This window comes from Ictidomys tridecemlineatus, chromosome 4, assembly GCF_052094955.1.
Source record: "Ictidomys tridecemlineatus isolate mIctTri1 chromosome 4, mIctTri1.hap1, whole genome shotgun sequence".
Taxonomy (NCBI): domain Eukaryota; kingdom Metazoa; phylum Chordata; class Mammalia; order Rodentia; family Sciuridae; genus Ictidomys; species Ictidomys tridecemlineatus.
Window position 1 is genome coordinate 28592888 of NC_135480.1, and position 144179 is coordinate 28737066.

The 144179-nt window shown below is 45.8% G+C and overlaps 2 protein-coding genes, 2 long non-coding RNA genes and 1 other non-coding gene across 11 annotated transcripts in view; 2 read left to right on the forward strand and 3 right to left on the reverse strand.

The window, feature by feature from the left end:
• Positions 1 to 1654: 1654 nt before the first annotated feature.
• LOC144377053 (uncharacterized) lies at positions 1655 to 48896 on the reverse strand. The gene is made up of 4 exons (XR_013437620.1): positions 48671 to 48896; positions 17038 to 17226; positions 16001 to 16085; positions 1655 to 3412 (listed from the first exon to the last, which is right to left on the reverse strand). It is a non-coding gene; the product is annotated as an uncharacterized LOC144377053 (long non-coding RNA).
• A 6236-nt stretch (positions 48897 to 55132) lies between these two features.
• Commd9 (COMM domain containing 9) lies at positions 55133 to 67397 on the forward strand. 3 transcript variants are annotated; one of them, XM_040284502.2, is made up of 7 exons: positions 55151 to 55206; positions 55557 to 55619; positions 61251 to 61376; positions 63101 to 63240; positions 64567 to 64601; positions 65478 to 65581; positions 66630 to 67397. In XM_040284502.2, exons 1-7 carry the CDS (start codon positions 55156 to 55158, stop codon positions 66768 to 66770), a joined length of 660 nt encoding a protein of 219 aa, XP_040140436.2. In that variant the 5' UTR covers positions 55151 to 55155; the 3' UTR covers positions 66771 to 67397. The 3 variants fall into 3 exon arrangements, with proteins under 3 accessions (XP_005327454.2, XP_021583472.2, XP_040140436.2); XM_005327397.5 differs by lacking the exon at positions 55557 to 55619 and having other exon boundaries at positions 55133 to 55206; XM_021727797.3 differs by lacking the exons at positions 55557 to 55619; positions 64567 to 64601 and having other exon boundaries at positions 55133 to 55206.
• A 39064-nt stretch (positions 67398 to 106461) lies between these two features.
• Positions 106462 to 144179, reverse strand: part of Ldlrad3 (low density lipoprotein receptor class A domain containing 3) — a 253725-nt gene continuing 216007 nt past the window's right edge. For all 5 annotated transcript variants that reach the window (XM_078046224.1, XM_078046229.1, XM_078046228.1 and 2 more), the window contains 2 exons: positions 110267 to 110612; positions 106462 to 109411 (listed from right to left, as the gene is read on the reverse strand). In XM_078046224.1, coding sequence (XP_077902350.1) covers positions 109171 to 109411; positions 110267 to 110612 — 587 coding nt within the window. In that variant the 3' untranslated portion in view covers positions 106462 to 109170. The remainder of the gene's footprint in view (positions 109412 to 110266; positions 110613 to 144179) is intronic.
• On the reverse strand, positions 119960 to 123412 carry LOC144377055 (uncharacterized). Its single transcript, XR_013437622.1, has 2 exons — positions 123304 to 123412; positions 119960 to 121331 (listed from the first exon to the last, which is right to left on the reverse strand). It is a non-coding gene; the product is annotated as an uncharacterized LOC144377055 (long non-coding RNA).
• On the forward strand, positions 142396 to 142468 carry Trnav-cac (transfer RNA valine (anticodon CAC)). The gene has a single exon. It is a non-coding gene; the product is annotated as a tRNA-Val (tRNA).

The following is a 144179-nucleotide window of genomic DNA, read 5'->3' on the forward strand; positions in this document are numbered from 1 at the left end:
TGCAATTTCATTAGCCCAGACATAAATGGGAACTCAATGTCTCCCCTTTGCCCAGGGAAGGGGTGGGGGCAATGGTACAGGGAGCTCGAGAGGCACCAGCATCCATGAAGATGGGGCTCGAGGTGATGGAGAAAAGCAGGCTGCAGGATTTCAGGATGGAGACAGGCTCTCCCCTTTGCTGAATCCTCTGAGGGAATGCGCAGGTCTCATCACAGTTTTCTGGTTATTAAAGGGAAGAGTGAGCCCAGAAACCTAGAGGCATTGGGGGTGCTCCTGTTGCCATCTGGACCACCCCACAGTCCCCTGTAAAGAAGGGGAGCCAAAAATGAGCTAAAAAGTAAAAATTTTAAAAGTGATGATCCGAAGCTGTGCATCCTCGCCATCAAGTAGGAGAAAAGGAAATTGCATGAACTGGCACCAGTGTCCCCAAACCCCTTACTGGCCCCCCATCCACATAGAAGGAGACCTGCCTTCAACATGCTAGGGTGGGGGTGGGGAGAGCACATTTTTCCTGCTTCCAAAGAGGGCACCTCGAGGGCTCCAGAGAAAGAATAGAAGGCCCCCTTGCCTTCCTTCCCGTGAACAATCGACCAGAAGGAAGTGGGAGGCTCAGCCCCAGGACTTCCCCACAGGAAGCCAGGGTCCAGCTAGGCCTCCAGCTTCCCCTCCCTCACCGGCCCTGGTTCAGTTCCAGGTGAGGTCCAGCCTGTTTGGTAAACAGACACCAGACAGGGGTAAGTGCGGGCTCAGATAGATTTTTTTTTAACTTATTCACATTAAAAAATAACATTTTTTAAACCCTCCAGTTCATGAAAGAGAAGTGATAACAGTATTTTACTTCATATTTACCCTAAATTCAGCATGAGCTGACATGGTCCTCTCCCTATAGCTGAGTGGTCCTGAGCTACTTGGTTCCTTTCCTGAGCCCCACTGCTCACCAGCAGAGTGGGGACATGGTGACCTATCTCATAGGGTGTCTCAATATTATTAAATATCAATTCTATGTGAAGACACCTAGCTCTATATCTGACATGCAGAAATCTCCTTGAACTGGGCATCCATTGCTAGCTTTGAATGACTTATTCACATGAAAATGAACAAGACAAAATCCTATTTCTCTAAGATCTTTCTTTCAATTTTGGCCATGATGCATATATGCAAAATGGTCCATTTACCATGCAGAGCCACAAAGCATAGAATCACCAGCCCAAACCGGCAAGGCAGATGGAAGTACCCCGGAGGTTCTGAGCAGAGACATCATGTGGTCAAAAGAGGCGGGGCTCCAGTTAATGGGGAAAGGAGCCAGACAGGCATGCAGAATGGGGGGCGAGAACTCCAGGTTTGGGGTTTCACGTTACCTCTAATTTGCAGGCTGCAGTTTACTCTCCAGGGACATATCAGTGGAGTCCGTGAGGCAGCATCCTGCCCTAGAAGGTGGGAACAACAGATTGGTGAAGTCTGTTTCACAGATGAGAAAACTGAGGCTCAGAGAGAACCATGCAGCCACAGCATCTGCTTGGTTTTCTCCAAGACCATGAAGCAAAATGTTGTTGGGTTACGGGGATGAACCTATCCAAACAGGTAGGGAGTTAAATGAAAGGATAATGTGGCGATTGCAGTAGCCATCGCAGTAAGAACCAGCCCAGTGACAAACTTAGCTTTTATGAAGCATTTATTCTTTGTTTCAAGCATCATGAAAAATGCTAAATGTGTAGTGATTCATTAGATTCTTATAAAAACCAAGTAACGAGGGTTTTTTTGTTCTTGTTATTTGTTGTTGTTTTCACATGTGACGTGCTGGGGATAGAACCGAAGGCCCAGAGCACACTAGGCAAGTGCTGTACCACCTAGTTACAGCCTCGACTCATCATCACCATCATCACCAACATCACCATCACCATCACAATCTTCCCATTCTGATCGTCTCCCTTTCACAGAGGAAACTCAGAGAAATGAATGGAGTCAGAAGTTTTCCCTGAGGTGCAGATTCAGGTCTGTTCACAACAAAGTTCTGTCTTTGAAATAAATAGAAACTGTTAAATAAACAGAACCTCCTGAGTCCTGCAGAAACCAGCTCCTTCTGGAATATTCTAGAAAGGGGGCCATATACATATCTTATTTCCTCCAGTAACCTGCTCAATGGAAGGTCACTGACAGCAGGGGCTCAGAGCACATCCAACACCAAACACAGCCCTGGATGTGGCTCAAATGGTGCAAAACTCAGCGGGACTGTCCCTTTTAATCAGAAAATCGTGACCTGTTACCTCCATCTCAAACGGGGTTGGGTTTTTAGCAACAGCTAGTTTCTCTGGAGCTTGTGGTGAACCAAAACCCCCTTAAATCAAGTTGAAACTTCCCCACTCCATGGGCAAAGTCATGTCTATACGACTGGGAACTCCCGAGGCTGGAGGACATCATTTTAGGAATTGGAAAAAGAAAATACAAAAGCAATGCATACATGTGTTCCATTTCAAATCGAAGAAATCAGAAATGAATAAAGAGAGAAATGAATCATCACCGGTTCCTCATCCCACCCTCTTGCTCCCCAGGGTAGCCAGATTAGCAGCTCGGAGCCTATCCTTACAAAACATCCACAATACACAAAGGTTCTCTTCAAAAACATCACAATCTGTGCCAAGTGTCAGCACATTATGGGCTGCAGATTTAATCTGGTCCACTGCCTGCTTTTGTAAATAAAGTTTTATTGGCACACAGCCACTCCTATTCTTTTGTATATTGTCTGTACTGCTTTTGTACTACGATGGCAGAGGTAAGTAGTCATACATCACAACCATGTGATACTCAGAGCCTAAGATATTTACCATTTGGCCCTTTATAGAAAATGGTTGCCCACCCCTGTCCTAGACACTGCCCTTCAACTTGAGTTTTCACTTCAGGAATATCATAGGTGCCCTTGAGGTCCCTACATACAGATCAAGCTGCCTACTCTCCTATAATATAAATAAACTACTACTTATTCCATGACTTCATTATTGATGAACATCTAGACTGTTTTCAGAGTTCATCCCACTATGTACAATGCTGTAATATGCATCTATTTTTTAAATCTTTTGGAAGAAAGTGGAATAATGAAGCCACCTGGGTCCCCGAAGAGAAATACAGCCCGAATCACAGACATGCTGCCCTCACGATAAACTTCTCCAAGAGGCAGTTGTCTAGGTGGCCCGGGCTGTGGCCAGACTCCCAAGGAAAGGGGGTTGGTCTCCACCTGGAAGTCCTCACAGATGCACTTGGAAGCTTCCCAGCTCTGCTGTGCTGTAGAGCTTTTCCTGAGCCTCTATTCAACTTCCCCACCCACCAGAGTATCCAGAAGGGTTTTCTGCCACTGACAGGACCAAAGGTCTCTTGGGACAGACAGAAGTGAGGCTCCGGGGAGAAGAGACTTTCGCTCCTGGAGAAAGAAAGAAAATACACACATCACTTGTGCATGATTTTTCTTGGGGTCACAGACTCCTGACAACTATAGAGCTTCTCCCTTCATATAAAATGTCTGTCTTTCTGTATAAATTCTGCCTGAGTCAGGATGTACAGAGATGTCACAAAGATGCTATCAGGGGTGCACAATCCTGGTTAGAAGCCCAGCTCTAGGTGCACGGCCATCGTGCTTCCTACAGAGGCTCTCCCGCCCCTCAAGTTCAAGGCACTGCACATTTCTCTGTGATTCATTAATACTTCCCTTCTTTGCATCATTGACCTTGTGCCTGCTGTGCCAAAGGTCTTCCCCAGGCTGGCAGTCACATGCCCCCTTTTTCCTTGGCCATCCTGTTTGGGAAATTAAACTCACTTCCGAGCCCTTGGGCCAGCGCTCACTGGGCACAGGACACCGCCATCAATCCCACCCGCAGACACATGTCTTCCTGTCACTGCTCTCACCCTGACCTGCTTTCCTAGCCTCCGGTGCAAGGCACACTGGAAAGACCCTTGCTCTCTAGCCCTTTGCCATCTGGAACAGTCTTCCGGAACGTTTCTGAAAGCTGTAAATCTTTGCAAACTGGATTTTCCTTTCTGGCTCCTGCCGGTAAGTTTGATGACTCTGTTGTTGCTAAATTTTAACAATGCAAGCTTGGCAAAAATGCTACAAAATTGACAAATCCAAGGAGGATTTGGCCAAGGAGGGACTCTGTTGGTGTTTGTGCTGCCCCCTACTGGTTAGAAAACTACCACTACATAAATCAACAACTGGTCAGTCCATTCTTGGTCAAAATGTTCATAGTTTTCATTTTTGTTGACTTTTGATCTCAGTCCTGGAAAGTCGTGTTCATCCTGTTATTTACAAAGGCAGAATCCACTGTGTTCTAGTTGAATGTCTCATAAATTCCATTAAAGTGTTCTTGCTCTTTGATCCAGTAAGTATTCTTTCCAAAATCTTCTCTCGTGATGAAGCAAGTAAACAAACAACTATCCTCAGATGACCACCTTTTTGCTGCTGAGGATAGCAAAAAATCAGGAGGTAAAATGTCCAGCAACAGGTGGCGTGATGTAGTCACCAGAAGAAATATTATGTTCACCTTAAAAATGATGTTAATGAAGAATCTTTCGAGCTAGTGACATCGCCGGTTGTCAGTGATGAGTACTGTTTCCTCACATGTTGAAGTATAACATTAGAGAATGTTACACGCCAAGGCAAGCATATAAAGCAGGGTTTATTTAAAAGAGGGTAATGCAGACTTCTCCTGGGAGGGAGAAGGGGGCCATTTAGCTGGTATCCTGGTATCTCAAGAAGTGAGAACATTCTACATCTTTTATACCTGCTAGACTTTCTTTGTTCTCCTGCTCTCTTCCCCCTTATCCTCTCCTTCCTGCATATATGAGGAGGCCCAGGAGACGCTTCCGGTGGGATGGCCAAAAGGTGAGAAGCAGATGGACAGCAAAGGTCCAGGTGGAATGATCCGGGCAGGAAGGGAGGCCCAGGGTGCATTAACAAATTTTATAACTCCCTCTAGGGAGGGACAATCCCTGGGACAGGTTACAGCAGGGGAAGGTTTTCTTGATCAGGGTGGAGGAAGGGCTCTGAAAATATTAACATTTCAATCCCTCTCCAACTTCCCAGACCCCAGTTGGCCTCCTTGATCTGATCTGACCTGATTTACCTATCTCTACTGACTGCCTCTTTTAATTCTGGCTTCAATATGAAGAAATGAGTATAATATGTTAAGTAAGCAAGACTCAGCCCCATGAGTGCTGAACCACACCAACTCCATATGCATGAAAATAAGTCTGGAAGCAACATAGCAAAGCTCCATTTGATCTTGCTGGAATAATGCAATTAGGCTATTTTATATGTTTGCACATCTTCCAACGTTCCTGTGAGCATGTGATACATTTAAAATCAAGAAAAAGCCAGGCGCAGTGGTGCACAATTATATTACCAATGACTTGGGAAACTGATGCAAGAGAATCACAGGTTCAAATCCAGCCTCAGCAACTTTGTGAAACTTTGTCTCAAAATAAAAAGGGTCAGGGGTGTGGCTCAGAGGTATAGTGCCCTGGGTTGAATCTTCACAAAGAGTAATTAAAAATAATGAAAAACATCACAAAACTTATTTCTGCATGGTGAAAGAATAAGGATTTAGAATCAAAGGATTTAGATTTCCATCCTGATTCTGTGTCCTTGGACAGGTGACTCAAGGTCTCCAGATCTGGTTCCCCAACAGCAAATGGACATACTACTAATAGTACCTACGTCACAGAGTCACTGTGAGGATCATGCATGTCACGTGCATGTACAATCTTTAGGTTCACTTTGGTAAGTGATAAAATCTACTTTCAAGTTTAATGGGCGGGTGTTAACTGCTTTCATATCCCCAGGAAGCAAACCTTGGACAAAATCTTCTATCAACATCAGCTATTTTTTTTTTTAAGTGAGAAGGGATAATGTAGGTCTCTACAGCCTGTTCTGCTTGCTCAGTGAAGCCCTTACTTACTGCCTGTTATCTGCTTAGACCAACCTCCACCTTGTATGGAAGAGTCTTCAAGGCAATTGAACTTTTCAGAAGCTGAATTGCAGACCCTTGGCTTCAGGGTCCAAGAGATTTTCTAAATATCTAGAGGGCCATGTGGGGGTCTAGACTTCCCACGTACTTTGCACACCAGCGGAAGTATCAGTAATAAAACAAATCAGCCAATATATAAGTCTTGAATATCACTCACAGATAGCGATTGAGAGCCCCCTTCTAACATCTATTATCCCATTAGCATGCTACTAATTTCACCAATGAAAAACCATTTCTGACATTTGGTTTGATAATTAGCAAAGCATTGGATTTTTCTGGAAGGTTAAAATCCCTGAAGCATTTAAACTGGGCTCTTCTGGAGTGAGGCTTTCCTGAGACAATGCTAGCTGACCACCTTGGGGCTTAGAATGGGAGCTGCCCATGGATGCAATTTCAAATAACTTTCACTACTACTTCATAGTCTGTGCTGAGCTGTTTCTAAGTCATATACACATAATGTCTATAAAGCAAGAAAGACAGTCTTGTCACAGGCAAGCACTCAACAACTATGTGGCAGATCAATTAAAAATAAAAGAAAAAAATCACAAAACTTATTTCTGCATGGTGAAAGAACAAGGCTTTAGAATCAACGCACTTAAGATCACAGGGAGTGTCATATTTTAAATTTTTCATTTCTTACACATACTTCTTTACAGATTTTGAACTAGAATTTCTTTCTTTCCTTCCTCCCTTCCCTCCTTTCTACATCTATTTCTGAGGGATGTGGCATTCTGAGCCAAGTCATATAAGCTGGTCACAACCTGGAGGGAATTGTCCTGGGGACTGGTCTCCTTTGAAGTCATCAATCCTTCAAAGGGAACCAGTGAGTCTTAGTTGTGAGCTGCCAGGCATTTTAGGAATCCCTTTTGCAAAACCATTCTGTCTCTCCAAACATAAAACTGTTCTGCCTTCCCCCCAGTACCTCACTTTCTGAATTCTGTTCTAAAGCCACTCTAACCAGTGCCCACCCCTCAGTCCCTGGTGCATGATTGGCATTAAAATAAAATGCCTGCAGGATTTTAAAGAGAGACTATAGGAGAAAACGAGGTGCTGGAATCAGCCAATATTAAAAGAAGAGTTTATTTTGTGTGTCATGAATTTATTTTATTTTCCATTCTTTCCAGTATGTGGCCATGTTTAATAGGGGGAAAGACAGGGTGGTAAAGGGTCTCCAGTCAGAAAACACAGAGGACAGAGCACTGCACCTCAGGTTCTGAGGACAAGAAAGGGCCCATTCTGGCCCCCCTAAGTCTCACCACCCCTGAGGAATTCCAGAAAGCAGCTTACTTTGGTGTTTGAGAAGCCTCCATTCAGGGGATTTATCAGAGAAATTAAAGTAGAAAGTATTCAGCTCAGATAACAGGGTTGACATTCTTCGCATTCTGCAAGGAACTGAACAGGGCAGAGGACCGGCCACATCTTCCTGAGGTAGGCCTGGTGGTCACTGAGGGCTGCCGGAGGCTCGCCTGGCATTTCCTGAAGTAATTTCTTTGTGCTGAACTCAGAGCATCTCCAGGCACAGGGTGCTGGACCAACCATCCTCTCTGTTCTCATGGGGCAGATGTTTCCCTGCTGACTGTCCCACCGGTTTTCAGCTTTGGGATTCCAGGTTGGTGTTGACAGACTTGTTGTTATTGTGACAAAGACTTGAGAAAATCAACTTAGAGAAGCAAAGATATATTTTGGCTCCTGGTTTCAGTCCATGATTGCTGGCTTTATTGTTCTGAGCCTGGACTGAGGCAGAATTTCATGGCAGAACGGCCTGACAGAAGAAAGCTACTCAATTTGTGGAAGCCAGAAGCAGAGAAAGAGAGAAGCCAGGGACAAGATATAGCCCCCAAGGCCATGTCCCCAAGGACATACTCCCTCCAACCAGGTTCTCCCTTCTACAGTTTCCACTACCTCCCAGTGACCCACTCAGCTTCAAATCCCTCAATGAGTTGGTTGTTTAGATGTGGGGATTTGGGAAGAGCCAGAAGCTCTCTGGCTCACGGGGACTAGGTGTCCAGAGCTCTCGTGATCCAATCTCTTCCCAAATCCCCACATCTAAACAATGCTGTATTTGGAAACAAGCCTTCAACCCATGGGCCTTTGGGTCACTTTCCAGATCTAAACCACAATACAGATCAAACCAGCTTGATAATGATAAGAAAATGATAAGAAAAACAGGAGCCATCATTATGGGGACTCTCTAGCCTAGGACTGGGACTAGGCTCAGCACAGTGCATTCACTGCCTGTCCCCAGAGTCTTCTGCATCCTCCCAAGAGATCTGCCTCTACCCAGGCACTCAGGGACATTCGTAAAGATGTGAAGCAGAGATGGACAGGGAGACAGGGAACCACAGTGTCGACCACACAGCAGTTACTCAAATTGATTCCTATTAACTGACTCCTCCCAACATCATCCAATATTTCCTTCTTCTTCCAGGTGTCTTCCCCTCTTTGAGTTCTCTTCTCCACCCTCAACCTCTACAAGAACCCCAAGTTTCCAGAGCACCCTGCTAAGCCCACTGAGCTCTCAACTCAAGGAAAGGCAGGGCAGACCATGAAGCTGGGCCACTTGGCTTCAAGCCCACCTCACAGGGAGGGCTTCTGGGCCAATTCCAGCCATCACTTGATCTCAAAGACTCTTCAGGACATTCTTGATATGCAGAAACTCTGGAAGGTTAACCTCCCCGTTTTGCATAGCATACAACAGGCTCAGAGGTTAACTTGCCCAAAGTCACTTGGCCAGGTTCAGACTTGGGAGCTCCAGGGATATGGTTAGTCTTAAAGACCCAGTTTATTGTGACACTTAGTCCCAGTGAGCCCAGAGAGTCAGGGTTCAGCCTGGTGTTCTTCACATTCAAGCTCCCTGGTCTGGGATCTTACGGTCACCCAACTACGCTCCAGGCAGGCCCACTGTGGCATCCAGAGCTCCTGGCACATGGAAGTAAGTCTCAAGGTCTCACACAGCCACCACCCACTGAACCAGCCATACTCCAGCTGCCTATGAATTAGGGAGCTTTGCAAATGAAACTTACCTGACCTGCATAGGAAGAGGGCTTAGTTTCCCAAGGCCATCAGGCAAATAACTGGACCAAATTAATCTCTCTGTGTGTGACAGGTTCCATTTATCACGCTGTGCACTTGGCAGGCCAGGGGGTGCTCAGGCAGGCTGGGCGACCACCGTGGACACCAGGATGAGGACCAAGATGCTTGCCTGGCCTGATATCACAGTCCCACCTGCCTCCCACCCTACCAGCTCCCCGGAGAGACTCGGGGACTGAGACAGATTACACTTGTTTATGGGCTAATGTTTCAAGTGAGGGTTGGATGGAGGCCGAAACAGAACTAATTAATTTTCTCCCTTCCAAGAAAGATAAGGGGAGGCTGTCTCCACCACAGCTGGCTCTGAGATGGCCCCAGAGACACTGCCAAGTGCTCATCCAGGGTCCATTCAGCACCCTGCTCCCTAGTGCAAATTCAACTTTGTTCAGCACAATAAGGAAAAACCGCCTTTTCCTGCCTGTCTGCTCTCTGCATAGGAAATCAGCAATGTGGTTTATATTTTCAATGTGTCGGCTTTAGGCAGCACAGGGGAAGGGGCAAGTCCCCTCCCTGTTCCCATCTCCTTTTAGAGCAGGGACACAGGCTGCAACGCCTGCATGGAAAGGTGACAGTGAGGGACTGAGAAACAAAGGCTCTGAAGCCAGAATGTGGGTGGGGGTCCCAGACCTTCCACTTACTAATGCCGGCTCTGTGTCCTCATCTGTAGAGCAGGGGAAACTTGCCAAGGTTTTAATTCACAGTGGTGAATTAAAAGGCCAAGCACTACTTCACAGAAGAGGATATATGGATGGTCAACAAACATGTGGAAAAATGTCCAACGTCATTAGCAATTAGAGAAATGTAAATTGAAACTACACTGAGATTCCATCTTACTCCAGTCAGAATGGCAATTAATAAGAATACAAGCAACAATAAATATTGACAAGGACGTGGGGGAAAAGGTACTTGCACATTGCTGGTGGGACTGCAAATTGGTGCAACCACTATGGAAAGCAGTGTGGAGATTCCTCGGAAAACTTGGAATGGAACCACCATATGACCCTGCTGTCCCACTCCTCAGCATACACCCAAAGGATTTTAAATCAGCATACTACAGTGACACAGCCACATAAATGCTCATAGCAGATTCAATTCACAATAATTAAGCTATGGAACCAATTTAGGTGCCCTTCAATGGATAAAGAAAATGTGGTATATACACAATAGACTATTACTCAACCATAAAGAAAAATGAAACGATGGCATTTGTCAGTAAATGCATGGAACTGGAGACTACTATGCTAAGTGAAATAAGCCAGTCCCCCCAAAACAAAGGTTGAGTGTTCTCTCTGAAATGCAATGCTAACACACAATAAGGGGTGAGGGAAGAAGAGAAGTTCATTGGATTAGACAAAGGGGAAAGAAGGGAAAGGGGTGGAGAAGGGAATAGGAAAGACAGTAGAATGAATCAGACATAACTTTCCTGGGCTCATATATGACTACACAACCAGTGAAACTCCACATCATGTACAACCACAAGAATGAGAAGTTATATTCCATGTATACATAGTATATATACTGTCATGTATAACTAAAAAGAATAAATTCTAAAAAGTATTTTTTAAAAAAAGGCAAAGCACTTAAAACCGTTCCTGACAGAGAGTCAAATGCATGTGAACTTGATCTTATTGCTATTATGGGTGGTGGCTGCCTATGGAGGAGCAGTAGGGAGGAGGGGACTGTGCCAACCCACACAGCAGAGCTCCTCCTCAACCTGGCAGCCTGGGTCCACAGCGCACAGACCCAGCATTTCCAAAGTCTATGAGTTTTTCAAGAGAAGCCTGAAATCCAGACTCTATGTGACATCTTCTAATTTGTAAATGCCTACTGTGAATTAAAATGCAGTGTTGAACATTGGGGGGGACTAAGCAAAACATGTCAGCGGCCAGATCCAGCTTGGCTCAGTCACTCCACCCTGTGGCCACCCCAGAGGAGATCAAGTGACACAGCCTCCACGGGACACAGAGGCAGCAAATTGGTTTTTTATCACTTCCAAGTGGATTTGATCCTCAAAAGGGAAGGCAGGGGAAGAGTGGCAGCTGAGACTCGGATGGGGAGTGACAGGGTGGCAGTGCCCAGGTCAAGGGCATTCCAGACACAAGGGCATCTCAGCCCAGCAAAGCTTCCTGTTGGGGCTGGGTGGCAGCACAGTCCATGTTGCCAGTACATCTTGGAATCAAGAGACTAGCCCTGCTTTCCAATTGCCCTTTTTGGGAGAGGTACTGGGGATTGAACTCAGGGGCACTCCCCAGGCCTATTTTGTATTTTATTTAGTGACAGAGTCTCACTGGGTTGCTTGGAGCCCCACTTTGCTAAGGCTGGCTTTGAACTCGCAATCCCCCTTGCTGAGAGTCATAGCCAAGTAGGAATGACGCTTGGCATTTTTGGTTGAAAGGTGAGGCCAGCAAGCCATTGAGATGATAATGATTATGTTAAGATGTGCATTCAATTGGAGATTAGACCCCTGCTATCCGCCTGGGCCTGCTACTTTGGAGCTCTCTCACTCCCGGAGAGTTCCTATTGGTTGGGGAGAAGGCCACGTGCGTGGCATTCATGGAAGTTTTGGAAATAAAGTTTGTTCCTGCTTGAGTGGCTGGTGATTTTGTGCCCAGCCAGACTGTGGCACCTCCTGCCTCAGCTTCCCGAGCCCCTGGGATTACAGGCGTGTGCCAGGGTGCCCAGCCTCCAGTCCCCCTTTTAATATAGTGACTAAGAGCCTGGGCTCCGGAATCAAGTTCCCTGGCTTGAATCCTGGCTCCACCCCTTAGTAGCTTAGGTGACATTAGTCAAGTAACTTCTCTTCTCTGTGCCTCTTCTGGAACTGTAAAAATCAACAGTGCCTGCCTCATAGCTGTTGAAAGAAAGAAAGAAAGGAAAAGTCTAGCACAGCGTCTCACACAGTCAAAACTTAATAAATGTTATGAATGTAAGTAATAATTATTTAAATAAATGTCAGCTTTTATTCCTCAATAAAGCAACTGAAATTGATGGAGTATTTAGTGACAGGCACAAGCTTTAAATCCAGATGCTATGGGAAATCAGGTTTTGAGGAGAGGTCTTGCGTCTTTTGTAGTATGAAGTCCCCAACACAAAAGAGTGCAATGCCAGCCGGAAGTGAGACAGGAGGCCAATAAGTGTTCATTGAGGAAGGGGCTCAGTCCTCAGGGAAGCTGGAACCAGAGCAGGACTGAGGATAGGGCTTCAGTGAGTAAAAAACTAACAGTGAAAGAGTTAAGCTGCTCAGGTCATTCAAAAAAGAGCAACCCAAGGCTGGGGAGTGTGAGGATCTCAGGAATCACATCCAGGCTCCTCACCATAGGAGCTCAGTGTGGGAAGGAGGAGTCAGGGAGAACCTCTTAGACTCACCAGGGAACTTGGATGGACGCGTTCCAGGGGGCCCAGGGCATGGAGAGCAGGTGGCAGGTACCAGGCATGTTTCAAGATCAGTGAGTAAAGAAGGTCCAGGGGGACGGAATTCAGAACTGCAAGTAGGTGAAGGAACCCTTGAGAGCTAGGCTAAACTTGCTTGAAAAAGACTTTCAATGCTAGGCTGTGGTAGAAACCACTAGATCTCTCCCATTCTTCATTTTTAACAAAATGTTTAATATATTTGCCCAGAGAGGACTATATTTTTCAGACTCACTAGTGGCTAGGTGTGGCCATCTGACAAGTGGGACTTAAAGGAAAGTTCTATGTGCAAAATGCTGGAATGTGGACATGATGTCTGGAGCTTTAGAAGCCTCTTAGCTTGTGAGGAAAAAATATGACTTTCAACATATGAATTTTGGGGAAAATCAACATTCAGACTTATGGCTGGTGTAACGCACTCCAATAATGTTGAAAACAGTTGTTGCTTTTTCATTGATGATCTATCTAAATTGACATGTTTGGTGACTTGGCTGGAGCAGAGATTACAATTTAACCCAGTAAAATACATATAAAGGGGGACTCCTGAGCTAGACTGCCTGCCTTTAAAGTTGACTCCATTAACCATAAGCTCTGGAACCTTGTCAAGCCACTTAAATCCTCAGGGTCTCCATTTCTTCTTCATTTATAAGACAATGGAGATAACAATTCACATGCTAGGATGACTATAAAGATTAAGGTAGGCATGCCACTCACTGAGTTTTAGATGTCTGCTGCAGACCTGCTATGGGCCCCACACCGCATTAGGTGATAGGGAATCAGAGGTGGACACACTGCTAAAGGTCAGAAGTACCTCAGCATCCAGGGAGCAAGAAAGACAATAAACAATGAAATGAGCTCATTCTGCAGTGATGACAGTCATACAACTTGGTAAAGCATGCTGGCAGGCAAGTGGCCTCTACATGGGCAGTAGAAGGACGTTTTCCATTATTTGTGAAAGGTACAGATTTAAAACTTAGAAAAATAGCCATATCTCTATGACTAATAATGATGTTTATTCATTCAACAAACATTCCTTGAGTCTCTGCCAGGCACTCTATTAGGCATACAATAGAGACTACAATAGAGAGCAAAGCAGAAAATGCCCCGTTCTGCTGCAGCTGGCATTATGCATTTTCTTTTACAGTTAATCTAGTTTTCCTTTTTAAATAAGCTTAAGTTTGAAAAATGCAATCTTCCTCATTAAGCAAACAGTGCTGGTTGGTCGGCAGATTTCGCCAAGTGGTGATGGTGACAAAACATGAGCCTGTTGCAGGATGTGCTGAGCCCACACAGCTCCCTGAATGGCCAGGAGGAGGAGGGTCTGCAGGTGCTGTCTCGTTCCCTTCCTCCCGGGCTCTGCTGGCCTCTGCTGGCTTCTGCTGCCCCTTCCAGTTTCTATCTCGACTCTGTCTCTTTCTTTGACTATGTCTTGAGGCTTACCCACAGGAAATCAGAGGATGCCCACTGCACAATTACAAGAAGGGACCTCCTAATAGAAATCGCAGAGGTAAATATCCATGAATCCAGGAAATCTCAAAGAAAGAAATATTTAGAAAGAATGTGTTTTTTCACTTTTTCTTATGATATAATTGGCAAATCATGAGTTGTACTACAGAGAGCCTAGTGTTTTGAATTTACTGATATCCCACAATTTTCTGTCAAAACACCCATGTTAGTAGGCCACATCATTCCTGCATCCTACATCAATGCCACATACTTGAGAACAATTTGTATATCAATGTCACCTGGCCTCAGCAGTTCAATGAACAATGGATATATGTCCTCATGTGCTGCTGCCCTACCTGAATGCTTTTGACTCCTCCCACAGGGAAACAGGAGAACAGGAATTAAGGAACTAGACGGTGACTTTTATTTCCATAAATTCATTTCACATTACCCATCCAACACTCAAGCTAACTCTCTTTGTCTCTCTCTCTCTCTCTCTCTCTCTCTCTCTCTCTCTCTCTCTCAGTACTGGGGATTGAACCCAAGAATGCTCTACCACTAAGCTACATCCCCAGATGATGATGATGATGATGATGATGATGATTAAATCTGAAACAGGGTCTAGAGAAGTTGCCCAGGCTGTCCTCGAACTTTTGATCCTCCTTCCTCAGCCTCCAGAGTAAATGAAATTACTTTGAGAACCATGCCTGGCTCTCAAACAGGTACCATTCTTACAAAGATCTCTGTTCAGTCCACAGATGGTGACTTAAGTGGACATTCGGAGTAGAAGGCAAATATGATCAAATGAAATCCTATGAAGCATTTTAAAAACTGACGCCTAAGGGTGACCACAGTGAGTTCGGTATTTGCGGCCAGGGCTGGGGGAACGGGGAGCTGCGCCTTGGCAACCTCAGTTCAATAAGCAGTGCTACACAGAGCTCGCTCTCTGCCTCCCTCACTCAACAAAGGCTCCTCTAGCTCCTGCTGCCTGGCTGCCTCGTGCGGTTCTGCTACACTAAGGTGGACAAAAAGATGAATCTATCCTGTGAGAAAGCTCTTAGTCAAACTGTCACACAAATATAAAATTACAAACCGTAGGGAGTGCCATGCAGAAAAGGTAAATCTAAAACAAAACAAAACAAGGAAAGGAATCTGTCTCAGGCCAAAGAGTCGGGATGACCTGAGAGCAGAAGAGCGGTTGACAGGCAGAAGGGAGGGGAGGAATTCCAAGCAGAGGGAAGCAGAACCACCCTGCTGGCCTGCGGGGAGCTAAGGGCACTAAATGCTGGCAGAAGGTCCAAATAGAGGTGCAGAAGGAACGGAGGCCAGATTGGACAGGTTTGGAGAGCAACTGAAACCACAGAAGAGCTCTGAGCAGAGAAAACAATATGATCAGACGCTTATCTTCAAACCAGATGCAAGAGGCAAGACAAATCTCCATCTTCTTCCATAGTCATGAAATTTGCCCCTCTGGGGAAGCCATCCAGGGCAAGGACTACAATTCCCATCCTTCTTTGCAACTAGGTCCTGCTCCTGACTAAATCATGGCCAATGGCAGGTAAGCAGAGTTGTCAGGTGGGCGGGCTTCTAAGGCCTCGGGCAGGAGGGAGCTAGGGCGCTCTTTACTGTCTTCCACGATCCCGACCTTGTGGGATGCTTTACCAACCCTGGGCCCCGTCAGATTTTTAAATTTCTTTTTATTGTACTCTTACCCAGTTGCCTAGATAACCACAGTTTGTTCAATCCACTCACCAGTAGATGGGTATTTGGGTTCTTTACTGTTTGGGGGTATTGTGAACAAAGCTATGTACAGCTTTGTGTAGACATATGTTTTATTTTTATAGGTAAATACCTGAGAATAACTGGCTCAGTAATTGATAGAATATAACAATATACACATATGTCTGTTAAACAACGTAAGAGTTCTCCACTCCCACAGGCACTGAACAAGAGTGCCAGTTGCACCACATCCTCACCCCTCAATAGTATTGTCAGTCTTTTGAATTTTAGATATTTTAATGGGTTCTCAGTGAGCTACCTACCTTTTTATATTGGAGGGGAGGGGCTTCTTAATTGTGTTTAAGCCTTGCCGTTTTGGATTTTCTTTCACTCCCAAAGTTGATCATGCTAAATGATGAAAACAAGATCAGAAGGAAGAAGACCATTAGGTGATGATGGATTGTAGCGGGGAGGGCAGTGGGATGCAGAGAAATGGATAGATTGGCAAAGTATTTAGGAGAGAAGGGATTTGGAGTCTGGCAATGGATTAGAGTTAAGAGAATCACTCAGGTCACACAGCAGAGGAGTTGGCCTCCGACCCAGGCTTCTTTAGAGCTGGTGAATACTCCCAACCCTTGTGCTTTGTCCCCCAATGTCAGAGTCACATGTAGAACTGGAAACTGAACCCCCTTTGGCCCTGGTGAACCTGTGGTTTGGATGGTACAGTTGCTTGTGTGTGAGGAAGATGAGCAAAAGCTGAGGAATTTTTTTATAATACTGTTGCTACTTTTATTACTACTCAAGAAATGATTGTTATCTTCTTCTAATTCTAATTGCAGGTATGGGGTGTAGAATAAAAGCACTTAAATAAGAATGAGGGGTTGGGGATGTAGCTCAGTGGCAGAGTGCTTGCCTGGCACGTGCAAGGCACTGAGTTCGGTCCTCTGCCCTGGGGATGGGGTGGGGTGGGGAAAGAGGCCAGGAAATAAGAATGAGCTACCTAAAGCCAAAAATTAAATTAAGGGCTTTAGGTGAATGGTTTCTATCTCATTCAAAGCAATCCTATGTTTTTCTGCATGTTGCAGATAAGGAAACTAAGATTCAGAGATATTAAGTAACTTGCCCAAGGTCACACAGCTTGTAAGAAGTGGTATTTCTGATATTTTGGAACTTTTCTTCCAAAATGGAGAATTACAAATAGTGATATGTTGGAATTAGGATAAGTAAGAAGAATACAAGATGATCATCCATGAACCAAACACAGGCTCAACCATGGGAAAATTTCTTTAAAATTCTTGTACATGTTGCATTCTCCTCCACAAATTATCCATACTTGTTTTTATAAAGAAATACTACTCACTAGGATTAAAACTGTACAGCCTAGGAAGGATTGGTTGGATCCTCGGGCTGTCCATACCCATTTGCAAACCAGCCTGGTAGGAAGGTGAACCCACAGTCACAGGAGGCCAAGACACAAGCCCGCACCCCACTTCCTAGCTTTGTGACTTCATGTAAATTCCTTAGTGCTGCCAAGCCTTAGTTTCCCAACCTGTAAAATAAGAAAAAAAGGAAAAAACCTTTATTGGGTTATGAGTAAGAGCAAATGGAGCCAGATGTGTCACCTGTAATCCCATTGACTCTGGAGACTGAGACAGGAGGATCACGAGTTCAAAGCTAGCCTTGGCAACTTAGGGAGGCCCTAAGCAATTTAATGAGACCTGTCTCAAAATAAAACAAAAAAGGGCTGGGGGTGTGGCTCAGTGGTTAAGTGCCCCTGGGTTCAACCCTTAGTACCAAGAGTCACACACACACACAAAAAAGAGTGAATGGAGAAAAAGAAAAGGGCAAAGAGAACCACAATATATATTATTTTGAAGACTCTTTCTTCTGAACTCTCTTATCTGTCCCAACAAAAGAACATCTGAAAAGAATTCAACCATCAAAATCCCCTCTCAAGAATTTTGCAACTAGGGAAGATTCATCCTTATCAGCAGGGATGGCAACAGGTTTAGAAATCATCCAACCACATGTTGTCACAAAACCATCAAATCTCCCATCTATTCTCCTAGGGGTCTGTTTATCTTTGCTAAGAGTCATTCATTCCCTAATAGATGTTCTTCTTCCCCTTTTCCTTCCCCTGTTAAGAGAGATATATGTCCTGTGATGGTTAATTTTATGTATCAACTTGACCGGGTTACAGATGCAAAGATACCTGGCTACACATGATTTCTGGGTATGTCACTGTGTTTTCAGATGAGATTAACATTGGGATAGACGTTCTCCCTGATGTGAGTGGACATCATCCAATCCACTGAAGGCCTGAACAGAACAAAAGCTGAAAGAAGGACAACTTTTCCTTTCCACCATTGGCTACCCTGCGGCTCTGATTGCAATATTTGTGTCCCTTCCAAAATTTATGATGAAGATCAGTCACCAGTGCAGTGGTATTAAGAGGTGGAGTCTTGGGCTGAGGTTGTAGCTCAGTGCAAGAGCGCTTGCCTTAGCTCAAGTGAGGCACTGGGTTCGATCCTCAGTACCACATAAAAAATGAATGAATGAAATAGAGGTATGGTATCCATCTGCACCTAAAAATATTTTTTTTAAATTTTTTTAGTTGTAGATGGATACAGTACCTTTATTTTATTTGCATATTTTTATGTGGTACCTGGGATCAAACTCAGTGCCTCATGCATGCTAGGCAAGTGCTCTGCTCACTGAGCCACAACTCCGGCCCCCTATAAATATTTTTTAAAACTAGTCGAAGCCTTTAGGAAGTGCTTGGGCCATAAGGGCTCCACTCTCATGGATGGGATTAGAGATTTTATAGCAGGGCCCTTCATTCCCTTCCTCCAGAGGAAGACACAGCACCCAAGGCACCATCTTGGAAGCCAGTGCAGGCCCTCACCAGACACTGAACCTGCTGATGCCTTGATCTTGGGCTTTCAAGCCTGTGGGGGAATAAATTTCTGTTATTTATAAATTACCCCATCTCAGGTATTTTGTTGTATCAGCAGGAATGAACTAAGTCCAAACTAGTACCAAAAGAGCCAAAACAAACAAACAAACAAAAAAATCCAAGAGAGAGAGACTCTGGGACTCAGCCTGAATTACCTTTGACTTTCCTGGGTTACCAACTTCCAGATAGCAGACTTTTCAGCCTCCATGATCACATGAGCCAATTACTCAAAATAAATCTATCTTCTCCATCTCTATACCTATTACCATATTCTATTGCCTGGTTCTTTGGAGAGTCCCAACTAACAAGAAGACACAAGAACTAACCACCTCCTTGAGTCACATTTTTCTGTGAACTGCCACTTAGGTACTTGAATAAAAAAATCTCTTTTCTTTGGCTATAAACTCTTGTCAGTCCAGCTCATGGCTTATTTCATGTGCTAAGCTAAGACTGAATGGAGTTATCATATGTTTTTAAAATTAATTTTAATATGAGAAGCTCTTCAATGAAAGACTGAGCTTGGCATTCTCTCTCTTAAAATGATTAAGTTTCTTGGACTATCAACTTGCTCTTATTTGGAGACCTTTGAATGATCTGCCCAGGAGGCAAAGATTCTATGTCTCATCAGGAGAGTTTTCATGCCTTTTTTTTTTTTTTAAGAGAACCAATTCTTTATTTTAAGAAACAGTGACTAAGACCCTGCCTAACCAAGGGCTCATGCCTTTTAACATTTTGACAACTTCCCTAAATCAAATTTTAAATAAAGTTTTCTTGGCCTCAAACTGAGTTTGAGATCCAGAAGCCTCCTGAAAAATCTCTAAGGATATGTTCTGTCACCTTGCCAAAAGAAGGAAGTTAAACTAAGGAGGTGTATTTTCTATTTTAAGATGCAAAGGAAGCATCGTCAAATCCGAAGAGATACTTCACCTTCCCTCTATTTGTCTGGATATATGTTATTAATATAAGTATTTCAGAAACTATAGAAGGTTCCTAGAAATCTGTCAATGCTCTTGCTGTCCTGGTATAATGTTATTGCTCATAATTCCATTTATTATCTTTAAAAGTCTTGTTTCACAGAGACAACCAGATTTCCCTCTTCTTTACCTTGTAATGAATGCTCGTCATATCTTTAACTATGGATGGATTTAATCCTTGAGTCATTCACAGATTGTCCGTTTACCCTGATGCCCTCCAGGACGCTCTTGCGATCACCATAGGCCAAAGGAACTCATCTTCAACAACACGGAAAGTCTCAGAAACCCATGGCAGGGAGTATGACAGGCACACAGATGTACAGTCTTCCGATGACATTGCCTAAGTATCTTTAAGATCCAACCATCAGACTGAGGTAGGATTTCCAGAAATAATGGACAAGTTAATGGGTTCATAAAACTGCAAACCCAAGTCCAAGACACAGCAAAAATTAATTCCATGGGTCTAAATAAACAGATGAAGAATGATTATAATTTTATGGCCCCTTTGTTGGGAGCATTGTTGGGTCTTGGATATTGTATTTTGTGGATGTAAGGAAGCTCCTTCTCTGTTTTTCTTAAGCCGTCTATTACTTACAGCAGTTGAGTAGATTGTATTTCTGTAAACAGAACTAAAACCTACAGCTTTTTTTCTCTACTTGATCCCTCCAGAATTCAGAGACTTAGTTACCGAATATTCTTATTTTCATGGCTATATAGTTATTTGCGTAAGTTCAATCAAAATTTGTTCTTCTTCCAGGAGAACATAATTGGAGACATCTGTTGTATTGCCACAGCTTTAACTGCATTGCCATATTTGAGGATGATGTGCAGGGAGTCAAATACGACCTGTTTTAAGGAACAGAGTTTCTGGAGCCAATGCTTACAAAGCCCTCTCTAAAAAACCAGCCAGGCGCTTGCATTACAGGGTTCTCAGCCTTCCAGATGAGTAATGAAGGTCATTTCTGGGAAGTTTAAGAAAATTTAGGATTATTTTAAGGACCTCAAGAAGAGAGGAATTCACCTAAATCTACAGATAATTACAAGGTAAGTGTGAAGGCAAGTTCTGGGCTTTGGCTTCCTATCCTCAAGAGGCTCTTAAAAAAGTCCTGAGATTCCAGTAGAAGCAAACTTTAAAAGACTTGTGTGGATAATTACCATTTTGTGGCACTTATGCAAATTTAATAAGGCTAGACTTACTTTGATTGTCTTGGATCAAAATGGGAGCAATTGTAGAGAGAAATGTTCAGTGGAAAACTCACCTTGCATAACATCAGACTCTAGTCCTGTTCATTGTCTGAGCGATTTTGGACTCTGTAAATGGGATCTTGCCATCTTACCCAGTTTGTCAGTAATTCATGTTTCCATTTTTTTTTCTCCCATCACTGAGAACTAGAACTGCCCTTTCCCCCAAACCCTGGAAGCTGAAGCTGTACAACTTCATATAACTTCAAATGATTTATCACATAGTTTGGACCATTCAGAAAGTTCACCAGAACACCTTTTCTCCTGTGCTCTGCTCCAGGAAATAATTGTTCTTGCGACATTACCACTGGCATCCTAATTTTATCGTCTGAGCACACTTAAAGAGTCCAATGTGTAGAAATCTTCTGGAGAAGTTGCACTCTGGACTTTGAACAAATGGGTTTACAGTCTGCTCCAACCATTCATCTTTCTTTTTCTTTGACTTCCACCGATGCCTTTCATTGCAGGCCTGATTGCTTGCACCACATGGAGAGTGACTGCAGGGATTCTGCTGCTCCCACCTGCCTCTCTGCCTGCTGTGCAGCTACTCTGACCTTTCCCAAGACAGGGAGACATGTTCCATGAGATATGGAGCAATCAAATCACTTGGCTCCTTATCTGTAAAACTTGTAGGCAAGTTTCAGATGAGGCAAATGAAGAGGTCCAAACAATACCACTCTGAAGAGTCTTTCTTCCTGAACCATCCATAGCTACCTGGAAGCAGAGATTCCCAAAGGAACTCAGTGCTCACAGATCCCCTCTCCAGGAATTTTGCAACCACAGAAGATGAACTCCTGTCACTGAAGTTAAGAATTTGACACTGGGATAAGAAATCACCTAAATAGACATTGTCACAAACTATCAGACCTCCCATCTATATTCCCAAGGGTCCATTTATCTTCTCTAAGTCAAGTGACTTGCAGTAAGTGCCCTTTTCTCCTATCCTTCCCCTATTATGGTGTTTGTTATAGGAACCCCAAATTCTGTTTCCCTGAGTCACGTTTCTCTGTGAGCTAAGTAAACATGGAGTGAAATCTCTTTCCCCCTCCACTTGGCTCCGAGGCTCCCAGCACTTTGTACTTCATCTCCCAAGGCCTCAGAAGAATCCACTCCGATGCAATAACAGGGTTTTATTTTTATTGCCCCTCTTGGGCGAGGTTTGAACAACCACTTATCCTGACATTTCATTAGGCTCTTAAGAATGGTTTAGATTCTTTACATAGTCATGATCTTTGCAGGGGCCATTTAAAGTTGTTTTAAGAGCTTAGCAACTTTAACCAAAACAATATAATGGAGCCTCTGGGTGTAGGGGGGTGAGAAAGGGGGAACAGGATAAGGATACCACAAGGGTGCCACGTGGGCCCTTCTATAGGACAAATAGCTGACTCAGGGTCTTCAAATAAATAGAACTGTCCGGGAGGAGGTGAGGAAAGAAGGGAGGGAGAGGGGAACTGTTAGATAGAGGAGGCAGGCCACATGCAATGCTTGTTTGCATCCAGATTCCAATAAAGCAAGTGGTAAAGCTTTTTGGAGAAAATTTGGGAAAACTTAATATGGACTCAGTATTAGAAATTCCATTAGGACACATTCATGAATCGTTGTCAATTTGTGTGTGACAGTGACAATATGTCTGTGTGTGTTGTTTGTCCTTTTTTATTGAAGACAACACTGAAGTTTTCATGGGTGAAAAACTATAACATTTGCAATTGGCCTTAAATGGACCAGAAAAGAAAATAATGGTGTATTTTGGTGGAGGGGAGATGGAAATTAAATCAGAACCAAATATGTGAGCTGGGGGTTGTAGCTCAATGGTGGAGTGCTTGCCTCTCACGCATGAGTTCAATCCTCAGCATCACATAAAAATAAATAAATAAAATACAGGTATCATGTCCATCTACAACTAAAAATGTTTTTTTTTTAAAGAGAGAGTGAGAGAGGAGAGAGAGAGAGAGAGAATTTTTTTTTTAATATTTATTTTTAGTTCTCAGCGGATACAACATCTTTGTTGGTATGTGGTGCTGAGGATCGAACCCGGGCCGCACACACGCCAGGCGAGCGCGCTACGGCTTGAGCCACATCTCCAGCCCCTAAAAATGTTTTTTAAAAGAACAAAAAGGTTGATATTATTAAAGCTGGACAATAGATATGTGGGGGTTCATAATAACTATTGAATTTTGCATATTTGAGAAGTTAAATAAGGAAAAACAATTAAAAGGCAGATTCTGTTGCCATAGTTTGAGAAGAAATTTAGAATACACATCAAAAGCAATAAAAATGTTTATCTCTTAATTTAAAAAAAAAAAAAAGAGGGATTTTTGCAAACCTCAACAACTGATTCACAGGAATCTACCCTAGGACCTGGACATGTATGAGGCAAAATAAATAAATATTTACTCCAGAGAGGGTTACAATATAAAAACATGAAAAGCAATCATCAAAACTATCAGAAACTGGTTTTATGGTTTATGGTAAAGGAATACAGGCTGTATTATACCAACATGCAAAATGATGTTGTTGAATATTTACCAATATTGTTTTTACATATATATATATATATATATATATATAGTAAAAAATGTATACAGAAGATTAAAAAAATAGTTACAAAGTAATTGGTACACTATAATCAGACTTTTATTAACACGAGAAGAGAATATTACTATTAACATGAGAAGAGAATGTTTTATTAACATGAGAAGAGAATGTTTTATTAAAAGAGAACAAAAAAATATCTCAAAAGTCAATGGTAGTTTTCTGGAATAGAATATGGATGACTTATTTTCTATATTTTAGTTATCTATGTTGTTTAAAATTCTAAAAAGTGTGCATTTTGTTTCAGATACATTTAGAAATAATAGATTAAGATTTTTGATATTAAATATTGTGTTTTGCAAATTCAGAATGTATCATCTTCCCCTAAAATTTTTTACTTGTGTGATGATTCCCTAAGATGTACTCATTTTAAGAGTCTATCTTTGAGTTTTACATACATATACGTCTGTACCAGAAACTAGGACTCCTGGCATAGAGGAAGGGTGTGTTTCCAGCATCTCATGGGGTTTTCACCCACCCACCTTCCACTGCCCACTCCCCACTTTGACAGGCATAAAAATTGACAAGGGTGTGCTCTTCTGGAACATCTCATAAATGGGATTGTACAGTCTACCCTTTGTATCTCTGATTCATCTGTATCTTGATTCATCTATTTCCATGATTCATTCTTTTCTATTAATTATATAAAAATATTATGTAAATATATAATAATTCACTTATCCATTACTGGTTGCTGGAGCATTTGAGCTGTTCCAAGTCAGCAATTATTAGGAATAATTCTTCTCTAAACTGTTAAGTCTTTTTATGGACATATACATTCATTTCTCTTGGGTGTGTAACTAATAGTGAAATAATTGGTTAACTTTACAGTAACTATCATGTGGATTTCCAAAGTACTAATTTTTATACTAAGTATCATACAAGACTTTCAGTTGCTGTGCACCCTCGCCAATACACAGTATTATCAGTATCTGAAACTTCAGCCTCAATAATTTTTAGCAGACATTCTCCAAATGCTTAACATATTTGTAGCTGATCATACTGAAGAAACTGGGACTCTTTGAATTGCAAATGTTGGAAATCCGAGTCAATAAAATGTCAGCAAAAACAGGAACTATGGGTTCATAACAGTAGGAAGGCTGTGGAGATAAGTTGGCACTTCCCATCTTTTTCATGTCTTGGCACACACAGAAAATGGTACTGTGTAAGAGCCCACGGGGAGATCCCAAATTTAACTGACCATGGTTGCACCTGGAGGTAGGCTTCCTGGAGGTAGCCCAGTCTGAAGGAACTGGTATCTCAGGATAATGAATTTATTTCCATTGTGACCTGGTTAGAAAGCTCTGAGAGGTAACTGGTGCCACAGGAAGGAACTGCTACAGGAACCAGGCCAAAAACAGGATTAGAACTGGGGTTCAGCAGTACCAGAACTACTCACTTTCTACTGGTCTATCTCTCATCTCTTTTTATCTCTTGTTTTTCCCTTACATCTTCTGCACAGGCAGCCACCCAGAATCCTTAGCCACTATCAACTGTATATCCAAAGAATCTGAAGCGTATTAGCATCTGAGAGCTTCTATAACAAATACCAGAAACTGGGTGGCTTAAAAATAAAAATAGAAATTCAGTTGTAATTCTCAAGGTTAGAAGTCTGAAGTCAAGTTGTCCACACTCTGAAGGCTCTAGGACAGACCCTAACCCATGTCCTTCTCTTAGCTTCTGGTGTTGCCAGCAATCCTTGCTGTTCATTTGCATTAAGGCTCCACTTGGCTTACAGTATCACATCCATCAATCTTTGCTTCCATCCTCACATGGCATCTTCCTCATGTTTCTCTTTGTATTCTCTCAATTTCTTATAAAGATACTAGTCATATTGGAATAAGGTCCATCTCAATTGTGTTAGTCTTGCAATTCTATAATGAAATACCTTGGGCAATAAACTTACAAAGAGAAAAGGTTTGTTTTGGTTCATGTTCTAGAGGTTCCAGTCCAAGATGAGACATCTCTAGATCTCTGGGTCCATGCAGAAGGTAGCACATATCTGTGGCAACATATGGCAGAACAAGATGCTTAGATCAAGAGTCAGGAAACAGAGAAGAGATCAGGAGAGGAAAAGACCAGGATCCCACAATCCCCTTTGAGGACATGCCTACAATGACCTAAAGACCTCACACTGGCTCCACCTACTAAAAAGTCCTACCACCTCTCAATAGCACCACCTTGGAGACCAAGCCTTCACCACATGGACTTTTGGGAGATATTATCCATATTCAAACCATAGCATAAGATACATATGAACTCATCTTAATAAGAGAATATCTACAAAGACCCTACTTCCAGATGAGATCATATTCATAGGTACAAGGGATTAGAATTTCAACACATCTTAGGGGGAATGCAATTTAACCTACAACAGGAGGGTCACTCGTCTTCTACAATTCCTGACACTGGACAAGTTCTGACTTTGGCCACATATCCAATCCTTTAACTTATTACCATGCCCCAAAGATGGTTAGGTTGGGTCACACCATCAACCTTATTGGAAAGCTAGAGGTGTGTGTGGCAGTGGGCAATATTTTGACTGGCACATATTCAAAAATCACATGGAGAAAGAATTCCCCAAAGAAACCAAAAGTAGTATAACCAGTATAAGCAAGGCAGATAAAAATAGCATCTGCCACAGTTCACTCTGACCTGTAAGTTAAATTGTTCAGTTTTCTTGTGTTATATTTATTATGAACTCCTTTCTGGGATTCACCCAGAATTTATGTTGGGTTCAATTTTGTGAATATTTAAATGAGATACTTAAAAACAGACACCCCAAATTACTGGCAGCTTTACAATCTTTCTAGTATAAAACTGTCAAGCCTATGCAAGATTTCCTGTCTGCGGAGAGACCTCATCGATATTGCCTTAATCTCTGCATCAAAGTCAGTGTAGGTTCATTTCAAAGAATGTTTTTGGCACAATTATGAACTTAGATGTGTATCAAACCATTACAAGTAGTTATTCTGAGAGGTAGGCTTGGAGGTGGGGGGCTGCTAAAGGTGCATTGTGTCCACTTAAAATTCCTGTTGAAGCCCCAAGCCCCAGTACTCAGAAAGTGACTATATTTGAAGATAGACCTTTAATGAGGTAATTAAGATAAAATGTAGTTGAGTTGGTGGGTCCTTGCCCAATATGATTGGTGTTCTTACAAAAAAAGATTAGGACACAGACAGACCTGGACCAGGTGAAGACACACAGAGAAGATGCCCATCATGAGCCAAGGAAAGATGCCCCAGAAGAAACCAAGCCTGCTGACACCCCAATTTTGAACTTCTGGACCCAGAGTGCTGAGAAAATGAATTTCTGTTGTTTAGGCTGTCTATTGGTGGCTTCAGCACTTATTTGTGGCAGACTGAGCAGACGAATACAGGGACTTATAAACAACACAGGATTAAGCAGAGGTGGTGGTCCCTAGTGATGCACTGCTGCCCCTGTCCAGGCACAGACTGTTCCCTTGGGACAGTCTCCCTGCATCTGGGGCTGGTCGCATTGACCACCAGCCAGCTTCAGAGGTGGGTCCCGATTAGCTGAAGCACATTAGTGATGCTCAGCCTCTGTAGGCATAATTTTTTTCAGGAACAGGTTCATGATCTAATATGGGCCAGTGAGACTTGGAAACACATTTGCTCACGATTTCTGGGAAAGAAACTTTCTTGTTCTTCTGAGAAGGCCAGTGGGAGAGATCTCTTCCTCTTTATAGGATGTGGAAGAGAAGCAGGGAGCCCTGGGTCTATTGACTACCATCCTTGGTCATGAGTTGAGAAGGTATAACTAAGAAATGGTCTCATAGAAGGCAGAGGGTATAGAGAAGACAAGAATCTTTGAGGACATTGTCGAGTGCATATTAAATTTCGATATCTTTGCAGTTAAGTGAGCAAATAAATATTCTTTCTTACTTAAATTTGTTACTATAGCTAAAACTTCCTACTGTAGTTGTTCAAAAATCAAATCTTTTTTAAAATATCTGTATATTACTTTATAATTTTAGAAAAACAACTAAAAGCAAATGAAAGCATGAAAGCCCAAGGAATTATTTTGAAAAATTCCACAGTAAGAACATTAAAAAAAAGGAGGAACCCCTACAGAGCCTATTCTAGAAACCAAATAAAATCATTACAAGCAATTACACTACACAGTTATTCTTTTTGGGGGGATGGGTACCAGGGATTCAACTCAGAGGCACTGAGCTATATCCCCATCCCTATTTTGTATTTTATTTAGAGACAGGTCTCAATGGGTTGCTTAGGGCCTTGCTAATTTGTTGAGGCTGGCTTTGAACTCGCGATCTTCCTGTCTCAGCCTCCAGAGTTGCTGGGATTACAGACACACGCCATGGCATCCAACTTCCACAGTTATTCTTTACAGGGTGTTGAATGACAGGCTCTGTACTAAGCATATTCTATTCAATACCTCATTTAATCCATACAATAATTCCACAAAGAGGAATCTGTAAATGTCTCCATTTTGCAGAGGAGATACAATGATTCCAAGAGTATAAATAATCTGTTCAATGTTGCACGGCATGAAAAGGACTAAACGAAGATTGAGTCCCTCTCATGAAGGTCCAAAGTCCCCACTCTGAACCAATCTAATACTAATCCTCACACAGCCTTGCAAGGTAAGGCTGATACTAGCTGAGAAAATTATTACCCACAGAAAGTCAGAACATAGGGGAGGTCCCACAGCTACTGATTATGCAAAAAGGTGAACTGCAGGGCACAGGGTATTAAATTTTAGAGATTAATAGGCAAGATGAAGGATATATGGAAAGAATGGACAGAAGTTGGCCTTATGATTCTGAGTTCATCAATTACCTTTTGTACTTAAAGAACTAAGTCCTAGAGAAGCTTTGGATCTTGCCCAAGACAAAACAGCAGAGGTACAACCAGGACATGAGTCTGCTGTCAACTGGAACTTTTTTCAAACACCTAACAGTGTATTTGATGAACAGCATGTGTAGGGTGGCTGCTGAATATGCTCGATTTGGGAACTTCTTCCCTTCTCAATGCAGTAGGCCCAGTGTTCCATGTTTATCTGGTAATAGCTCCTCGTCTTTCCCATAGAACAATCCCTACCCTCCTGCTCACAGACTTGGAAGGACTGCTAAGTCCTCCTCCCCTGGACACGTGACCTGAGCTATCACCATCAGACTCTCTCTGGGGAGAATTCGAACTTTGGTTGTAGATTATTTTAACAATAAATTTCTGAAAAAATTTATATTCAATGTCTGTGGTTCACCCTTTTTAAAACCCTTTTTCAATAAAGGCTTTTTTTTTCAGTCACACATTAGAAAACCTAAGCAAAATATGCTTTTAAAAAAAAAAGAATCTAATGTCTTATTGAGGATCTGCAAACTATTGGTCTTGAACCAAATCCTGCCCACTGCCTGCCTTGTAAGCAGCTGACTGGCTCACAGCCATGCCTCTTGGTTTCTGTCTAGCCAAAGGCTCCGGCTGCTCCAAAGGGAAATGAGTAGCTGTGAAAGAAACAGCAGGGCCTATGAAGGCAGAAGCACTGACGATCCAGTGCTTTGCAGGATGAGCCTGGCAGTTCCTGACGTACACACATGAAAAGCCAGGTGCAGGGTGATCGCCGGGCTCAGATGACATTCTAAATCCCAGTCCCCATCTCTCAGCTACCCTGTTTTCCACCATGTGTGATTCTAGGCCTGTCCTCTATATAGCAAATGACTAACCAACTCCAAACCAAATTCGCTCAGCTTCATCCCTCCCACAGGCAAACAAAAGTCTTGGGTCACAGCCCCATTGGCCATAATGAGCCTTTTGCTGTGGACAGTGACACAGGACTCACTGGTTGGCTGAAATCAATCAGACTTCCCCCAGGAGCTAAAAGTAGAGGAGACCAGTGTTTTGCTGGCAGAGGTGAATGCCCGGATTCTGGAGGGTGGAGGGGTCCCTGCTTGCTATATTTGCTGAATCAAGTGTAAATGCAACTCCCATGGCTGATTTCAAGTAAGTCGCCTAATGTCACTGAACACAAAATTGGGAGTAGATGCACAGGAGAACATATGTACTCAGTATTTTCACCATTAACCTACAATAGACAAAATAACCCCAACTAAGCAGATAATATCAAAATGCTGCAAAAGATAGGGAACAATTAATTTTCAATATTTAACTTTACTTTCAATATTTATTACTTTTGACCTTAGAATGTCAATTGTACATTTATATAATTTAATTTTTAATGACTCAGTTGACTACTGAATTGTATTTAACAGTTGGCTCTCACGTGCTTCATCTAGCACAGCATTGGGTTAAACCCATCCAAACTATTCTGAGGAATTCTTTTACCAGAATAGAGAACAAATCAACATTAAATTGTAAAAGCAAACCAAATCCCCACACACATTATGGAACACCAATACACCATGGAATATAGGACACAGCATGTGGTTTTATAGAAATTAAATATTTATACCAGGGGATGAATCCAATGGTGACACTACACAGGATCTGGGGCCCTATGCTCTTGTACAGCCTCAAGGACCACCGGGAAGCACTAGGTATGTGCTCATTTAAGGTGTGTACCCAGAAGTCCGTAAAGCAACACATTGGCTCATACTGACAATTGTGCCAGACAGCTCCATAGAAGGAAATCAGTTCAGTTAGAGGGCCCGATACCAAAGAAATTAAAGGGCATAACCCCATGGAAATACAGATGGATAGTAAATGTTGTTCCTCTGGAACATAATTCATTGATAGAACAAATGTTCTCTGGAAACATTTGTAATAAGAAAATTAATAAATGCTTTAGTTTTGTGTACAGTGATTGACAGCTCTTGAAGGAATGTTCTATGCAGCATCTGACTTTGACTCCAGTGTTCACTCTGGAATAGACTGACACTCTCTCTCTCTCTCTCTCTCTCTCTCTCACACACACACACACAGAAATAGAAATGGAAATAGAAATGCTGAATGTTATAGCAGGAAATAGATTGAGCAGCACCTATGATTTTGGTTTTCTGACTCTAAATTCTTTCTACTCTATGAGCTCTAATCCCACAAATGTGCTTTTGTCTTGATGGGTCCACATACCCATACCTCAAAAGCTATAGTCACCAAAGAAAAAGTACTAACACAATAAAATGTGCTTCTATTTAGGTGTTTATTTTCATGGCTAATGATTCTCCATAAAGGAATTTTGCATTAACTAGACCTATTGGTGCCCAAAGAGGCAGAGGTAAATTTGGCTTCATATTTTGACTTGCAGAGAAGTAGATTCAACTCCTATAGCTATGAATAATATGCTGGTTCAGAGTTCAGGTTCTAGAGTCAGGCTGCCTGAATTCGAAGCCTTGCTCTGCCATGGCTAGCTGGGTGATGTTGGATAAATTATTTCACTCTTCTGTGGTTTAGTTTCCTCACTTGTAAAACGGGGATATTGATGGTGCTTAACTGATGAGGTTACTTAAAAAGAGTAAATGAAATTCATGAAAAATACCTGGAACCAGTGAAGACACATAATAAGCCCTGAGCAGATGGTAGTGGTTAGTACTTTTGTCATAATCAATACTAGGATCATAACTTTGTACAAATATGAGCTTCAGAAGCCCAACTTTAAATGAAATACGCTGCAGATTTGGTAATTCCTGTTAGCGTATTTCATAGTAAAATCACGGTACATTCATACATTTTTATATTATCCAAAGTTTTTCGGAAAATATTCTCTCATCATTCCTCTAATAAGGAGAGGACTAAAATCATTCTCACATTCATAAGAGAAGGAATCTGAGACCAAGAAATTTGGGGTAACTTAACTGTTAGGCACTGGAGCCAGAGTCCAGCCAGGTCACCTGACCCCAGGAGTGACCTCAGGAAGCTGCCGTCACTTTGTTGGCCTTTGGCTCCTATATCATCAGCTGCTCTTGGAACATGAACTTTCCTTGCCAGGTATAACGGCCACTGTTTGGTGCTTCCCCAGCATCAGCATCCTTCCTTTTATCGGAGAAGCCATGCGATGGGGGCAGGCCTGAGTCTACACCCGGATCCCCTTGGATTCTGAGCTGTCCAACACAATTAACCGAACTCAGACTCCTGGCCATGTGATTGGATAAGCTTTGTCACATGACCCAGTGAGCCAATGAGAGGTTGCGAATCCTAGCTCTTTAGCAGGAAACGCTGCAGAAGGGTCCTCCCCTTCCGGTGGACAATGTGGGATGAGAACTACAGTTCCTCCAGCTACTGCTGTCCTGGGAGGGAGCTGGGAGCTGTCAGGGGATGGGGATGCTTCATAGAGATAAGCAAAGGATGAAGGCGGCAGAAGAAAGCAAGCCCCAACCCCTAGTGACACCACTTGAGCTGGCAGAGAAAGCCTCATTTAAGGCCAGCACCCACTTTAGACCTTTCAGTCAGTCACATGAGTCAAAAACTTCCTTTGACTGTTGAAGCCTTCACATTGGGTTTTGGGCCACTTGCAATCAAGAGTTCTGTCTGATATAACGAGCCTCCTAACATGACCTAAACAGATGCTTGCAAGACAAGGGATGCTGTAGGCTGAACCAGTTTCACAGTCTTGACAAGGAATATATCCTCTCCATGGGGCTTGCCTCTGCTTCTGTTCCCTTCAATCTTTCATAGAGTACCTATCCAAGAGTCAATAGCCCATTTTATTCCCCATCAGGAGAGGAATATGATAGATATGAAGTGTCTCTATTATCAAAAAACCGTTGCTATGTGACTCAGATCATTAAAATCTTACTAATAAAAATAAATTGGAAAAAGTCAAGGAAACCCGCTCTCATAGGGCCAAGCCCCCATGAACACCTTTCTTTGCTATATTTGAGCTTCTGACGTTAGCCATGTAGTTAAAACCTTCTCTTCTATTTTCCTCCCCATCTCTTGAGCTTATCCTATCATCCACCCCCTCTCGATTGCTCTCCCCTTTTCCAGAAACCCAGGAACCTTCTCTGGCTACCCTGCAAGCTGCTCAAACTCCCATTTCGCTAATCCGCTTCACCTCTCCCCTGAAATCCTGTCCCAGTGCTGACTTGTGCCCACCCCAATCTCCCCCCCTGCTTCTGTCTCTGATACCATCATCCTCACTTTCAGTGAAATGTAAAATGAACAAATAGATGACACTGAGCCCCACCCGGGTGCCCATGATGATCCACACCTGGTAACTAGGCTCTGTGCATCCCTCCTCCCAGGTGTGTTGATGACAAACTCAAATGAAAATGGTGGAGTTTTCTAGATTCCCCAAATCTCAGGATGGGAAAAAAATTAGCCAATGAATCCAATGGTTCTCACATACTGGTATGAAGTATATACAAACAATGTGATCTAAACAATAGCAAAGAATTTGCTTGAATCACTGACTTTAAAGCAAAGATAGTTAAGGAGAACTGTATTAATATCAGGGACTTCTGTTTACCAGAAAACACTTCTCACAGCTAAGAGTCTCATTTCCAGCCTGGAGAAAGAGCTTCTGCAACTCATTAAGACTTGTACCCATACAGACATGACACAAAAGAGGCTATCAATAGCTAATAAGCACTTGAGAGAGTGGGCAAACTCATTACTCCCTAGGAAGAGTAAATTTGCACCACCAGAAACCCGAATGGTAAATATATATGATTTATATAAATTTATAAATCTATATGACTTATAAATCCTAAAACGGCTTTGAACTTTCCTTAAACTGCACTTAGACTACAGCATAAAGATATCCTATCTCCACCATTTAGAATAAAATAAACAGTTCATATAACAAAGTTCATTTGATCCATACCATTCTATGAAACAGGTTCTATCAGGTCAATTTTACAGATGGACTCAGAGAGGGAGAAAAGATTTGCTTCAGGTCACACAGCTAAATCAAGAGAAATCTGTGGTTTAAACCTGACCCCAGTCGGTTTCCCTACTCTTCTCCATTCTATACTACATCTACAATTCGTTGCCTTCATTAAGACAGCCAAACCCTGTGATGGAAAAAAAAAGACAAAAAAGGTGTGAAGGTACCCTGCACCCCAACTTCCCATGGCCCTATTTCACCCATTAACCCAGATACAAGTCTGCTTCTGGAAAGTGGTTTGCATCCTCCCCTTCACCAGTTTCCCACCCAGAGCCTTAGTCTAGACCAGAACCCAGCAAACTATAGCCCATGAGCCAAGTTTGGGCCATCACCTGTTTCCATAAAGTTTTATTGGAACACAGCTAGACCCATTTGTGTACCCATCCTCTGTAGCCGCTTTTGCCCTACAATGGCAGGTCATTGCAACACAAGTCCTATGACCCTCAGTGGCTAAAATATTTACTATCTGGCCCTTTGTAGAAAAGTTGGCCAATTCCTGGTCTAGAGTAACAATCTTCCCTTATAGTCAATCCCCCATAATGACCAGGAGGAGACTCATTTTGTCATGTTGTTGTCCTAAGCAACAAGCCTCCTGGTCTCTCAGGCTCTATTGGCAAAGAGAGGCATTTAGATGCTCTGGATTCTGGAAAATTCTGAAGAACCCCAAAGCTGCTTTCTCCTGACAGGCTCACCGCCTTCCTCCCAGAAGGACTTGTCTTGAGCAAGGCAACTACTGTCCTGTCTGTGAACTGCATTTACGTCTCATTACCGCACGGTGCAGTACTGATTTTGCATATCCTTTACAGTGTCACATTAAATTTGTTGCAAGCTTTATTTGATCCCAGCCTTAAACTCTACTCATGCATATTCTCTCTTCATAACTAGTTGCTTGTTGAATATGGCCAATTGCTCACGATTTACACAAAATCAAAGGGAACACTGACCAGGAGTGCTGGGCTATTAGCTCATACTCCAAATTAATTCTGAGTGTGTCGTGGATGAAAGAAAACCCACTACAAAGCTAACAGCCAGAAAAGAGGTTGAGATTTCCTAAACTAAATATCAAAAGAGAACTATTAGTAAGTTTATGGATTGTGTAGTGGTTCTAGACTTCTAAAGCCAAAGCTATTAGCTTAAATTAAATAATTTCTGCCTTGACTAAAGCCTTCACTAAAATAATACAAGGATTTCTTAAATACATCTAAATCTTGTGAACTTGAATTTTATACCAGGAAAGAAGAAAAATTTACTTTCATATTCTAGTAGTTCAACTCAATGCATAAACTTTGAATATAGTAGCTAAGGTTTTTTAAAGTCTCCAACTGGATCAGGCTCTGTTATTACATGCACTATCTCATTTAATTTTCCTACTAGCTATAAATAAGTACTGTTATTATCCCCATTTTATGATGGAGGAAATTAACACTTAGAGTGATAAAGTTGGTTGTAGAAGTTCCCAACACCATCTCCATCTCTCTCTCTTCATTCCTTTATACCCCATGGTGTCTTATATCATCAAAAGTTACCAAAGCCCATTTTCTACTAGCCGAAATCCCATTTACATGAGGGATTGGGCTACTTATTTATTCACAAAGCAGGCATTACAGACCTATTATATGCCAGGAACTGCTCTCTTTTCTGGACATGATTTTACTTTGTCTTCCGAATAACTTAATAACAGTACTTTTTTTGGACGACTGATCTGAGACTCAGAGAGGTAAAATAACTTATCCGAGCTTGCAGAGTTAGTAAATAACAGGAGGCGCTCAGGATGGATGTCTGCAGGCGCGGAGGTTCTGAGGGTGAGTGGAGCAAGACTGGGACTCAGAGCTGGGGCAGGGCCAGCTGCTCAGCTGACTCAAACAGCTGGCACAGGGAAAGGGCGTGGAGGGAAACCCTCAGAGCCCAGCCAAGTGGGGCTTGGGAGAGAAGGGATCCCGGGAGATGCTCAAGTGTTTGCAGTGGTGAGTGATTCTCCCCTGTGCACCTGCGCGCGCCTGCAGTATACACCCTCTCTGCCCCTTCCTCTCAACTCCCCAGAATGCTGCAGGTGAGGTCCCTCTTGCCCACGGATGTGTGACATTGTCTGAGGGTGACTTTTAGTGAGTTGCCCTAGATCTGGACAGCCACGAGGCAGAACCAGAGACTGCTTGTGTGGGTGCAAGAGCCCAGGCTTGGGTGAGCCACTAGCTCTTGTCCAAGTTACATAAGTAATTTACAGGGAACTTACTTCAGCCCCATCATGCCAACTCCTTAATTCCACTGACTTAAGAACTCTTCAGTACTTACAAAATAAAGTACTCTTTTAACTTAAAAGATAATGAAACAAAAGGATTCTTTTCTGGTTATTTGAAACCAACCTTCTATACTTCTTAGTATGAACTGGGAATTTACCTGTATGAACTCATCTAACCCTCACAATCTCATTTCCAAGCAGGTGCTGTTATGATCAGCATTTTATAGAAAAGAAATTGAAGTCCAACCACACAGTTGGACTCAGTCTAGATGTCCATCAATGAATAGACTGCTAAAGAAAATGTGGTATATATATATATATATACACTATGAAATATTATTTAGCCATAAAAAAGAATGAAATCATATCATTTGCAGGAAAAGGGGTGGCACTGGATCATCATGTTAAGTAAGATAAGCCAGTCTCAAAAAATAAGTACCATTGTTCTCCCTCATATGTGGAATCTAAAAAAAAAAAAAAAAAAATAGAAGAGCGACTGTTAGGCAAGAGGAAAGTGATTGGAGGAGAGGGAGGGGCCAAAGAGGTGGCTATGATCAGATCATACATTATACGCATGAATGACATTGTCACAATGAATCCCATTGTTTTATATAATTAATATGCACTATATAATTGTAAGTTTTTTAAAAATTTATCCTTTTCCTCCAAAAAAAAAGAAGCCACAACACTGCTTATAAGGAGCATAGCTGGGGCTTGAACTCAGGCAACATGGCTTTGGGGGCCACAGTCTGAACCGAAACACCAACCTGTCCCGTGCATGCTGTAGGTGTGGAGGGGACGGAGGAGAATTCAGAATAGCAGTAATCACAGCATCCCCCCATCCTTTCCCCTACACGGTCTTCCTCCTCAAGGCAGATCTGACTGACAAGGCAGATGAAGGCTACAGCTTGGCTGCTCCTGGACCCCCCTATTCTGAGAGTCCTTTGTATTTTTTTGTACAGGAAAAGATACTGGAGGTGAACTTGGACTTATTGGGTCCCTGGGTGCCTCTCCAAGTCCTCTGCCTGATCACATCTGAAGAATAGGCTTGCTTGTTGTTGGCTCATCTTCTACTTCCAAAGGAGACAGTATTTGTTTACACAGCGCAGAAAAGCACGTCTCTGGCCAGAACACAGGGACCAGGATAGAACCTTCTTTGGTGTATTAAACTTACTTCTTCCTCCTCCCCTCCCCCCTCTTCCCCCTCCCCTCCCCCTCCTTGTCTCCCCAAGCCCTTTCGCCCCCTCCTCCTCCCTTTTAGACGGGCTCTTTCTGTGTTGCCCAGGCTGGCCTTGAACTCCTGGGCTGAAGCAACCCTCCTCCCTCAGCCTCCCAAGTAGCTGGGACTACAGGTGCACACCACGCACCCAGATTTTATGTGCAACATTCATAAAACTTGAAAAACTCTCCTTGAACTCTTTGAATCCTGCATATGGGTGCAGCCTGCAACTCCTTTCTCAACACAGTAAACACATACCAGCAGTAAGATTGGAGAATCCCCCAGTAATCCGGCCAATACCAGCTTTACTCTTGCTTGTCCCAACCAAGATACAATCATTCACAAATGGAATTCCAAGTAAATTGCTTGATTGGGTTGGAATCTGGGCCCACCGCGTCTTTCCACAAGGCAGAGAAGACTGAGAGCCAGCAATCTGGTGTGGTTGGGGGTGGGAAGAGATTTCTCCTCTTAGAAGAATCATTAACTTTTAGAGCCATTTTTTTTTTGCAAACGTTAAGCCATTTACTTAGCAATTATGCAGGGAATACACACTGTCAGGGTGATCTGTGAGCACAGCTGCACACCAACATCTGGCATTGCCTCTGGAATCCCGTAGGACACATCTGCCAGCAGAAGAGCTCCTTTGGAGATCCCCTCACTGAGCCCTCAGAGGCTGAAATGGAAATGTCACTGTTAGGTCAGCCAGGGGGTCAGCAAGGACAGGTTGGCCTGCTCCCGTGGAGAGAACATAGACCCGGTGCATCCTCAGTGTAAAGAGTCAGGGTCTGTACTTTGGTCCACAGAAATTACTACTCAAGTAATAAATAAGCACTAAAATCTACTGGGTATCTATGATGGGCCTGGCATTGTCCTGTGTACTCTGGTGCACTTCCTAACAGAGAAAGATGAGCACTAGTGTTATTTCTGTGTTACGAGTGAGAAAACTGAGGCTTAAAGAAGATGCACTAGGTACTCAAGCCCTGTAGCCAGCAAGCCACAGAGCCAGGGTTTGAGCAGACTCAGGGGTCGGTGCTTGTACCCATCGCCCTGCCTGGCCTCCCAAGTGGGTGGCAATAAAGGGACTGTCCAGGCAGATTGTACAACAGCGGAATGGCTCAGACCTTAGCCGCATCTTTCCGAGCCCCTTCTTGGTGTAAAGCACACGTGCTGAGTGTGATGTGGTGAGCACACCAATGATGTGTTTAGCAGATGCAGATGGTGATCTCCACCTGCAGAGAGAGCACCCCACCTCTGGCCTCCCACTGGCACCCTCTTAGCCCTTCCTCTCTACCCCTTTCCTTCTCCCTTTCCCAACGTCACAATAAAAGACATCCGGGTAACTTTGGGCATGAGGAGCAAAGGAACTATGTTAATCCATCCCCTTCTGTCTTCCCCTCTTTGAGTCTTTTCTAGCTCTGTAGATACATGCAGCAACATACTTGCATGTTTCCAGAAAATGGTATTCAGTCAAAAGTCCCCCTCCTTCTCAGGGTCCCGTCTACCTTGTTCCCACCTTCAAGCCCTAGTGGCATTTTATGGCGATTCCTTCCAAATTAGGTGTATACATAGGACAGCCTTTCCCCCTCACTCCTGATCATTTTCTTGGTGCTCTTTCCCTGTCAATTCTCAGAGAGAGTATCTTCATTCTCTTTTTTATAGCTACATGGTATTCCAATTTATGGATGTACCACAATTTTAAAAATCTTCCCCTTATTAATAAGCATTCAGGTGGTTTCTGATCATTTACTATTCTTGATATTTTGTCTTCTTATGTCTATATCTCTATTGACTGGAAAACAGAGAGAAGGAGGGAGATGAATGGGCACCCATCACTATCCACCACTAAAAGCTACCTGGAGAGACTGCCATGTCCATTTTCACCCAAAGATCCCATTTCTCCTCAGCCCAGAAAAAAAGATCCTACACAAGGTCATCTATACATAGAACTGTGGTTCTTAATGCCCTGGAACTTTCATAAAAATAATAAATCCTCCATAGATCTTTTATTTTAACTTCAGGGGATTTACTAAGGTAATATAAAATTCCACCCAACATAGCCTACTACCTCAAAAAGGGGTCCAGCAGAGAGGTTTATGCTTCTCTGGCTGGGCTCATTAAGGGCTAAGCAACAGGCCTCTCCACTAAGACATTTACTTCCCAGCCCTGCCTCATCCAAGACAGAGATGCATGCCTGAAGTTGCAAAGATGTCTTCTTGGTGTTAGCTACATCACCAAAAGAGGGTATGCGTTTCTTTTCCTGCCTCTTTAAGGTATGCGCTAAAAAGAGAAATGCCAAGCAGCCACACCTGAGGAGGTGACTAGCCCTAAACAAAATGAGAGTCAGGAAACTCTTAATGCCCTTAACCTTGTCCCGACCTCTGGGCCTTCCCTAACCTCAACTGCTGCTTTCAGAGCTCCCCTCTCCTTCCCTTTCTCACTGTAAGTGATACTGTTGGTTCCCTGCCCATATCCTCTCGGGTGGTACCATGGCAGGGCACATCAGCCTGTCTTTCAATGACCAGTACCTGGATCTCGTCACCTAGGAGCTTTCTTCAACTACCAATGTCCACTCTGCCCAAGTTCAATGCAAGCTGGAAGTGCCCAGCAATTAACACCATCACTACTACCACCTTAGTGGCCTTCAACCAATGACTGGCCAAAGCTGGTACAAATAAATAACCTCTCTGCATTGCCACTGGGGAACGGACATGGTAGATGGCTTTCCAGAGTTCCCCGGAAGAACTACGCACATTTGGGTTACTTGCTTGATAATGTGGCATTTAGCAATCTTCTTGCCTACTGGGGCTTCTGAACCACTCCTCTGCTGGAGCCTCCTTCAACAAAGAAATCCCACTATTATGTATAAATTACTGATAAAAATGTGGATAAGTAAAGAGACAGAAAAGGAAAAAAAAGTTACAAATTTAACATGATTTCACTATTTTTAGTCCCTTGGTTTACCTCAAAGGAATTGTTTGGTCATCACCTTGAAGCATCAGTGACAGAAGAGAATGGGTTCAGAAGAGGACATGAGGAGATCTGATTGGTGCCAGGGTGGACTGTCACGGGTTCTCTCAGTGCCTTGCCCATTCTCCCTCAGGACTTTCCATAGTGGTACATTTCTACCTCTAAGGGTATTCCCTGGCCACCAGGGTGCATTATGCCCACGCATGAGGAAGAACAGAAAAGCCAGGGGATTTTCACCCCGGAAGCATTTTCCACCCGTGACAAAGGAAGTTGGTGTGTAAATGCTCCAGTTCCCTTTCTTCTTGGGTGAGACGACTCTGAGGTGCGGGTTCCATGTTGGTTCCCAGGGATCCCTAGAAGGATTTAACTGCCGTCACCCATGGGAGGGGCAATTTTCTTGACAACACATCTTTTATCGGCTAGGGCCCTCACCTATCTCACTTGCCTACGTTCATAACTCTTGCAAATAAATTACTTGTGCTTGATTTTTGTCTCAGGGTCTGTTCCTGGGGAAAACCTAACCAAAGCACTTCACTCCATCCCCACTTAATTCTCTCTGGGTAGATGCTGATGAGCTCATTCTTATTAAACCATAAATGGCTCATAAGGCCCAGGGGAATGAGTTTAAAAGATGAAAGCCCCTTAGGAGTGGTTCCAATGGAATGGGCTGGACACATGGGAGCCCTTTGCAGGATTGAAAGATAGAATCTATTTTCGTAACAACTGATTGCACTTACTGTTATGCTGTCAGAGAGATGTGTGTGTGACAATGCCCTTGAGGAGACAGGGATTGGGGTACATGTGCAGCACCTAAGAGTGCAGGAGTCCAGCATCGTGTTGGGCCCCAGGTTGATGATGTGTGCTTGGAGAGGACACAGACTTCCAGATTAGGGTGGTAAATGTCTTTGCTCAAATAGAGACTTGGTGTCAAAGTACCACCACACAGCTAAAGGGTATTCGTGGATGATGGTATTGACACTTGGAGACATCACTCAACTGAAGAAACAATGGTGTTGTAATTAAAGCTGACTTGTTGAGTGTGGTTGAGTCTCCTTGACCCTATTTTAAACTTTAAACTGAGCCCAAACATAGGCACCCCAAAATCTTTCATTGTGACTTTCAGAGTACAGTCAGTGAGGGATCTGGGAAGAAGGGAAGCCAAGGAAACCGGATAGGAGACCACACACCATTGTCATCACCATCTACATTTGTAGAGTGACTTCACCGTATCAGGGATTTTCAAACTAGGCTGCAAGGAACCCTAAGGGCTCTGAATAGGAAGCCGGAGGTTCAGCCTACAATTAAAATCTTGGTGCCAAAGGATGAAGACTTAAACTGACTGTAGCATTCAGTTACCAGCTTTCTTCATTGACTTTGTCTGGAAAGAAATCCCATCCACTAAATGCACAGTTTGACAACCAACATATACGTGATCATTTTTATTCTTAGAACCAACCCTCCCTTGCAGGTGAGGAAGGTGAGTTTCAAAGAGATTAAGTGACTTGCTCAAAATCACGGACCAGACACCAGCAGAACCAACCCCACATCATGTCCCCGCACACTTTCCTCCACATTATACAACATTTCAGTATTAATGAAGAAACTCAGGGTGTAGCAATTTCTTGGCCATGAAATTTGTTTTGGTGATAATAGGTCAGAGAACTGTTTTATAGAAAGTTCTTAGAATTTGGGTTGTTTCAAGAAACTCACCCAAACATCTACAGTTCATTTCCTCCCTGAGCTGCTCTCAATACGTTCTGTTCCAGAAGCTCCTTTAGCACAGCTTGTCCTATGCATCCACACTACCAATATCCTTTTAGACAATACCCCAAAATATCAGTCAGCTATTGCTGCAAAGCTGCTGCAAAATGAAGACTTGTGACATAAAAACACAGGGACACGCCAAACTGTGTCAGCGACATTTACAGCCTCTGATAGAGTCACAGCCACTCATTCTGTTGGCCAAAGCAAGTCAATGTCCAAGCCCAAAGTCCACCCTGCCCCAAAGGGGAAGGAGATGAGGCAAAGATTTGCCCAGTGATGTCCAGTCCATCATGTCTGCTAAGAATGACCTTCTTGTGAAGGAAGGTCCAGCTCATTTTTCCAAAGTTCTTTAAATCTAAAACGGGGTTCTATTAACAAGTCAGTCCTGCAAGTTGCCAGAAAGAGATCACCTCAAAGGGACTTCTCCCGAGGGGAATGGAGGAGTGGAGTAGTTGTTTTTAAACTGATGTTGGTATATCTTTAAAAATAACTACTCCACTCCTCAGGATGTGCTCAAGTCAGACCTTCAGACCCCCACCTGCTTCTAGGGGATTGGACCAGCCGACAGAGAAGGGGCAGGTGTGGGTGATGTACAAGCTCCATACTCATTAATCACCCTGCGGCACCGGGAGACTCATCCAAGACGCAGGGCAGTGCAGCCACCGGGGAGTACAGACTCAGGAGTTTGACAATGTCCCCTGATGCTGGACACTGTTGGTTTCCCCTCCCAACTCCTCTTCTCCCTTCTCCCTTCCAAATAGAATCTCAGTTTTGCTCAGGGAGCTCCCCTCCGAAGGGGACAATGATCCATGACAAACCCCAGAGACAGGTCTCGTTGGCCCAGAGCTAATTCCATTCCCACTCCAGTCAGTGGTTGGTTCCCAAGTTGTTAAGTGACCAAGGATGGGCCAATGGGACTCACAGTGTGTCCGTGAGAAACGTCTGCCAGAAGGTGGGGAAGGGGCTTCCAGAAACCATTTCCTCACTCCAAGGAGAAAGCTCTGGGGACAAACCATCGCATACCTCCCGGCTGGGCCTAGCCATGTTTTTCTGTCATTGCTAGAACTCTATTGCGGTCTGAGGGTGAAAGCAACAGGAAGACAGCAGAGTACACAGATGGAAAGATCTGGCATCCTGAGGACTCAGTTTCTGAAGCAGCCTCCCCTGAAGCTTGCCCTACCCGTGTCCTCACTTTTACATGAGGTAATAAGATACCCTTGTTTGAAAGACTTGACTAAGGCATCTTTAAGATACCTCCCTGGGCCGCTTACTTACTTTGGGTAAGTCACTTAATTTCTATAACTCCTTTTTTTGCACCAGTATTTTCATCATAGAGATGTGGGGACCCTGCATAGGAAGCATTTGCAAACTTGAGGGGTCTGGCAGCTGGTCGGGGTGTGGTGACTCACAGGTAAGTTTTTATTACAGTGGTTTGGGACCTAGGACAATAACTGTCTTTCCCCTATGTTTATCTGTCGCCCCCTGGCTGTTTCTTCTAGTAGTTTGCAACAAAACATGAACAGGAAGGGCCCATGTCTTTGAGGTGTACCAATAAGTAAAGGGTCTCCTATGCTAACCACCAAGGCTTCCAGAATTGGGAGCCCGCAGGGGAAGACAGATGGAGGGTGCTTGTATTTTTCAAATATTACACACTGATTACATATTCTTTTTTAGTAATATGAGAAAATACAGACAAGTGTACAGGAAAAGGAAACGAAAATTCACACCTGATTTCATGATCCAAAGAACCTACTGTGAATTCTAGTGTATATTATCCCAGTCTTTCTTGGCTGTGGCTGATTTGAGAAGGAAAAGGAGAGAGAAAATGGGTAACTTCATGTACTGCATCATAAGGAGGGTGAGTTGATAAAGATTTTTTTTAAGGCGACTTTGTAGGATCTTTGAACAGAATACCTATTGTTAGGTTTCTTAGCAACTCTGCTTCTAGGAAGTCATGCCCTGGAAGCAATAACAAAAATCATGGCCACATCTGTACAGTTTACACAGTGCTGGGTGCCGTTCTACCACTTCATGTCTATCCTTTGTTCATTCCTCAAAGTTACCCTATTAATTTTTTTTTGAGATATAACTCACACACTCGGTCTGTTTTAGCTACTATAACAAAACACCATAAACCAAGAGACTTGTATAGGACAGATAGTCAGTACTTATAGTTTTGGAATCTAGGAAGTCTTAGGTCAAAGGTTTGGAAATTTCAAGGACTTGCTGTCTGGTGAAGGCCCACCTTTCTAGTTCTTAGAAGGTGGCATCTTGCTGTGTCCTCATATGGCAGAGGGGACAAGAAAGCTGACTAGAGCTTCTTTTCAAGGGTACCAATCCCATTCACAGGGGTTCCGCCGTCATTCACTAGTCCCCTCCCAACGTCCCACTTTCTAACACTGTCACAGCAGTAATTAGGTTTCAACTTGTGAATCTGGGGGGCAGGGGCACAAACATTCAGACCTTAGCACCTACCATAAAATGCAGCTGTTTAAGGCATACAATGCAGTGGTTTTAAGTATATTCTCAGATATGACCACTCATCACTACAGCTATTTTTAAAAATATTTCTATCATCCCCAAGAGAAGTACTGTACCCATAAGCAGTCACTCCTTATTTTCTCCCTGGTCTACAAGATTCTGGTAACTACTTCTCTACTTTCTGGCCTTGTACATTTGCCTAGTTTGAACACTTCACATAAATGGGTGTGTGTGTGTGTGTGTGTGTGTGTGTGTGTGTGTGTGTGTGTAGGCATATACATACATACATGTGTTTATACACACATGGTCTCTTCTGACTGGCTTCTTTCACTTAACATAATGTTATCAAAGATCATCCCTACTGTAGTATCTATCATTACTGCCTATCTCTTTAATGCTGAATAATATTCTGATGTATGGGCTTACCACATTCTGTTCATCCATTCATTAGGATGATAGACATTTGGATTGTTTTCATTTTGTGGCTCTTTAAATACACTGCTTTGAACATTCCTAAACTAATTTTTAGGTTGACCTATATTTTCTTCTCTCTTGGGAATACACCTGGGAGTGAAATTGCTGGGTTAAATTTTAACTTTCCATTTAACCTTTTGAGGAAATACCAGACTAATCTTCCAAAGTGGTGCACCATTTCACGTTCCCACCATTCGAGTACAAAGTTTTCAATCCATATATCCTCATCCACATTTATTCTTTGTTTGATTGCTTTATTGTATCTGTCCCCGTGGGTGTGAAGCACTATCTCATTGTAGTTTTGATTTGCATTTCCCTGATGGCTACAGAGAAGTGTTGGTGTCACTTCTGTGGCACAGATGAGGAAACTGTGGCACAGAGAGGATCTTAATTTACACATCATGACTTGGTAAGTGTACAGACTTGTGGGTACAACAGTGTAGGCAGAAGGAAGTTGCTACAGCACTGTTGGTGAAAATAAATATTAGAACTGGATATTTCCCAGCAGGAGATTATCCTATAGAGGACTACCATCAAAGTCCGGGGAAGGTCTATGCATGCTGACATGAAATGAACTCCAAAACATTGTTGGTGAAAAAGACACAGAATCACACGTGCAGCATGGACCTGTTTGTGCTTACAGATGATAGATAGATAGATAGATAGATAGATAGATAGATAGATAGATAGATAGATAGGAAGGTTACATACCAAATTGCTCCCACAGTATGCTCTAGAATGTAAGCTTCAGGAGAGCAACAGCTTTTGTTATTGTGAGTATGGCTTTATCACCAACCCCTCACAAAGGATGTAGCTCATAATAGTAGCTGAGTAAATAGCTGTTGTTCAATGAAAAATTCCTTTTGAGAGAGGAATGGAAGGCAGAAGAATACGCCAAAGAACCCATGTTTCCCTCTGAAGACCCGTGTCTTCTAACCATGAAATCATGCAGTCATTCTATCATTTCTGACACTGAAAAAAAAAATATTCGGGAATTCTGGGGTCTTCAGCAAGAAAAAGTGAGACCCCCCTGGGGAGTCCGTATGAAGCTGAAAAGTGGCCTCCATGGCTTCCACGGATGCCGTGAGGACCCTCTGGGGCTCTAGGGTTCCTCATTTCAAGTGGATGCCTGGCTCCCAGCCCAGCTCAGTCTCCGGGGCTTGGTTATCCAGAGGGGAAGGCAGGACCCCTCCTGCTGCTGGGCACGCCCACCTGATCAATAAAGCATGTCCCAGCAAGCAGGAATCCAATGTCAAGATGCCAGCCATGAATCTTGTTTTCACGCCTGAGAAGATCTTAAAAAATCAATGAGTACTAGAAGGACACAGCCATGCACTTTTGTTTCTATCATTTTTCAATATTTGTTTAATTTTTCATCCTGGATGAGTCCTCGGAGAAGTCCCAAGGATCAAGGGCTTGTGGTGGAACAGACAGGTGTACAGTCATCACACTCTGGGCTCCAGGGGACTAGCTGTTCCCAGATCCCCAAAGGTGAGGAAGGAAGGCTTCTCTCTCGGAAGGCTCCGTGGGTTGGGGCAGGAGCCAGGTTCTACTGTGTTCGACTGTGTTTTCCACGTCAACTGAGGGTACAGCCGTGACCTACATATTACAGCAGTTTCAGATGACAAGATTCAAACAGTGAGAACAACATGTCTTTTTTTCTGCTGAAAGAAGCGGACAATTCAGCCTAGTATGGGTTCAGTTTTACATGTTGAAGTCTTTTCCCCAGCACCTCTGAACATGACTACATTTGGCAGGGGGAAGGGTTTTAAAGATGATAAGGTTAGAATGAGGCCTTTAGGGTGGACCCTGATCTAATATGACTAGAAATTTTAACAGAGAGAGAGAGAGAGAGACCCAAGGGATGAGCACACCCAGAGGAAAGACCATGTGAGGCCACAGTAAGAAGGCAGCCACCTGCAAGCCAAGGAGTCAGGCCACTGTCAGCTGCTGTCCTCTTGATCTTGGACTTCTAGTCTCCAGAACTGTAAGAAAGTCAATTTTTGTAATTGAAGCCACCGAGTCTGTGGTATTTTGTTATAGCATCCCTGGCAAACTAATACTGCACCTCTCTGAAGCCTGGGAACCAAAAAAGGTCTTAGGCATTCAGTTTCAAGGGACAAGCTGTTCAGAGATCCCCAAAGGTGAGGAGGAAGGCTGTCTCTGAAGTATCCACAAATTTGTAACAAGAGTTAAAGCACTGAGTTTAAACATCCACCAGGTCCAGGCAGCAGATGCCAACCTACCACAGTGTGGTTTAGATCTTTAACGTCCCCCCAAAACCCAGACACTAAAGGCTTGGTGGCAGCAGAACCATTAGGAGGTGGGGGTCTAATGGAAGAAATTATGTCACTAGGCTGTGCCCATGAAGGGAACATTGGGATTCTGGCCCCTCCCTCTCTCTCTCTTTTTGCTTCCCAAGATGCTATGGGGTTTCTTCCACCATGTGATTCCACTACGGCACATTACTGCCTCACCACAGGCTCACAAGTGACAGGACCAAGTGACCATGGTAATAAAACAAAACAACCACCTTGAAACCATGAACCAAAATATGTCTTTCCTCCATGAAAGATGATTTTCTCATGCATTTTGTCATAGTGGCAGAAAGCTGACTATCACACCAAAGTATTAATGAGAAGGGAATCCCAGGCCTCTTCCCAGCTTGAGGCTCCATTGGAAGACAGTTGGAGTCTGCACTGGAATGAAGTGTGAAATCTGACTTTGACCTTAAGTCCGGGTATAGCAATTGCTGAACTGAGGCAGTGTTGGAACTAGAAGTAACTGGTAAATTTTGATTCCTGGAGGCCAGCCAGAAGGGTCACAGGCCTGCCTTAATTTTCATCGTAGAGCATGAGAAGAGTGAAGAAGTGTCCCCCAAAAAAGTTAAGGACAGTGAAAGACATAAAGAATTTGCTGAATCCCAGAACACACTCCAGGAGTCCTAATTATTTAACATAAGTTCTGTTTCATGTGTAGCAGTTTGGCCCAGTCTCTGGAAAAGTAACAGACCCCATTTAATGAGCGATCATTACCATTTAAAAATTCCCCCACTGTCACCAGTAAGCAATCCCATCCTCTTTGAGCAGGACAAAACCTGATGACAGCAGACAAGTCCTTTAACAGCTTCTGCATTCTTTGAGCCAACAACTCCAGCACAGATGTTCCACAAATCCAGGGACTAAACACCACCCTCTCTACCCCATGACTCCGAGAAAACCACAACAAACTCCGGGTCAGCAGTGCTGGGCAGGCCTCGGGTCACATAGTACGCCAAAGAAAACCGAGTTCAAATCTGGCTGTGTCACTTCACATCCGTGCAATCTTGGGTACATGACTTAAGTTCCTTGTACTTGCATTTCCTCATCTATAAAATAGGGGTAATAAAGAACTCATCTTATAGGGTTATTGTGGAGAGCAGATGAGGAAATAGATGCAAAAGCATTTAGAACCTTGGCACAGGACAAGGGGCTCCATACACGCAGTGTCGTTATACTTCACCACCTCTCCAAGTGAAACCTCGCGATGATGTTGGCTTCTCGGCTCGAGGTTGTAAAGAACATTTTACGAGGTGCCTGGTGATGGAAAGCATGGATTCTAGAACCAGACTGCCCGGACTTGGATCCAGCAAGAATGTGAGGCACATGGTCAAAGTGTTTGCAGTTACTGCTATTAATGCACTGAGATAATGCGGTAGTATTTACACAGATGCAATACTCACTCAGATATATCACAGGCATTGGAGGGTGGTCAAAGAAGCAGAAGACAGTCATCCCTTGTTAGCCACTGGGGACTGGTTCCAGGACCCCTACTGACACCAGGCTCTGAGGATGCTCAGGTGCCTTATTTTTAAAATGGCTTAGTATTTGCATATCACCTACCCACACCCTTTCCTTTGCTTTAAATATTACTTCTGATAATGAATACAATACAAATGCCATGTAAATAGTTGCTATACTGTGTTGTTTAGTCCATATATGTTCAGTACAGAGGCAACTTATTTTTCAAAGACTTTCTACCCAAGGTTGGTGGAATTCTCAGATGTGGAGCCCGTGGATACGGCGGGCTGGCTCTATGTCCCTAATCTGGAGGCTGCAAAACTGGACCTCAGTTGCTTTTGCTTGTTTGTTTGTTTACCAGCAGACAGTGGCTCTCAAGCAAATAAGAGTCTTGGACCCAGAAACCCATCCTCTTTGGGCCAGACCCTCTGCCATTACCTGCAGTGCCCTCTGAGGCCACCCCCAACCCCCAGCTCTCTTGTGTTACCTGGTCTGGTTCCTTCCTCCAGGGCGGATCCTAGCCTGCCAGGCAGAGCAGATAGCATAGCTTTCCAGCCTCCTGAGACGGTGACATTTCCAGGGGCCCAGCTCTCTCTGGGCCTGGTTCACCCCTCACCGACCGAGGGCCTGAAGACTGATGGAGAAGCAAATGGAAAATTTAAAAAGCTGATACCCCTGCAGGAAGCCATTGTTTGGCCAATTCCAGGACTGAAAAACAGTGTAACGTTGGAGAAAGGAGGGTAAAGTGCCATTCAAGGCCATTGTTACAGCCACTGCTCTGTGTACTGGGGAAACAAAGGGGACCTCTGTGTGCGAGGACAATGCTGTTGTGTCACCAGCTGCTTCTGTGTTGCTCCTGGGGACCTGGAACAAGAAACAAGGCCACAGCGCCTTCCTCCATGAGATGCGCCCCAGACTTCACTGATCACAGCCACCAGGCCAACCAGAGCTGGGAGCGGAGACTGGGACATTCAGCCCATGGTGCTCTGTACTGGGGAGCAGAGACAGTCCCTTAGTAGCCACCAACTGCCTAGGTGCCATTTTTCCATACAGGATAAAGCCCAAATTGTCACTCTCCTCTCCAGCCTCAGAGATTTAACACAAGTTAGAGCTGAAAAGAATCATAAGGCATCATCTCCCCAAAAACACATGTCATTGTGTTTGTCAGCTATTCATCCCTGTAACAAAACACCTGAGAAAATCAATTTAAAGAATTATTTTTCACTATTTCAGTCCGTGGTCACGGGGCTTCATTGTTTGTGGGCCCATGGTGAGGCACAACATCATGGCAGAAGAGAGTGGCTGAGAAAAGTGGTTCACCTGTTGGCAAATAGGAGAGAGAGACAGAGCAAGCCCAGGGACAATACGTACCTTTCAAGGACAGGTCGCCCTGTGCCCTCCTTCCTCCACCCACGCCCTACCTCCTACAGTTTCTACCACTTCCCAACAGTGCCACCACCTGGAAACAGGCCTTCAACAGGTGAGCCTTTGGCATTTAGTAGCAGCTGATAAGGCCAGATCAGTCATCACGTGGTTCCACCCATTGAGCCCCCATAAGGGACCGGGCACAGATAAGATAATGAATCTAGTTACTCCTGTCTTCCAAACCTTGCTCTGGCACTATTTCCCATGGATTATAAATGAGTTTGTTCTCTGAGTCTTGGTTTCCTATTTGTAAACTGGGATTATTTCCTGTCTGTAAATTGGTACTGTGTGGATTAAATGAGGTAATGAATGCATGCATCACTCTTAGAACAGTGCTTGGTTTATAAACAGTGAAAAAACACTGTGGATAAAAAATCAGAGACCCACTTACACCGGCAACTTGCACAGACTCATGAGGAGGTGATACGGAGATGGCAGGAAGCCCAGGACCCACATCCGGCCCCGTGGTGCCTATCGCCGTCTTATTCTCTTCCCTGGAGTCTTCAAGGAAAGCTGGGCATCAACAGATACTCTTGAGGAACAGGCGGGGACAAATGTGTGAAGACGGTTTATTGGAGCACAACATTTATCCGTGGGGACTGGGGCGATTCGGTGTCCACATCCGTCTTCTGGGGACAATGAGGACTCTGTTCTGGAAAATGGCTGCAACATGAAGAGATGAGAACAGAATGGAACAGGTGGAGGAAGGAGCTGGCCAATTTTTAAAGAAAAAAATGGAAGAAAAAAAATGGGTTTTTATTTCAAATTTGCCAATTTTGCAATGCCATACTCCAAATGTGACATCGTTGATGCAGACTGAGCTCCAGATCTGGCAAGTTGTGATGCCTGGTGTGGACACAAGTGGCATCTCTGAATCAGGACCTCCTTGTTGATATTCCCAGCTTTGGTCCCACACATGCCTGGGGTCTCCTGGTATATGGTCTGAATGTCGGTGTCTACCCCCTCCCAAATTCATACGCTGAAATCCTAATCCCCAAAGTGATGGTATTAGGAGGTGAGGCCCTTGGGAGTGAAAGGTCATGAGGGCAGAGCCCCCATGAATGGGATTAGCCCCTATAAAAGAGACCCAAGAGAGCTCCCTGAGCTCTTTGATCATGTTAGGACACAGCCAGAAAGTGCCATCTCTCAGCCAAGAATTGGTCCTCCTCATCACACCAAATCTGCTAATCCCTGATCTTGCACATTTTAGCCTCCATACCGTGAACAATAAATTTCTGTTGGATAAGCCACGCTGTCTATAGAATTGGATCATAGCAGCCCAAATGGACTAAGATATCTGGTTAGCTCATTAGGCCAATTCAAACCTGCTTCTCGAGCTGAACAGGGGACCTAAGACCAAAAACACAGTCCACCTTCGTCTTCGTCTATGAGATGGGGGTAAGGAAAAGAGAAATGCAGTGGGAGAGGCTCTCCCTAAGAGGGAGGCGTTTGGCCTAATCCACCTCCTGCAGTCATTCCTCTGATAATGAAGGCAGCTGGGATTTAGCAATGGGACCAAAGGGAGAATGGAAAATGGGGGATTAGGTTCCCTTAACCACTGTCAATTCAAGTTAACAGAGGGACAGAGTATACTTGCTTTGCAAATGCCAATTCAAGACAAGATTGCTCACAATGAGCCACCCACTAGAATGGCCAACTTCAAGAAGACTGATAATAATAAGCATTACTAATGATATGGAGAAACTGAAACCCTTCTACACTGCTGGTGCCGATGCAGAATGGTGCAGTCACTTTGAAAACCAATCTGAGAATTCCTCACTAGGTTCAACACAGAGTTACCCTATGACCCAGAATTTCCATTCCAGATACCCCAAGTGAAATGAAGTATATGCCCACATGAAAACTTGTACATGATTGTTCATAACAGCAGTATTCATAATAACAACTCAAAAGTCTGTCCACTGATAGATAAGCAAAAACGTGGTAGGTCCGTGCAATGAAATGTCATGTAGCACAAATAGCAATGAAATACAGACTCGTGCTATATAACACAGATGGACTTTGAAAACGTGCTAAGTGGAAGAAACAATGCAATGTCCAGAATAGAGACAGAAAGTAGATTAGTGGTTCTCGAGGGCTGCGTGATGGAGAACCTTGTGGAGGAGGAGGTGGAGTGACGTCTAAGGGGAGTGGTGTTTCTTTTATGAGTGATGAACATGTTCTAAATGCCCACGTTGGTAGTTAGAAAACTCTGTGAATGTACTTAAACCCATTGAATTGTCCATTTAAGACAGGTACATTGTATATTATGTGAATCAGTTCTCAATAAAGCTATTTTTACAAAACATTAAAATTAAGTTGTTGACCTTAAATCATTTTCTATGAAAAAAATCTTATGGCCATATCCCTCTCTTCATATGAGAAAACTGAACAACCTTTCCCAAAGGATGGTTTCCCTTAAAGTTTCCAGGATCACGTTAGGGTAACCAACTGGCCTGCTTTCCCCAGCACTGTCTCAATGTTAGAACTCAAAGTTCTGCATCCCAGAAAATCGCTAATTCCTGGGCAAACTGAGATGGTTGGTCACCTTAGTTCCTCCCTTTCCCACACAGGAAAACTCTGCCCTTCATCACTACTAATGGCTAGAACTGAGTGTCCAAAGAGACAGTTCTGCCAGGCACAGTGGCACAGGCCTATAATCCCAGTGGCTTGGGAGGCTGAGGCAGCTGGATCACAAGTTCAAAGCTACCTTCATCAACTTAGCAAGGCCCTAAGCAACTCAGCAAGAACCTGTAGCTAAATAAATATTTTTAAAATGGGCTGGGATGTGTCTCCTTGATAAAGCGCCCCTGGGTTCAATCCCTGGTACAAAAAAAAAAAAAACAGTTCTTCCGGTATAAGTCATCCTTGAGCCCCCTCTAATGGCCAAAAGGTATTTTATTGTAGCTTCCATTTTACAGATGAGGAAACTCAGGTTCAGAGAGGTGAAGTAACTTGCCAGGAGCACAAGAAAACCAGGAACCCAGCCTGAGTATCTTCCAAATCCCATAGTCCTCCTTCCACTTGTAATATTTTCCCTTGCTACATCACTGGTTTAACATACCGTTAAACACAGAGTTACCATATTACCCAGAAATTCCATTCCATATACCCAAAGTGAAATGAAGTTTTCACATACATGAAAACTTGTACATGATTATACAAGCTTATTCTTGCCCACTGAGGAAGATACTGGCATCCAAACAGAAGAAACCTGCATTTTCATCTATGGGAAGACATCTATGTACAACTTGGTGGTTAACAATACAGCCTCTGGAGCCAAACTGCCCAAGTTTAAATCTGAGCTCTCCTACCGCTAATCTGTGAGACATTGGGCAAATTACTTAAACTTTCTATGTCTCAATTTTCCTTTATTTGAAAGTGGGGGAAATAATAATATGGTGTATATGTCAGTGTGCATAGGTGTGTGTATATATATATATATACACACACACACACACACACATACATATATATATATATATACACATACATATATATACATTTAATATAATATACAAATACAACATAAGCTAGAATGAAGCGTGGCACATAGCAAGTTTACTAAATGAGTGAAAGTAAGCACTGCTTTCTATACTCAAAATTGAAAAAAAAAATGAATTGGTCTAGCTAAATCCAGAGAGTGGGACAAAAATCATGGACATAAACTCTGATATTCTGTTGTTTCTTCTTGAGATAATGCTTATGGTCTAGCAACTGAGGACAAAATTTTAAATGCAATATGGCACTGGCAATCTGAGCTGCCCTACCAACCAGGCATGAATAGTATAAGGTTTCAGACTCTGCCAGCCACTGACTATAGCCCAGGGAAAACTCCCCCTGTCATACCTGATCAGGAGAGCAAGAAGAGCTGGGGCTGCACTTGTCACTCAGCTGTGCTCTCTGAAACAGGTTTGTTCAACACTGTTGTATAGATATGAAAACTGAGGCTCATAGAAATTCAACAATTTGTTTTTGATGATATAGTCAATAACACGTAGAACTGAGATTGAAATTAGGTTGCATTATAAAGCTCCTGTTTCATTGTCTCCATGCATTAGTTACTATTGTTGTGTAATAAAATTTTCTAAAATCTAGTAGATAAAAAACAAGTGTTTAAAATCTTATATAGTATTCAAAGGCCAGAAATCCTGATGTGGTTTAGCTGAGTAGTCTTGGCTCAGAATCTCTCTCATGAGGTTGCAACCAAAGTTGTTGGTCAACACTATCTGAATAAAGATCTACTAGGGGTGAAGAATCTACTTTTACGGAGGCTGTTAGCAGTCATAAGTTTTTTGCTGGCTGTTGGCTGAAGGCTTCAGTTCCTTGCCACATGGGTCTCTCCATAGGACTCCACACACAACACGGCAGCTTGCTTTCCCCAGAACAAGACAGTCAAGAGAGAGGGAAGATGAGAGAGTGCCCAAGACAGGAAACAGGAGTTTGTGTCTTTCTTGTTTGTTTGTTTGTTTGTTTGTTTGTTTCTGGAATCTTAGAAATAATGTACCATCATCCCCAGCCACATACCAATCCTGGGACAAATGAAAAGGGTGTTTACTAGGTTTGAATACAAGGGATTATTGAGGGCCATCTTGGAGCCTGGCCACCATGCTCACCTTTCTACAGTAAGATGAGAAGACAAAGTCTTGCAAATAACAAGCCAATATCCCCACAGAAATTAATCTTAAGTCTAATCACACTTTTTGTTTATTTAACGAACACACCATTCACCTAAGTTACTGTACCTGCCTTATGGTTAAAATTTCAGTCTGCTTTGAGCTAGGACCTTTCATCATTGCCAAATCAGAGTCCAGTACTGCCAACTCAAAATTACTCACTACATTCATAATTACCTGTTGAATCCACAGATTAAATAATTTTTATGAACCACTCCCATCCCACTCTTGCCATAGATGTATCAAGCCTCTGGATAAGTAATAGTGGCTCCCTTCCTATCCCCTTTCCTAAACACTTTCTCACCTGCTCTTCAAACCAGATCTCAAAAATGATCCGGTTTTCCCATTTGGATAAACCTAATAAAAACACCAGCTCCTACCTGAGACAGAAACTATACATGCAAAAGCAAGTTTTATGTTCTTCGAGATGACGTTTGTGTGTGTGTGTGTGTGTGTGTGTGTGTGTGTAAATTACATGAATTACAATGAGCACAGTTTCGTTGTAATTCCAAGTGGCCAACAGACTGATCACTTCTGAACAACTATGCCTCCAAGGTGCCCGCCAAGCCTGCATTACCCAAATCAGCCAGTCCTCCTGCATGGGTCCCGGGAACACTAGTTTCCCCTCTGGTAAATGGAAAAGCCAGGTCAACCCTTGAAAACCCATGCTCCCTCCACTTCCTCCCAGGTCCTGGGTCCTCGAGATGGCCATTCTGCCGCAGAACCCTTCTAAGTTCCTCCCAGCCCTGGTGCCACTAGCGAACCCGCTCCCGCCACTTTGAAAGACTACAGCCCCCGGCATGCCCTGCGCAGGCGGCGGAGTCATGTGATCACGCTCCTCCCCCGACTGCAGTCACATGATTTCGGAAAAATGGCCGCCGTCACCGCGGAGCACTTCGCGGCTCTCCAGAGCTTGCTGAAGGTAAAGGGCGGGGTGGGGACGCGTGCAGTCTCCTTTGTCTTCGGAACTGAGTATACGGAGCGAACGGGGCGGGCACGGGGAATAAGTTGGCCCTGATTTGGAGCCACAACTCTGCCACTGCTTCTTTGTGTGACCCCGGGCAAACCGTCGCTCCTTTTTGAGCTTTTAAAGAGAAAATCAACAACTCCCTGACTAGAAGGTGAAAAAGAAAAAAATGAGATAACGGACTTGAAGGGGCTCTACAATTGCCCCCCCCCCCCCGTTAGTCTCTGGGGCTGGTTTTCGGGATGGGTGCGTTGGGAGTGGTAATTGCTGGATCCGTTTTACTGGTTCCCCATTTCATCCCACAGCCCTTCTGCACTCCGTGCTTAGGAAATTCTCTCCCTGTGCATCTGCCGGCGCCAGCGACTGAGGTGTGCGTTCTGTGTTCCCGAGGCCCGGGTTTTCTGTTCTCGCCTCTGACTGAGAAAGGGCCGGAACACCCTCCTGATAATCATTTGTTTGAAAGATTGAGTGGTTGAAGGGGACATACTTCCCCGGGCTTGTAAAGTTCAAATAAAATAAAGGGTTGGAATTAACTTTTGATTTCCTCTCTACAAGGGCGGCTTTATTTTCCTTTGTAACACTTGTCATTAGATGACATTATGAATCTATTTGCCTATTGTCCGCCTTCTCTTAAGAATGTAAGATCCATGAAGGACAGTTTCTTTAACTTTCCTTTTCCCTTTAGTAGGTGAAGAGGATTGAGTTAATTATACTCAACAGTTTATGACACAGCATCGTCATTATGGTCTCCGTTTTGTTTAACTTAATTTTGAATGGCCTCCCCAGTATTCATTTGCACTCTACGCTCCTAAAATCACTACTTTATTGTTCATCGGTGTATATCAACAATTCTGTAGCAATATGCATTCATTTTCATTGCTCTTATCCTATGTACTCTTTTATTTTTTTAAATATAAACTTTCTTATTTTTAGATAATTGTAGGTTGACATGCAGTTGTAATAAATAATGCAGAAAGATCCCATTTACCCTTTACCCAGTTTCCCCCAATGTTGACATTCTGCAAAACTATAGGAAACTCACAGCCAGGGTGTTAACATTGATAGTCAAAATACAAAATGTTTCCATCACCACAAGACCCCTCTTGCTGCTCTTTTATAGTCACGCTTCCATTCATCCTCCACCTCTTCTTTAACACCTGACATTCTTTTTAAGAATTTTATATAGACTAGGTGTGGTGGCCCTCCCCTTTGTTCCCAGCAACTTGGGAGGCTGAGGCAGGAGGGTCAGAAGTTTCAGGTCAACCTAGGCTACTTAGTGAGACCCTGTGTCAGAATTTTTAAAAGGGTTGGGGATGTAGCTGAGTGGCAGAGCACTTGCCTAATATGCACAAGACCCTGGGTTTGATCCCCAGTACTGCGTGCGCACGTGCGCGCATGGGCACACACACACACACACACAAAAGAACTTTATATAAATCATATAGTATATATGGATTGACTTTTTTTTCACTCAGCTTAATCCCCTGGAGATTCGTCCATGTTGTCTGTAACAATAGTTCTTTCCTTTTTATTGCTGAGGAGTATTCCATGGTGTGGATATACAAAAATTTGCTTGACCTGTTGAAAGACATCAAAATCGTTTCCAGTTTTTGCTATTACAAATAAAGCTGCTATAAATGTTTGTGTACAGGCTTGGAATACAATTACTGGGTCATTTGGATGTCTGTATGTTTCATTTTTCAAGAAATCTCCAAACTCTTTCCAGAGGCTGTACCACCTTACATTTCTATCAGTAGTGTCCAGGTATTCCAGGATGTCCACTGCCGCAGTCTGGCTGGACACAAAATCACGAGCCACTCACAGCCTTGTAGATTCAAACAGCAATTCTTTATTCCCGAACTGTCACGGGCACTCTACACGCATGTTCTGGGGAAAATCCACACTTCCACTGGGCTCTGCATCCCCAAATACTCTCTGAATCCCCAGAACTCAATGGGAACTCAAGGAGCGGGAGGGGGCCTGAGGCAGCAGGATACATCCTATTCCCAGCGGGGTCCACCTTAAACCTGGAACTGCCCTAAACCCAAGGAGCGGGATACTCCCTATTCCCAGCAGGATACACCCTAAACCTGGACCCATCCTAATCCAGCAGGATCCTCCCTAAACCGGGATCCACCCTGGTCCTTGAGCAGGATCACCTTACTCAAACAAGCCCATTTCCACAATGGAGAGTCCTCCTCTAAGCAACATGGGGTAGGCTGACAAGGAAATTGCCATGCGTCATTCTTACTTAGCTATGGCTCTCAGCAGTCCACATCCCCACCAGCGTTTGATGTTATCACTATATTTTATTCAAGCCATTCTGAAAGATGTGTTTTGGTATCTCAGTGTGGTTTTAATTTGTGTTTCTCTAATGACTAAATGATGTTGAGTCTGTTCATGTGATCATTTACCCTCTGTGTATCTTCAGTGGAATATCTTTTGTCCCTATTCTAATTGGAGTATTTGCCTCTGTAATCTTGAGCTTTGGATTTTTAAAAATATGCTTTAGGCTCCAGATTACTAATTTTGACATTTGTATCAATTTCTAACATGCACATTGAATATTATAAATTTCCTTTTCAACTTCATTGACTGTGTCCTACAAATGTTGATACGTTGTTTTCTCATTTTCACTCTCTTAGTGTAATTTATTTTAAGTTCCCTTGAGATTTGGTCTTTGACCTGTGGAATTATTTAGTAATGTATTGTTTAAATTTCCATATGTTTAACATTTTCCTGTTATCTTTCTGTTTCTGGGTCATAATACAAACTTCAACAAAATTTTAAAACTAAAATGAATAGTGTGCTGTTTTGTGGACCAGAATATGATCTATCTTGATATATGTCCAGGTGTTTGAGATGTGAGTATATTCTGCATTTTCTGAGTATGAAGTGTTCTGTAAATGTCAATTAGAGTGATTTATTATGTTGTTGAGTTCTTCCATCTTTGTTGAATATTTGTGTAATTGTTTTATTAATTATTGAAAGAGGGGTTTTGATGTCTCAACTATATTTGTGAATTTGTTTTTCATTAATAGTGCTGTCAGCTTTTGTTTCACATATTTTGAAGTTCTTTTTTAAAATTTTTTTTGTAGTTGTAGATGGACAGCATGCCTTTATTTTGTTTGTTTCATTTTTATGTGGTACTAAGGATCGAACCCAGTGCCTCACAAGTGCTAGGGAAGTGCTCTGCCACTGAGCTACAGCCCCAGCCCCATGTTTTGCAGTTCTTTTATTGGGTACAGATACATTTAGGATTTCGTTGTCTTGGTGGATAGAATCTTCTATCATTGTTTAATGTCCTTCTCTTTCTCTGGTAATTTTCTTTTTGTGACTCATGCTTTATCTGATATTAACGTAACCACTCTTGCTTTCCTTTGGTTAATGTTTGTATGGCACCTCTTCTTTCATCCTTTTACTTTCCAGCCAGCTCCTATCATATATTTGAAGGGAGTTTTGTGTATAAAATATTTAATTGAGTCATATTTTTAATCCACTCTGCCAATTTCTGTATTTTAATTGGAATGTTTATGCCAATTAAATGTTTGAGTTAGTATAATTACTGATATGTTAGAACATAAGTCTGCCATTTTATTTTTGTTTTCTGCTGTTCTTTCTTGTTTTTTGTTTCTATTTACATTTTTCTGCTTTCCCCTGGGTTATTTTTTAGAGTTGTTTTGATTTGTCAGTAGTTCTAAAAATGTATTTATTTTTATAGCCCCTTTAGTAGTTGCTATAGTTACTATATTGTGCATGTACAGCTTATCTCAGCCTATTGGTGTCATCATGGTGTTAGGGTGAAGTATAGACACCTGCCTCTCTGTCTGTCCTTTAACCCTTCTTTACTTGTAGCATAATTGTCATGGGTATGTCCTCTGGGTACATTTAGAGGTACATCAGACAGTGTTCTAATTTTTCTTTCAACTTTTAAACATATTTAGAAAATTCAAGAAAATAAAGGAATTTTTTTTTTTTTTTTGCTTATCCTTTTCTTTCTTCCTGACATTCCAAGGATTCTTCTTGTTCCAAGAAAATCTGGTGTGAAAGAACCAACTTCTGTAGGCCACTTGTGGAAAGAGACTGCAGAAAGATGTCAGGCATATTCTTGGCATTGCTAGCACCAGCATTCGGCACCTGGTGTTCCCCATACCTCCTGACAGCTTGGCATTTCTCTAGTCTGCTGGGAGGCTCGTGGGGAAAGAGGCCAGGGTTCCCCAAGGGCAGTCACGGTGACCCGGCTCAACATGGCTGCAGTCAGGTCAAGCTGGATCCTCGTACTCCTTTCATTCCTTCTTTTCTCTTTACAGAACTTGTTTTAACCATCCTTTAAGGTAAATATTGTGACAAATTTTCTTAGTGCTCTTTTCTAAGAACGAATATCTTTATTTCCTCTTCATTCCTGAAGGATATTCTTATTGTCTGTAGGAGTCTAGTTTGACAGCTCTCCTTTCACACTGAAAAATACTATGCTTTTTGTGTTTGTGTATTTCTCTGTGGTTTCTGATGTGAAAGCTGCTGTCATTCTGATTGTTTATTATAGCTAAAGTGTTGTTTCTTCCTCACTACTTTCAAGATTGCTTTGTCTTTTGTTTTTATAAGTTCACTTTGGGACCTGGTGTAGGTTTTTTAAAATTATTATTTATCCTACATGGGATTTACTCAGGTTCTTGAAATATGTACTACTGTGTCTCCAGCTATGCTTGGAAAGTTTTCAGCTGTTATTCCTTTGATTACACATTTTTGGTCTTGTTTATCATCCTCCGGCTCCATCCGCTGATTCTTCTCTCTGTCCCTTCCATTTTGGTGTACTGAGCCCATCTATTGAGTTTTTACATTTTGGTTATTGTATTTTTCACTTCTAAAATTTTACATTTTATTCTTCTTAATATCACCTATTTTTGGATGAGACTCTCTCTTTTTTAATTTGTTTAAAGCATGTTCATAGTTACTTATTGAAGCATTGTCATCAAGGCTGCTTTAAAACCTTGGTCAGATAATTTTAATGGCTGTGATCTTGGAGTTGGCATCTGTAGATTATGTTTTTTTCCTCAGCTTGAGATCTTCTGGTTCCCGATTTGATACATGATTTTTTTTTTTTTTTTGAAACCTGGATGTGTTCATATTATGTTCCAAAATTCTGGATCTTATTTAAGTCTTATGTTTTAGCCAGCTTTCTCTGGTACCATTCAGGCAGGGTTAGGGGGCACCTCTCATTACTGCCAGTTGGAGGTAGAAGTTCAGATTCCCCACTTGGCTCCTGTTGATACCTGAAAGCAGGGGCTTCTGTTTCCCCTGGGTACTGGGGAAGCCCTGTCTCCACTCAGACTCTCTCTGTACCACGGGCAGTGTGGCTTGTGACCCACTGGTGCAGATGAAGATCCCAGCTCCCTGCTTGGCTGTCTTGGACACTGACCCAGTGCAAGTGTTGGGGTACCTCTCACAGCCTCACGCAGACTTCATTGGCATAAGTCAGGATGGGTTCACAGTTCTTTATGTGATATTTGGCTGGAATAGAAAGCAGTTATTGTCTAAAGCTTGCTCATCTCACTGTGCTGTTCCTTTCCTGGTCCTTTGGCTAGAGAGAACAGGGATTTGTTGTAGCTTTTTTTTTCTTTTCCTTCCTCCTGTACCCATTGACATTTCCACATTGCCCTCTTCTTCAGCTCAGGGTCTAGGATAGATAAAGCAAAAAGAAAACCCAAGGAACTCACCACCACGTCATTCCTTGGGGCTTGAGCTCCTCACAGATGTGCCTTCTCCCCTCTTTCTAGAGACATCTCGGATCTGTTTTCCATGTAGTACCCAGGGGGTTTTAGTTGTACTTAGCAGAAAGAATAGGGAAAAGTACATTTATTCTGTCTTCCCAGACAAATTTAAAGGTGTCCTCTATATCTTTAAATCTGAAGTGTGAAATATGTCACATAATACCTAAGTTATTTGAAAACATGTTGTCAGAGGTTTTTTTTTTCCTCCCCTATCTGTGAATTAATTCATAGGCCTCCTCAAAAGATGTTGTCAGGCAGCTGTGTCAAGAAAGCTTTTCCAGTTCAGCCCTTGGCTCAAAAAAGCTCTTGGATGTTACATGTTCCAGCTTGTCTGTGACCCAGGAGGAGGCAGAGCAAGTAAGTGTGGTCAGAAATGACCTTTGGCCATGGGCCCTCTTCCCTTGCTAATCTCTTTTTTGACTTCCCAGTCATTTCCATGTCCAAAGAAAATTTCTCCCTGAAATTGACATTGTAGCCAACTCTGGATAGATTTTTTTTTTTAGTATTAGTAAATTGAAAGCTTTGTCTTTGAGCCCTCCCTTGTGATAAGTAGGTCACATGGGAGCTGGGCCCAGAATCAGCTCCTGAACAAGTTCTTTTAGACTTATTGCCTAGACAGTGTAATCAAAAGCCAAACTTGATGTGACTTTCTTTCTCAGCCTGTACACTACTAAGACTGATGAACTGTCAGCTGGAGAGCTTCAGGCAGATTCTTCAGGAATCTTCCACAGAAGATGGAAGTCTGAGTGGTAATTGAGCTGGGCTCAGTGAGGCTCTCTCTGGGTGCCATGTACAGTGCTGCCTTCTCAGCCCTCAGCCCCAGTGGAGTCTGCTCGGCTCCCCTGAGCTCCCCTGATCCTAGATGTCATGTTGCACTAGGTAGCAGGGACTCCCTTATCTTTCCAGAGCAAATGCACTTTTAAAACAGGAGTATCTTCACATGGATTCATGTTATTTTTATTCTTTAAATATGAAGCTTTGCTCATTAAAATCAACTTTAGAAAAGTAAAAAGCAGAGTAAGATTATAGAGGTGAGTGGAGACTTAGTTTGGATTCCCTGAAAAGTAGATACTGAGGCAAAAACTTGAGTGCCAGAAGTTTTTTGGGAGGTGATTCTAGAAAACACAAAGGAGGAAGTAGGGAAGATCAAATAGGCAAAGTAGAAAAGTCTTAAAGTAAAAAAGTATATTAATGAGTGGTTACTGCCATGGTTACGAGCATGTCTCGTAATTTTCCTTGGAGGGCAAGGAGACTAGGGCATTTGTCCGCTACCTCTCCCCCAGCTACAGTGGAGGTTTAACTCCCCTCACTTCTGGGTAAGTGCATTTGCGGACCAGCAATCTCTAGTGATATTAGAAGCAGCTCTAAAGCAGAGAGAAAGTCACTCCAGAGGACTTTCTCGGGTTCAGCTAAGATCATTCTATTCACAAATCAACTACAAGCCACACTTGTCTGCATGCAGATCCACGTAGAGCACTTAGGACAAGAACCCATAGCAGGGTCTAGGACTCCTCTTTCACAGGGACTTGAGATTTCTACCACCCTGAATTCAAAGTCCACACTCTCCAGGAACCAGTATCTCTTTGTCACATGCCAGTGAACACAACTTGAGATACTTGCAAGGAGCGTGCAGCCCCATCAGAGGAGCCCAAGCCATGGGCCCAGGTGTTTATGCAATCCTCTCCATCCAGAGGCATTGGACCAATGCAGGGTTGCCTAGTAACCCAGCTGACTCTCCATTTCTCAGGTTACCAGGGAAACAGCACCAGAAAGTTAACTGAAGGTCAGATCCTTCTGCAGAAGAAAAAGGGACATATTAACCCTTTGCCTTAGGAGTTTCTGGCATGGACAGCTTCCTAGGTCAGGCAGCTGCATCTGTTTTGTGAAGCAACAGGTGAAGTTAGGGCAGTAGAGGCACATGGGACATTCAGCATCTGCTACAGAGGCTGCTTGGCTCCTGTCACTCGTTCAAATGACTGCAGCATGCAGTCACAGGGTGTGGGATAGAGGGCCCTTCCTCTGCCTCTTGTCCTGTGTCCCATGTCCCCTGCAGCTACAGGTCTGTCTCCTCTATCCTGCAGCTCCTCCAGGCTCTGCACCGCCTCACTCGGCTGGTGGCATTCCATGACCTGTCCTCCGCTGAAGCAATTCTGGCTCTCTTTCCAGAAAATTTCCACCAAAACCTCAAAAACCTGCTGACAAAAATCATCCTAGAACATGTGTAAGTGCTCATTTTTTGAAAATTCTTCTTTTACATTTCTTATTGTTTTTATTCCTATTTAGAAATACTATATTCCTTGTTGGAAAGATAGAAAATACAGAAAAGCAAATAGAAGAAAATAAGATAACTACAGTCCCACCACCCAGAAGTGAGCAGTATTGATTTCTTACTGGAAAGCCGTTTAGGACTTGGTTATTGTTTCTCTTTACACATACATAGAGAGGTTGATGTTTTGATTTTATTTTTTAACCACTACAAAAAAAGATCATCCCATTTTATAACGTGCTTATTTTCAGTTAGCAGTATTAACAGTAATGACATTTCAGGTCAATAAGTTTTTACCTTTAGTATCATTTTTAATGGTTAAATATAAGATATATTCCATTGCATGAAGCAACTGGGTATACATTTTTAAATTCCTTAATGTTAGACATTTAGGATTTTATCAGTTTTGCACTTCAGTGAGCAATTTAGAAACTTTGCTCATGTGCTTACTTATTTCCTTACTGTGGTATGGGCCATGAACATATTGGGTTTTGGGCATCGGGAAGATTGTACTCTTTCCACCATAAGAACATGTCCCTCTTCCCACATCTTTTCTATGAGATTTTTTTCTTACCTTTTCCCCCCAGTTCCACAGATGGCAAATGAAACCTGATTTCAGCTTTGATGCTACCAATGTTGAATATATTTTTCATGTGTTTATTGGTCATTTTAATATCTCTTTTGTGAGTTTTCTCTGTATCCTCTCAGCCAGGCAGATCCTTTGAAACACAAAAAAACATTAAAGAATCGATTATTGTTTAGCAGAAGGCTTGAACAGTCCTGTCTAATAGCAATAACAGTTAATGCCTGTTTACCAATATTTTTGTTTATTTGAAATTTACTTACATTGCCACATTTGACTCTTACTCTGCTTGGCATCTCACCATGATGTTATTTGCTGTAGCATTAGACAGATCTGTTGGGTGTATTTTTGCATAAGCTGCTGTATTCTGTATGGCAGGTGCTCAATAAAGAGAGCATAAGTTGACCTTTTCTCTGTTTGGTCTTTGAGAACAATAGCACAATAAGATTACAGAGCAGTAAGCCTTTTATTTTCTTGTCCTAAGCTGTGAAAACTAACAGCACTTAGGTCTTAATATCACCAAGCCTGGTAAGACAAATAAACAAAAAGCTGCTTTGAGGAAGGATGATTTCTGAGATCATTTCCTGTTAGGAGGTCTGAAGATCACAAGGAAGGTGGAAGCTAAGGTTTCTCATGATCAGAAAACTCAGTCTCACCCCTTTTCCATAATTTTTTCCTCATCTTTCCCTCTTTAATAGATCTACTTGGAGAACTGAAGCCCAAGCAAATCAGAGTGAGTACTAAGACATCTTCCTCTCCTTCCTCTCACCAGCCCCAGGCCTGAATCTGCCAGGACTCCAAGGATGTTAACCAAAAGTCGAGGGCAGCTATTCTAGTCTCAAACCAAAGACTGTCTGTTTGCTGTGTTTTTTCTTTTTAATTCAACTCTATATGTTTATATAGATATGTTCATATAACTGTAAATATTATTATAGAAGCTTGTTGTTAAAAAAATACAGAAATACCCAAAGAAGAAAGTGATGTAATAAAAATTGGGTTTTAAAAAGTAATTCTGCTTCAATTAAGAAAAAACCCAACAGTAATTAAAATTACTTTGAAAGATTAAATAAAAGTATGTATTTAGAAGTATCATTCTGCTTATTCTGAGCCAGTCACAGTGCTAGAGCACTTGACCTGCCTTGATTCACTTAGTCCTCCCAGCAACCCAGGGAGCTAGGCTGAAACTATCCCCATTTTCCAGATAAGAAAATGGAGACTCAGAGGTTATACAAGTGGTGGAACCCAGGTTCAAACCAAGCCTGTTTATCTTAAAGCAAGGCCTCTTACCACTCGCTGAAGCTACACTTTCCCCAAGACTCCAGCTGTGCCTTTTTCTGTACCTTGTGTCACTTGTCATTCTGTCCCGACATCTGGAGGGTTGGGTGTTTGGTGCAAGTCTGGAGATGCTGCCCCACCGTGAATCAGTACTAAGGGCAGGCAGCACAGAGTAGTGGGAAGGTCCATGCTTGCTGTGGTCTTTTGCCCCACTGTCTGTCTCTTTCAGAGATTTGCTGCATAGATCAGATGGGTTATGTGTATACAGCTTTCAGAGTAAAGGCCTGATAAACATGGGCGGAGTGACCTCTGAACTAAGCTGTCTCTTCCACAGTCTCTCTGCCACGCCTGGTGGACCTGGACTGGAGAGTGGATATCAAAACCTCCTCAGACAGCAACAGCCGCATGGCCGTCCCCACCTGCCTGCTCCAGATGAAGGTAGGTCCACTCTCATCATCATTAGAAGAAAAGAAGGTGCTGTAGTGAGTTAGGCCCTGTGGACCATCTAAAATATCAGCCACCAAAGTTTTGGGGTCACTACACTAACTAAGCCCCCTCGCCAAAAATGTTGGCATCCCCCATGTGCATGTGTATTTCACACAGTGTTATGTACTACTATGTGAACGCATCATGGGCATCAAAAAACATGCACTGAAAGTTGATATTTTACTACAGTGTGACAAGTGCTAAACGATATAATTTTAAAACTGTTTTCTGATCACTTAAAGGTGTACACGTACTGAGACGTTTAGCTTTAACTGTAGGGGTGTGTGTTCAGATTTCAGATTGGCCTCTGTGTCATTTCAGTGTTTCGTCACCAACTTCCTGTCCTGTTTGCAGTGTGGTCATCAGGCTTCTGTTGGCAGTGGAAGTCTGTGCTTCCTGTTCTTGTTCACGTGCCCTTGCCTCCTTGTCTTCACTTGATAGTTTTTTTCAGGAATCCTCTAAAATCACATTATGATAGAATTCATTTAGTTTAAAAAACTAGGCAATATATTGCTGTATTTACTTCACCAAACACCCAGAAATTCAATACCTGCAAGAAAAAACTTTAGGAGGCCTCTTGCAACTAAGTTTTAAGTATTAATAAAGCTTTATTTGTTTCTTGTTTATGATTAAATAAGTAAAACTATAAGTTGTGATATTTTTCTTATATCTAGTGGACTTCCTGTGTACCCCATAGAGCTCACCTCTAAAAATACCAGTGTGAGCACGTTTTCTCACTTCAGTGCTAAGACAGGGTATTGGGGAGAAGGCTCACCCTTCCCTGCTACCCACCCAAGGCTCTTGTTGCAAATGGGAAGAGACCCAGGCCTTTGAGTATCTCCTTCACCTTCCCCAGTTGCTGAATGACTCAAGGGCTGGGGCTCCTTGCAGCCCTTACAAAGAACCTCTCTTCAGAGGCCCAGAAGAACTGAGAAGGACTCGCATACGGGAGATAGGAAGAGAGGCAGCTTTGACTTTCTGGGCCATGTTCTCTTTACAGATCCAAGAAGATCCCAGTCTGTGCGGGGACAAACCATCCATCTCAGCTGTGACTGTGGAGTTGAGCAAAGAAACACTAGACACCATGTTAGATGGGCTTGGCCGCATCCGAGACCAGCTTTCTGCTGTGGCCAGTAAATGAGCTGACCTGCTGCTAGTGCCACTGCCATGCCCAGCTGCTCATCAGTGTCGAGGCGCCTTGCAGCGGGCAGGCTGCCCTGCAGCAGCAGCTCAGCTGACTACGGGCGGACAGGATGGTGGGAGTGGGGGCTCGCCTCCTCCTGCAGGCACAGGAGGATTGGGAGGAAACAACCAGGCACCTTGCTGTTCTCCTCTTTTTTCTCTTTCTGAAACTGATAAACAGAAGCTTTCATTTTCGAGAGGCCCCTGATGCAGCCTGACTGATGCTGTGTGCCGTGAGGGAGCATTGCCTCATCAGATGCCCCTGCCTGGCTGCCCAGGGAAGCCAGGCCCTGACTGTGGGGTTCCCTTAATGAGTTATTTCCAGCATTGACTCTGATGAGTTCATTCCAGTCCTGGAATACATGGAGGGCATTAGGCCCATGATGCCAGCAGTGTTTGCCCCTCTGTCAGAGAAGCAAGGCAAATCCCACTGAGCTTGGCCCTGCAGCCTGGCCCCTCTAGGGTATCCCCTGAGCCCCCTTGGCCCCTCTGGACCACCTCTCCACCTCTGAAACACATTCTGATTCTTACTATTGCCAGGCGAGGAAGTGGGAATAACTGGAAATAAATCCGTTTTAAGATTCTGGCCTTGATTCTTTTCACCAGTTTGTTGCCTTCAGCCAGGTGCTGCCTCTCAACTTCCTGAAGATAATACCAACTTCCTGATTCCCAGCTAAGTCCTTGACCTTTGGTATGACATGAAATCAGACCTATGACCCTGACCAGGCTCCCTGTGCTCTTGACTGCTACGTAGAAAAAAAAGAAGCCAGGGTGACTTCAGTGCACACTTGATATGAGAGCCCCCATTAGTGTGCCCCTGAGACTGGCTGAACAAGACCATCTCTGTGGCGAGGCTCACACGTCATAGGGACCTGTGTATGAAGTTCCTTCTGCCTTGTTATCCAGGTCATCCCTGTGGCAACAGCGTGCTGCGTGCCCACTGAGCTCTTCGTTCTGGAAGCTCTAGTGTGTGTCTGGGGTGGATGGAGGAGGTGAACCATAGGTTAAGGCTAGACACTTGATACACGGGCAGCCAGGGTCGGAAGCTGTACCTCCAAAATAATAGTAATCTGTTAGCCCTAATTATTAATAGGAATGAAAATAGAAAGCCAGTGCATTTGTCATTTTGTCTTCTAAGAGGGCTGGTGAGGAGAACTATTATTGTCCTGCCTTGATTGATGAGGGAACTGCTCATGGAGGCTTAGTCCCCTGCTGGTAAATGGCCTCATTAGGACTTGGGCCCAGACTTCCCTAGCTTTCTCTCCACACCAGGATGTGGAGGTCTAAAACTAGCTCCATTTGGAAATTTTTGAAACTGACATAGGAGAAATCATACCTCTGCCCACCCAGTGAGATACTGAAAGGCCAAGACTAACCATTCCAAGCTCTCTGCTGCTCCTAGAAGCTAAGCTGCCTGCTTTTAAACATGGCAGATCTTAACCCTGGGGGGCCCGTCCCCACTGAGAACTTGATAAGAGCTGTGCATCCTTTTCTGTAGGAAATGAATCTTTAATTTTTTGCACATGGTGACAGGTCATGAACTCCAGATCCCATTCTGCTATGGATCAGGACCTCCTGGTCTTACACTTAGGTTGAATTCAGCCTTTGGCATGAATTCATCCCTTTCTGTTTACCTTTCACTCTCATGACCTATAAACAGTGATCTCAAATTCCTGTCTCCCAGTCTCCAAAGTGCAACAAGAAACTAACGTGGACCAAGGAGCCCAGCATCCGTGTCTGATGAGCTGGACATTGGTTTAGCCAGGGCTACCTGAAGAGAGTCAACTGAGCACAAAACATTTGGAGGGCATTCAGAACAGAACTAGAAAAGTCAATAAATGTTTACAACCCTTCTCATTCCCTTGTTTAAGAGGTTGTTTCCATTCTTAGTGAGGATGGGATTGTTTATAAATGCCATATTTCTGGTTGGCCTGACCTTACTTCTGTACCACAAAGGTCGTTCATTCAATGCTTGTCTGGTTTCCCAATCGTACCTTGTGTGATGAAGCAGCTCTGCACAAACTCTCTTTCCCGAGGGTGTAGGAAGGTTTGAAATGCAAACACCATCCACAAAGAGCCAAGATCAATCTCTGTGGTGACTGGCCCCTGGATGCCAACACATTCCATCTACCTGGCCACAAGGTGAGCACCAGGCTTAGTCCTGGTCCATGTGGCCACAGAGATTGTATCATGGATGCACATGACTCTAGTTGGGCCCATCGGCCTTTCCCTGGGGCCTTCCCTGCTGGAATGAGCAGAGACCACTTCCTGTCTCTAGGCTGTGATGGTGAGGCCAGTGATGCTCGGTTCCCACTTTGTGCCACAGAAAACCCATCTGCCATCAGTCATCCACTCCCCTATGAACTGTGGAGGGCTCAAGTCCCTGTTCTCAGTTGGGAAGAGGAAGGAAAGATACAGTGTGTGCTGTCATTTCCAATGCTAGTGTATCGATTCTGATGGGTTTATTTTATTCAGGAATGGAAAGACCTGCAGACACAGATGTTGTCATGCAGAACCTTATACTGACAGCTCTAGAAACGAGGCACATCCCATGTAGAAGGATTACCTCTCCAGGGCTGGACCCAGGTTCTCCTTTCCTCTCTTTTGCTTAAACACTGAGTCACTAATCTCCAAAGAGGGGGCTTCTGATAAGTCACTGGGTTGGGAACAAGTCGTGATAGCAGCAAGCAGAAGACTGCAATCTGGTGAACATTCATGGGGCGCCATGATCCCCTTCATGCCCCACAAATGGCTCCCGTGAGTGAGCATTCAGACAGCGCACACTCCCACTCCAAGGAACAGGCCTAAGTTACACACAGCAAATTTCAGAGGAAAAAGGGGAAGTGCTTTATGGAGGGTCCCTTGGAGCACATAACATCATGGACACTGGGCACTTTAAGTGACTCACATGGCCCCATGATTGTCAGTGCTGCCCAGTGAGTGGATCAGACTTACCCCCTTGGAACTAGAAGAGTAGTCACTCCCCTTTGTAGATATCTTTTCAAGAAATGGATATAGCCAGTTGCACGTATAACCCCAGGTACTTGATTCTAGATCTGCAACCCTGGGCACTTTACCAATGTGGAGAAATATGGTGAGTGTCCCTGGGTGCTCAGTCCCAGACATATGATGCTGTAACCCAACAGGCTTCTTGGGGAGGACCCAGCTCTTTTGAGCTCGTCGGTTTTAGCTTGGGAATGTACGACATCAACTGACAGACACCCCAGTGTCATAGCCATCAAGCAGCAAGCGTGCAAATGACCAGCCACACCTTCCCAGCCAGTGGAAGCTGCCTGCTGGGTTCAGGTCCTGTGCCAGGAGCAGTCTAGCATGTACTTACCATCTCTATCTGGTGCTAAACTATCTTTCTCATTACATCAGTTCTAAAAATGTGTGCCCGGGATTTTTTTTTAATCAGGAATGTAAGACACGAAGACATGAAATGATCATTATGGAAAAAGAAGTTTGTGCTCGTAGAGCCTGTGAGGCAAGAGATGGAGCATGTCACTCAGAGCCATACGGTGAAGATCAGCATTGGACAGGAGGACGAAAGAAGAGTCCAGAGCCTTTATTGGCATTTTTATAGGAATAAACGGTCAAGGCAGGATAGGCACAATGAGTAAATTTAGGATTGGATAGTTGGACCAAATGTGGTGGGTTCTGGATTATAGAGTGTCAGATACAGTTGCCCAATATCTGTTCCTGGGATGTTTGAAGGCAGAGAGAACACTGGCTTGGGGTGTGAGGGCTTGATAAAGGGTTAGGGTTAGGGTTAGGGTTAGTTAGGTGTGTGGCTCTGTATTGGTGGCATCCACTCTCTAGGAATTTTCCAGCCCTGGGAGGAGCACTATCAAAGATCAAAACTCCAGATGCATCAAAAGTACAGAGGGCTGGGGTTGTGGCTCAGTGGTTGAACGCTCACCTAGCATGTATGAGGCCCTGGGTTCCATCCTCAGCACCACATAAAAATAAATAAATAATAAAGGTATTGTGTCCAACTACAACTAAAAACTAAATATTAAAAAAGTACAGAATATCAAAATATATTGTTGATATGAGTATATACTGCAGTCACAAACCTTGCATGGCTTTTAACACAGAAGAAGTTTCTCTGCCAATGTCAAGTGGTCCAGAAAATTGGGGCCAGAGGGTGAGTACTCCCTCTCTGTTGTCTCTATGGTGCCTTCTCAACACAGACCTCCAGAGTCACGGGGCAAGACAGGGGCACCTGGCAAACTGCATCTGTGATTGTACAGACCCTGCCCCGAAATGACAAGTTACATGGTCACAACAGCAAAGCAGACAGAGAAGTTCAGTCCTACTCTGTGCCAGGAGGAAGAGAAATGGGGTCTTTGTGAGTGGCTCTCATGATTGTTGTATCCTGTCCCTTGAACCAAAAGATTCCTCTTTTGCTTCAGCCAGCCTGCACTTCCGAAGAATGTGAGTGAGGGCAAGCACGCTGTCTTGGACCTTTTTTGCTGATAAACCTCATCACTAAATATCTTGCCTCTTCACCACAGCCGCCAAGGGTCAAGCAGAATACCGATCATAAGAATTTGTGCATTTTGCTGAGGATGGCAGTTTAGAGAGGCCCAGGGCTGAATTGAAACTCAGATCTAGGCCAGTGCTTTCTCCATTCCTACCTTGATTTGGAGATAAGAAAATCCATGATTCTTTACAGACACCTACGTTGGCCCTGAACTTGGTGACTTTCAGCTCTCCCTTTCACCAGTCTGGCCTTACCACTTCCACGCAGAGCGTGATCCTCCTCCTTTGTCTCCCTTTTCTGGTGATTTTCAGGTTCAAACAAATTAGCATCAGGACCAGCCATCTGGGGCCTTCCCCCACGAGCCAGTTCTCTGAATATCATGGCGGGCATGCTGTCCACTTGACACTAGTCAAGTTCTGTGCTCTGGTTTCCATATCATTTCCAGGAAGTGGGTCCAGCATGGTGGGAGAAGTTCTCTGTTAGTCAGTTGAGATGGTCTCACAAGTGAAAACTTTTCTTCATTATTCTTTTTTATATTTTAATCTAGAAGCCATTGGCTTACCTGGCATTTTGGAAGTGTTCCACAGATGGAATATTTGTAAGAACTGTGTGTGTGTGTGTGTGTGTGTGTGTGTGTGAGAGAGAGAGAGAGAGAGAGAGAGAGAGAGAGAGAGAGAGAGAGAGAGAGAGAGAATTTTAATATTTATTTTTTAGTTTTCGGCAGACACAACATCTTTGTTGGTATGTGGTGCTGAGGATCGAACCCGGGCCACATGCATGCCAAGCGAGCATGCTACCGCTTGAGCCACATCCCCAGCCCCATTGTAAGAACTATTTTGAACCTGAAACTGTTGCCTTCTAAATCATGACATTTCCACATTCTCTTTCTTGCGTGAAGTTGACCCTTTACAGAGCTTCCTTCTTACTTTGGCGCTCACATTTCTGCGGCTTAATTGTCCTTTTTACAACTACTTTGTAAAGAAAAAAAAATGTTGATAGTATTCCCTGGTTGGTTCCTGAGGACCATAATTTCCAAGGAGACAGAACCATTCTTTCTTCGAGGAAATGTCAAGAGCTCTTAAAAGCATGTTTGAAAGTCTGGGTTTCAATTGGTCCTGGACTCTTGGGAAAGGCTCAGATGGGCTTTTACATCTCATCTGTAAGTAGAGATGAGATAACCACTAAGTGATGTATCTTATTGATTTGCAAAAAACTATGTAGTCCCACTGGCTGAAGAATGGAATTTTCTTGGCTGTTGGTATCAGTGCTGCAATAGCCACGTGACCTCAGACACACATCTTGCTTAGTGTCTTGCCATTGCTGAGGCTGGCCTCAGCCTGCAAAGCTGCTGGGATTACAGATATGTGCCCTCATGCCCAGCTCAGATTTCAGGAACTCTTATAAAGTTCCTATTCAAGGTATTTTGCTTATCTGCTTATTCAACTTCAGTGAGTGAGAATCACTATATTAGGTATTGATTTGGCTGCTTTAACAAAAGCCCAAGTTCCATGGATTAAAGAATCTAAAGTTTATCTCATGCAAAAGTCTGAACCAGTAGAAGACTTGAGAGGACAGGTGATCCTTCTCCAGGAAATGATCTAAAGACTTGAGGTCCTTCTCTCTTGCCGCTGCAGCAACCACCAAGCATTGCCTTCTTTGCCGTGAGCAAGGCCTGCTCATCGCTACACTCCAAGTGTATATCCCAGCCATGGGAAAGGAGAAGAGGGTGAGCCCCAGAAGTCACCACTTTATCTCTGCTCATATCCCTTTGGCCACAATCATGTGGCCAATACTTAGCTGCAAGGTAGGCTGGGAAATATGGTCTATGGCTGGGCAGTCCTGGGTCTAGCTAACTCTCAAGGGGGTAGGGGGAGGTTAGAGAGTGGGTGGGGTTTGTTACTAAATAGAGAGAATGGAGAGTGAGAGACAGTTGACAGGCACTGTCATCAACACCTACTCAGTTGACTACGGCTCAGTGCAGCTTAATTTCTTTCCTGGGAGCAGGTTTTATGGGGGAAGAAAAGAGAACAGAAAGGCACTATGCATGAGATGGGGGTGGAGATGTGGGTGCTCCTTGAAGCTGGAGACCATGTCTCATTAACTTGGTCTCCATGGAGCCACCACAGTGCCTGGCACACACTCGACTGCCCAACAACTATCCATTTGTATCTCATCTTCTTCCACAAACTCATAAGGAGGTTTGAACTGTGTCAGTGAGCCGTGGTCGAATTATATTGAATGGGTTAGAAAGGAAGATTAATAGAATTAATGTTCACTTACATGGCTCCTCCTGCCTCAGCAGACCTAATTCTCCAATGAAACCATTCTTGAATTTTGCCACCATGCTTTCTGGCTTTCATCGACCAAGCCTGTGGGTGGGGGGATCGCTGTTCCTAGCACAGTCTTCCAAGCACACGTTCCACTCAGGTATGAAGAGGAAAAGATGGAGCCCTAGATGTGGGTGGGGGAAGCCCACTGCCAGGATGCTGGTGGAGGGACAGACATTATTAGCACCCTGGCTCCTGCCACCATTGGAATTCAGTGACCAGAATTTCTGAAGGGCTGGGTGGAGAGAGGTCCTGGGCTCTCCCCAGTTGCTACAGGAAAAAGAAAAGGGAGCTTTTCTGGACCTGAGCCGAGATGGAAGCCCAAGTGGCCAGGCCTTTGCCCCTCTGTGCCCTGTCTCTTTTCCTTTACCCTGGTGTGACTCCAGTGTGTCCTTCTGGATTCAGGAGCAGCACCGAACAGGGGCCTTGGAAGTCAACCCAACTGGCCTGTCCTCTCTGCCTGGACCCACACTGCTTTGTACACTTGCCTCCCCCACGCTCTCCACCAGGGTATCCCCAATACCTGAGCACACAGGAATCAGGCAGCTCCTATTAGGGCTGAGTTGCCTGCTGGTAGTCGAACTTGGATTCTGTCCCTGGAGTTAGTTCTATAGAAGAGGTCACCTGTCAAGGTGTCATACCCTCTTTGGGGACTCAAATTCTCCTTGTGCCCAGAATTCATACCTGAAGGAAATTTCTGCCTTCTCCTCACGGGGGTGCAGCTGGAGCTTGCCCATCTTGTCCAGCAGATGGCGCAGTTGTTCTCCTTATCCTCCTACCCACCCTGGCCTAGTAAGGAAAACAAAGCCCAGGAAGGAGTGGGCAGGGTGCGGTGGGGGCAGACCTCTCTGAGAACCCCCACAAGGGAGATGCTCCCTGTACAGAAGCCCTCAGACCCAGGCCCCTCGGCCTGCAGAACTTCCCCCTCCCAGGGCAGGGATGAGAGGGGCAGAGCCAGGGAGGCCCAGCGAGCCCCTTCAGTATGCTGCAGCTGCCCTGTTTCTGGAGCCAGCGCCACTGTTTCCTCACTGCTTCTACTGCAGGCTGGTGAGCTCCATATCAGGGCAGGTCAACCACAGCTCCTTTGAACAAGGAGTACTCCCCCAACAGGAGCACTTTCTACCCCTCGCACAGGTGGTGGAGCCAGGATTCAAGGTGAGGTTTGTTTAGAGCTGTCTCAGTTGCTTCCTCTCTAAAAAAGAAAGATCACCTTTAATGTTTCCTGACAACACAGCTTGGAAGGGATTAATTACCCAGGAAAGTGTCTGAGAAATGGAAGATGCCCCGTGAATGGGGTTAAACTCCATCTGTGTACGTGACGCCTCTACTGGGACAAGCCTGCCACAGGTCAGAAGACTCATCAGCTCTGCTCTGGGAGCAGGTGTGATGTGAAGGGGCTGGGGGCGGGGCATGGTGGTGGGTGAGGCACCTGCTCATCCCCTCTGGGTTATTCCAAAGGCCTCCCTGGATCCCCTGCACCAGCCTGGCCATCCTCTCCTTCCTCCATCCTTCTTCCCCATTGTTGTAGGTGTCTCCCAAATGGAATCTAATTCCCTTGCCTGAGACACTTCAATGGCTTCTTCATGCCCTTGGAATAAAGGCTAAATTGAGAAAAATGTTATTCAGTGTCCTTTGTCACCTAATTTCTGCCTACATTTTAATCTCTTACAATTCAAGAAACAGGCTTCAATCAAAATCAATGGTGTGAAATGCAGGGGCTGGAGGGAGTGGAGGACCTGAGAGATGATTCTGGAACAGCTCTGGGCACCAGGAGCAGAAGTGGGAGCAGAATGAGGAAGCAGGGACTAAGAGGACACATGGCCAGCATTGTCCAGTTCTCCATTTGCCTCTTCTTGAGGGTGGAGACTGGGTCTCACCCTCCCTTTGGCCCCCAGCACCTGGGACAGTGTCTGCAGTTGTGGGTGCTCAGTGAGGACTGGTCCAATGGGTGTCAGTGTGAGTGGGTGAATGTCCTGACAGGGTTGACCCAGCAGCCAGTGCTCACCAGCACCTGCCCCTTGCTGACTTCAGAGGCTGGCAGGGACACAGCTAGGGGACAGTGAGACCAAGGAGAAAAGACCTTGACTCAGCCTGGCCCCCGCTCCAGGGGGAAGCCATGGAGGAGTTGAGGGCAGGAATCCCAGAGCCTGCTGTGCCTGCAGCCTCTCTGAATGCTCCATCCTAAACCTCCTGGGAAGGTCCTCATGGCTGCAGAGCCCCAGGGAAGCCTTGGTCAGTCAGGGGCCATGAAAGTGGCTGCAAGGCCACCTGTTCCACAGGATGGTGTTCTCCCCACACAGATGGCACCCAGAGCCCCTTTCTCATGTCAAGCAGTCAGCTGCAGGAGATGCCGCACTGCCGCAGCCTCCACCTGGTCTCTCTCCCGACCCCGCTTTCTGTATCATCTGCCTCTGTTCCCTTCCATATGGTGGCTTCACATGAACTTTCCAAAAAGAATTCCCCCCTCTGCTTTGGCCTGCTTGGCAGTCTTGCAGAAAGAGCTCCAGAGCATTTGGAGGGCGGAAAGTTCTTCTCTTGGCTTGTTTAGCAAGGGACATCATTTTCCCTGCCACCCTGCCACCAGCTGGGTCCCATCATCTCTCACATGGAATCCTGGACCATTCCCTAAGATGAAGGCTCCCTGCCCTGTGCTTCTTCTCAGTGCTTCTGGAAAGCCAATCTGTTCTTGTTTTACCCTTAAACCTGGTTCCACCTTCCCAGGCTTCTCCATCCCCTAAGGAACAGCTCCAGCCAGAAACATGGGAGACGTCCCTGCTGCTCCCTCTCCCCAGTGCTGCCCCGTCTGCACCCTGTTGAATTCACTGGCAGTCTATCTCTGAATGTGTTCACACATTTCTCTCCATCTCTGCACCAACAAAGTCCTCAGCACCATCAGTCCTCACCCACGGCTCTCTCTGAGCTTGAGGCACCTGTCAGCCTCTGACTCCTGATCACCTGTCACTTCCCATCACTCTGCATGCACCAACCTTCCACCAGTACCAAGGCCCTCCAACGTCTTTCCAGCCGCAGGGCCTTTGTACTCACTGCCTCGCCGCCTCCACCGGGAATGCTCTCTCCCCTGCTTCAAAAGACTAGCTCCTTTTCATCTTCCAGGACCCATCTGGAAGGTTACTTCCTTAGAGAAACGCCCAAACCACTCTCTCTGAAGAACATTCCTCCTTACGCTCCCAATCTCGTCATCCTGTTTATTTTTCCCCGCCCCAATATAAAGTCCTATTTATTTGATGGACTTCCACGAGACTTACTTATTTATCATGTGCATTACCATGTGAGTGAGGAACTTGTTTTGTTCAACACGATATCCCCAGAGCCTGTGCAGGCCTGGCACAGTGTACATGCTCAGCAAGTCATTGTTAAGTGGATGGAATGAACAAATACACGAGCCATGGTGTCACGGCTTTTATCAGTCAACAGTTCCCCACTGCCCACACTCCACACACTCCCAGTAGAGTTCCTCCACGCCCTGGCCTGAGCTCACCTTCCAGCCTGCTCACCAGGTCTGGGGAACCAGTGAAGAGGGGAAGGCTCACCTGGTCAGGGGTGCCATGACGCAGGCAAGAGCACTGGTAGGAGAGGAAGCAAGAGAGGTTGGACACTTGTTCTTTATGATCCCAGGCAGCACTTCTATTCTGTGACATCCGAGTTTCTTCATGTAATAGACATTAAACTCAGGACCAAGAAGCCAAGGGAGAAACTTGAGAACAGAAGCCACAGCTCTGGCCATCTTGGACCGCAGGGAAGGTGTGCAGAGGAAGGGAATCCCCGGGGCCAACTCCCGCCAACCACCAGCATTCTTGAGAGAACAGGTCCTGGCCATGAGCAGGTCTGAGGGCAGGGACCACACGCTGCAGGGCATCCCTGTCCCCCGTGCTTGGCCCAGTTTGGGGCATGTGGTGGCCAAAACCCAGCACTCATGTCATGGCTGAGGTACAGCAAGACAAGAGAGGCCCTGGCCCACTGAATGTGGCCTCTCTGGGTAGCAGAAGAGGAGTCACCTGCTCTCCTTTCATCCCCACACCTTCCCCAAAGAGACCTCACGGAGCCTTCAGCCGTCCAGTGAAGATGACCCACGGTCCAGCCTCTGTTCTAGTCCCTTGTGGATAAATTCCACTGGCAGATTCAGCTCGTCCTTGCTGGCTCCTCACAAAGTGGTTCTGTGCCTGCCAAAGTCACTTGCTCCAAACCTCCTAAACCCGGCCAGGGCGGCTAAGTCTACCAGGGCCCACGGAAGCCTTTCTGAGTCTCCAGGTGAGCCATCTCCAAAAGCACTTGAGAGCTGGTCATGCAGCTCGGGGGAGGCTGTGGGCCTCTGAGCTCAGTCCTGCCCACAGACACCCATCCAGCCTCTGTGCAGCAGGGGACCTAAGGGTATCTGGGCAACTTTCACTGACCACAGTCCTTCTCAACAGCTCACTCAGAAGCCCGTGTGTACTTCTGAGAATCCACTGAGATGGATCCACAGAGGGCAGAGCATCCCCACTTTAACCCTGGGCGCCAAGAGTTACCAGTGAAGCACCTGGTGGCCCGTACAGTGGGTCCTCGCGTCCTCACAACACCCTTCCACATCCCTCACGTCCTCAATTCAGGAAGCAGAGCCTAGCCTTGGAGAGTGAACTTTCCTAGAAGCTGCTCTGGCCCCAAGTCCAGAGTCTCTCTTTCTGGACAAATAAAGACTCAGGAAGTGACAACGTGAAAAGGGTCATGCTCTGAAGATAAAAAATGTGAAAATCCACAAGAGGATGGCCCCCAGGAGTGGCGATCTGACGCTGTGAGTTCTGGGCAGCCTTCCTGCTGAGCCCAGGCCAGCCAGAGGCCAAAGGAACTGGTGTGGGGTTTGGGGACCTTGTGACATTGTTAGAAGCAATGGGGAACAGAGGAAGAAGACAAAGAACAAGCTGAGGCCAGGCTAACCTCGAGGGCCACCTCAGGGAGGCGTCCTGTCCCAGGCAGCAGGACACTGCTGGGGCTGGAAGAAGGCGGGAAGGAGAAGAAAATGGCCGGCTGGTCTTGTGGGTTCTTCTGTGGCTCTGGGGGGAGATGGGAAAAGCCAATGCTGTCACTGAAGGTGCCCTTGTGGGCACAGGATTCTTCTGGACCTTTTCCATCTGAACTTTGCTGCAGGTGAGTGGTCCCCTCCAGATCAGGACCTGAAGTTACCTGGATAACTCTCCCAGGGCTGGGGCTGTCACGGCCCAGGCCCACCATGACACAGGACTCTGGGTCCCACAGCACACATGTCCTGCCCTCATTCAACACATTTCCTTTTTCCAAACCTTCTGACACTTCTCACTTCCCAAGCTCTGCACTGATGAGTTTGTACAGGCAGAACACATGTAGGGAAAGAAGTCCAGCCACGGGCAGCCCCTCAGGGTCCGTGACCCAGTCCCTCCACCAGGTGAAGGCCAGGATGAGAGAGTGGCTCGTCTGGGAATGTTCTTTTCTGGGAGGTGCAGCCTGGCTGTGATCCACCTCCTCCCCTGGGAACCCCACTCGGTGGCATCATCAAGCCAGGGTCCTTTGCAGCGGTCTCTAGGGAGTCCCGAGGAGTGGTTCTCTGCTCTGCAGTCAGTATGGCTCCAACATGCCACTCCCTTCAACGCCACCAACTGTACCAGCTCAGGATGCAGCGCTTCTGCCCTGGGCTCCTTCAGGTCCATAGGCTCTCCTACGTCTTTAGCCCTCTGAAGCCCATCCTGTGTCCTGTACCCAAGTGGCCACTTTCAACCCTCCAAAGACTGCCTGTCACTCACACTTCACCCCTGCCACAGCTCCCCATGACCCTGCCCTCCCTGTCCCTTGCTCAGATGCCCCTCTCCCTTGCTCACTCTGCTCCAGCCTTGCTGAGCTTCCTGCTGCGCCTCTGCTGGGCTAAACCCCTTTCTGCACTCCCCTTCCCCCCTCCCAGGAGCACACTTCCCCCAGATCCACACGTGGCTGCTAGGGTTTCAGCTTAAACATGAGCTGCTCAGAGAGGTTTGCTTGACTGCCCAGTCCCAGTTGGCACAGCTTCCTCTGGTGACACATCACACACTGTGAAAGGTCTCTTTTGGTGTTTTCAGTCTCCTACACACACACACACACACACACACACACACGAGGGCAAGCCTCAGGAGCATGGGACCTTTAGGACATTTTCACTGTGGAGTTTCCACCCTCTAGAACTCAGATTCCTTTCTTTTTAGAGCTCCATGGAGCCCTAACCCTAACCCAGAATCCCTTCCACAAACACCTTCCTGGGCTAGAGGTCCAGCTGCCCTGTACTTCTGGTTTTTGAAAGTTAACTATGATTCACAAATTAGAGCACAGATCCAGTCTCAGAGAGTCCTGCATCTGATTGGTTCCTCTTCCCTTTGATGCGGAGACTTTGATCTCCTCTACCTGCCTGCTGCTCCGCCTCCCTCCAGCTGCCTCCACCCACAGGGACAGGCCCGGGCCCCTGGTCTCAAGCCCTCCTCACTTGCCACTCCCCCATCAAAGGAAGGCAAGATCCACGCAGGCACTCCTGAGCTTAGCTGACACAAAGGGAACTAGGAGAGGAAGACAAGGATCGCAAAGGAGGGGAAGCAGGGCTGTCAGGGGCCTGGTCACAGAGGAAGTCAGCCTCCAAGGGAGCCCAGCTCTGGTCCGGGGCTCACAGAACATGGCTCTCTCTCGGTCAAGCTCTGCCTTGTGTGACCAGCACCCTCCAACCAACCAAGGGGGTCTGGGGGAATGTCCAGCTTTACCTTGGACTTGTTGAGGGGCTTGGGGTGGGGTTCTGAGCTGGCCTCACTTCTCTTTATTTCCTGGTCTCTGTATCTTGCCCTTGATCCCCACACCTGGATAATCTTAAAAGGAGGAATGTCAACAATGTTTTCAAGCATGTACTATAAGCCAGACAGTGTTCTGAGCCTTTCACATGCTTAGATTATTTAATTCACATGGCGACCCGATGAAATAAGAACCATCATTCCCATTATTAATAGATAAGAAAATGGGTCCCAGGGAAGTTAAGTAACTTGTCCAAGGTCACACAGCTATTAAGGAGAACAGGAATTTGCTTCCAGGCAATCTTATTTCTGAGTTGATAGTCTTAATCACCGCCCCTCACGTCTTCCAAAGAAGATAACTGAGGTGCACCTAGCATCTCTCTGTGTCTCTGTTAGCATACTTACACCCGAGGGATACAGAGGTCCCCAGGTGGGATCCCTTCCTTCTGGGAGCCAAGTGCCCACACACAGCCTGACAGAACAGGGACATGGAAGTTGAGGAAGGTTGTTGGGAAATGAGTGAAGAAGAACATAATGGCAGAAGAGTTGGAGTTGTGAGGGAGAGCTTTCTAACCATTCTAACTGTCATCCAAATAGTGAATGTCGGTTGAGTTTTATCCCGTATCAGCCATTGCTGGAAGCATCCAGATACCAACTGAAACCCCTTTGCTGTTTCTACTCACAAAGCAGTTTCTTAAATGACCCAAAGTGACACGGCTAGAAGAAGGTGGAAGCAGAGTTCTAGCCCAGGAAGCCCTCCCCAGAGCCTGCCCTCTGGAAAGTCCTGGGACAGTTTCTGTTGTGGGAGATTTTCTGGGAGATGTAGCAGATCGGAGCACTAGAATTCCCAAAGTTACCAATCCTCAGTTTCATCTCATTGAAAATAAAAACTCCCAGGGCCCTTCCCTGAATATTTTGATGTACTACATCTAGAGTGGAGCTTGCAGCTGATTCAACACGTGAGTAGATCAGGATTCACTGATTTTCTTGGAAATTCTCTGCCTATAATTATGGCAATCCCATTTGCCTAGTGGGGGGCGGGGGGGGGCGTGCTAGATTATGTTGCGGTAACCAGAAATCTAAGTGACAAACCCAGAGAGGCTCATTTCCCCCTCCTGTCTCCATCTCCAACTGTGCCATCTGGAACTCATCACTTCCTAAATCACTGCTGCAAGGCAAGAGAGAGAAAGGAGTGAGTGATCAGACAACGTGCTCATGAGAGGTCACTCATGTTCATTGGCCACAACCAGTCACGTGACCAGAATACAACACAAGGGAAGCTGGGAAATGAGAGCGAACAAATATCTAGTGAACCACAGCAATGCTCTGCCACGTCCATTATTTGGGTGGTAAAGATGTACTATTTTGTGTATTTGTGCTCATCCCAATTTCTTAGGCGTAAGTTCTTTGAGATCAAGAATAACTTTTAATTTTTTTCCCTCTGGGGCTGATCACTCAATCTTTGCTAAATATGTTCCTCTAGATAAATTGGCGATTCAGCCACTCTAAGGAAGTGAATAGGGGGCATTGTGACATACAGTCTGATAGGTTTGGGTGCAAATCCTGCTTCTAAGACTCACTTGGGAATTCTCTGAGGCACAGTTCTTTTGTCTATAAATAGGAATGACTGGCTTTGACATAATTTAGAATGTGGATTATCTGCCATGCGTCATGCAATAGAGAGGCTCATTTCTTAGATATCATAAGGTTTTTTGGAATTGTGGATTCTGAAAAAAAAAGTGTAAAAATGATAGCTATTATAATCTACTTAACCTGAGGCATTGGGAAGAACGAGTTTCCAGAGGTCTGTGAGCCCCTTGAAATTATATGCAAATATTTTGGATGTGCATGAATACATAGGAACCTTTTCCTACTCACCTTTTCTAGTTTATTTACAAAAGCACACTTGCAATAGTTCTCATTGAAAAATGTTTAAATATTACAGAGTAGAATAGCTAATGTGCATCAAGTTCTTCCTGCAGGCCAGGCACAACTCTGAGTGCTTTATATAGATAATTCATTTTGCTCTCACATGGAACCCATGGGGTATTAATATCACTGTCATCATTTCCATCTTACAGATGCGGAAACTGATTCGCAGAGAGATTAGGTTTCCAAAGTTCCCACAGTCAGTAAGAAACTGAGTTCTTCTCAGCTCCAGCCTGGGCAACTTGACTCCAGAGTCCAGATCTGCTCCTGTCAGTGGTCCTTAGAGGTCTCAAAGAGGCTCATTCCCTCTCCTGGAATTTGGGTGGCATCAGCCTCACCTGGAACTTGCTACTTCTTGGCCCCATCCCGGACCTACTGAAGCAGAATTCTGTTTTTCATGAGCCCTCTAGGTATTCTGAGATACATGACAGCTTGAGAACCCTGAATTCTGCTGTTGTAAACATGTCCACTGGTCAGTCCTCCTGATTCCTGTGAATGCCTCTAGTTGACTAAATGAAAAAATTACCACTATCACCTTCTCAAAGCTCTAGTCCAAAGCCCTTCTTCCCATGTGCAATATAGAGGCATCAAAAGGAAAAAAGGCTACTCAAAAGGCTTTGGAAAAATGTCCTCCCTTGTCCTATTGGTGAGGTCACTTGTTATGTCTTCTCAAATTGGACAAGTCCGTCATCAGAGCAGATTACTGGTCCAAAGTAGGCCAAAGCCACCTGCTCCCTACATGCCAAGGAGAAGGCAGATACAGCTGGCTGGGTCCTGGGAATGCTATTTTGTTTCTTGCCAAAAACCGTGCATCTCAAATGCATGCAGGGCAAACAGATTGCTGCCCCGGACTCTCCTGGCCCCCGGCCCCAGCTGTTCCTGCCTCAACACCGAGCCCTTCTCTGGGCTCCCTCCCATATCCAGATGGCAGCAGATGCAGCGGTAAAGGCAGCTCCAGGCAGGCAGCTCCCAGGCCAGCTGTGTATTTGATTAACAAGAGAGCCCGGCAGATGCAGCTGATCAGGGGGACTCAGAAAGACAGCGAGCAGGCAGCCGCAAATGCCAGCCCCGTTTTATCCTCAGCCCAGCCCAGGGAATTGTTCACGTTGCATCTGATGTTTGTTAAATGATGCTACTATAATGACAACCGCTAAGACTGAATGCTTATTATTGACCAGGCGCCCTGCGTTACAATCACTCTGAGGTGGAGACGGTGTTTTTACTATTTCATAAGGAAACTTGTGCGTAACTTGGAGTAACTAAATAATTGATCTAAGGTCACGGAGATGGTAAATAGGGAAAAGACTCAGACCCGAGTCTGTGGGCCTCCCTGCCTGTACCATCCACCACGGCCCTCGACAGTGCCAGCTAGTATGGTGACTTCAGCTTGGGCCAGCCCTGCCATCAGGGGTTCTTCATGTGCCTGTGACCCAGCCTTCTGGAAATGTCTTGCAAAGGCTGCTCAGGTTCACCGCCTTTATTGAGTAGATCCGGTCTTTGTTTAGAATTGTGATGTTTTCTTTACCGTGAACTTTTTTGCATTACTTTTGATTTTTAAAACTATCGCATTTGAACATGAGTCATGTTGGTCACTGGGCTTTCCCGAGCTCCCTCAAACTTTGTGCCCAAGCCAAGTATCTCACACACCTCTCCCTAATGGCAGCCCTGTTGAGCCCACCGCGGTAAGCACTGACACACAGCAAATAAATGACAGCCGACATACAGATGGGGACACTGAGAAGAGGAGTGGCAAGTGATTTACCCGAGGTCACATTGCGGATGGTTGGGGTTGGATTCAGTCCGGGCTTCTCAGCTCGCAGATCCTCTCTCTGTTCTTCCCCTGCTCAGGGCTGCTCCCAGCATTCCCCCAGTCACTCTGGTGTGTAGCCAAAGGGGAACTGGGGTTCAAACTGGACTAGCCCTTGGAGTTGACCCCCAGAGAGTGCCGGAGAACACCCTGGGACTCTTCTACTGCAAACCAGGGTGGCACCTGGCAGATTCTGCAGACCCACCAGGGCATATGGGCTTCGCTTTGGCCGGCAGAATGGAGCAGAGAAGGAAGGGACATCTCTACCTTCCCTGGGCGGGAGGTGGCATTAGACTGCTGAGGTGGCTCCCTGCCTGCTCCCTCCCTCTCTCTCCCTCCCTCTCTCTCTTTCACACACACACACACACACACACACACACACACACACACACATACACACACACACACACCCCAGCAGCAGCCTGTGGGTGATTAACACATCAGGTCCTTTGTCCCCCTTTTTTTGGGTGTGCTGTCCCCTGAGGAGTCACATGATCTGTTGGCTGGAGCTGGTGGAGGTGCTCTGTCAACAGACAGGATTTGTGGGTTTTTTCTGCATTGGGCCTCAGCGGGGTGTTTAGTGTTCCCAAGGAGACAGCTGGTTAGGGAGGAGGGAGGAGAGCATTTGCCTCTGCCCTCCTTCTTGCTGGGCAATGGTATCCTGGCTCTGGCTGAGGGTCAGAAGGCCCCTGGGGTCATGACTCCTGGGTTCTATGAACAGGGGCCACTAGAGCAAGGTTAGGAGCCTGGGGATGCAACAGGACATGAGGGAGAGCAAATAGTGGCTTTTAACCTGCCAAGTGTTCAGGTTTGCTTCAAAGGTTCCTAGAAGAAAGTGGGGTTCTGCAGCCATCTTATAAAATACTTTCTAAGACTGGCAGAGGAGGTTTCAGCCCCCACACAAGTCCTATCTTCCCTATCACTGGTATCTGCTGGCCCCAGGCCATTCAGGGGTTGATTATGAGCTCCCAGGGCAATGCAGTCTCAGCTACCAGCATTGGGGCTACAGGCACAGGGCTGTGGTGAGCTGCGGTCTCCTCCTTGGACACAGGCTTGAGCCAGGGGGTCTTCTGTGGACATCTAGTCAGGCCTCCCACTGCTTCTGATACTTGAAACGAAGTTTTAAGAAACAGCCAGACCTGTCACCCCAAATGCCCAGCCCAGGAGGACTGACCTGAATGTTCAAAGGAGCAGGAATTTAAAAACCAATGGTGGAAGCAGTATTGAAATGAGATATTGATTGACTTGTGAGCTGTTCTCTTGCTGCAAACAAACTTAGTGACTTAAAATGACAACATCTATTATCTCAGTCAGTGTAGACCAGGACTCCAGGCCCAGTGGAGTTGATCCTCTTCTGCCTCAGGGTCTATCACAAGGCTGAAAGCAAGTTATTGACTGAAGCTGCAGTCTCAGCCGAAGGCTTTGCAAGAAAGGACCAGGGTGACTCTTGGTCACATTTGGTGTCCAGCCAGTGGCTGGCTGGAGGTTGCACAGTCCTTGCCAGATGGCTTTCTCCATCAGGCAGACAAGAAGAACCAGAGAGAGATACCAGCAGGAGAGAAGTCACAGCCTTTTCTAACCTAATCATGGAAGTGACAACCCATCACTTTTGCTATAATGTGTTGATTAACAACAAGAGTAGGAACATACAAATGCTTGAATATCATGAGTCAGGGATCACTGGGGGCCGTGTCAGAACCTGCCTCCCATAGTTCACCTGGGTTGAGCAGCCGTTCAGCCTTCTACACAGGTGGCCCTGCTAGACATATTGTTCACAACAATGGTCATGATGGCTTGGGCCAGGGTGAGATGCCTGCCCCACAGAACTGGTGACAGTTCAGCCCCATCAGACCCCATTTCTTGGCCTGTTTTAATGGAAAACTCAGAGAAAGACAAAGATTTGAAAGGGTTTCAGTGAGGCCGGGACACACACCTGTCATCCCAGCAACTCTGGAGACTGAGGCAGGAAGATCACAAGTTCGAGGCCAGCTTGGGCAACTTGGCAAGACTCTCAGCAATTTAGCAAAAACTTGTCTCGAATTTAAAAAATAAAAATAAAAAGGAGTGGAGATGTAGTTCAGGGCAAATTGGCCTTAAGTTCAATCCCCAGTGCCTCCCACCAATAAAATGTTATTCAGGCACTGGAGACACAAAACAGGCACGGGGCATGTCCCCTGTGTTCATGAGGAATAGGCAGAAGTAGAGAGTCTCGTGGAGCAAAGGCAACGGGCAAGAACTAGAAAGACCATGATCCAGGAAGGCCACAAACTAGATGGCCCCAAAGTATGATGGCCATGAACCGCGAAGGCCAGCAGACACCGAGAGAGAGCAGCGCACCAGGAGGAAGAGCGAGGGCTGGCGATGCAGGAGAAGCAGGCAGAGGCAGCAGCAGCTGAGGTGAGTCCAGGTGCGAGAAGTGGTCACCTGCTCACTGGCTTAGCAGCAGCTTCACAATTCCGTCAAGGAGATGCCATCCTAGAGATGAAGGAGGACGCTAGCCCAGGTTGGGTCACTCGGCCATCACTGAACCAAGGGGCTGGAGCACCTGACCAACCATCACCTGCTAGGCTAGTAGGAGAGCTCTAGGGGTCCTGGTACCTGGGCAGGTAAAATCACTAATGTCTACTATTGATGGAGTTTAGGGGGAGGAAGAATAGGTTTTGCAGGGTGCTGATGTCTCTCTGAGGGACATCACTGGACAGATTTTGGATAGCTGCTCTTCAGTTTCTACACAACTGTGTGACAGGGGTCCTTCCGTATCCACAGGCAATCCTCCCCAAAAGTTCTGGATTCAGACCAAACAAAGCACTGTCTGGTCCCTGAGCCATTTTTTTAAGTATTTATTTTTTAGTTGTAGTTGGATACAATACCTTTATTTCACTTATTTATTTTTATGTCGTGCTGAGGATCGATCCCAGGGTGTTCCACATGCCAGGCGATTGCTTTGCTGCTGAGTCACAACCCCAGCCCTGGGCCAGGTTTTCAACTTAGGAAACCAGATGTTTACTTCCATTTCTAGTTTGTTTAACTCCACATAGAGCTACATGTTGGAAAATTTCTAAATTGGCAATTTTTCATTCCAACTCTTTCCCCTCTGTTCCTCTGTTTCAGATTCAAAGCCTTTAAAAAAAGAAAGGGGGTGAGTTTCTTCTGGCTCTGGTTGAGGGTTCACACCAGAACACCCCTTGAAAGGCTCCTGGGGCCCTCTGGGCTCACCCTGACTTTATTTACAGATCTGGATCTTTGTGTCGCCCTGCAGCAGTGGTGTGCTAGAACCGGCTGGCACAGGTGCCTGAGAATCTTTCTACCCAAGCCACATTCACTAATATGCATGCTGTTGCCTTGAGCTTGGCCAGAGTGGGAGTTTTTACACCACAGAAATCAGCAAACAGCACAACTGACTGCTTTTGGGCACCCCCCAATCCGAGAGCCACTCGTTATCGCACACCACTGCCCGTAAGGACAAACCTCCTGAGATGGCCTTATTTCAGGAACTTTCCTATTTTGTCTTGTCCTTTCAGGGCCATTTAAAAAATTACAGCCTCACGGGTCATTTGGTCCCTCTCCTTGTCTCTCCTCACTGCTACTTTTAACATTTTCCCTCACCAGAGGGACCAACAACTCAGTGAGCTGGCTGGTATAAATCTGATAGCCCAGGACAATCAGGCTGACAACAGTCTAAGTTCTACAGCACCTTTCTGCCTTCCTTCCCGAAGTTTGCAAAAATACTTTAATTATAGCCCTCTATCTAGCTCTAGACCATGGTTAAAATTCAACTCCTGTAGGTTACACCTTCTTGTCTGCTGGTTTTCAGGGAATACTTGGCAAGGTGATTGTTCTTTTCCAGAGATGAATTCCCTTAGGTTAGGAGAAAGAGCAGCAGCAACAGGAGGATGTAAGTGGGTTGTGATGGTAAAACAGGGAGAGTGATGAGCAGGGACAGGGTTCTGAAAGTTTGAGCTGGAGTGACGGCAACTTGAAACAGTCTCACTTGGAGTCCGTGTTTTGTGTTGGGTCACTGGCATATCAATCAAAGAACTAGAGTCCTTTGTGTGTCTATTGAATTTTGAATGTATTTTTTCTAGTAATTTTCTAGAGCTATGGTTACATGCATTAATTCTTACCACTGACGTGTCAAAATTTCCTCCTAAATGATCAGTTGTTCCAGAGTCATGAGCTGATTTGTGTCCCTCTAAAATTCGTATATTAAAGTCTTAACCCCCAGTACCTTGGAGATAAGTTCTTTAAAGAAACAATGAAGTAAAAATGAGGTCATTAGGGTGAGCCCTAATTCAGCATGACTTATGGCCTTAGAAGAAGAGATTGGGGCACCTGCAGACACAAAGCAAGTCCATGTGAAGACATGGAGGAGAGGGGAGATGTCTGTCTACAAGCTGAGGAGGGATGCCTCAGAGAAACCAGCCCTGCTGACACCTTGGTCTTGAGCATCCAGCTTCCAGAAATGTAAGGAATAAATTTCTGTTGTTGAAATCACCCCTTCTGGGGTATTTTGGTGTAGAAATCCAAGCAAACTAATATCTCAAGTAAAGTTTTTTTTTTTGTTTTCTTCCTTACTAAGTTAAATGCAAATTCATATAAGAAGCAGGAATTCTGCCAGAGAGAGGCTGAGGCTTTGACATTACCAAAGGGATGACAAAGAGAACACCATTATTGGTCAAAATTATGGATGCTCATGTAGGGTGTTTCAGATTCCCCAACCAAGCTGAGTCTAGGAAGAGGTCCTTTAATTAATGATTCAACAGTTGTTGACTGTGGGACAGACTGAACAAAATTAATTTTGCCATGACCTAATGGCTGAACCCTAGAAAACTAGCAAGGGGTGATGGGGGATTAAGAAAGACAAACAAACACAGAGAGAAAGCTGGTATCAGATGGGATATCAACCTCTGATGGAAGAACAGTGACCCAGAGCTAGTATAGCATGTTTATTATATAAGTTTTATCATCAAAAGGTTATCTGTGGGAAAGTTTCTGAAGGTTGAAGGTTGTGGCACTTGTGAGACATTGTGGTTATCTTATTATGCCCAGAATTCTCTATCTCCAACAGCTGGTGTCTGAGCTAAAGGTCAAGACTGATATGGTTCCACGTCTTTGCACAGAACCTGTCAGGGCGTCACCGTATCAACTGGGCAATCTTGACCTGCACATTTGCACAGAAAGTTCTCAGCGAAAGCACAGCCATGAGGCAGTCTGAGACCATGATCCAAGTCACTGCTCTGCACAGAACTTCTTTGACAAATCGATAAAACAGGAAGTGTCCTCCTCATAAATTTTTGAATGGGATCCAGAGCAAAATTTGATTTATCACTTTTGCATGAATTACTTGCCAGACCTAGAACTTGCAATTGAGAGTCTTCGAGGCTGGCTTAGATTGGATTAAAGTCTGTGGTTCCAATTCTTCCTGTGGAGGACTTCCACAATCAAAAGACACAAGACAATCCAGATAAAAATGAATGCACAAGACCAGACTTTGAACAGTGAAACAAAAACAAAACAAAGCAAGTCAGAAAATAATAAACAGATTCATGGCAAAAATATTCACCAAGTGATGCACTTCCAAAAAATGTTCTATTTATATAAGACTAAAAGTCTAATTTCCATGAACAAAGAAAAAATTTGGCTATAAATCTTAGGATAACAAAATAAATCCAAAAAAGATATTTTAATGACACATGCTGGTCATTAAAATAATGTAATAATGTAATAGTGTAAGTAGCATTTAGGCAAAAGACGTGGTGAGAATACCTGTTGGTCAGGAGTCCCATGGAATGCTGAGGGTCTTCAAAACAATTTCATTGGGAGCTCCAGGTTTATCAAAGGAAGAGACCAACACTCAGAATATGAATGGCATTTTGGGGGCCTTGGATATAGTTCAGTTGGTTGCCTCGTATGCACAAGGCCCTGGGTTCAATCCTTAGCACTACAAAAAAATATACATATATGAATGGCTTTCTTTAGTTTATATAAGAGCCATGCTGGCCAGACAAATTTCTTGGAGCAAAGCAAGTTGCAGATCTTTTATTGGATGGCTGGGAAAGTGTTTGGGAGTGTGTTGGTTTCAGAGGAAGGAGTGGGTTGATGTCATTCTTAGAAGTATCTTGACAGAAATGAGTCCTCTGGGGATTGGGTGACGTGTGCTGCATGAGGCTGTTGCTGATTGGCTAACTTTCAGAGTCATGTTCATTGAAGCAAGTTGTCATTCATCAATTCGTCAAGTTTAAAATTAGCTCTTGGTTTATTTGATACCAAGATGATAGAACTGTCATTGATGGATTAGATGGGTTTAAAACCAGTTCTGCTAGAAACTTGTCACCATGACAATAGAGCAATCAGCTTCCCTAGGAGTATGGGAAGAGTATGCAACTATTTTACCAATTTTTTTTTTATTGCCTGTCTCTCCACTGGAGAGAAGAGACATATATACTCCTTGAGGATGAGGACAGAAGTCTGTTTTTTGTTGTTGTTGTTGTTTTGTTTTAACTTATTTTGATCCTTGCTGGATTTCTAACATCTAGCACAGAGTAGGTTCTCAATAAAATTTGTTAAATGAATGAATGGTCCTGACCTCTAGACTTTAACCTATAGAAGCCACAGGGAATTTTTGATTTTTTTCTTTGCATTATTTTTTTTAAGTTCCTTACCCTGAGGACTGGGCTAGATCTAATCATGATAAATGCTTTTGAGTTGAAGGTGATTAATGAATTGGGGGACAAGGCTATGGGTATGACTCTCCAGATCATGTTCCAACTCCACTGGTGCTATATGTGTAACAAATTTTGGGCATAGGTGGCATCATTTGGATCATTAATTGACCACATTCCTCTGCTGGCCTTGTGGTCCTGAGAGACTGTCTTTTTCTCTCCTCTTCCTGGAAAGTAAATTCCAGGATGTGGTTAGTAGTGGTGCCTCTTTGAGACATTTGACTGTTGCAAGCCTCAGTCTTGCCTTCTTTAAAATGGAACAATAACAGAACTTACCTTATATGGTTATTTTTATCACCACCACGGCTGCTTATTGTCATCCATGCTAGCAAACCAGAGACCCCACTACTAGTCTACTGAGCTCCTGTCCTCACCATGGGCGTGCAGAGTGGCCAAAGACCTTAAAAGCTGAGATAAAGGTTGCTGCTAAGCATGATCAGTCCAAACAACTGCACGTCCATCTGCACCTTCAATGAGAGGAACCAGGTGAATCCCAGAAAGGTAGATGATGCCCTTGTTGCACGAATTCAATAACCAACCTCCCTCTTCCCTCACCCAACTTCACTTTGGAGGGTAGAAATGCCAAATGCTTGCTCTTCCAGCCTTCCTTGCAGCTGGGGATGGTGACGTGACTGTTTTAGGCCAATTAAATCTAAGTGGAGTTCTGATGAAGGGTCTGGAAAATCTTGCTGCTGTGATGACAGGGACAGCCATTGGCCCATCTCTTCATCTTCTTTGCTTGACTTTGGACACAATGTTTGGAGCTGGAGCAGACATTTGTGAGGCAAAGCATTAGGGAACTGTCAAGAGCCGGACAGAGATGACTTCCTTGACCCACTGCACCGAGGCCAGCAGCCACCTATGGAGTTTTGTGACTCCGAAAGGCAAAACAAGAAGAACAAATGACAGCTGGGTGTGGTGGCGCACACCTGTAGAGACTCGGGAGGCTGAAGCAGGAGGGTCACAAGTTCAAAGGCAGCCTCAGCAACTTAGCCAGGCCCTGAGCAACTTAGCAAAACCCTGTGTGGGGATGTGGCTAAGTATCCCTGGGTTCAATCCCCAGTAACAACAACAACAACAACAAAAACCAACCAAACAAAACCCTGACAAATTTTAAGAAAGGTTTTCAGTATCTTGCAGCCCAAAGCCTTCCTAACTGATACATGCCACTTTCCCCAAGAATGAAGCCAGGTTCAGATGGGGTCTCTCTGCGCATCCTCCAAAGATACACAGTGGATCAGTCTTCAGAGGACAGCCGTGGCCCACACAGAACCTACAGAGAGACCTACCAAGGGGCTGAGAAATTTGGCTCTCATTGCTTTTGCACAATGAACATCTTTGGGAGCCTTGATTCATATCTAGCAGAAAAAAGAAATGAGAATTGTACAGAAATCATGGCCTCCCTGAAGACGTCAGTATCCAAATCCCCCAAATCAGTGAACATGCTACCTGATGTGACAGGGAATGTTGCAGATATGATTAAGGTGAGGATCCTGAGGGAGACCATCCTGCATTATCAGGGCCAGTGTAATCGCAAGTGTCCGTATAAGAGGGAGGCAGGAGAGAGAGAGGAGCTGTGGCGGAAGCAGAGGTCGGAGTGAGAGGCCATGAGAGAGGGAAAGCGGCCTCCTGGAGGAGACGGAAGAGGCCGGGAATGGAGTCTCCTCCAGAGCCTGGGTGTCTTAACTTTTTCACTGCTGTGACAAAAAGACCTGACAAGTACAACTGTAGAGGAGGAGGAGTTAATTTGGGGGCTCTCAGTTTCAGAGGTCTCAGTTCATAGATAGCCCGCTCCATCCACTGGGGCTCGAGGTGAGGCAGGACATCATGGCAGAAGAATGTGGCAGAGGGAAGCAGCTCACATGATGATCAGGAAGCAGAGGGAGACTCCAATTGCCAGATACCAAATATATACCCCAAAGGCACAGCCCCAGGGACCCACCTCCTCCAGCCACACCCCACCTGCCTTCAGTTACCACTCAGTTCATCCCCATTAGGGGATTAATTCACCAGGTTAAGAATCACCCAGCCATTTCGCCTCTAAACTTTCTTACACTGTCTCACACACCAGCTTTTGGGGGGCACCTCACATCTGAACCATAACACTGGAGAAGGAATGGAACTCGGCCCACCCTTCGATTCTATCTCATGAAAGCCCATTCTGTACTTCTGACCCCCAGAGCTGTAGGATAATAAGTCGATTTGTTCTAAGCCTCTACATTTATGCTAATTTGTCATAACAGCAATAGGAAACTCCCGTAAGGTCTTCTACTTTCTAACGTCCTTTATCCTCCTCTGGAATCAGGCTTTCAGCTTCTATCTGACTCCAAAGAAATCAAAGCCCACTATGTGATATTAATTAGTTCTAGTCTGGGCAAAATACAATCTTCCAATAATATACCATAAAGCCTGTCCCTTGGGCATTGCTGGCCCCGTGCTGGTTTTTGCCAGCCTGTTTGTGCTCAGATCTGTCCACCACCCTCCCCCGCCTGCTCCACACTACAGACAGCTACACTCTCAGGAGTCTCTTCCCAGCTGGCTCCAGCTAACTTGGGCCAGTGGTCAACACTGAGGGAAGCGGGGGAGAGGGGAAGCCAGAATAGTTCCCCATCTCTCGCTCTGCTCTGCTCACAGCTCCAGCGGGGGCTGCGCCTCCTCTTTGGCTCCGTTCCTGTGGGACAGTGCTTCTCCCTGTGGGCCCTGCTCCCCCTGGGCATCAGACACCAAGGTTTTAGGGCCCCCTTTGGTTCTTCTATTTGTTTTTTAAAAACAAATCGTTGTGATTTACAAGAGAGGGAAGCAGGTCGGGCATCACTGGCTTGCGGTCCCCCACTTTCTCCTCTCCCCTGCAGAGCAACAGAAGCCTCAATCTTGGGGGGCAGTTTGCGTGGCTACCCAGAGAGAGCCACCTCCGCTGCCTCCTTTCCCGCCAGGCAGGGCTCTGTGACTAAGCTCTGGCCAGTGCACTGTGAGCAGAAGCAAGGTGGATGCCACCCTCCTTTTCTCCTTTCCTGCGGGCTAAGTGGAAATGGTGGTGGAGCCTCTTTGGCTATGTGGACAAGACCAACCCTCAAGGAAGCAGAGACATAGGATGGAAGCTACGTACAGCCCTGGATGCCTTCCACATGACCTGTTATATGACAGAGAAATAGACATGGGTCTTGTCTGAGCACATGCTATTTGGGGCTCAGCCAGGCAGTCAGACCTCTATCCTAATCGCCGCGGAAGAATCAAGAGATATTGAGACTGGCTTGCAATTGGGCCCTTGTGCCTGTGCTTTTGTGGCACTGACCATACGGTGCTAAAATTGATGGTTTGTATTGTTTTATGTCCTTCCCTCCCTTTGGTGGTGACTGGTGAGACTAGAAGCTTTCCTTTCCAGTGATGAGGTCCTATCTCCTGGCACAGGCAGTACATTGTAGGCCTCCTTGCAGAATAAATAACTAATCTGAGACCCAACGTAGATCTGCTATTTGTCTCTAGCAGAAAACATCCTTGTTTGGATGCCATGGCACAGTTTCTAGAATAGTCCCCTCCGCTGTAGCATCCCAGCCTGGGAGCAGGGACACCTAGTTCCAGTGCCTGGAAGTTGGGTTTAGGTTTGAAGAGAATATCTCTTTCTTCCTTTCATCAATCCTAGCCCCAAATGTTCCCAATATAAAGGTCTGAACAAAGTGGGGCTCAAAAATCAACTTTGGGGCTGGGGATGTGGTTCAAGCGGTAGCGCGCTCGCCTGGTATGCGTGCGACCTGGGTTCGATCCTCAGCACCACATACCAACAAAGATGTTTTGTCCGCCGAGAACTGAAAAATAAATATTAAAAAAAATTCTCTCTTTCTCTCTCTCTCTCTCTCTCTCTCTCTCTCTCTCTCTCTCTCTCTCTCTCTCTCTCTCCCCTCTCTCTCACTCTCTTTAAAAAAAAAAAAAAGAAAAAAAAAAATCAACTTTGGCATCAGCCTGTTATCCCTCCTGGCAGCTCTGGAGGCTGAGGCAGGAGGATTATGAGTTCAAAGCCAGCCTTGGCAACTTAGTAAGGCCCTGTCTCAAAATAAAATATTAAAAGGGCTGGGGATGTGGCTCAGTGATTAAGTGACCCTGGGTTCAAACCCTGGTACCAAAAAAAAAAAAAAAAGAAAAAAGAAAAGAAAAGAAAATCAGCATTGAGAGTATGCAGTCCAGATCTGAGGTCAAAATGAGGCTTTCTTTCTCCCTCTCTGTGACAACAGCAATGCTGACCATTTCTATATAGTCCCAGATGCAGGAGCACTTGGCTTAGGCTTCCAGCAGCGGCCAGCCGTCAGTACAAGGCCTGGTCACTGCACCTGCTTCTTGCGGTCAAGAATGGCTGACTCCCTAAATGCACCTCTCAGGTGAGGAGTCCTGCTCCTGTGCATTGGAACCAGTGAGGAGAGTAGGGAGGGGCCCAGTCCCCTTTCAGTGAGCCAGTGTGGGGGTGTGGGAATGGGGAGGGGAGGAGTGGGGATCCTCTGGGGAAGGTGGGGGATAGTCGGAGAGACAGACCAGGTCAGCCTCGGAAAGGCTGAAGCTTTGGAGACTTTTGTGAAGGTGGAAGGTGAACTTGGACCCAGACCATCGTGTTCAGAGTGAACCTACCCCACCACTTATGAGCTGTGTGACCGTGTGTGCATGTTACAGAACCTCTCTGAGTCACAGGTTTCCCATCTGTAAACTGGACATGATGAGAGTGCCTCTCTTGTGAGGTTACCGGGTGAATTAAAAGAGTCAAGGCCTCCTGACTCTTAGCCCAGCACTTGATGCTTAGTAAGCACTCAGTCAGTGTTTACCTCCTTCCATCCTGGGATGGTGGAGGAGGTGAGATTCCCAACCCCAAGTTACGAGCTGAATCAGGTGTACCCAGGAGACGTCAGTGGGCAATGGCTATGAGGTGCAATCCAAGACAGTCCTCTGAAACCCTCTGCACATCTCACATCTCGAGCTGTTAGAAGGTCCTTTGTCCCTGAGGGGCTTCTCTATGGCAGAGATGCGGGCACATGGCCAGCACGGGTTCACCAGCCACCTGCTGACTGCAGGTCCCCTCCCAGCCTGCTCAGGCAGATCACCCTTGTCAGGAGCAGCAGCCAGCTTCATCACTCTAATTGCAGTGTGGTTTGCGTTCATCAAGGAAACAGCAGGGATTCCAAATTAAATTCCAACATGCAATTTATTCAAGATATAATGCCGACTGGGAGACTCTACAGCACCCGCGCCTTCCCCTGCAGAGACGAGTTCTGTTGCCAGTGCTGCACCCCCAGCTTGTCTCCTGGGACCCAGGCTCTCCAGATGGTGCTTCTCCTGGGCAACTGGTCGACTGCTCTCCCATTTTACAGACAGGGTTATTGAGGCATAGAGGAGGGCCTCAGGTGTGAGAGCAGGGACTTGTCTACCTTTGGCAATTATATACAACGGGGTGTCTTTCTGGCACACCCTGAGATGACAAACCATCCCATCCTGAGTGGCAGTAAAGGCCACGGGAATCCAGATCATTCTGTCAGCACTCATTTGCTTGGGGAAGGTTCTTTTTTTGGTACCAGAGATTGAACCCAGGGATGCTCTACCACTGAGCCACAGCTCCAGTCCTTTTTATTTTTCATTTTGAAACAAGATCTTCCTAAATGGCCCAGGTTGGCCTTGAACTTGTGATCCTCATGTCACGGCTTCCTGAGTTGCTGGGGTGATGGCGCGTGTCCCTCTGCCCTGGTCGGGGAGGCATCTGAGCAGGACTCAGTCACCAGTCCACTTTCTCAGGCTTCCAATTGTCAGGGGCTCTCAGCCTGCTGCTTGCCTCCTGTTCCTCCCAATACTGTTTCATGACACCAGTTAGAAGATGGCAAAGCCTATAAAAAACTCACTGACATGCTGTCCCACGGGGTGGTACATGCCCATAATCCCCGCGATTATGGAGGCTGAGGCAGTGGGATTGTAAATTCGAGGCCATCCTGGGCAATTTAGCAAGACCCTTGGCAACTCATTGAAAGCCTGTCTCAAAATAAAAAAAAAAAAAATGAAAAGGGCTGGGGATGTGGCTCAGTGGTACAGCTCCGTGGGTTCACTCCCCAATACCAAAAAAGAAAAAAAGAAAGAAAGAAAATCAAACTGATGCAATTGAACTAGGAGGACTGCAGAACAGGAAGTGTCCAGTGTCCACCCCTGTAAGTGGCTGTCCTCTGATTCCCTCCCTCTGTCCTTCATCCCTGACAGGAAGTGAGCCCTCTCCAGGTGTTCTTTGGCTGAGACCCCATCAGAGGTCTGTGGTTATTTCCTGCCAGACACTAACCCACCCTAAGGTGAGCTTTGAGCTCAGATGAGTACAGCAAAATGCCAGGACACTGCCTGGGGCACAGAGCTCCCTAAAGTGGGGGCTGTGGGGCAGGGACTCCAAAGTGATAGGTGTCAAACCCATGACACCTTCTCGGTGAAGCTGCGTTCCTCCCAGACCCCTGGATTTGGCTCCCAAGCCTGTACAGAGCTGCCATTTAATTGAAAGAGAGTGTTGTGACTTGGAGGGAGCTGATTGATTTTTGAGAGCTTTGAAGTAGCAAATAACCCCTAGGGAAGAACATCCAGTTCTGATCAAGAACCGAGAGGCAGGAAGTGGGCGCTTCCACCCAGGCCTGATGCCATTTGAGGGTAGGAGGGGTGACTGCCCTAGACCGGTTTCTCCAGAGGCCTCGGCCAGAAAGGAAGAGGGGGAGATGTCACTCACATTAAATAACAGTGAGTTAAAGGGAGCCTGGCCTTTGAGGCAAGCTGTGAGGATTTACTAACTTCAGGTCCTAGAATAAGCTCCTTCCCTCCCTGGCCCTCAGTTTTCCAACTTGCACAGAGGTAGAATAATTGTATCCCTCTCCTAGGGTTCATCCAAAGCAGGGCTCGATAACTTCCTAGAAAGGGACAGAGAGCAAACATTTTAGGTTTTGGTGGGCCACGTGGTTTCTGTTTCATGTTATAGCTTTCCACAAAATTAGCCAGAAACACAGTCCTAAGAAACTTTTATTTTTTTTAAAAAAAGTGATGGAACAGATTGGCTTGTGGGTCACCATTGGCCAAACCTTGACACAGAGGACTGCATTCAGCATAGACTTGGCATAAAAAAAACTGACCAATAAGCATCAGTACTATGACTGTTAGCACCGCTGTTCTGCATGTGACCATTTGGATTCTCAGCTGATGCTCATTATATGACTCTACTCCCCCTCTTCCTGCCATCACCTACTTCTTAGTTAACTTCCAAACAGGTGAGTGAATGGGCTCCCTCAAACTCTTGGGGACAAGTGCACTCAAGACTTTGCCCCGAAGTGGTCCTGCTTGATGCAGATTCTCAAATCCCTCAGCTTGTAAAGGCAAAGGCAGCTCAGATCTCTAGTGAGGGAAAAATCAAACAACTTTCCATTAAAATTTCTATTGCCTTTCACAAGGGACTTCCCTTTGCAATTTTCTGTGGCTTTCTCACAGCTGCTTGAAGAAGTACAGACTAATATCTCCCTCTTGGAGAGGAGACATTGAGCTTGGCAGGACCGATAGACTTGTCTGAAGTCACACTGAGATTCAGGAGTAGAGCTGGGACTTGATCTCAGATCTTTGGACTCTAAGTCCTGCCTTGGCTCCCCATATCCTGCCTGTGCGGAATACCAGATTAGTCAGGATCTTCACTGCAAATAATAAAACCTAATTTTCTGGTATGAATAGAAAAGGAATTCATGCAATGGCCCGGAAAAATTCTGGAAGGATCAGAGGAGCAGGCTGGAGGCCATGTAGGAAACTGATACCCCTATGATGATGTTATGCAGACACATCCTGCTCTGCCTCTGAACCCAGCAACTGCCACTGTCACCATGGACCCTGGTCTTTGAGATGTCTGCCCCTGTTGTGGCATGAAGCCTGATGTTCCCCTGTCACGATGCAGAATTAGGCGACATCCCTTTCTTCCAAACATGGGCCCTGTTAGCTGAGTGTGGTTCATATATGTGGGGCTGAATTCCTGGGAAGCCTGAGAAGGAGCTGCTTTCTTGGGCAGGCAAGACTCAGGAACAGAATTGCCCAAACCTAGGAAGGATATTTAAAAGATGCTGGGTCAACTCTACTTCTGAATGCATACCTCCAAAACAAAAGCAGGAACTTGAACAGGTATTTGTAAGACCCATGCTCATAGCAACATTATTCACAGTAGCTCAAACTGGGAAGAACCCCATGTCCATCGGCCAATGAATGGCTAGACAAAATGTGGTGCATCTATACAATGGACTATGTTTAAGCCTAAAAAGAGGAATGGAATTCTGACATGTGCTACAACATAAGTGAGCCCTGAAGACATTCGAAGTGAAAGAACTTGATGCAGAAGAAAAAATGCATGATTCTGCTGCAAAAGGCACCTAGAACAGTCAAATCCAGAGAAACAGCAGATGGGTGATTTTCAGGGACCAGGAGAAGGCGGTAATGAGCAGTTAGTGTTTATGGTGCAGAATTTTAGTTTAGGAAGGTGAACATGTTCTGGAAATGGATGGTGGTGATGGCCACATAACCTGAGTGTGCTTGATGCCTCTGAACTGTACACTTACAAATGGTTAGAAGTGTTAGGTGTATTTTAGCAAAATAAAAATGAATGGTGCAAGGTGTGAAAATATTTTAAAGACTGGAAAATGGAGGCACAGAAAGGACAAGACAAATCAGTGGCAAAGCTGGCACCTGGGGCTGGCTCCTTCTAGCTGGTAACTGTGAGTGATGGTTAGAAGTTTGGGGGTTGATTCTTCAGCCCTGCTGACTCCAGGTTCTGACAAGTAGGACAGGGACCAGGAAAGTCATGAAATGAGTGAGGTGGGTTGGCTCTGAGGCAAAAAGGAGAAGTCAGGACTAAGATGAACTAAAGAATGAATGCTCTATTTGACAGGACAGCTCATACTCAGCTCCTGGAACAGTCACTGTGGAAGGATCCAGCATTGACAGTTCTTTAAAAGGATCCAGAAATCATATGGGCATGGGAATGCACATGTGAAACCTCAGCTACTTGGGAGGCTGAGACAGGAGAATTCCCAAGCTCAGGATCAGCCTCAGCAACTTGACAAAACCATGTCTGAAAAATAAAATAAAACCAAGGGCTGGGATGTAGCTCAGTGGCAGAACATTTACCTAGCATGTGTGAGGCTCTGGGTTCAATACAGGGAGCCATAAATCCAGCTATTCATATGAACTCTCCTGAATTTCAATTGTTGGTAACAATTACAAGAGAGAGAGAGAGAGAGAGAGAGAGAGAGAGAGAGAGAGAGAGAGAGAGAGAGAGACTATAAGCCAACTAAAATATACCCGTGGTTTGAATACCACCCTTGGGCTGGAAGTTTGAGTAGAGAAGCAAGGCCAGAGATAAAATCAAGATATCAATTTTAATAATAGATGTTAAGTGCCTGATAATTTTCAAAATGTCGGTCTCCCTAGTAAAGGCTGATAAGAAAAACATGGCTATTAATTAAAAACCCAAATGAGGGTTTCCTAGTATATTCTACTTTTCAAATCTCAACCTTTAGATCTTCCAGGGAGTGAGAATCAGGATCACAGATTAAACTCTGAGGACCCCCAGCCACCCTGCTAGCTTCAAGGAGCATGAACAGTCCTGTCTTAAACACTCAAGTAACGGGGGTATGGGGGACAGAGAGGGAGAGGACGGAGGAGAGGACAGAAGAGGGAGGACAGAAGACAGGATGTGTAGGAGAGACAGTGAATTGAATTACCTTTTCAAGGCTGACTGATTCTTCTCCTGGAAACTCTGAACCTCTTGCTCCAGCCTGTGCAATGTGAACTGAGGTCCGTATGGCCCAACTGGTATTTGCACCTGATTGGTTCTTACCTGGTCAGTTGGCTCCCAGGAGATTTCAGTAAGAAGGAGGGAGCAGCCGTGGAGAGAGGCCTGCAGCCTTCTACTGTCCAACATTTTTTCTCTTTTTTTTATTTTTTTAAGATTTTTTTTTTCTCTGTAAAGGGACGCCGTACTTTATTTTATTTATTTATTTTTATGTGGTGCTAAGGATCAAACCCAAGGCTTTGCACACTCTAGGCTAGGGCTCTACCACTGAGCTACAATCCGAGCCCTATTGTTTTTTTTTTTTTTCTTCTAACTCATCTGACTGCTTGATGGTCCACCCTCTGGCCAACCTAGTGGCCATTTCTGATAGGGGAGGAGACAGCCACTTACTTCCACAATTGTACAATTGTCTCTTTGAGAGTCAGTCTCCTTGAGGTTCACAGGGGGCAGTAGAAGATCTGTTCAGGGTTGTGGTACTCTGCTTTCTGTCGCTGTGCCAAAATACCTGGGGAAACTAACTTAGGGAGGAAAGACGTATTTTGGTTCAGTTTCAAGTTTCATTCCCTTGACACTTGGCTGTATTCTTTGTGAACCTTTGGTGAGGCAGAACATCACGGCAGGGAGCTTGTGGAAGACCAGAGCTGCTCACTTCACGGTGGCCAGGAAAAGAGAGAGGAAGAGCAACCACCAGGGACAAAATATCCCCTTCAAGGACAACATCTCCAGTGACCTGCTTCCTCCAACCAGGCTCCACCTACAATTTCCACAGTCCCCCAATAATGCCACCAGCTGGGAACCAAGCATTTAATATCTGGCCTTTGGGGGAATGTTCGAAATCCAAACTATAACAAGAGTCTAAACTGATCACTAATAAGTACCTCCAAATCTATGCCTTTCTATTCCCTAGCACAGATTAGGCTTGCACAAATTGATGAAATAATTTACTACAGATTATACCCTGTCTTACAATAGAATCTCCCCAGTTTTGAAAACTATGAACTCAGGTTATTGGTTATACTTAGAAAAAATTAAAGGTCAAAAATGAAATGCACTTTTCTCATGAAATACATAGAAATTAGAATCCAACACTCCCTGACTTCAATTTGTCACATTATAATCCTTATTCCTGGAGGGTGGAGTGTCTGTTCAGGAAACCACTGCACGACCCAAGGTCAAGGTTTTCCCCAGGTGGGCTGAGATGACTGTCACCTCCATTCTTGAACCACGCTTCCGCTTCCTGCCATCTGTTCTTCTACGGTTCCCAGGGGCAAGTGTGCTGATAAAAGGAGCCCAAGTAAGGTTTGAGAGGCAGAAGAGCCACAGAAGTCACTGTCCTCAAGGCATGGGGGGATGGTGGTCAGACACATGGCTTCACCGTGCTTTCTATGAGCTAACTTGTTTGGGGCCATTTTGGAGACTTAATGGAGTGGATTCTTGGCCTTCCTTACCAAACTCCAGGCAGGTGTCCTTGGGGACTATGTCTCTGTCCTCCGGCTGCAGCTGTACCAGCCCTTCCCACATCAGTATAAGCCCCAATTTCCATATTAAATCCCTTCTTCCTGTAATGCTTGTAGTGGCTCCGACTGATCTTAGCAGAGACACCAGGCAAGTACGAACATCATTTTCGTGAAAGAACAACTTATTAGATCGAAGCCAAGTCAGCCAGTGGGTCAAGACATTCCCATCAAGTCATCTCCTAGCAACTGATTCTACCTAGAGGGATGAGTTGCTTGAGCCGTTTATTTTTCACTTACAAGGAGGCCAACACCAACACTGCCTTGTCTCTATATAAATTTCTTTAACTCTCTTCTGTGTTTGCACAAGGTGTCAGTTCCTTATCGCCAAACTGGGGATGCCACCATCTCCAAACAGCATCTGTGGTCCTATACCTAGCAAATTGCCAGGTGTGTCCATGTGCTTTTAGTTGAGTCACAGGCTAGTATACCAGGAACACAGTTCCAAGATGATGGTCTGGCTCAAGTTCCCTTGCAAAAAAAATCACACCTCATGCAGGGGCCTCAGATGGACCTGTGTTTGGTTATCACTTCAATCTCTGGTTCCTATTCTGCCCATTCTGATGTATTCTTTCTAATTTCAAGGTATTTCTGACTCATCTCCTGATCATCTTAACTTAGGTCTAAATAAGATTTATATTCACATTTTATGAACACACTTCCCAATGTACCTTCTCAGGTTCCCAAGTATCATTTTGATTCAGGAATCATTTAAAATCACTGGAGTGGTAGCGATGCCTTGGTCTGGTACTTACGTCTTCAGGAGTCTCAGGGTGGCCCCAGCAGAAGTCCTAAAGACATCAATATCAAGATTCCAAATAGATGTGGTTCCTGGTGGGAAAGAATATTCTACATATCCTAGTAGAGGAGATGGCAAGAACAAAGGCCTTGGCTGGGGATGTATCTGGTGGTCTGAGAACAAGTGAGATGGTCAAGATTGCTGGAGAAGAGTCAGGGAGGAGGGTGAGGAATAGAGAAGGGCAGATATTTTTTTTGTGGGGAGCCAGATGGCATAAGGTCCTGTAGATCACCATTTTGACTTTTATCCTGAGTGAGCTGAATGTTACTCAAAAGATTTTGAGGACAGGCTGAAGGGAGGCCATCTAGGGGAGAGGCCAAGGGCTGTGTAGGGTTGAGAAACTTTCCACAGGACCCACATTTGCACCTGACACAGAAATTTTCACTAAATCCTGGACTTTGATTATATGGGATGGTTGGCTGTCTTCTTTCAGGAGGAGTTGCATTCTGTGTGCAAAAAGAAGAATGCAAACATTTATTTGGTGACCAGCACCAAAATCATCTTCTGATGCTTCCTGGACACAGGCTCATCTAGTGTCTTAGCCTCTGTTTCAGGAAAGTGTGACTATGGGGCTGACCTCTTGGGGACAGTGGAATGTGAATGGTGGTGTGTGTGCTGCTTCTAGGACTGGCCCATAAACACTGCCTGTCTTGGCACCTTGGTGTGCCTTTCCTTCCGTTGGCCCACTGGATGACTCACCAGGGTGAACTTGGAAGTCATGTAAAGTCAAATAGAGCTTGGTACTGGAACTGTGAAGTGAATCATCTTGCTCTAACTATAAAGCCAGACCAGTTGAGGCATGGATCATATTTCAACAAACATGCTTCCCCCAATGTCACATCCCCGTCCCTCATGGTCAAGCCTTCAAATCTGATGGGGATTCAGCCCATCAGCTCCTGTGACACCAGCTGACCCAGAATTTCCCAGGGGTGATTCTCCACATATTGATGTATTCTAATTCCTAGGTGTAGTAACAGGGTTAACTATGGAAAACCTAGTTAACAATATACAGAGGTGTGTCTAAGTCTTGGATAGCTTGACCAAGGTGACAAATAAGAACGTATCTCTGGTTTGTCACCTTAAAAATACCATGGAGGTGGAGAGAACTCTTGGTGGGATAACTGCCCAATTTCAGCACCTTCAGTGGTTTGTAAGAGAGTCTTGGAGCCCACAAGTTATTTCAGATATTTTTAGGAAAGAATTCCACCCATGTGGCTTTATTCATGTTTGCGTGATGAATGATTCCATGTGAACCATCTCTTGAAAGCACATGTGACGTTGATCTAATATGCACGTAACTTGAGGCTGACCTTACCTCCAAAGAAAGGCTGTTAAGAAATCTCCTGAAATATTCAGTGCAACACTGACCCTGCTTCTTTTCAAAACATTTAATGTCTGTCCATGTTGCCTGAGGCTTACAGGTGCATGCTGTTTTCTTGTATTTATTAAAAATTATGCCAACCAGTTGTGAGGCCTTTTCCTTGGTGAGGCCCTAGAGGAGATATTTTGATCCTTTACTACTGGCTCTTCCATATAGTAATTGCCCATTTTCCTACTCCACATAATTCAGGTGGGGCTATCGATTAAGGGACAGAGTCCAGCTCATTGTAGTGGTTACCTATGTGAAGGGACAGAGTCCAGCTCTTTGTAGTGGTTACCTGACCAACGATGGTCAAGCATGAATCAGTTTGAAGGAGTTTCAGTAGATTCTGGAAGATAATGTCTTTTCTAAGATCATGCACTTGGATTCTCTGACACCTTCTTTTTCATGAAGCCAACTGCTACACAAAACAAGACTGAGAAACTGGTGAGGGACAAATTGATTCCTAATGGCAGCTTTCAGCCTTTGGATTTAGCTGTGCTCAAAACCAAGCGTTCCAGACTCTTGGATTTAGTTGCATTAGATAATTCACAGTGTGAAATTTAATGATTAATCTCATGAGTTGTTTTTTTTATTACTTATAAGTGGAAATTTTAATTAATGTCCCATGAACTATAGGATGGCAAGAGTCAGTATATTTTTCTCACTGACCTTTCTCTTGAGGGTCTCATTGCCTGTATATCTTTTCTTTATATACACACATTATTCTTCCATTGCAACCACATGAATGGATCTCTTATTTGCTTTACTTTTTGAAGGCACTGTGTGTTGTAAGCTAAATGAAGAAGATGAACAATACCTCCCAGCTCACTCATTCTCATGGATTTTTCTCTAGGAGACTTTGTTTGAGGTTATGACCTTGAAAAAATCCCATTGGGAGTAGTTTCTCCACTAGGATCTTAATGTTCCACCCAACCATTTAGGACCACATTAAGAAAGCTTCTATTCATTTCAATCCTGTATTTTCTTATTCATTGGAAAAGCGATAATAGGGCCATTTCCTATTCATTTCAAAGGGCCTTTGTCTGTTCCATTAACAGCACCGTTTCTGTACTATAGTGCCCTTAGCTTTACATTCATGAACCCAATGTGGGCATGATCCTTTAGACCAAGGATTGACAAACTAAAGCCCATAAGTCAAATCCAGTCAGCTGCCTAGTTTTGTAAGTAGTTCTACTGGAACACAGCCACATCTATTCATCTATGTGTTGTCTATGGGCTCATTTTTAGTTGCTACAGAGACTATATGGCCATAAGCCAAAAATGTTTTCTGCTAAGCTCTGTTCTAGATTAGAGCTTTTTGATTGTTTCCTCACTATGAGCTCCAACAACAAATGGTATTCAAAAAGTATCCCGAGGGATCAAGGAAGGAGCATCTTAACAATCCTTTGAGGCATGCCACATGGAAAGGTCCACCCTAGGCCACTTGGGGCAGGGCAAGTGCATACTAGGGCACAACATAGCACATACTAGGGATACTCCTGACTGATAGGCTCCATCTTCTTGAGAGAGCTGAGGAGTGATACATAATCCAAACCTTGGTTCTGAAGGTCTTATCTTTGGATTCCAAGGCTGGTAACTTTTCCTGCTCATGGAGGTAGTGATCTACTGGGCAACCTGACTTCCCATGCAATAGTCTCTGCTGTATAATGCAACACGAGGCTTCAAGACTAGACTTAAAAGTACAAAAAGATGTTCCCACTGATGGGGTCAATGTGAGCCATTTGTGGTTTGAAACTCGCTACAGCACACTGGTGTTAGAGCTATACTGTGCCTCTGTATATGTAGTCAACATCTGTAATAGTTATTACAGCCACTACCCCTCTCTCTCCTGAACAATGCTCCAGTCAAGCACCCTTCTTCTTGGAGCCCAGGATACTAACTGATGTCCACAGCTTCACCTCTGTCCCTCTGTCCCTCAATCATTCCAGCTGTGAAATCCCAAGAATCCATCACATTTTGAAATCCCATCAATATATGCTTTCTTTCCCCCGTTTTATTATGGCATAAATTAATTGCAGAAGCTAAAACAAAAATGACCGTCCACTCTTTAGATTGCTATGGGGCAGAAAAGTGGGTCGAGAACCATTCAACCAATAGAAAGAATGAAACTGCACGTTTATTTGAAAGTATAAAATTTTTTTAAAAATCCAAAAAAAAAAAAACCAAATAAACCAAGCCTAATCAAAAAACAAAAAGCAATCAAACATAATCCAGTTTACATTAACTCTGAACATCACACATTATTTATTAACCACTTAGTTGCATTTTTTTTAAAAAAAACATCAATTATAAAGTAGAGGAAAATACAGTCAGGCAATAAGCTAGCAATCACAGTGAAACTATCTTAATGCTAAAATAAAACACTGATCTCATTTGAGAAAAGAAAGCAGAGATCATTTTCTGGTTGGTGTAGATTTTTTGTATGTAAAAACAAAATCCTGGTTGGAATGAGTTAAAAAATATTGCTAGCCACTTATCTGACATCTTGACTGTGGTAGCGGGGGATCCAAAATCCTGCAGCTTTGGTGTCTTTTATATGTATATGTGTGTGTGTGTGTGTGTGTGTGTGTGTGTGTACATATATATATATATATATATATATATTTAAAATCCATTAAAAATCAAATCTGTAATAAAAATGTCCCTGTGTTTGTTTTTAAAAACAGCATTTAATAGACTCCCCTTATCTCCTAAAACCATTTGTTTTTCCTAAGATGCCTAGAAGCAGAAAAGCGGGTGAGATTAACTCACCACACAATTAATTAAAATTAGAATACTTTCCTCTAAACATCTTCCAGAGCACCAGAAAGAAGCAGGGGCCCACCAAAGGGAAAAACAAAGCCATTCTGACTCACAGAAGATGGCATGTGTAGCCAGTCACACACTGTCTGCCATCCAAGTTATTTTTATTGGATTATTCAGGAAATAAGTACTATTTTAAAAATGAAAGACAAAGGCAACTAGTTTCCTTTACTTTTTTTAAAAAAAAATAAAACAAAAAACAACAAAACAAAACCCAGTGGCTAGCTTTCCTGTAATATACTTTGGATTTGGTTAAAAAAAGAAAAGTCGACAGAAAGGGTCACTGAAGGCCACTCCATCCCCCCTTCCTGCTGGCTCTGTTTGAATTGGCATCAGATAGGTTATTGACAGTTTCTTCTGCTGTGGAAAGAAGGCTTGAATAGGTGATAGCTGCCCAGAGTGGCTCCACCTGGTTCCAGTTCTGTCCCTCCTTGGTGTGGTTTCTTGCCCAACAATGCCTACGTTTTTAACCCACGTCTCCCTCACAGGGTGGGGCCTGTGGCTGGCCAGGCATAGAGAAGAAGGAAAACTAGCACAAATATAGACTAGAACTGAAGGACACGTCTGTCCGCATCCTTCAAGAACTCCATAAATAATAACCTCAAAGCGCGACGACAACGCACAAATGCTTGGCACACTGGTCGGCCTGGGGTGACTTATCATTTTGCATTTTCTTTGGACCTTACTAAAGAAAAAACAAGACAAAAAAAAAAGAGACAGCTTTCCTATACACATATAAATAGTCCCTTAACTAGAAGGGAAAAAAAAACCAAACACACTGTTTCAAATGCATTTCTAAGAGATTTTTAAAAATCCAAATGGAAAATCTTGACTCCAAACTGTCTATTTGCCCATGTGTCTCAGAGGAGAAATTCTAGGGGGATGTTAGGAGGGACCCGACCCTGACCCTAACTTGGGGCTCTGGTCCTGGACATTGGGTAGGAGGGTGTGAGCCGCATAGGTTGCTGGGAGCTCTTAGGGGAGGTACTGAATATGGCTCTTGTTTCCTCAGATCCAAATGCACAGGTGAAATCTGGGGTAGAGAGGGAACTTGGGAGCCTGGGGTTGAAGTTGTATGGATGAGCAAGACAGGCAGGGTGTGGTCTACTGGGAAAAAGGGCCAGATCAGATTGTTGGCTAACTCCAGTTGAGTCCTCATCCTTTGGCTACAGCAGGTCAGCTGGAGGCGTGACCTGCAGAAGCCAGGGAGAGGACCATGGGGCCACACAGACCCAGGTTCTGATAGCATGTTGGTGCAGAGAACTTGGTCAAACTCATCAGATACTTCTCTGGGTCGAGGCTGATGATCCACACGCTAGAACATGCTCTCCAAACAAGGATTCTAAAGCCAGAATCTACCCAGGGTCCTTCACAAAACCAAAATGACACTGCTGAGAGCCAAAGGGTGTCCTCATGTCAAAGTTTTCTTTGGCCACTGCCTCTGCTGAAGTGAGAGCAAAGCTAGGATGATGCCAGGCAGGTTCGATGTGCACTTGGACGCATTTTAGGGTGGCCCTCCAGTGATGGCCTCCTGGTAAGACCACCCAACCCAGATCCCCAAGTGGAGCTACGAGGGTGCAGCCCAGCAGAAAACCTGGTCCAGTGTCTTCTGCCCTTCTGGACATGCAACATGGCACAGAGACACTGCTTCTCAAAGATCATTGCATCCTGCTGCCCACAAATCTGCATCTGCTGCTCAGAGGGATTCCAACATTAACAGAATGACGTGGAACATGAGGCTATGACTGTGGGCCCCGTAGAAACAGTGACCTCACACAAAAGATGGCCATGCTTCATGTCAACTAAGAAGCCAGAAAAATGCCAGATCTCCCTCCAAAGAATATCCCGCCATGTAGGGAAGGAGATGAATGGAGAGGCAGCTGCCACGGCCAACTTCAATTTGAGACACCCTGAAAGGAGCTTCAGCAGCTTCTCATGGGCACAAGTTGCTAGAATGTAACACGTTGGAGCAGATGAGCCCATGTGGACTTTGGAACCGCTAGATTTATACTTGTTCAGTGCCCTCAGTGGGCACAGAGTCCCTGGGCTGAGCGGTACCCTCCGCAGGGCCAGGCTGCCCTGGGCTATGGCTGGCGGTGTCTTCCACGCTGAGGAGGCTGCTGGCTGCCTGGGAACTGGCGCTGTCCGCGCTCCCAGACCGTGAGCGGTAAGGAGGCAGGTCGCCTTGGTTCAGGGACTCGGTGTCAGAGGAGTAGGGTGGTGGAGGAAGGTCATACCACGCAGGTCTGCAATGGAGAAAGCAGGTGGGGGCAGCAGGGATGGTGGGGAGTGGAGAGAAGAGAACAGATTAGTGCTGAGACAGAGCAGGGGGCAAGGATCCTGTGCCAGCGTCAGTCCATTTCTGAGCTGATGCTTCAAGTGAGGAATGACCTTCCCGGCCACTGCAAGGGCCACTCAAGGACGAGGAAAACCAGTGGTTTGAAACCAGAGAAAGAAAACAGGTCAGTGTGCTTTGGCTGGTCCATATCCTCTGGGCAGGGCCAATACCACGTCCTCTGTGTGGACCCAGAAGGAGGGTGCTAAGCTTAACCTGGGTTGTCTGGCAGAGCTGCTCTGCTCCTGGCGGAGGGCCCCCTGGCCAAGGGGCTGAGCTGGCATCTCAGCCGAGCCTTTGATGGGCCTCAGAATTTGGGGTTCTCACTAGAGCCAACTCATGCTGTGGACTTGGGTAAGTGAGAGGACACTCTCAACACTTCCATCTCTATCTGTACCTTGCTTGAAATGAAATCACTTAACAGAAAACACATTGTCTTCTTAGCTCCTGTTACTGAAGGCTTGCTCCAGTCGGGCACTGTGCCGTGCACTTCCTGTCCCCGTCTTCGATGCCCACAAAGGAGGTGGGCATTACTTCTGTGCCCATTGTACTGGTGAGGAAACTGAGGCACGGGGACAGGAAACGGCAGTTCTGGGATTGGAACCCAGGCACCCTGCCTTCAGGTTCAGCAGCGATGATACTGTGGAGTGTGACTGGTGAATGCCGGTCTCTGCCACTGCCTACAGCCACCCAACTCAGGCTCTGGGAAAGGACCTGGGTGTGTGCACATAGGCCCCTCCCCCGAGTTCTGCGGTCCAGCACCCACCTTTGGTCCAGTAGGGCCTCCGAGTAGGAGGGCGGGGAGCCCACTTCCGAGGCGTTCTGCTCAGCCTGGCTGGCCACGTACTGGATGCCGTTGTTGACGTTGTAGGTGACGTTGCAGTGGTGGGGGTGGTCCAGGACCACCAGGCGGGACAGCAGCACAGGGTGCTGCAGCCGATGCACGGGCAGCGTCATGAGGTTGTTCCTCTTTCGCTGGTGATGCAACACCAGAGCCAGCAGGGCCACCACCAGCACGAAGATGACGGAGCTGCCGATGATGGCGTAGGTGATGCTGGGGTAGTACACCAGCTGGTTCTCCGAGGTCACGAACACCTGTCCGCTGCCCGGCTCTGGGAGACAAGAGGAAAGGGTTCCAGGTTAGCTCACGTTTGTCTTTTGAGGTCAGCCCCAGGACTCACATGCAAATGTTGACAGTGTCACCATTTACAAGTGCAGCGACAGTGAGCAGGTAAACAGAAGGAGATACATCCATGCGCTGAGTAAGTATCCAGCCAACACTGTGGCCAGTGCTGACATGCTACAGGGATGGGGGGGCTTCAAAAACAGTTCCATAAAAGAAGCCAGACCCCAAAGACCACACGGGATTCTGTTTATATGAAATGCCCAGGACGGTGAATTCACAGAGGCAGGACGTACAGTGGATGCCTGGGGCTGGCGAGGCAACGGGGATTATCTGAAAAAGGGCAAAGAGGGATCTTGCAGGGGTGATGGGAATGTTTAAAACCAGATGATGACGACGGCCATACAGAACAGAGAAATTACTAAAAATCACTGAATCGTACACTTCGTTTTGGCGGATTTTATGTTATTGTAAATGAGGCCTCAATAAAGTTGCTTATGAAGCCAGCCCCAGGAGATGTAATGAACATCCAGGGGACAGGAGCGAGAGTCCTCATGGCAGGAACTGGGTTTTCACTGGAAACTGGTAACATAACTATATGAGGAACACGAGGTGTATCTGGGCTCCTTGTCTGTAGAGTGCTTGTCTGATGCCGGGTCCCAGGTGGATCCTTCTAGACTGAGCACTAGTGTGGCACAGGCTGACCATGGAATCTGGTGTCACACTTGGTCCCAGTCTCGGCCCCTCGGCTTACTCACTCTGTGCCCTTGGAAAAGTGCTACCTGCACAGGGCTGCAAAAGGGGGACAGGCACTCTCTGGGCTTCTGGAGTCTGGACTACGTCAACAAGGATCAAGCTCTTCCAACAAGGGCCTCACCTCTCGACACTGAAGATGCTCAGGTAAGAGGCTTCCCAGCGGGTGGGACACACCTGGCCTCCACAGGAAGGTCCAGGCAGGCACAGGACACCCAAATATAGACCAGAAGTAGCAGCAGTGCTAAGAGCTTTATTCTGATCCTCAACACAAGCTGTGTGTCTATCTTATTCGTTACTGCATCCCCTAGGTGTAGGATAATGCCTGGTATACAATAGGCACTCAATTAATGCATACAAATCAAGGATAAAATCTGTTTATTTACACCCTTTAGTAAATTAGGTTCCCTTATTATTTCTATCTTTCAGATGAGCAAATTGGCTCAGAGAGGCGAATTAACTCATCCCAGGTACCTTAGTAGTCTCAGATGAACCAGGGCTGGAACCCAGATATTTCTCTTTCAAAAAAACTGCATGCTGTGAAACACACTCTCTTTTCCCCATTCGTGATATAAAGTTTTCCTGTTTCTCCAAATAATTCTTTTTTCTTTTTTTTTTTTGGTATCTGGAGATTGAACTCAGGGGTGCTTGACCACTGAGCCACATCACCAGCCCTATTTTGTATTTTATTTAGAGACAGGGTCTCACCGAGCTGCTTAGCACCTCACTTTTGCTGAAGCTGGCTTTGAACTCATGATCCTCCTGCCTCAGCCTCCTGAGCTTCTAGGATTACACGCTTGCAGCGCCACACTCAGCCCTAAATAATTCTTCTCTGAGACAAATGAAGACCTCGCCCCCCAAACTTCCATTTCTCTGTTAATTTTCCTTTCCAGCCACACCAAAACATGGACCAAAAGCTTCCAAGATTCTCCAAGTTCCTGGCGGTGATCATTTCAATGTGCATTACAGATTTTAATTGTACAGAAAGACGTCAAGATAACTCTGGTGAAAAACAGGACCACTCTGCCACACAGTTAAGGGAAGGAGGTGATTTGGGATTTTTCTGGAGACAATTAACTGTCACTCTTTTCTTAGCTTAATTAAAAACTGGATGGGGACTCGTGTGTGTGTGTTTCAGAATTCAGGCTTCAAATATTGCTATTTTGTTACCTCCCAGACAGAGCTACAAAGTCTCAGAGACTTGGGGTGCTATCCTGGAGCCATCAAGGACTGGCTGCTTGGGCTCAAGCAAGTTATGTAACTTTCCTAAGCCTCAGTGCCTCATTTTTAAAGAGACGGCAGGCAGGCAGTACCACGTAAGAATGGCACACATCTCCCTGGATTATGGGGGTTGCAATATATACATAAGGGCCGAGAACGGGGCCCGACAAGGGTTTGCACTCAGTCATGCTAGTTCTTTTAAAAAGTGATCATTAAAAAATTATGACGATGATAAAATATATATATAGCACCCAAACGCTTTCTAAATGTGTGGCTTAGGGGCATGATGCACGTCACAGTGCTGTGCCGCCATCTCCACTATCCATCTTCAGAATTTTCCCTCAGCTCTAACTAGCTAGTCCCAGTTCTCAGGGTTCACGTTCTCAGGTTATTCTTTTCAACTTTTCCGGACCAGTGGCAGAAAAGGGAAAGCAACCCCTTTGGCAGGTAGCGTGGGGTAGAGTTTCACACGGAAAACAAAGGGCCCAGAGAGGTTTAAATGCTGACTTCTGCAATATTTAGTATACAAGTGGGGTGTGATGGGGTGGTGGTGCACACCTGTAATTCCTGTGACTCAGGAGGCTGACGCAGGAGGATGGCAAGTTTGAGGTCAACCTCATTAACTTAGTGAGACCGTGTCTTAAGGTACAAAATAAAACAGTGTGTGGATATGGCTCAGTGGTAGAGAACCCCTGGGTTTGATCCTCTGTACTGAAGAGGAAAAAAAATAAGAAGAAATGGGGAGCCCTTTTAAATGAATAAAAAGTAAATGCTTTTGGATCATAACGATCTCACTGTCTCCAGACGGGCCCGCTTTGGCAGGCAAGAGGCTGTGAACACATTGGCTGGAGAAATTATGATGTTGTATAACTCAGTGGTGCCTGGTCTCGTTTTTGCTCTATGTGTAGAATGTCATCTCGTATTAATTCATTAACTAGACCCACTTTTCTTAAGAGCTTAATGAGCCTGCTGGCCAAATTACTAATATCCGAGTTGCCTGGGTCCTACGTTCCAAGTGCATAATCCCCGGATAATGAAGTTTCCATTTTTTCTGGCTGTCCCCCAAGCTAATGCCCCCTGCCACACATCCTGGATCCCCACCCTGTGCCTGCAACTCAACCGCATCCATTCCAGGCAATCTGCTACCACCCCGAAGCCACGGCTCTCTCTAAACGGCTGTCGCCCGCAGCTCCTGGTGGCGCGGGCTGTGTTTGCACGGGCCCTGGGTGCTCTTCACCTCAAGTTGTCACACGTTTGTGCAGTTATCATGCCAGTCTTCTAGCAGATGGCAGTGGAGCGTCCTGAGGAGCAATGCGTCTCCCTAATGCACTCCGAGGTGCAGTCTGGATGGGCAGAGGCGCCAGGGCAGCTGGTACTTATGACTCGGTGTTCCCTTCCTTCTGCGGCATCCCTTCCTTCAGATGCAAACTCAGTTTCCTACAGGACACTATTTTTTTTTCTTTGCCCATCAGATTGGCAAAGGCCCAGTGTGAGCTCACGTTTTGTTGGCCAGGTCTTGGGAAAACAGGTATCTCGGTGCCTGGTATATATGCAAACGGGTGTGGGGGTGATTGATAGAAAGTGGGGCAGGCAGAGAGGGACTAAGAGGGTGGAAACTATGGTGGTGAGAGGTGGGACTTTGGGAGGTGAGCACTAGACAGGGTCATCAGGGTGCACCTCCCGTGCATGAGTCCTAGTGGTTTAATAAGAGGTGGGAGAGAACAGAAGAGACAGACGCCATGCTCCCTGTCTCATGCCACATGGTGTCCTCTACCCCCTCGGGATTCTGCCAGCAAGAAGGCCCTCACCAGATGCAGAAGAATACGTAGCATAGTTCTGGAAGGATGCACAGACACGATGATGCTGCTAGCTTCTAGAGAGGGGAACAGAGGCTGGTAGAATGCGGCAAGAGGCTCTTCCTTGGCTACTTTGCACCTTTGCACTGGATTATCTACCAAGAAAAACAAACACAGCCTCTCTTCCTTCAGCTCAGCCTGGGCTCAGCGTCACTGTGTCCCTCCCATCTCTCCTGTAGCTGCAAGGCTTTCTGGGGCTCATGCCTCCAAGCCCGTGGTCACAGTTGGTGGGAGGCACGGTCACAGGGAGGGGAGACGCCTTGCTGAGGAGAAACTCCTGGAGGATGGCCCCCGCCTGCAGCCTGACCTCTTGAGTTGAGAATTCCTGTTTGGGAATATCTGTTGCAAAAATGAGCAGCTACGCCTTCGGGGCCCTTCCTTGCCTCAACATTCTTTCCAGCTCCCCTGGAGTCGGTCTCCTCCTCTCCATCCCAGCCATGGGAACCACTAGTCTGTCTCCAGTGTCTGGATCTGGATCTCCTTTCCCAGAAAGCCACAGGTAGAACCGAGCAGATGGAGCCTTTCACATCTGGCTCCTTCCTCAGCTCACTGCCTGAGATCCACCCAGGTTTCCCTGAGTGGCGTTCAGTGGCAGAAGCACCACAGTCTGTTTGGCGATTCCCCAGCAGAGGGTGGGGACACGCCTGCTCCCAGTTTTGGGAATGCAGGTCTTTGTAGGGACACACATTTTCACATTCCTTGGGCCTAGCAAGGACAGATAACTGGTTCGCTGGGGAGCAGAGGTGTGACTTGACAAGTACTGTCCCACTGCTCTGCGCAGCTGCAGTGGTGTTCTGAACACCCTCCACCCTGCCCCGCAGCATCTGCGTGTGAGATCCCATGGCCCTGCATCCCCATCCACACTTGGCATCGCCATCCTCTGCATTTCAGCCAGTCCCGTGGGTGCACAGCGTGTCTGGGAGCCTCGCTGAGGCTTCACTTGGCATTTCCTCAGGACTCACGCGGTTGAGCACCCGCTCACACGCTCTCTGCTACTTCACAAGGTCTCTGACAAAGAGTGGCCTACTTTTAAATTGGATTGCTTGATTTATCAGTGGGTTGTAAGAGTGCTTCCCGTGCTCCGGACGCAAGCCCTTCATCACAAACATATTTTGCAAAGAGCCTCCCAGCCTATGTCTGGACGTCTCATTTGCTTTAGTGTCTTTTCAAGAGAAGTTTTTTTTTTTTCTTTTTTTTTTCAATTTTATGAAGTCCATTGCATCAATTCTTTCTTAATGGTCTGTGTCATTTATATACTCTTCAAGGAATCTTCTCTAAATCTCTGTCTTGAAGGAGTTTTATAGCTTTAGCTCCTCCATTTACATCTAGGATCCACTGCAAGTTAATTTCTGTTTATGGTACAAGCAAAAGTTCAAGGTTCTTTTCATCTCTCCATTTAGATATCCAATTTTTTTTTTTAAAGCACCATTTGTTGAAAAGCCTGTTCTTTTCTATGGAATTACCTTGACACCATCCTTGCAAATCAATGAACCATATAAGTCTGGAGCAATATCTGACTCTCCTGCTGGAGTAAGCTAGACACCTATCTTTATTTATTTATTTATTGGTCTGGAGATTGAAGCTAGGGGCATGCAACCCCTGAGCCACATCCTCAGCTTTTTAAAATATTTTATTTAGAGACAGGGTCTTGTTGAGTTGCTTAGGGCCTCACTAAGTTGCTGAGGCTGACTTTGAACTTGCAATCCTCCTGCCTCAACCTCCGGAGCTGCTGGAATTATAGGCGTGCACCATTGCACTTGGCCAGATACCTATCTTTACACCAATAACTGTGTTGGTAACTGATGTTGAGCCTCAAAATCAGGTACCGTGGGTCCAACATGCCTTTTTTATCCTTTCAAATTAAAATTCATTTTTTACTATAAAGATCCATGCTAATTATTAAAATTAAAGTCATACAGAATTGTTCAAGGCAGACAAGATGCTTCTTCCCCTTCCCGTCCCTACTACAATTCCACTAGATAAAAACAGTTTAGAGTTTTGTGTGGACCATGATTGCCCAAGGCTTCTATGAAGGGCCAGAGAGTAAATATTTCATGCTCTGTGGGTTGATACATTTCAGTCACATGACTCACACTGTCCTGGAGATAAAGGCAGCCAAGGACAAGATGTCTATGAACGAGTGTGCCACTTCCAGCCAGAGCTTACTAAAACCACAGGGGCAGGCGGGGCTTGGTGCCCTGGCTGTCGTGTGCCGACCCACAGCACAGAGCCTCAGAATCCTTCTCTGTGCACGCACACGACATGTTCCTCTTCGTGCTATACAGATAACCTGTACCGAATACCTCTCCCCACCTGCCCTTTCATTGAAGAGTAGCTGTAGGCATCCTACCACATGGATGTACACACTGTACTCCACCCCCTTCGCTAAAATACCTTTGGGCTGCTTCCTTTTTTGCCATCAACCAACAATGCTGCAACACTCAGGCAGACCAGCCCAGTCTGTATGAGCCACGAGGTTCTGGGCCTGCCACCCACAGTCAGTGCCTGCTGAGGTCTGAATGTGTGCCCCAGGTTCACACATTGGAAGCTTTGTCTTCCCAATGCAACAAAAGCTACGGGACCTCTCAGAGGTGACAAGATCACGTGCAATCAAGGGATCAATGCCAAGGTCTCTTTCTCTCTCCTGCAGGATGTCTTCCACCATATTGTGATGCAGCAGAAAGGCCCTCACCAGAGACGGCCAGTGGATCTTGGCCTTCCCAGTCTCTACAACTGTAAGAAATACACCTCCGTGCTTTATCAACTACCCCATCTGTGGCATTCTGTCACAGCAACACAACAGGGTATAATGTGGTGTCTGACACAGATGCCGAATGCACAAGTGGTCTTTGGTCACCAGCACAATGACTTCTCAAGGTGGATTACTAGACCGTCTGGGTTTGACACGGAACCCTCTCCTTTTCTTTTGCCCACATGGAGCCACCCAGTGTGGTCAGTTCTGTGGGGCAGTGTCTCCCCACACTGTGCTACTTGTCTTTATTCTCATGGCTACATCGGGCTGGGAAGGGAGGCCTCCTTGTGGGTCTTAATCTTCAACCTCTTTGAGCCCAGGCTTTCTGAGCATCCCACCAGTTTGAAGAGCACCCACTGCTGCTGCTACGTGATTCCTGTAAAATTCTTCAGGCCAAGGTCTCTCGGTCTCTCCCAGGCTCACGTGGCCCCCTTGGCCAGGCATTCAGACCACGGCTCTCCCTCTGCCCCTGGTTTCCCAACACGACCCTCAGAAGGTGTGGGGAAAAGAGGAGTTAGAATCAGGATACCATTTGCCTTGTGACAAATCCCCCATTCCTGATTCTCACTAGAATGACAAAAGGAACAGTAACAACCTCCATCATGGCCACTCATATTACCTTTGGACTAAAAAATGAAGGAATGATGATGATGATCATGATGATGATGACGGTGATGATAGGATTATCTTAGCAGCTCTTACCCTATTCTGGTAATATCCTGTGTGTGCTTTACACATGTTAACTCTTTTATATTTACACAATCCACAGGGAGTTGAATGGAGTTGCCCCACGTTCCAGAACCTTGGAACGTGGTCTCATTTGGAATAAGGTACCATGAAGGTACAGGTCTTGGGGCGAACCAGAGAGGGCCCTGAATCTGAGGATGAGTGTCCTTGTGAGGGACATAAAAGGAGAAAATAGAGATAGGCGGGGAGCAGCCAGGTGAGGTCGGAGGCAGAGATGGGGTCCTGCAGCCCCAAGCCCAGGACTGCTGGTGGCCTCCTGAAGCTGCAGGCAGGCCCAGAACAGGCTCTCTCAGAACCTCCAGGGAACAGCCACAGACTTGCAGCCCCTAGAACCGCGAGAGCAGGTTTCTGCCACACCAAGTCCCCAAGCCGTGGTGACTCACCCAGTTCCTCCCAGGAGGGCCCAGGCCTGCCTTGCAGTGTCCACTGAGGTGAGTCGCTGGGCGCCCCGGGAGGTCGAGGAAGGGGCCATCCTCCACCTGCCCAAGGAATCACTGGCAGCGACTGCTACCGCCAGGTCGCAGAGGAGCTGGGGGGACCCACACCGTCTGCTTCCAGAATCTGTGCTCTGAACCAGTCTATGTCACCACTCAGAGAAACTCTTGGCGGCAAAGTCTCCTTCGTGGGGTTCCTGTGAGGGCCACCAGCTGCCTTGTGAATACAGGAAGCACTCTGCAAGGACTTTTTGGATATCTATGAACTAACTTTGAAACACAGCAACGTGGTGATTCACAGCCTCCTCACCTACAGAGAGTAAAATGACAGGAAGAAAAGCTTTGAGAAGGAGCTTTCCCTGCCCCTGAAGCTCCAGAGTACACCCACCTGCTGCTCCGACCTCCCTGGCCATGCACCATTTCATTCTACCCTCACAACCACCCCGGGAACTGTGGTTGCATTTTATTTTCCTGAGTTTACAGATGGGGAAAATGAAGCTCAGAGAGATGAAGTAGCTTACTGAAGGTCACAGAGCACACAAGGGGTACCAAGAGCACTGGAATAAGGTACAGGCTCTCTCAGAACCTCCAGGAAACAACCACCAGTATCTCACACCTGTAGCCTCCGGAACCCTGAGAGAGAGTCGAAAATCAGAAACTGTCACACTGTGCTGCGCAGCTCGTTCCGTTTCCCCTCTCCCTTCCCCGTTTCTTCTGTCCACCTGTCACCCCATCTTACTGCTCTTGCAATGGGGCCCCTCTTCTGAAACACTCCAGCAGATAATTTTAAAAACTAATAATAATAGAAGAGAGACAGGTACAAGAAGGGGGTTGGGGGAGGGAGGAGGGGGAGGTCCTGGGGAACGAGATGGACCAAATTATGCCACGTGCGTGTCTGAATGTGTCACCATGAATTCCACTGTTGGGCATAATTATAACCCACGAATGAAAACTGGAGAGCAGTAAAGATAAAAACTCACATTTTTAAACAGAGGAAGGAAACAGTACTAATTAAATAATATTAACACCTGTGTGTGGGGGAAGAGCTCCAGTAGAGCCTCAACCATTTAACCTCTCTGAACTTCTTTCTCTGGGATGGCGAGGGGCATTACGTAGGGGTACTACGGTCAGACAGGAGTGGAAAAAAATCCAGACAAATTAATCATTTTAATCTTGGCCCCTTCTCTCCTGGGCTGCAACTGAGATGTACCTCCCTGGTCGCCCCAGTTCAAGTTCACCGTGACTGTCATTGACAGAAGCCTGCAGCTCCCTAGTGGGACGTGGGAGCTGCTGTGGGGAGTGCTGCCAGCCACCCATGTGTCCGGGCTTGACAGGAGGCAGGCAGCAGGAGCTGATCCTGAGGCCACTCACGAGGAGCCCAAGGTGGCCCTGGTTGTGTTCTCGGATCCGGGAGTCCTTGCGGCCCCGGGAATAATAATTGGTGCCACTGCCGCTGGGAAAAACCTCATTACCTGCTGAAATGCTGAGCAAGCGCACGTGCGGTTTCTGTGCGCAGAAAACTTTCTGAATAATTTAGGGGACGGGCTGATAACAGAAGCACTGCAGCCCGGGCTCCCGAGGGGGACCTTTATTGACAATGAACAAATTCAAGGCTTCGTGAGATTTCAGACCTCACCACGAGGACTCAGGGCCCCATGGTGTTGAGGGCAGGGACGTTCATCTGGCTCTGGTCCCAGGGCCAGCAGGACCCAATGCCCAGGTATACCTGATGACAATCAGGACCTGCACACGGGTCCCAGGGACCATACCTCCTGTCGGGGCTCCCCAGCCACTGCTGCCTCTGCCCACCCCCCTTGGGCTCTCTGCAGTCTTTCCACACGGCTGCAGGGCGCTCCTTCTGCACCATAAATTCATTTGCTCAAGTCGCTCCTCTGCTCAAAACCCTGCAGCGGCTTCCCATGTGCTGGGCATCAAGCCAAAGTCCGCCCCTGTCCTCTAGGTCCCAGCTTGTCTTGTACCTGGTGCCACTCTGGCCTCCTGCCACTGAGCACCCTCTGACCTCCTCAAACCGGCACCTGTCTCGGGCTTCTGCCCCCGGTGCCCTCTGTAAGAACTTTCTGCCCCCCAACCATGGAGCCCAGCCCCTCATCATGGTGCCCAAGCTCCTCCCGCTGGGCTCCTCCCTCCTCCTCTCCTCTCTCAGTGCTTCTTCTCTAGAGCTCTCTGTGCTGGCCATGTCAGCCTGCAAGACACAGAGCTCCCTGGACAGGCACCCACTTGCCCACCTCGTGCCTGACACCCGCAGGTGTGGGTCCCTCAGCCTCCTGGCTTATAAGAAGAGACAAAAGATTTCATAAAGTGGGAAGCTGCTTCCAGCCCAGGCCTAAAGGGTTTAGGATGTAGCTTCTGGAATCTTCTGGGACCCCAGAGACCTTACAGGTCTTGGGCCTCCACTGGAGGAAGGCAGCCGCCACCAGGTGCAAATATTCTGGCCTTTGTCCCTTCCCACCTCCAGCCTCCTGCTGGTGTTCACCGCTGGCCAATCCCATTGGTGGCCAGTCTCTGTGGCCCAGGGGAGGGGCACGTGGAGACTGGGAGCAGACAGAGTCACTGACAACAGCCAGCACAGGCTCCCTAATCCTCTGTGGGACCCTGCCCACTCCCCTGCCTCAGCCTGGCACCCCTCACCTCAGCTCAACACGGCCATGTTCACAAAGCCGTCACTGTCCCCTCTCGAGTGTCGTGCTCCTTTCTGTGCCCTCCCTCATTCCACCTTTCCCCCAGTGGCATCTTGCTTTATCCCAGCGCCCACTGGCACTCAGGAGGTGAGGGGCTCCAGGTGCCATGGTGCAACCTGCCGGCCATCTTGTCCAGCGCTGGCCACTGCTTCAGGGTCATGCTCAGGGCTGTACAAGGGGAGGTGACTTCCTCAGAGCTGGCACCCGCACCTTCCTCACTCCAAGATGGAAACCAACTAAGATCACCTAAACGGGAAGAGCAAAGGAGGTGTCTTCAGAGCTTGCCACGGCCATGGAGCCGGCCATGGTCACTCGTGTTCTGGCAGACATTGAGGACGGCAGAGGGTGGGGAAGGTGGCCAGGGCCAAGGGAAGCCTGTCGTGGGCCCTGACTGCTGTCTGCTGGCACAGGGAAGCTGGACCTGGCCGAACCTGAAGCAGGGCATCCCAGGCCACGGGTTAGGGAAGCCTATTTGGCTTTCCCCTTTTGGTCCTAAACTGGAAACAAGGATGAACATAGGGAAGCTGTCAGTCACTAATCAAGACCCTGCTTTTGGGGGCTGACTGCTGCAGGGACCATTGCTTGCCTTCCTGGACTGTTACTAGGGATGGAGATCTTACTTCCTGCAAGTCTGTGGCACAGCAGGTTGGGTTCCTGTGGGCTACGGGTCAGAGTTCTCCTTCCTCACAAGGGCTGGCTGTTGTCTGGGTGTTTACTCTCTCCCTGATGATCCAACCCAGGTCCCACTTCTGCGTCTGAGTCTCTGTGACACCTGGGGCCAGTCCAACGCTCAGCTAGAAAGCAGGGATAATGAACAGTGGCCCTGAAGAGCTACCGTGAGGATGAGGGCCGAGCTGATGCACGTGAACACCGGTCCTGGAGTGGGAGGAGAGTAGGAACAGCCCCTCATGTTCAACATTGCTGTCTATGTACACATGAAAGCCAGGCCTCAATGTGAACAAGGACAGGTCTACCTGAAAAGAGGCAGGTGCACGGTGGTCAGGTCTAGGGGTTTGGTTTTGCCAGAAATGACGCAGTGTCTTTGGGCAACGGACTCTACCTTTCTAAACCTCATTTGTAAAATCAGGATTAAACACCTGTAGCCAACACAGACTTGAGATGAATGTGAAAGGCCACTCACTGTCTTAAGTTGGAACCAAGTGAGCCAATGACAAGCTTGCCATTGCACAAAGACCCTGACCCCTCACACTGGATTTTAAAAGGTGGCAGAATGGCAGGGCAGAGGAAGGCAGGAAGGAACTGTAGGAATTCTCTGGAACATGCAGGCTACTGCCTCCAAAGGTAAGGAGGATGGAGCTGGGTGGGGTGGGGGGGAGTCCATCTGGGGCCATAAGCATTCACCCCACCCAGGGGCCCAGATCCTGGACTGACCTGAGCTCAGCACTGGATTTCAGAAACAAAAGACAACACAAGTCTAACAGCTGGGGAGTGGCCCTGGGGGACTCTGACTCCAGCGCTCCCAGGAAGGCCTCCACCAGCCTTCGGCTGCATCCTCACCAGCCTAGAAGCTTCCAGGCACTCTGCTGGCCACTGTACACCAAGGGCATCCTGGCATCCACCCTGATTTTCTTGTTCAACACCAACATCCCGCGGGGCTGAGGGGGCCTTGGCGGATCTCTATTCCAAGCACATCTCTGGTACAATTTAGATGCGGATTGAAAAAGCTTAATTTAAAGGGCAGACCAGCAAATGACTGAATCAAAAGAGAACCACGAAAACCCCACTGAACCATTACCATGGCAACTCAAGTTGCTAAAATTAACCCAAAGGGGGGGGTGATGAGAAAACCCGAGCTGCCCAGCATCAGACGGAGGAGCACACAGCAGGGGCCATCCAGGCCCAGAGCCAGAGGGGAATTAGAGAGCAGGCCCCTCTGCCAAGAAGGAAGCTGGACTGAGGACCAGGAGAGCCGGGAGACACATGCACTGAGATCAAATTCACAACAGAGGAAGGGAAGGGGTGGGGGAGGGGAGGAAGGCCCGAGTCTGAGGACAGATGGGGCAACTGTCTCCCTGGGCATTTTCAGTTCTTATTCTAAGAGACCCAAGGCTTTCTGCCCTCTCCACTTCCCCGAGGGCCGGCCATGGGGCAGATGGGGTAACTGTCTCCAGAAACCATGAGCTCCATCCTTCCAACAAGTGTCCTTGCTACTGGCAATTGGTACCCCTGGCCCCTAAGATCTAAGATGCTTGCTTACCCAGAGAAGAGTTGCTCAGAATCGAGGGGAAGCTGGAGACCCCAAAGCATGCTAAGCGATGCCATACATCCTGGGAGACTGATCTCTGCTCTGAGGAGGAAGGACCCAGTGTCAACCCAGGGGTTGGCTGGTTAATGGCTTCTTTGCTACAAAACAGGCCCAGGGCAGTTACAGGACTGGCTGGAGGGAGAAGCACTTAATTGGCTGTGGAAGGTAGAGAAGGGCATTTTAAAAAAAAAATAGGAATGCAGATTGCTACCAAAACTCAGTGAAGAGGGTAAGTGGGAGCTAGGGCCTGGGTGGCCTTTCTAGAACTCTGCTCAACTGTATAATCGCTTAAGAAATGCCAACAGAAGAGAGCAGCAGAGAGCAGGAGCTCATTGCTACCTCTCCTACTGCAGCACAAAAAAGCAAACGTCAATGAGAGACAGCACGGGAGGGGTGCTGGACTTGGAAATGAGCTCGTGCATTGGAGTCAATGTTCTACTCATTCTAACCTCACTGGGGAGACCTCTAAAGCATCTCTCTCCTGTGCATAGAAGCTTCAGCAAACCCAGGCCTCTTCACAGGACCTCCTGAGCTATTTCTGCAAGCAATGTGCTTAAAATGAATATACACACCTCCCGGAATCTGCTGAATAAGGAGGGATATAAAGAATGACTATTTCTATTGCTTACTGTATCTATTTACCTGGCATATTTGGTGAAAGCTGCAAAATTAAATGCTTAGCAGACATTCTTTAAGCTCAATGGTCAGTTGGCTTCTGGTCTGGTAATAAGGCTTGGCACATTACAATACAATGGTTTATTGAGCCTGCTCTGTCAGCAGCCAGAGCGGAATACTGCTAACTCAAGCGGGATACTCCGATCAGTTTGCGAGTGTGGTGTAATTACCCACAAATAGCATTGCAGGGCAAAGCTAACCCTAAACACTGGGGAGAGAAAAATCGACTTCAGCCCTGCTATTGTCAACGCAAATAAAACCTCATTTGCAAAAGCTGAGAAAACAGATATCATCACCAAATATCAATTATAGTCCTACATTAGCACCCCAGCCAAGTTCCGGGAGCTCGAGGCCTCTGCATTGAACATTGCACAGCCCTAGTTCCTTCCTTTCCTTTATTATTTATGTCCAACTCAGAGGCATGTTATGCTTATTCTGCTTCCAAAAGATGGGACAAGTGACCACTGTATGCTGCATGAATGAACCACCAGACCACTACTCTTAGCTGGTCTCTTGATTTCTGGCCTTGTGTCTCTCCACATTGTCTACATACCATCCAGAAAGTTCTTTTTATGATGTGAGAAGGACCATGGCAATGCTTCCGAGGAGGAAGGCAGGAAGGAACGCAGGAATACTCTGGAACATTCAGGCTACTGCTTCCAAAGGTTGTAAGGAGGGCTGCTCATTACTCAAATTCCAAACTCCTAACAATGACCTAGAGAGGCATCTGTAATCTGGCCCTCGAGTTTTCTACAACCTGAATTTTGAGCCATTTTCCTTTTAGCATCTTGTGCTCCAGCCCAGGGATGGATGGCTGAAGTTTGACTCGCTGACTGTTTTTATAAAGTTTTATTGGTACATTGACATTCACTCATGTAGTGCCTTTGGCTGTTTTCATGCTGCAATGACATGTGTACTTGTGACAGTGACTAGCTAAGAGTAGTAGTCTGGTAGTTAATTCATGCAGCATCCAGTGATCATTTGTCCCATATTTTGGAAGCAGAATAAGCATAACAAGCCTCTGAGTTGGACATAAATAAGATCCACAGAGCCTAAAATACTGACTGGCTCACATGGGCTAACCTTGGAAATTTAGCATACAAACGTGACCATCTTGACAAGGAGACTCACTGCTACTGCCAACAAATGGAGACATCAAGAAATGAAGAGAAATCAAGCACCTCCTTCCTTGCTGCCCCCCACTGGCTCTTGCTTTCTGTTGTCTGCAGAAGCGGGCTACCCAGATGTTCCTACAGAACATAGCAAGTTTGGTCTCAATCTTTAGCTAGGAAGCACCTGAGTGATTAACAAGTCTGTCTGTCACCAAGACCACCCTGGGCGGGAGGACAATGCTGCCTACCTGTGTCACTGTGTCTTCTGAGAGGTGCTTGGGTGTCTCGTATTTATGCTTCTCGAGATGTAGGCTTGGTGGAGACAAGACAAGGTGTCGGAGGCTCCACTCTTACAGGGGCCTCCTGAGCAAGGGCTCATGGAACCTGCTATTCCATAATAGGAGAGTAACTACAGGGTCTGGGGTCATGGAGGATTTGAAGCTACCTGCTCCATCCTTTAAATAAAAATAACAACCAAGTTTCCCCCAGGGCCACTTTAGAATCTACACATCCTTGTTGAAAGCTCTCGAGGCCGGGAAGAGCAGCTGGAGAGTTCAGGCAAGTATTTTAAACATTGATGGGGCTGCGTTAGAACAAGCAAGGGAAGAATCAAAACCTTCAGTTGCTAACAGAGGGCCCACGCTGGCCTCCTGAGGAAGAGGAATAAGCAGATCCACTGGATCAATGGGATACCAACATGAATCCCAGGGAGGACCAGCAGACAGCAACCTGCTCATGCATAAAACATTCACCTAGCACAGCCAGGGCATCCAGAGGCGCTCATTCACCGTTACAGGGTGGGAGTTGCCAGGGAACGGGCAGAAAACTCTGGGAACCTAAGGGCTGCTTGGTGAAAATTTAGTTTTTGAATACGTAATATGCATGCTTCAAAATCTAAAAGGTAAAGAATTTGCAGGGAAAGGTAAGTTGCTTCTCATACCTGTCTCCTAGCCACAAGCTTCCCATCCCAGAGGCAACCACTGGTACCCATTTTTTACTTTCTCCACTTCTTTTCTATGTAGGTTTCCAGAAATAGAACAGGCTTGTATTAGCATACATCTGGAAATTTTTTTTTTTTGTAAATTTTGAGGTGGGTGTGTCAGGGTTTTCACTCAGGGGCACTCAATCACTAAGCCACATCCCCAGCCCTATGTTTTGTGTTTTATTTAGAGACAGGGTCTCACTGAGTTGCTTAGCACCTCGCTTTTGCTGAGGCTGGCTTTGAACTTGCGATCCTCTTGCCTCAGCCTCCCAAATTGCTGGGATTACAGGCATGCATCATCACGCTGGGCAACATCTGGAACTTTTAACACACAAGACAACACCTTGATTTTTTCACTTAATGAAGCACATTGGTACCTATTTTTAAAAAATCAAGTAGCATTTTGTCTATTAAATACCTGCTTAGCAGTTACTATGTAGCACTGACTATATTCCAGGCTCTCCATTTTAATATAACTTTTTATTTTGAGATAAATATAGACTTAGAAAAAAACTGAGAAAATAGTAGAGTTCCCTTAAGCTTTCACCCATTTTCCCCTAATGCCAACCAGAGGAAAAAAAAATCACAAAATCTAAGAACTAACCTTGAAACAATTATATTAACCAAGTTGTAGAATGTATCCAGGGTTTATATCTTTTCCCACTGAGGTCCTTTTTCTATCCCAGCATTTAGTCCAAGATCTCACACTGCTTTTATTTCCTCCAATCTAAATCAGGTTCTAAGTCCTTCCTTGTGTTCCACGGCTTTAATGCTTTGAAGAGGGACGGGAAGTTATCTGGTAGAATGTCCCTCCCTTTGGGCTGATCTGATGCAATTTCACCACTGAGAGGATTATACTGTTGAAGAGAATATCAGAGTATACTCAGTGAATACCACTGGGGAAGCTCTTTGCAGATTTCCTGATGATGTTAACCTTGATCATCCCACATAGACGGGAATAGGACTCCGAGGAAGGAGGATTCATGCAATATTTAGTGAGCTTGCCCTTCTGCCTCCATCATGTGAGGACACAGGTTTGTCCCTTCCAGAGGATACAGTACTAGGGAACCATACAGTACTAGGGAAGAAGTAGCAAAGAGTGGGTCTCACTAGACAAGGGACTTGACAGTCCCTGACCTCAAACTTCTAGTTTCCAGAACTGTGACAAAATAAATTTCTGTTCTTAATAAATTTCTTAGTCTTGGTATTTTTGTTACAGCGGCATGAAACAGACTAAGACATTATTATTTGTTCTGTCGCTCCACTGTTAACTGTTTATGATAGCTGCAGAGTGAGCATGCCATTTGTGGAGATGCGCCATTGTTTATAACCAGACTCGTTTGATGGGCAGGTGGGATCTATTGCCATTCTTTTTCTCTTATAATCTTCTACAGTAAAAATGCTCATAGATGGGTCATTTCACATGTGAGCTACTATTACCTTGACATAGACCTATGAGGCCTCTGGAGCAGTCCTCACACCATCTCTCTGATCTCAGCTCCTGAGGGTTCCTCCCCTGTCCCCAGTGTGGTGGGTATCCTCTAAGGTGGACTCCGACTCTTGCCTCCTGGGATTCATGCCTCTGTGGAGACCCTTTCCTGGGAGTTGGAGACGGGAGTATTTCTCATTTCTGACAAATGGGATATGGCAGCAATAATAAGGTGTCACTTCCAATTCCAGGTTATGAAAGGCTCTGGCTTCTGTTCTCGGTGATGTTCTCTGTTGTTCCCTCACTCGCTTGCCTTAGGGCCATGGGGGAAGCTGCCCTATGGAGACACGGTGGGAGGTGTGCAGCCCACAGCCAGCAGGGAGGAGCCGAGGCCCTCACTCCAGCAGCCCACAAGGAACCCAGTTCTGCAAACAGCTGAGTGACCGAGCATGGTGGCAGTTCCTCCCGCCAACGGAGCCTTTAGGTGAGACTGCAGACTGGCCCATGGGAGGCCCTTGACCTCGAGAGAGACCTTGAGACACAGGATCCATGGACAAAGCATAAAATCATATTTCAGAACAGCTGGGGGTGATGGTGCTTTTACTGGTTACATAGATCTACAACTCATCTTCCTTGAAGTCCTTCCTTCCTAGATTTGCTGCTCCTCTGTCCTGGGATGTCCTTCTATGAGCCCCTGCCGATATCCTGGCTAGCCTCTAGGACTCCATTGGCCACTGAGTCTCTTGTCTTTGATTCCCAGGAAGCTGTCCAAACTCGGCTAGAGCTTCCCACTGCCCATCATCTGATCCACATCCCGCAGGGCTTTCTCTTTCTTGTGGAGCTACTGAGATAGCTAGTTTCCCGTCAAGAAACCCGGAGCCTCTGGAGGGCTGGTCACGTTTACAACCTGTCCCTCTCACTCGTAAGCACTAAGCTCAGCTTTACACATATACATTAGGTACGCTATGATATCTGTAAAGCCAATCAGTAATAATAAGCCTTAAATTATGGGTTTCAGAGCTGCCAGCAGCCTAGTGCTTACACACGCAGTATTAGCTATTATTAGCATCATTAGCACCACTCAATACTTCATGAATGAATGTTTCCCTCTCTAACAAGGATTTAATTTTCTGACTCCCCATGAGCTCCCTCTCCAATTTTAGAATCTCCAAGATATAGGAAATAAGAAGGAACTCTTGACCAAAAGTTGAGGGTCTCTAGCTGAACTCTGAGGCTTCCGTATATCAAGTGTTCCTTCAGGGGCTATTCTCAACCAGAGCAGCAGGAGGACTGCTGCACACCCACCCAAGACCTGTACCAAAGACACAGGGAATCAGGACGCCCAGGCAGGAGTGGAGCAAGATTCAATCCACTCATTTTTCTGAGAGTCTGCAGGCCAACCCCTCCTTCTCCGCAAAGCTCCCCTTGCAACAGTATCTTTGACCAATTGCACTAATTGAACACACAAATGAGGGAGATAAGGGGAAACTCGGCTAATTGTATTTTTCACTGGCTTCAGTAGAAAAAAATCTCATCATCCGTCATGATTACCAACTTCCCTGTGGTCTCAACAGGACAAGCTGGAACACAAGTCATTCTGAAGCATCTTGTTGGCTGGCAGATCAACAAGCTCTTAACGCTCGTTTGATCTTTGAAGGTTCTGAAGGAATAAGAAAAAATGCCGCACACCATTCCGCTCCCTTAGGTTCAGAAGAACCTTCTGCTGCACGCCGTAAGAGAAAGACACTGTCGTTCTAACCATCGATGGTATAAAAGGTGCTGTGGAAACAGCCCTTCAATATGGACATCACTGGAGGCCTCAACAATGACAGGGTGAGTCCCAGAGGCCTGTGACAGTCCTACTCCTCAAGTCACTGTTCAAGGAGCAGAGACAAACAGGACTAGAAGGAATGGGAATATTGGGGTTTTGCTCTTTGAAGGGACCAGCAGCAAGCTGCCTTGTGGGAGGGACACCGATGACGGTCCATAGAGGGTTGGGTCTCACTGCAGGCAGGAATCTCGATGCCCCTGGGGACCACGGAAGGGACCAGGGTTTTGTCGACTTAATTCTAAATCCATGGGTTTCATTAAAATTAAGAAAAGGCAAGTCAAAATGAACAGGATATTAATCTTGAGTCCCAGCAGAGCTTGGAAAATATAAATCCCAGTTGTAGAGAATTCAGGTCACCTGGGAACGAAGAGCAAGACCTGGGGAGCCTGAGGGAAGACAGGGCTGTGCGGTGGGGTGGGGGTGCACCGGGACAGCTGCTCCAGCCTGGAGCTGTTCACTCTCAAGGGATGTCTGCAGAGCTCAGTGCTGACATAGTCTCCTAAGTGGCTGACTGGCAGCAGCTGGAAGGTTCAAATACTGTACCGACCCCCTTGGGAAAACTTTCCTAAATGTAAGCATCAGAGGGAAACTGAAATCATTAAAAAACAAAGAAACAAAAAAACTCCACTGGCAACAAAAAAAACCCCAAATGACAAGTGCGCATGATACTGAGTTGGGGGTGGGGAGGCAGGAGCAGGGGAAGGAGGCACGGGCTGCACAGGCTTGGCCCACTCTCATCTTGGGGCAAGCTGCTCATTTTTCTGTGCCTCAGTTTCCTCATCTTTTTATGCCGCCCTGGGAGAAGGCTCGGACAGAACCCACTTGCAACACCATATTTATGATGGAGGGAGATCCAGGGTGTTCTGCCCAGGGCCTCTGATTTTCCTCTGAAATGCACGTTGTAAAATGCTTCTGTCTCACTTCAGCAAGTTTGCTCATAAATACGTTCAGCCCCCAAATTGCTTTAATTACAGAATGAGGAAATTGCTTCACTTGGCGGAAGGTTCTTCCCAGTTCTGCTAATGGCAGTCTGGTATGTGCATGTGATGAGATTTTTTTTTTTTTTTTTTTTTTTTTTTTACTAAAAACCACTGAGCTTAATGAGAATTCAAAAACTGTGCAGAACCAGCATTCACTGGGGCCCAGCCCAGCCCCTCGAGTGAGCTGAAGCCTCCCCAGAAACTCTGGCTGACTCTGGGTCTCACCACCAAGGACAGGAATGAGGACTGTCTTCACTGGCCATGTTTCTCACCTGGTGGGTGGCATCCTGTGAACACTTGCAAGGGTTAGAGGCTGCATGGATGTCCCACACAGGCCAGGAGTCTGCATCCTGGCTTGCCCAGACTGTGCCATCCTGCCAAGTTAAATTCATGAGCCTTAGTTTTCCTCATCTATAAACTGGGGGACAAGAGTGTCCATCTCATGGGGCATCTGTGAAGATTAGATGTGGCTGGCTGCAGCCCAAGGGCTGCTGTCACTGCAGATACCATTGACACCAACACGTTTCTCACAGCTCCTCATCAGGAGGTATATGACTGGCTAGACACCCTGGGACATCTATCCAGGGTGATCTTGGTAAGGCAATGAAGTCGAATAAATTCCATCTGCTACCAAAATTGAGTTCTAAGATGATTTCTTCTCACAACCCCAGCCTTAAGAATTTGACAGGGAATGAGTGGTAAATAGCACAGGACTTCAGATCAAAAGGATCTGGGTCCAAATCTCCATCTGCAAGTGATTCTGAGCAAGTTCCTCAAATCTCAAGCCCTAGTGGCGGGGAGGATGAAAGAGAATAATGCATGTCTATGGTGAGCTCACCAAATGGCCCTGCAGTGACAAGCTCAACCACGGAAGAGGCTGCAACCAGTATTCTGCTGCTAGGATACAACCCGGAAGAGGATGCCCCAAGAAAGGCCCAGCCAGGAAGGGATCTTGGACACAAGGCTGAGCTGAAACACGCAGATATCTGCACTAAAGTTGAGCTGTGCTGATTCACCCAAATAAACTACTCCAAGGTATAGTTGGTCAGACCACAACCTGGACCACCATGCATGTCCGGGAAGCTAGACATTTGCAAAATCAAAAGCTCAGAAAAGTGCTACTAGTGACTGCCTTGTTTGTATGTTGGAAGGGGTTATTTGTTTGGGGAGACTTTGCTAACAGTTTGAGGAGACTATAACACAAGGCAGCCAGCTAAAAGTTTAATTGCATACAGTTGCTGGCTGTGAGTTCCTTTCCCAAACGGCCTCATGCATATTCATCACTGTAATTATGGTAGTGAAAAATTCCACGACTAATTATTCCATGCTCCCCATCTTTCACATGCCTAGAATTTTTGCATAATTACTGTTGAAATTAATTGCAAGTTAGTTAATTTTATACTTTGTCCTTTCAAAACTTAATTGAAAATTAACTTAAAAGATACCAAATGGAAAAAGAAAAAAAAAGAAACAACAACAAAACACAACCACCACCACCACCCGTCACCGGCCATTAAGGCAAAGCTGGTGTCTCAGATTTTAAAATGCCATCTGATAACTCCTAACCTGAACGCAGGTTGTGCACCCCATGCTATAAGCACAGGCCGGTCCCTTAATCGTCTCGGAAGTCACACCTCTACCTTTTTACACAGAGCAGTGGAGACCTGGGATGGACAGAGAGGCCTGCCCAGGCTCTGGCCCTCTTCTGGTGCAGGCTTCTCACGTTGGGATTCAGCAATTGCATTTCCGGCCTCCAAAGACAACCGTATGTGGTTTCCATTGTCACTGCATCTCACTTCTACCCCCAAATATCTAAACTACATCAATATCTCAGGGCCTAACTGCAGATCGGCCTGAAAGAAACTTCAGTTTCATGCTTCACAAAACAAGAGAAAACATTTCTTTCCCCCTGTTCTATCATGGCATCCCGTTTCCACAGACAGATCTTGGAGTTGGTCCCACTAATCTGCTTGGGACCAGGAAGAAAACATCTCTTAGGCTCCTCTTCTGAAAGGAACGCCAGTCCCAGGCTCATGACCTCATCCAACCCCAACTGCCTCCCAAAGGTGCACCTCAAATACCATCACGCTGGGGGTCAGGGCTTCCACAAGTATAGTCCACGACACAATTAAACAGCCCCCAAATAGAGAGAGCAGGCAGGTACCAGTGCCATTTTTCTCAAGTCATGTTTTAATTTTCACGTGTCTGGCTTCCTTGGAGCTTTGGCATGGCATATGTTACTGCCTAGGGCGTGTCCCTTGTCCCTGCCTGTTCTTGGTTTGGGCGTGAGTGTGAGTTTCACTGAATTTCAGCCCCTAATGCAGTGCCTGCCACATAAGGAAAAGCAAGTTCAGAGCACTTAAGAATGTCCCTCAGTGGATGGCACAGCTGGCACCGGGTGCCAGGCGTTCCCTTTCCACCACCCCGCGCCGCCTCTCCTGCATCCTCCTGCTTCCCTTTCTTCTTAACCCTCAGTCCTGAAACCATCTTATGATGGACTGAATGTTTATATTCTCTACAAATTCGTCTGTGATACACTGGCAGTGGAGACTCTGGAGGTGGAGTTGGCTGAGGTTACGGGGCTGGGGGATTAGTGTTCTTACGAGAAGAGACACCAAGGAGCTCGTCCTCTCTTCACATGAGGACGCAGTAAGAAGGTGGCTGTGTAATGCCAGATTCGTGGGACCCCAATAGACCTCCAGGAGCTGAATCCGATGCGATCACACAAGAGTCTTTATTGCAAGCTCAAGCCTGGACTCACAACTGTTCCCGATGCAGCGGTCCCAGGAGGTGAGCCCCGGTCCTTTGTTCAGTGAGATTTTAAAGGTTTTGGGGGGATACTCTATGCGTCACAACATCACACAGCAAATCATTTCACACCGCGGGAAAGTCAAACAACAACTCTTAACATTGATTAGCACATTCACGGGCGGGAACAAGTTGGGTAGGGGTGATTGGTTAGTAAAAGCGGGGATTCCTTTGAACTGATTGGTTTAAGCCACGAGGGGAGTATGTGCTGAACTACATGGTTTCCCAACATGTTATCAACCACCATGAACTACCGGGGGATCATCTGGCATCCCAGGTATTCTCCCTGTCTCATGCTGATTGGTGGTTGCTAGGGGGTTGCTATGGGTCCTCACCTAGCCTAACTGAATCAGGACACCTGGCGCCTCCGATCTCTCCTGTTATTCACAGACAAACAACTCAGCAGGGTGGGAATGTGCTTAGGAGTGCTCTGTGGGTTTTTCCAAGGACAAAGATCACGCTCCCTTCCTTGGACAGGCTTTGCTCTGAGGTAGAGACGGGTTTCTCAAAAATGGAGTCACATCAATTTCTCAGCTGTCCATCTACAAAAAGGAAGGGCCTCACCAGGAACCTCAGTTGGCGGACCTTGAACTTGGACCTCTAGCTTCCAGAATTCGAGAAATAAATCTCTGCTGTCAAAGCACCTGGCCCGGGGTGTTTGGTCAAGGCAGTCTCAGCAGACTAAGATTGTGACAGAGCAAAATGGGAACATTAGCAGTTTAAGGGCTGAAAGGCTGTGACTTTGCATGCTGACACACAGCAGCTCTGCTTACTGACATCTAACCATAGAGGCTTGCGGCAGCAACAGAAGGAGCTGAAGAAGGAAACAATGTAGGGGAATAGAACGATTTCCCTTTAGGCTTAGTGCAGTAAAAACCCCTAAGCTGTATGAGCTAAGAGTCCCGAGGCTGTTGTCAAGTCTGTACTCATATAAGGAATGTGAACACACCCTCCAGTAGAACTGCACCAACTCTTTTGTCCATTTACCTACAAAAGTAAAAGCCCTGCTGTGCTCAAGGCTCCAACTTTGGGAATTATCCCTCTGGCCCATGGCACCTCTAACATAGTATTGCTTCCAAATCTGGGTGTCCTGATCCTCATTTTCTGCTCTAAGACTGCTCTGCAGTTGCACTGAGTAACCTTGATTACTAACCTCATGCATTAGGGACTGACGCAGAGTTAAGCTGTGAGCATAAAGGCAAAGGTAAGTAGAAACCAAGTCAAGAGGGAGAAGTGTTAGTAACACTGAGGACACTGGGAGGGCCGCGGGTAAAAGGCTGAGGGTTAGTGCATGCTAACCTGGAATTTCCAGCCGGAATGAGCCACAACGTGTACCGGTGGGGACTACAGCTCTCTGCAACCCCTAACAACAGACTAAGGAGCCTCATCTAGAGATAGAGAGATGGCTACGGCTTCAATCACACCATGGAGCAGAAGAATGAATCAGCCTGTTATTGAGTGGCGGGTGAGGAGAAAGGGGTGGGAACCAATTCACACAGCACAAAGCCATTGATTTTTTTTTTTTTTGAGTCCATAAAAGTATCTCCTTTAAAGGTGATGTTAGCAACCTAAGTCTTCGGCAATTTCAAGACAAAGAACTCATCCTCCAAGAATTCGTAAGATTTGGGACTTGTTTTTATGACCCAGGATCGAATTACTGAAGGGCTCCTTCATTGTTCAGGCTCCAGAAACACCATGGTAGTTTAGGAAGTTAGGTGATGCACCTGTGTGTCAATCTATCCCCAAATTGTGTACATACAGGCTTCCATTCCAGGTAAGTGCATGAACTTTGGTTGCAAACCCAAATTAGACAGGTGTTCAGACCCAGCCACAGTGAGAGCATGCTACAGGAAGCCGGGATGCTGTCAGGTAGCCTTGCAGATGGACAGAAGCCCAGTCATGGGGTGTGTGGCAAAGCTCTCAGGTGGGCATCCTGAAGGCCTGGCTCTGGGAGCAGAATCGTTCTGCTTCATGGGGACATCAGGTGCAAGCAAGACCACGCAACTGAGGTGCAGATTCACCATGGTCTTGGATCTCAGGAAGTCGGTCCCCACTGCTTGACACGGAATGGTGGGTTTTGTTTTGTTTTGTGGGGGACAAGTTTGTTCCATAACCATAATGATCATAATGATAAGGATAATAACAACAAGGGCAATAGCAAAGATGGCAGTGGTGGCCGCTAACACTCAGTACTCACTCAGTGCCAGATCCTGAGGGCTTCAGAATGAGTAAGCATGACTGACATCCCCACATTAGTGAAGGGGGACCACGACACAGATAGCCGTGCCCAGCTGCAAAGGGGGGCTGCCCGGATTCCACCCAGGAAGCTCCTGAGTCCATGCTCCTAACTCTGCCACCTTGTCCTTTACCCAGTGCTCAACTTAGTGCACAGGGAGAACTCACAAATAACTGTGAAATAAAAGATGGCTCATGTACTCCTTTTTTATAATCCTGAAAAAGTTACTTCCATTTTTGGATGAGGGAAAACTAAAAAGCCACTCTCCTAGGAATGAACCAAGAGTTTAAAAGAGGCAGTTTTGAAAAACAAAACAAAACAAAAAAAACCCCACAGAATTTTCTAGAAAGAAATTTTCCTTTGCAGACAGCAGTGCTTGACTGCAAAGAAAAATGCCCCAAAGAGCACTCAATTCCCAATGTTTCATTTTCTTGAATGCATAAGGGCACAGGGACCGACAGGGTTCAGTGCCACTCTCTTTACACAGTCCACAGCCGAGTCTCTGCGCTCAAGTTCCTATAACTGATAAATCCAAGGATTCTGGTTGCTCTTAAGTAGCTAATCAAAGAGAAAGCCAGTCCTTCATTTGAAACCTTCCTGAGTGCACACAGAGTGAGCTGGGCCCTGGAGGATGGCAGGGGAATATCGCAAAGGTTAAGGCAGGCCAGGCGCCTTCCGTGTAGCGGGAGGGATTTGGGTAAAACCATGTCGGCGTGGGGGATTACCAATTCCTCCCTAAACAAGCGGGCCCAAGCAGTTATATTTGCATGGTCTTAGCAGAACATGACTGTCTGTGGAGCTAAAGGGCCCCGTGTGCATTGCTAGCTAGAAATATTTAACGGATTAGGACGGCACGCACGAGCAGACAGACCTGATTTAGGTTTTTCACATGATATGAACTCCCCAGGGTAAAACCCCAACATGCTGGCATCATTCCAGGTTAAGGCAGGAGATAAAACCGGAATAATTCAGGCTGCTCCATTCATTCCCAACCAAGAAAGAAAGCGCTCCTTATAGCTCATTGTTTCGGGATTAGCGTATGTAATGTTAGCACCCGGCTGAATACCGATGAGATGAGGCCTCACTTCATTAAGCATCTGATATGGTTAAACTGCCACCCCCTTCCAAACCCTACACGGGCAACCTGTCCTACAAATAGGATGCAAAAGTACACTCTACTGGTTGTTGATGAGCTTACCCTCTCTCTCTCTCTCTCCTTCAGATCATTTTAAAATCAGAAGGAAAAAAAATGAACTTTTTTCTCCAGCTCTCTTGTGACTTAGGGTAAGAAAAGAACACACTTTCTATCATTTCTACCGTTCTTGACTTGTGCCAAAGATATTAAATAACTCAGTGAAGCCAGATGTATCCTGCTCCTGCCAGAGCTTATAGAAGCAGGTCCAGCTACCAGGCAGCCGGAAAAACAGAGCAGCAATCTGTCGGGATTTAATTAGGCCAGTGTTTTGGACGGGGTAGACTTGCAGAGGTGCATGCTTCATTCTGGTCTCACGAGTGGGGGGATCTCCCTTTTCTTTACTCTCTGATACTAAACACAAGTAGATACAGACCTGGGAATTAACAGGTATGTTGCTGGCTCTCACGACCTGCCTGCCTTCTGCCTGGCCAGGTGTCTGGTGTGACTGAGGTGGAAAGCCATGAAGAGACTCAGAATATATTTTTCCTTAAGAACAAGGGCTCAAGATCTGGTCAAAGCAAATGCACCCAGGTGCTGGTCTGCTAGATCCAGGGATCATGGGTGCAGCTCCTTGGTCTGGCTTTGAGAATTCTCAGCCATTTTCTCCCTGTTTTAAAAATGTCCGATTTCTATTCAGTTATTCTTTCCATGCTCTGAGCCTTAATAATGAAAAGCTACTTGAATGTTCAAAAGGGATTAGACGGGGAGACTTCAGGGGACAATAGAGGATCAGTGGGAACAACATAAGTGGCCAATAACGGGATTATTTGGACCCTGCTCTGTAATGAGCAGTGGTGGGGTGTGGCCGTAATTGGCATTCCCAGTGTGCTACTGGTCCACAAGAAATCGGGCTCCATGAATAACGCACAACACCAACAACCCTTTTTAATGATTCTTTTAGGAGAATACAAAACTTTCCTGGCTGACTCAACATCTTGCCATTCCTCCCACCACTCCTCCTAATTCCCACTACTACTACCACGAATGTCGATGGGGACAGCAGCTGCGGCTGACACGTACTGAGCCTTTCCAAAGGCAGTATCTTTATGAAACATTTTATTGATCCATTTTTAAAATTTTTTTATTTGTTCTTTTTAGTTATACATATGAAAGTAGAATTTTGTTGTTGTTGTTGTTGTCGTTTGTTTTTTGGTACTAGGGATTGAACTCAGGGGCACTTGACCACTGAGTCACATCCCCAGCTCTATGCTTTGTATATGACTTAGGGTCTCACGGAGTTGCTTAGCGCCTTACTTTTGCTGAGGTTGGCTTTGAACCCATGATCCTCCTGCCTCAGCCTCCCAAGACACTGGGACTACAGGCGTGTGCCACCTCGCCTGGCTGTAGAATGTATTTTGACATATCATACTACATGGAATATAACTTCTTGATTCTTATAGTTGTACACGTGGAGTTACAATGGCCGTGCATTCATTAGGGACATAGGAAAGTTAGGTCCAATTTATTCTACCGCCCCCTCCAATCGGATGAACCTCCACTTCCCTGCCCACCTACTGTGAGTCAGCGTCCACATATCAGAGAGAACCTCTAGCCTTTGGTTTTTGGGGATTGGCTTATTTCACTTAGCCTAATAGTCTCCAGTTCCACCAATTTCCTGGCAAATGACACGATTCATGAAACATTTTATAGGAATCATCTATCTCATTTCCTTTTAAGTTCAACTCTACAGCAGAAATCTGGTAATTGCTCCCACTTTATAGATGGTAAGACAGAGGCCACAAAGCGACTTAGGAATTTGCCGGAGGCGGTTAGAAGTAAGGCAAGCCCAGGGAGGATGAGTTCACTTCACCGACCACTCTCTGGATCTCTTTGGTCTCCTGCCGTCTCCACCTGATCAGCAAATCTGAGCAAGCTTGTCTGTCTCTGCTGTCACCTCCTGTGAAGGAATGGTGCTTGCCATCCTGGTGGAGATGATCAGCTGTCCAGTGAGTGAAGGAACATATGAATCAGAGGGTCAAGGCTGACGGACTTGAGATCTGGGCCTCCTGAACACGGGTCCCGATTTAAGTGCCCCACTGCTTAGCAGCACGGTACGAGGCAACCAGACTCATGCCAGCTCTCTGGCAAGGACTGTGGACTGTAGTTGGGGACCCCTGGACCCATGCAGAGCAGGACTGATTCCAATCAGCAAGACTCCAAGTGTCTGGGAAAGGACTGCACCCTGCAGGGACACCAGGTTTCAAACAGGCACACCTGGGTACGAAGCCACCTGGAAGACACAGTGGGTGTCAGGGTGGCTGACAAAGGTTCTCGAATACCTCCTTATAGGTACACAATAGGATCAGGCTTCTCTGTGCTGTTAAAGGCTAGACTTGGCCATAGGGCTTGTTTGGCCAGTGAAATGTGAGTGGTCCAGCTCCCTGAGTAACTAAAAAGAGAAGAACTTGCTCTACTAATCCATAAGCGACTTGCAGGGTAAGCAAGAGAGACCTCTGGTGTTTAAAACTGCGGAGACTTGGGCCTATGTGTTACCACAGCATGACCTAGCACACACTGACTGATACAGAGGGGTAAGCTACACAGACAAAATATCCATGCTGTGTATCTAAGAAGCTTATAATTTAGCAAAACAAAAAACCATGCACTAATGGAACAACAAAGGGAAGAGAATTATTATGTGAGCAACTAGGTGCTAGATACAATACTAAGAAAATTTGTATAAATTATTTCATAATAATCTCTCTTTCTTTAAAAAAAACCCACTTTTTAAAATTATACATGGACACAATATCTTTATTTTGTTTATTTATTTTTATGTGGTGCTGAAGACCGAACCCAGTGCCTCCTATGTGTGAGGCAAGCGCTCTGCCACTGGGCCACAACTCCAGACCCAGAATAACCTCCATGTCACTATCCCCAGTTTACAGGTTCCCCCTTCTATAAGGAAAGACACTGAGCAGTACAACAACATTCCCAAGGTCTCTCAGCTCGGAAGTGAATCAAGCCTGTCCCATCTCTAGCATCTCAGAACTCTTTCTGATGGTTAAGTCTGGAGATGACATGACTGAATTGTGAGAGCTGACGCTAACCAGTGGATTAATCCACTTGATGGATTAATCCTTGGAAAGGACAACTGTACTGGGTGATAACTGCAGCAGGTGGGGGGGCTGGAGGAAGTAGGTCACAGGGGGCCTGCCTTTGGGGTTTATACTTTGTCTCTGGCCTCTCTCCCTCCCTCTCTCCCCTCTCTCTCTCCTGCCTGGCTGCCATGAGCATCTCTCCTCCACCACACCCCTCCACCATGATGTTCTGCCTCACCTCAGGCCCAAGCAACGGAGTCAGCTGACCGCGGACTGAGCCTGAGACCGTGAGCTCAGAGAACCTTTCCTTCCTCTCAGTGGTTCTTGCCGGCTGCACTGGTCACAGTGACACACAGCTGACCAACACACCCCTTCTACCCAGTGGCTCTCCTGGCCAGTGACAGGGACCAGAGCTGCTGTCCAAGCAGGAAGGGGTGAGTGGGGAGAAGGCGGGGGGAGGCTTCCTGAAGGAGGTGGGTTTCATTCCCAATCGACTCTTGGAATGAGTGATGCTTGGAGGAGGGGAGTTGAGGAGGAACCTGAGACACTGCACAGCGCACGGAGGCCGAGGTCACCAAGGCGGGTGAAGAACGAGGTGGCCGCGTGGACAGAAAGGAGGAAAGGCACAGGCCGCCGTGCCAGGCTTTAAACCACAGGCTGGGGCACCGTGACCTCCCACCACAAAGGGCCTTGCTGCAGGGTTTGTGAGACTGTTCTGGCAACCACACGTGGGATAGCAGGAGGAGGGAGAGAGACGCAGGGCGGCCAGAGGTGCTGTGTGGGTGCCCCGAGGAAGGGCCTGGTGCGGACACAGGCTACGGAGATGGAAAGCCAGGTGACAGCCACCTCCATGAACCGAGGTCCCATTAGGTGCCACAGGCCGGGCAAAGTGACTTGTTCCCATCATTTCAGAGCATTCACAGCAACCTCGGGGACACAGTGCTGTCCCCACAAAGAGGAAGACGAGGCTCCGAGAGACTCTGGCGTTCCCAGGAGGACACAGGTGACTTCTAGGAACAGCTCAGAGGTGCTGTTTTGAGAGCATGTCTTAGGATTATTTAATTCCTGAACCCCAGTACCACCACGACCCCCATTTTGCAGAAGAAATAATGGAGCTCAGGAATCTGGGTGACAGGTCACATCAGCTGGTGAGGAGCGAGGCCCAGCCTCGACTGTCTTGTTGGGCTCCACGGCCCACTCTCTGACCACTGCCCTAGGAGAGCGTGCTGCTGGCCGCTACCTGCCTGGGAGCATGTGGGAGGGTCTCATCTCAGAAAAGCAGCCACCGCCACTCAGCCAAAGGGTGCCAGGGAGACGGCTTCAGAAACACATTCTGCATTTGGAACTTACAAAGGACGGTGCCCACATCTAGTCCCTGGACCTGACCCAGGTCTCCTGGGAGAGTAGGAGAAAAGCAGATCCATGCTTCTCGGCTTCCTTTGAAGACCAAAGCGGCACTATATATCATTTACCCCACAAAAGGCCCTTGTGATGCTTTGTGTGTGACCCCAACCCATTGAGATGGCACCTCTCCGACCTCCTCTGGTTTGCGGTAGACGCAAAAACCCAGGATTGGATTTTTCAATAAATCACTCATCCTGCAAAGAAAAAAGTCAGGTCACCAGCTTCTGAAACGTCGCCCCACATCTGTGTTTCCATCATTAAAGTGGATCCAAGAAGGAGAGAGGGACACAGAGGCATCCTGCCTGCCCGGGCCATCTGCTGCAAAGCGGCAGATAGTTGAAAGAGGTTCTTCTCTGGCATGTGGCTCGCTTCTGAAGGGCAAGCGCAGCTGCAGCCCACTTGCTCCCACAGGCACATTCTTGAAATTCCGCTTTCATTTGTGCAAGCCACTTGTGCCCAGGATTTAAAGAGTTGAGTGGCTGGTTGTCTGGAGCTTGAGAAAAGAAATGGCATTCTTGGACCCTTGTCTCCCAGAAACAATCCTTTCCTGCTATTTTAGTCCAGTCTCTTTGATAGGTTACCTCCAGATCTCTAAATAACATGCTTATAGTCCTACTTCTTGATTTCTCGGATTCAGGAATTATCTGCTGTTGGCCCATTCTGGAAGATGAGGCTTTAGCTCTCATTTATCACCATCTCTGCCATCGCCACACACGTGATCCTTTTCAAGCCTCCTGGTTCGATGGCAATTTTAGATAGTCAATGTCTTCGTTATCTGGGTCAAGAAAACGCTGTTCACGGATGGATCACACAGGCTATTGTGACTGGAACACGATTTTTCCTAGGAAAACTTTGTGTTTTCCCTGAAGTGAACAGCACCTGTACCCCCGGCCCCCATCCCGGCCCATTGGTTCAGGGGTTTCATATATTTCTCCCTAATCCAAACACAAAGCCTTCCCCAGCTTGTGAGTTTTCTCTGGATGCATTTAAATCCATGGAGTGTTTTTCAGTTTCTTTACACAGAAATCTCTCCCGGGGCGTCTGACTCACTCCCTGGGAGTCTCGGAGGCCCTGCACCCTCGTCCACGACATGCTCCTTAGCCAGGGTCCCCATCTCTCCTATTTGGTGCCTCTCTTTTTCTTGGTTTACTCCCTTGGTCTCAGTGAAGCGTATTTATCAGCAGTTCCGGACAGGGCTGTACGGAGGTAATGTCTTAATCATCCCTCCACGTCTCCTGAGGGCAGAGAGTGTGAGTGGAAGCGACTTGCTGCAGGGCTGTCTTCTCATGCCCAGTGTGGCTAAGAGGCTGCCTGTTATTTTGATTCTTGAATCTTTACATTTTTATGGGACTGTGGCTGTGGCTCAGCGGTAGAGCGCTCGTCTCACACGCGTGAGGCCCTGGGTTCGATCCTCAGCACCACATAAATAAAATAAAGGTATTGTGTCCACTTACAACTTAAAAAATACATATTAAAAAAAAAAAGACCTGATTTTATGTGTGTGCGTGTTTTTTTAGTGCCCTTTCTAGAAACCTGTAGGCTTTCCTTTCTGTCCAGGGCTCTGAAATGTGATGATGGTGTTCCTGGTGGGCTTTGCTGTCATTCAGGGAGTAGATGAGTCCTGCTCTCTCTGAAAACCAGGGTTCTCTGGGCTCAGGGGAAATTGTCTTCAAGTTCTCCATTTTCTCTTTTCTGTCTAGAATCTCTAGTATTTGGATGTAAATCTCCTACCAGGCTCTCTGGTTTTTCTTTTTTGTTGGAACTGGGGATTGAACTCGGGGGCACTCAACCCCTGAGCCCCATCCCCAGCCCTATTTTTTATTTTCTTTAGAGACAGGGTCTCACCGAGTTGCTTAGCGCCTTGACATGGCTGAGGCTGGCTTTGAACCCGAGATCCTCCTGCCTCAGCCTCCTACACTGCTGGGGTGACAGGGGTGCACCACTGCGCCTGGCGGACTGTAAGTGCTGAGTCCACTCAGTCAGCTACTGTGCATCTGCAGATTCTCCAGCTTCCATGTTTACATTGCTACTTCTCTCCCCCTCTTCTTGGTCCTTAACAGATTCACCCTGTAAAAACCATTTTAGTTGATTTTTAGGAGAAACAGAAGTCCATGCTTGTGTTCAAGTTGCCTGGATTTTCAGGTGAGTGACGCTAACGGGATTCTCTGCAGCCTGTGCTGTGGCTTCTGGTCTGTGCGGTGTGTGTGTGTGTGTTTGGGGGATGAACACGGGGCCATGAGCAGGGAAAGGGTTAGCTTCGGCTCTGGTTCCTACTCATTACGATCTTGGTCTCGTTGGTGGCCTCAGGATAAGCACCACCCACCCCCTGTGCACTCTCAGGGTTCTCAGTGGGATCAAACAGGATAATGACTGAGAGCACTTCAAAACGCAGAGATCACTACAGAAACACAAGGCTTTGCTATTACTTAAAAAAACCCTCCCTTTCATCTCCTGGAATCCAATCTGAAGTTATCTTCAGGAGAAATGCTGGTCTCTAATAATCATACAAATCACCCTTGTGGCATCCAAAAGAATGACCTCCCGTCACACAGACGTGTGACATGGGACAGTGTCTCTCACCCCACCAACACGGTCCCGGTAGTTGCCAGAGGCAGCCAGGTTCCCCTCACCCAAACACACACCCGGAATCTCAGATGGCGTTCTGAGAAGGGGGCGGGAGACCCAGCTCTCGTTCGAGGGATCCGCTCCTCCATTCTGGGTCTGTTTCTCAGCTCACCTCTTGTCTTTCTCCAGGGAGGTCAGAAATGCAGGAAGAAGGGAGACCAACAGAGTGGAGGAAGGGGATTGGTGGAGGAGGGAAAGGCTCGGGAAAGTCCTGGGGAGTGACATGCCACATTACGCCATGCCAAGTGCAAACACATCACAACGAATCCTGTTTTTACATGAGATTAGAATACGCGAATCAAAATGATAATGATAATGATAGAAGGGAGATCCTAGAGTGGGTGGTTGGAGGAGGAAGGAGGAGAACTAAAGGGAAGGAGACTGATAACACTGTGTTATGTGCATGTGCAAACACGGTATAATGAATCTCACTTTGATGTACCCTCACACTGCATCAATAAAAATAACACAATCAAAAAATGAGCCGGGTGTGGCGGCACACGCCTGTAA

Excerpts from the sequence above, each read along its gene's own strand:
- Commd9 (XM_040284502.2), top strand. The coding sequence starts at position 55,156 with ATGGCCGCCGTCACCGCGGAGCACTTCGCGGCTCTCCAGAGCTTGCTG. Across the intron at positions 55,207-55,556 it reads CTCTCCAGAGCTTGCTGAAG|CCCTTCTGCACTCCGTGCTT; the intron begins GTAAAGGGCGGG and ends TTCATCCCACAG. Across the intron at positions 64,602-65,477 it reads TGAAGCCCAAGCAAATCAGA|TCTCTCTGCCACGCCTGGTG; the intron begins GTGAGTACTAAG and ends TCTCTTCCACAG.